Source organism: Magallana gigas, chromosome 10 (assembly GCF_963853765.1).
Source record: "Magallana gigas chromosome 10, xbMagGiga1.1, whole genome shotgun sequence".
NCBI lineage: Eukaryota > Metazoa > Mollusca > Bivalvia > Ostreida > Ostreidae > Magallana > Magallana gigas.
The window spans coordinates 19,011,683-19,155,861 of record NC_088862.1 but is presented as its reverse complement, the minus strand read 5'-3'; the positions used below and the strand labels follow the sequence as shown (position 1 = coordinate 19,155,861).

The following is a 144,179-nucleotide window of genomic DNA, read 5'->3' as shown; positions in this document are numbered from 1 at the left end:
GGAATGCTTTGTGTATCAACTAGGAGATCTTTGATTCAACGGAAAGGTACACGTACACGAAGAATACATTTAGTGTCAAATCATTTCTTCTTTTTGGTTTCCATGGCGACCGTTGCTGCAGCATCTATGTGTAACATCCGGTCCATCAACATGGCCAGGAAGCAGCCAATGAAGGGGCCTATCCAGTAGACGACCACGTGTTCCCAGGCCGTGGTCCCCTTACATCCGAACGTGTGCCCAGTGGCCATGGCTGGGTTAAAGTACATGCCAGTCAGATTGATGCCTGCAAAAATCAAAAACAGAATGGACATCGGACTACGTTTACGGTTATCTAACAATATACGATAAGTTCGGCCGGTGTCATAAAGTAGCCTTTGTTCTGATCAACGTTTCTTCGGAAAACTGAACACAATCCATCCTCTCAAATTTAATCGAACATCCAAAACCAGATCACGCATTTACATGTAATAAAAAAATAGCTTTTTGGAATGAATAAAAAAGGAGGTTAATTCAATACTGTCGTTGAGTCGTTCAATCTCTCCCATTACCAGAACTGAGTGAACGGAACACACTTTGCTTACACATTCATGTATTCTATCACCTTCATGAACCTAATTTTTGGCCTGATCATGTTATGAATCATTTATCATCGGTGATTTGGCATTGTTATGTTGTCTAATCTTAGTTCATTCCCTTAGTAAGTTCCATTTCCCATCTTCTGGGGTCATCGAAATGTATACTTGTGAGTACATTGTACATTGATGGAAATACTCTCTTACCCAATACTATCATAAGTGATCCATTGCTCAGTTTTATTATTTCGTCTGCTAGTTGATTTTTCATCAATACTTGCATCCCCAGCCACGTGTCTACCAATGTAGCGCCAAACTCCACCAGTATCCCGGCAGTGAGGGCCACGTTCAGGTCCGAGGCACACTCCGCCTCGTAAAACCTCTCTCGGTGGTCGGGAACCAGATCGAGGGACCAGACTAACTTGGCCAAACGATACGAGGCCAAACCCGCCAAAGTTTGTACCGCAATTTTTATTACTGCTTTGGACAAACCGATCTCTTTGTTGCAAAATTGGTAAAAAGCTTTCACTGGGTTTTCGGAGGCACCAAAATATGTTCTGTTTGCAATGAAGCATTCTACAAGAACAGCAAGAAATAACCAAAAAGAGCCATAATGCTTAAATATGAAGTTGTTTTCGAAAAAGTATGCGCACATTTCCATAGTGGCAAGAAAATCTGCTATGTATTCTTTGAAAGCTTCGGGCGAAAACATTTTGTTAAGGATTCGAAGAATGATCCCTAATCCCATCACAAACGCGAGATAGACGAGACTTGCCGAGAATGGGGCGAAAAAATCATCGTCACTAAAACTCGTCCCAAAAGCGAGCATCCAAAGCTGTCGCCACATCCTGATTCCTGCAATGAAAACAAGGTTTGAGTATTCAAGGGTGGAATAGATGTACTCATTGCATTGAGAGATAGTTGTATTGTATTTCGACTGCATATATAATCGATGAATTCATTATCGGCACTGTAGACATGTTTGAAAATGAGTGATGCTCTTCCATTCAATCTAATCAAAATCAGCTTTCCTGATACACTACCGCTCGTATATATTATTAGAACTGTATTAATTCCCAAATACTCGGAGCTTTAGGGAAGGGATTGGGGGGGGGGGTGCGTATGTCCTTCCTTTTTTGGCTGGGTATATAAAATTCAACCTTTTATTTTCAATTATATCGTTATTCAGGTTTTGCAACTGTTTTGTCTGTTTTATTTTGTTATTTTAGTCATTGTATGTCACAAAAAATTTACATGTATATCCCACATCCCGTTCCCCGCCTCTTGTTATGTGACCGCGACACTGAATCAACTGCAATTAAGTCGATCTTATTTTCATTAAATAAAAACTTTATTTCAATAAAGTTTTATAATAATCAAAATTTGAACACAGACTTTTAAATGGAATGATTAAATGATTCTCGACCTAAATTGTGTCTTTAAGTCAACTATAACAGGTGTATAAGGAAAGACCCGTCTTTGAAATGAAATTTTAAACCGGTCGACAAAGAAATTTAAAAATAAATGTTTAAATGCAGTGCAGAAGGTTGTATTTTTTTTCTATAACAGCCTTCCAATAAGGTAAAATATAAACTATCCCACCTCGAATAAGATCTGTGTTTGATTCTTAAAATTCGAAAGCCCCCAAAATACAAGGTTTGAATTTTAAACGTCGTGAAGGTACCGCACAAAGTCCAGAGGGCAACTAAAATGTAGATACAACATGGACAGCTACATGTACTAGTGCCTGAATAACAAGATAAGCTAATGTCCGGTCTCTCTATTGGATATATTAAGGAAGCTATATATGAACTCACTGTGTTATTGATCATAACTTAAAATTGTTCCGAGAGTCGTGAGTCCGTATAAAGTACATTGTGTTATTTTAAAAAGAACTGGGGAAAAGGCTGTCTACTATTTCTGCATAGTCGAGTGAATTCACAATTTTAAAATAGAATGAACTTTTCCTTACCGGTTGGTTTAACTGTCTGCACCCCTCTTGCTATAACACTTCTTTATCCTTGTATGTTTGCTGTCCTTGGATGTCAGTTTCTCTACAGAGCTCCCAGTGCTTGTCTGTGGAATTGTTTGCATCTGCAGTTTGTTAATGAGGCGGCAGGCCAGTGCTAAAAATAGATAGGAGAATGTATATAATTACAACTATAAGGTATATCAAGCACGTGGGGTACGGAAGGGGACTTTCGGTGCGGTACAAAAACATTGACAAACGGAACTGCTGGCGTGTACACGCTGTTGTAAAATTGTCAATGTTATGAAAACTTTTACCTTTGTAATGCAAAAATGTACGTCTATGTTTATATATTTAGATTTAAGATTCCATACTCCCACTTTTGAAAAAAAAACAACAAACCGTGATTTGTCACCATGCACCTGCAAACAAAAATTATAAAGTTACCAAAAGAAGACATTGGACCACGTCCGCCTCCTGCAAACAAAATCATCCCACGGACCCCTCAGGGAAATTTTCTTGATTCGCGCACAACAATATGTATTTGATAGGTCATACCGTGGTATATATTTTTTATTGACATATTGACAATCAATTTAAACAACTACATATATACAGTGTATATATCTGGGTATATTTTGCATATGATGTTCTTCATTAATAATTACACACTTGACAAAGAATCAGATTGCTTTTGAATCGATTAGTGCGAGGCCCCCCAAAGAAGATGAGTGAATAAGGCGTCTAAAATGCCCATACACGGTCGAACAAGCTACTGTAAATTTAAAATATCAATAAATCTGATATTGTTTTTAAAACATCATTTAAAACAATATATATTTAACATATTATTGATTTTTAACCTATAAATATCAGTGTTCAATACTAGGAATATGTTGACTCAAACAGCCGCCAGTATACGTATCAAAACCTGCAAATAGTGTCATTTTTTAGAACTTCGGCATTTTGTTTTATAAAGTGTGTCTGTGCTCCATATTTTTCTCATAGTCTTAATAAGGTCTTTTGGAAAACAAACCGATTTCAATCAACAAAAACGTGGAGAGATGACCCATTATACATTAAAAATATCATTTTGTATCGCAACAAATGAACGTTTTGAAAAATAATACCAATAAGTCCGTAAATTCGAGGTCAAAGTCACATATACTAATAATATTTAAACAGCCTACTTTGTTGTGTCTAAAATGGCTCAGTGGTTAGAGTACCTGACATAAGCTAACCTTATATATCAAGGGCTTTTATGCTATGGGTTCGATACTACAAAAATTTCAGGCAATACTTTTTTTCCTTATCTTTAGTTAAATATATTAAAAACTGAATATAGTTAGAAATTGTGCTTATGCAAACTTGTATTATAATATATTTGAATAGATTTGATTGAGAATAAATAAATTTAAAATTGTATTTCACTAAAAAACCGAATGGGCATTTGCGCCATCTTATTCCCCCCCCCCCCCCCCATCTTCTTTTTAGATTCGATTAATCGTGAGCTGACACGCTTTAAGTAAAGTTATCTTTTTAAAAGGAAGAATAATTTTTAACTTCTATATCGATGGAACGCGCATGCAGGTTGCAAAAATTTCATAAGTGTCAAAATGTACATATAGTATATACATTTATAGTAGTATTTATTATCACAATGCATTTAAAAAATACATTTTCTTTTATTACGAAAAATTTAATTTGCACAAACATTGTGCAACATATACATGATATCATTTCTAAACTGGGAATAATATTAGAAATATTTTACATATAAATAGGCATAATCAAAATACCTACTGTCGAGTTGTCGTCGGTCTGCAAATAATTCATTGTTTAATGGTTTTAAACAATATATTCATATTGGGAGTATAAATATGCCTACCACATATTAGATTTTGCAAATGAGTCATTAGATTAATTCTTACGTGTATAAATTTAAAGCTAATTTCAAGATAATAAAAAAGTAATGTTTTTTTAAGTTTTGTACGTGGATTTTCAAGGATGTATCAAATTATTATATAATTTATATAATAAATAGGATTATGAACATATCTTTCAATTCAACCCGTTCGAACAACTTCCAAAATGCAACGTTAGTTATATAAAGTAACGGGACACCGGTCAAGACACACAAGCACAAGTTACTTACTCCTTGTATGCTCTTTAGACATGGAGGAAGAAAGGGTATATTGATAAACTTTCAGAATTTCCTCGCCTTTGGATTATTCCCACGAGAATCTCAGGTAAGACGACTCGTGTTGTCGTTAAGATAAGAATGTAGAACTTTGAATGCCGGGGTATAAAGTCCATGATAAATTTTTCCAACAAACTGGCGTAAGAGCTTTATGTGTCAGTACTTAAAGAAAGTTGGCGCTTAGGATGTAGATTTGGCAGGAATATAGGCACACAGAGAGAGTGAAAATCTCATCGATTACTTTTGTACTTTTTTGCATATAACATTAGCGCACTACACCAGCTGTACAATTCCCCCTATTAATCAATCACTTTTCCTACAATTTGTTTTTTCACACTGCACTGTCTCCAATCTAATTAAAATTAGATCTTAGATCCGCTCACTACGAACGAACCACTAAGATCATTGCACTGTCTCGTACGTTCTCCCACCTTACACGTTACAATATCTTTCTCTTATGTCAGTTATGATATGTTTTGGTGCGTTTTCCACTTACAAATTTTATCCAATTTGTAGGGTTTTTGTAGAGCCTGTAATTTATTTTGAAATTAATTGAGACATTGCATTCATAGTTGATTTTTTATTATCGATAACATGTCTTTAGCTGAAATTAAATTTTTTATTCAAATGCTTTATGTCTTTTGTCATGTTTATTTGACAAGAAAAGTTAACTGAACTTTGTGCATAATATATGTCGCTTGGTTTGATGTACACATCATTGATGATCTAGACATCTTTTACAGAGTGGAGATGTTGAGGCCTTGCCCATATGTACGGTGTTTTCATCGGTGCCTAGCAACATCGATATCCTCATCTTCTCAGGTTCAGGCGCCATTGAACTTCCTGTCTGGGAAAAGATGTGACCCTTCGGAAAACATTGGGAACTTTGATCTCAAATATCCAGCTACAGGTATTTGAGGAATGAATTTGAATGATATGATATAAATATGAGTATTAACCAGCTTGTAGCATTTTTTGTTTTAAAAAATTGATATCCATTTTTACTTTAGATGAAACACTTCGCCAAGTTCCATCGTCTGGTGAGAGAGACGTCAACGAAGCAGTCGGTCAGGCCAGGGAAGGCTTTAGGTCCTGGTCCAAGCTCTCTGGGTTTGAAAGGGGCAATGTCCTGAAGAGGGCAGCAAATATCATGAGGGTGAGGAGTACAACAGCACAGCTCTTGTTGGATGTTTTACCGTGCTATTTGAATTATGTCATCTATGCTGCGTAAGATGCAAGATGACAATCAATGGCCATTTTTTATCAGTAATGCCAGTAGTCAAATTAGAATTGCTAATCAACTTGATTTCTATTATATTACAATGAAGCGCATCAAAGTGGTAAAAGTTTGCATTTGAATGGAATGTTCTAAACTTTGTATAGAACGTCAAATGTTACATAAGACACGCCCATTTCTTTTGAAACGAGGAATGTGCAATTCAATATTTTGAAGTGAACATCGTTTAATACTATAAAGATTATTTCATAAACAACATAAAAGACATATTTACATATAATTAAAAATTGGGATGCAGCTTTTGTCAACGTTTCTTGGGTCCAAGGTTAAAACAAGAAATTCGCCACCTTTTCTCTCCATTTGTATACGCACCGGGTTTTATGTCAATTTTTAATACCCATTTTTTTTTTTTAAGTGATAATGTTCTTATATTCATTTGCATTTCAGATATCAAATATAGCCCAGTTATATATGCCTAATGTTCTAAGATTCTTGTTAATTGAGTATATTCCCGCAAGGAAATTCAAAGTGCGTGCATGTTAAAACCGTCTAAAAAATATGGAAACGGTGTGTCCAAGGTGGTACATATACATTGTGACGAATGCTATTTTCCTCGTTTCAAAAGAAATTGGCCTGACTTATGTAACAATTGACATTCGATACAAAGTTTAGAACATTCCATTCAAACGAAAATTTTTACCACTTCAATGCGCTTCATTGTAAATTAAATGTGCTTGATTTGAATCGCTTAAACTTATGATTGTGTATAGCTTGCAGCTTCATGATTTTGTAAGCAGTTTATTAATGTATTAACTAGGAGCGGCTAGAGGAGCTTGCTCAGACAGAGGTGTTGGACACAGGGAAGCCGATCTGGGAGGCGCGCTGTGATGTCCAGGGCTGTGCCGACACCGTGGACTACTACGGAGGACTCGCTGCCAGGATCTCGGGTTTGTGATGGAACAAAACAAAAGCATAATTCAACTAGAAGTTGCTTGTTCTGATGGGATATACATGTATATCATATAGGAGATATACCATAACAAGCAACCCACTCCTCCAATTTATTTTAAAACAATTTCAACAACAAGATACACTGACACACAAACAATTCACTGATAGAGAACAGTTAAAAGTAGTGGCTGGCCATAATTTTGTTGTGTTTTACTACAGAGTACACCGTGTGAGCATATTACACCATACAGTTTTTTCCAAGGTCTTAAGTGCTAGCTGGAACTTACCCCAAAATTATTTTCAGCATTTTCCTACCACTAAAATTGTTCCTGATCATAACATACATGTAAAGACAACATCCAAGGAGACTTCAATGTTTAAAAGCTTTGCCAAAGTACATGTATGGGATCCAAAAAAGAGAAATATAAAGATATTTTACATCTACTGATGAAGAATAGGGGGATGAAATTAGTATGATAATAAAATAATGAATGTATCTTTGTTTGAAAATTGCAACAATATGCTCTGTTAATCAATGAAACCAGTAAGCACCTAGCTTTATCAACAAAAATGTGAATTTTTTTCACTTCCCTGTGGCAAGTATTAATAGAAACATGTACAGTCAATACGGTCAGTGACATACATGTACATGTACTCTTTTCTTGATTATCCATGTGTCATCCCCTTTGGAATCATACACTATACAGTGTACAATTTGTAAATGATTGTTTGTTTTTGTTTCTAGGTGAATTTCTGCCTCTGTCTAATGGTTGCTTCAGTTACACAGTGCGAGAACCCCTGGGTGTGGTGGGGGGTATAGGGGCATGGAACTACCCACTCCAAATGGCTTCTTGGAAGTCCAGTCCTGCTCTAGCGTGTGGTAACACCTTTGTGTTCAAACCTTCACCTTTGACCCCACTGACAGCAGTCATGCTAGGAGAAGTCTACAAGGAAGCAGGGCTTCCAGATGGCTGTTATAACATCATACAGGTAAAGCTATGATCCAGATGGCTGTTATAACATCATACAGGTAAAGCTATGATCCAGATGGCTGCTATAACATCATACAGGTAAAGCTTTGATCCAGATGGCTGTTATAACATCATACAGGTAAAGCTATGATCCAGATGGCTGCTATAACATCATACAGGTAAAGTTATGATCCAGATGGCTGCTAAAACATCATACAGGTAAAGTTATGATCCAGATGACTACTATTAATAACATCATACAGGTAAAGTTATGACCCAGATGGCTGCTAAAACATCATACAGGTAAAGTTATGATCCAGATGGCTGCTATAACATCATACAGGTAAAGCTATGACCCAGATGACTACTATAACATCATACAGGTAAAACTATGACCCAGATTGCTGCTAAAACATCATACAGTTAAAGTTATGATCCATATGGCTGCTAAAACATCATACAGGTAAAGTTATGATCCAGATGACTACTATAACATCATACAGGTAAAATTCTGACCCAGCTGGCTGCTTAAACATCATACAGGTAAAGTTATGATCCAGATGGCTGCTATAACATCATACAGGTAAAACTATGATCCAGATGACTACTATAACATCATACAGGTAAAGTTATGATCCAGATGACTACTATAACATCATACAGGTAAAGCTATGATCCAGATGGCTGCTAAAACATCATACAGGTAAAGTTATGATCCAGATGACTACTATAACATCATACAGGTAAAGTTATGACCCAGATGGCTGCTAAAACATCATACAGGTAAAGTTATGATCCAGATGGCTGCTATAACATTATACAGGTAAAGCTATGACCCAGATGGCTACTATAACATCATACAGGTAAAACTATGATCCAGATGGCTGCTAAAACATCATACAGGTAAAGTGATGATCCAGATGGCAGCTCTAACATCATACAGGTAAAGTTATGATCCAGATGGCTGCTATAACATCATACAGGTAAAGTTATGATCCAGATGGCTGCTATAACATCATACAGTGGACCGAGATATCGGCCTAAATAGCTCAGTGATTGAGCTCTTTACTAGAGTTGCAAGGGCCCAGTTAGAATCCTGGTCCAAATCATATATATTCCTAGTACATGTATATATGCTCATTCCTTCCTTTTCTACTACCTGGTACAGTATGTATATTGTATGATGATCATGGTTTAATAAATAAATGGAATTTAGATAAGCACAGCCAAGCAGATAATACAAGACAAAACGGTTATAGAATATAATACATGTATTATCTTTCCAGGGTGAGACAAAGACAGGACAATTGCTAACGACCCATCCTAACATTGCCAAGATGTCCTTCACTGGCAGTGTGCCAACTGGAAGTAAAATAATGGAGGCTTGTGCCAAGGTAGGAGTCTTATATAATTATACATGTGTTTGAAAGAATGCATACATGTACTCCTATCAGATGCTAATTAGAAATATTGCTAATGAGAGATAATAGTCCTATCTGAAAAGTTTTGGGAAACCCACCCTAATTATTAAAGAGCAATTATGTGGAGGTCCATCTGCATACCGACTAGTTTACCACCTAGTACATATATATTACAGAAACCAACATTTTATTTCTCAATATTCATAAACCATGTTATTTGCAACTATTGTAATGTTTATGATATCTCGACTGGTATTGCCGGTAAATGGGCCGTCACCCTTGTTTATATATTTTCTAAAAATTCAAGGAAATCATTTTTGTAATTGTTGAACTGATCTGCTTTCAGGATATAAAACATGTGACTCTGGAACTGGGAGGAAAATCCCCATGTATTATTTTTGAAGATTGTAACCTTGACAATGCAGTGACAGGAGCAATGTTGGCCAACTTCCTAACACAAGGACAGGTGGGCAGAGAGAGATACATGTATAATGCATGTCAGTCTTTTAAAATCATTATGACTGATTCTTATTGTGAGCACATGGGGTATTTGATATCTTGAGATAATGAAAGAAATGTGGCAATGGTAAGTTTTTGATTTTCCAGGTATGCTCTAATGGGACACGAGTATTTGTACACAAGAGCATCATGGGACCTTTCCTGGCTCAGCTAGTGGAGCGGACGAAGCGTATGAAAATTGGGGACCCCTACCTTGAGGATACCACAGTGGGAGCAACCATCAGCAAACAGCAGTTTGACATCGTCATGCGATACATTGAATTGGCTAAAAAAGAGGTATATAAAAGACATTTGCAGTTTGGTTCTCATATCCCAAGGCTTGGCAGGGAATTAGAAAACATGGAGCAATTAAGATTGATAGAATTATTTCAAATGTTACACAAGTCTTTGCTATCATGATCTTGTAAATTAATGTCTCACTGAATTTTCCGTCAAGACTGAACTGTTTTTTTGCTGTTCCCTACCAGGTACTGGTAATGAATTTTTCTATATTTCATTCTCCCTCTGTCCACCCTGTTGATTTCTGTCTATGTGTGTAGGGAGCCACAGTGGTGTGTGGTGGGGAGAGAGTCACCGTGGACCCCCATCTCAGGGGCTACTTTGTCAGTCCCTGTATCCTCGTCAACTGTGAAGATCACATGACCGTGGTGCGAGAGGAAGTGTTCGGCTCGGTCATGTCCATTCTGACCTTCGACTCAGAAGAAGAGGTCATCAGACGAGCTAATGATTCAGAGCTAGGACTGGCTGGAGGAATATTTACAAGGTACAGTTGTAGATAATTTAAAGGTAGCAGCTAAACTAATTTATAAAACTTCTTGTGAAATACTCGTAAATTACCCTCTGTGTTACATACCCTCTGTTTGATATGTCACATGTCTAGTAGCGGTAGGTGTAATTTAAATTTACAAATTCTATTAAAGCTTTTATAAGTATACAGTATATCTATGTCATATTGTCTTTTGAAAATAAATGATATTATTTCTTTTGACATAGTCTTAAAACCTTTCTGTTAAGGAGATTGATTAAACCAGTGTAAATACACAATCACCCATATAATGTATGGTAGATACTACTGTCAGATTAATACATGGGTTCCAAGGTATTGGTAGGACAACACCTAGTATTCTGTTCAATGTCCAGCTGGTGCTAATTTCAAAAGGAGGGGTTATTAAAATATAATTACTTAAATTTTGCATTTAAATGTACACAATAAATACCCAAATTGAACTGAACTCTTTACAAGTTGTTGAAATAAAAATCATTGAATTGTTGTTCTACTTCATAGTCTATTTATATGTTTCCATTTTTTACCCATGCCACTATTGCCTGTTTCAGTAACCTCCAGAGGGCATACAGAGTCGCTTCAGCTCTAGAGGCAGGCTCCCTCTACATCAACAATTACAATGTTTACCCTGTGGGGGTCCCCTTTGGGGGGTACAAGAAATCCGGACTGGGGAGAGAAAATGGACCTGATACATTGGATTACTACACACAAGTCAAGTCTGTCTATGTGGAAATGGGAGATGTAGAGGCTCCATTCTAGGGACATCTTTTGATATTTTAGTCAGAAAATCCTCGTTTCTGGAAATTTAAATTGATTGCGCAGATTTAACTGCCACAAGACTTGATGAATTCAACTGACTGAATGATTCCTTCAAACTCACTAGTGTTTAATAAGTCACATCACTATTTTGATAAAAGTGCAATTTAAAAAATAAGCTTATAAAACATACCTATACTATGGACCAAGTTTTATTGGGAACAACTTATTTTGTGATTTTCAAGTCAGACTGTCTTGCTTGCGAGTTCTATATTTAAGATGTATACATTAATTTACAGCAAAAAATTGCACATATGTATTGCTCCAATACATGCATGCAATTTCTTGTATGTTACATTTGAAAATAGACTTAGAAAAGCTTCTGTAATCTAATTGTTTCATTAAGGACCTAGAATGCTTAAGTGAATTGAACTGAAGCCAATTCTGAGAATGAAATGACTGATAAACATGCAATAAGAAATAAAACTAATTTATGTCAATCTGTTCATTTTATTTATTTATTAAATAAAATATTCATACTTGTTCATTTTTAAGCTTGCAATAAACAAGAATATCATTTATACTCAGAAAAGCACATGTAAAACATTCACATCAAAGTACAAGTCGACTGAACACATCAAATTTACCTGCATATTTCATGGATCTCTACCCCACCCCCAAAAAGTCAGTTACAAAACAAAAGTTGTCTGTTCATAGAATTAGTTATCTGGTAGAAACAGATTTTCAAGATCAAAATTAAATGAATACAAAAGATTTGAAAAAAACTAAATGGCAGTATACAAGTACATTTGGCACATGTTATTGTATTATACTTTTAAAAATTGTATTTATTTGGTTTTATTATAAACTTATGAAAGTGTGTTATATTATTTTGTATACTGTATGGTATCAAATTATTAAATTAATATATTACCTATATATGTTCCATAAGATTCTTTTCAATTTCTACAAGACAAATATTCATCATATACAATGTACAATTACAAATGTATTTATTTATTCTTTTACAGGCTTGCTAGATGATAAAAATACCATTTTGAATCAATTTAGAGCCCATGGTAATTTAAAGCACTAATACCATTCAGAAATAATAACTGTAAGTTACAAGGAAGACATCAGGTTTTCATGAAATTTTCTTGTTTTCTACTTTAAGTTTTCACATGTTACAACATGTACAGCACATGTACTTCAGAATGCAAATCTGAAATTATATTATTGCAGTGTATTAAAAACGTTTTGGTGTTTTCAAATATTTCTGTAAGTAAATTGAAGGGCATTTTCTGGAACAGAGTAAAAAAGCACTGGGGGAATAGATTTTCCTTATTCACACACACTTAGGTTATAGCTATATTTTACTCCTTACAAAACTTGTACTGTGATGATACTAACTGGCCCATTAAGATGCTTTTTTTCTCAATTAAATGTTTTCTGTTTAAAATTTACACAGCCTATAAAGTGCAAAGACACTGCAACATTTTCATTTTCCACCTCCTAAGCAATGAAATAGAATCATGGGGTAATTTTCCCTTTTACATGGATACAGTGTCAAAATGAGAAGTGTGGAAGACAATGAACTGAACTATGTTTTGGAAGAGAAAACAAAGATGAAACTAAACAAAGAATATAAAAATCCATACAAAAACAATCTACAACAACAATCACACACACACACGTCTTGGCAAATGGTGAAATAACTACTGCTGCTAAATGAATGGACAGAGAATGGAGCCAACTGGAATGAATTTACATGTATATTAAATACATAGAGGCTATGACTTCTTGCTCACATATTTCAGCTATATATACATGTACATGTAAACTATCTGACAAGAAAATGCACAGAACAACATTCAACAGACAGGAAAAAAACATGTCTATGTAATAATAACAATCTTCTCATTTTCTGATTGACTGAACACAAAAATAAGGACATATATATAACATGTGTTCCTTGATTTCTATAATGTTATCAAGTTTCCAAATATCAAGCTACATTAAATGATTTTCTTTCATCACACTTTTTACTCCAGATTGAACCTCTACCAAACCTCCAATGTTTGACCTTTGGCCCAATAACCTTGATCAAATATTCACTAAAATGAAATCTTGATTTTGCATAGCATATAGGTGCCACCAAATGTAGTTTGAAATATAATAATTGTCTTGAATAAATAGTCTTTGACTGTTTTTACACGATTCTTTTCCTTTTCTTTCTTTTTTTCATGTGGCATTGGAAAAATTACCACCTTAGAATGACAGTGTTTCCAAATAAAATAAAAATACATGTATCTGATATAATTTGTATATGTAATAAATATTGAACATTATTTGGGTATACAATTTTCTATATATCTCAATACTTCTGGCAAGTTCTTCTTATCAATAATTTGAACATCAATATATTATATGTACTGTTAATGCTGGGTACTACATGTACAATCAAATGGTATCAAAACTTGCATTATATCTTCCATTCAGCTCTGAAAACTTCTTTCAAAGTTGTCCATTAATTCTTACAATCAAATATCCTTTTCGAAGGTCTACAAATGTCTAAAATACACATAATAAATCGAGGAGACAAATATTGCACAAAGTAGATGATGTATGGCATACAATACAATGATGTATGGCATACAATACAATGATGTATGGCATACAATACAATCATGCGCTTCCCTGCTCTTGTTGTCTATGTGCATACATATCTGGGTTAGTTTGTTCCCTGTCCTTCATGTATGATAATGGTGTTCAGTACACACAGATAGTTGTTTAATAATGATCTTTGTTATGTATTAATGTTTACACTGTTGCAAGGGATCAACCCTTTCTTCCTATTATGACAAAGTTAACATCAAAGCTCCAAATCCCAAGGGGGGACGCTCATGTTTTTTTTCCAAGTTTTACACACCAGTTTTAGCACTGTGTTCCCTTGGAGACGTAACTATAAGTACTCTGTATTCTGAGCCAATTAAATTGGATAAACGTAGAGACAGAAATTCTAAGTTTCATCAGTAGTATTCGTCGCCTTCCTCTGAATTAGGTGCCTGCACCATGTTTTCATTCCGTCTCCGCTGACTCCTCCGCACTGCATCAGCTCTCCTGTATGGCTCATTCTTCAGATCTGCAATATATTTTGTAAGATAATCAATATTAACTACCTGGTAGTCTATGAATATTTCTGCTTTCCTTTCTGTAAAAACTACATATTAAATTATTTTTCTACCAATCACCCTTCAAGCTAAACAATGTAATTTTGAAAGTGATACTCATATTATTTCCAAGTCTAAAATTGTAGCACATTATAAACTACCTTGGCAAATATCTTGAAAATGTATAGCATATGTAACCTAAAGAATTGAGAGCTTTGACCAAATGTGGCCCATTATGTCCTGTTTATGACTACTGAAGTCCAGTAAGCTCATTGAAGCCTTTTTTGGCATTTTTAAGGCTCCTTATGGGCCATTGAGGCCTGTTTTGATATAATGTGGGCTATTGGGGTGGACTTTTGAGGCCCATTATGGGTGGTTGAGGCCTGTTTTGATATGATGCAGGCCCCTGTATTGTGGTGGGCCTTTGAGGCCCATTATGGGTGGTTGAGGGGACACTCACCCAGTAGGATGTCCTCCAGCGCCCCGTGGTACACCTCGTCCTTGCCCAGCAGTTTCTTCTCCTTGATCTGGCGGTTCCTGGTCTTCAGCTCGGACACCACTGCCTCCTACAAATAGGACAAAAGGTCAAATCCAACCAATCAAACAATGGTCTATTAGTGCACAATAACAGGGCAGTGGGAAGGGGAAAGTGTCCATTGTATTGTATGTTTATCCCATCAATGTAGTCAACCACTTAACCTCTTCATCCTACATATTTCCTACACATATCTGCATATGGTACTCAATCCAACATGTATATATATACAAGCTTAATGCATGAGGGCTTGTTATGGTCTATCTCATCATTACATGTTTCTGATAAAGTTCTGTACTAATGATAAATATCTACAGGAGCACATAGAAAAAATTAACTACAAATACTTTCACCACACTAATGGAAAAAGACATCACATGGTTGGTTCTATTACCACTGTGGTTTTCAGATGATTCCACATCTGATAAAAATTCTGTGGAGTCTTTGTTTCAGGTTAGCAAAACAAATACCCCTAACTAAAATTTTTCACTATCTGAAATGGTTTAATGGGGAAAAAATGAAACTGCACAGAATGATGACCAGTAATGACGTTGGGGTTAGATGATTTCCTTCTGTCAAAAAGACATGCCTACTTATTGGGACCAGTCTCCATCTAGACAGATCGATATGATTTTACTTACCAATGGCAGCTGTCACAACAGTAATGGTTGAAAAACAGTTAGATGATCAATAAATCTTACATGTATACTTTAAAGCAAATATTGTGGGTACAAACATTTCATATTTCATTTATACCAGCATCTGTCATTTTAGTTCCTAGTCTGTAACAGAGTACCCGACAGTGAACCTGACAGTGAAGTCTTAGGTGAAAGGTTGCGAGTTTGAATCTCAACTGTGACAGACCAAAATACATGCAATAAACAAGTTATCTGTACTTCCTACACAATTTAACAATATTTGTTCATATTATGCCCCAGACAACCCATAATGACATATCAAATTCTGCAAAATCTGCCATGCCACTTGAATATTGTGATAAGCGTAAAAATCATTTATGAAGGCAAATAAAACAAAACCAAAAACAATAAAGCCATTCTTCATGAATTGTAGATTCTGCAAATCATAAATCAAAAAATACAGATTTAGAGTTGGTGAAATATTGGTATTACCCCCAGTTTCTGCAGTTTGAAAAATGAAGAGTTTTTTTTCCCAATAAATCTATGATATTTCTTAAATCACTGCAATCTTTTTGTCACGACTCTAATGTGCGTGCAATTCAACACTGTGTACTATAGTCATATCTTATATCCTGTACAGAAGGACAGATGTTGTTGTCATGGATTACAATGCTCACATTGACCATGCCTTAAATCTCTTTTTCCCTTTTAGAACACTGATGTTTAAGTATGCATGTACTATATTTATAATACACTTTAGAATGAAATCAGTCTAATCCTTGTCTGGAATAGTGAGCAATCATCATCATCATCATCATCATCATCATCATCACCACTGCAAGTTTGGTTTAAATAGGTCACAAAAGACAGATGAAATGTGATGGTCATAAATACTTAGACACATCAGTATATGTTTTGCTTATTGTTGTATCTATATGAGATATTTTTTTCACTCATTTTGATAACCTGGAGCCAGAGTGATTAAATGATACACAACACAACAGTCTAGATTTCTACTAGATATTTAAAAAAATTCTGCTTTTCCAAAGAAATAATCAAAATTACAGGTGTGTATAGTAAATTCAAGAGGTATATGTAACACATAAAGACATTCCCAACTGAATGGCATTCTTTTCAATGAAAAAGTGAAAACCATAGAAAACTATTTCACAAATACAAATCACAAAATATAGGGGTACATTAATAACTGGATTGTGAGGGATGAATACAATGTGGATTTAAACTCCTGTGACAACTCAATAGATACACTCGTCACTGTAGAATCAAGTTGTGTGGGCTGATCAATATCAGTGGATTTCCTTGGGGCCCCTTAACCATATATATATTTTACATGAAATCGTGTCCCAATGAACTGTGTTAGATAAGCTTGAATGTCCTTACTTGAATTGAAATGATTCTACAGTTTTATGTGAGATTTAAAACTTTTGTGAGAACTCCAAAGATATATATACACAACACCCAAATCACTGCATACTGTACCTTCTCTTCATACACATATTTCTGAAATTTGTAATTTTCTAATGTGTAAGATAAATACAGATTAGTGATGACTGGACCTCTCATACATTTGTAAATCACCCAATTTCACTGTTTCTTTTACTGCGTTTCTCTATGTTAGCCATATTATTTTTCATCTTTGTACATATACATGTAAGCAGTAACTACATGTACATATTATATCATGCAGAACAACAGATGGTCTCGCAAATACTGTACCTTTTCTTCAAATATAATTCTCTGAAAATTTTCATTGTAATGAATGAAGGTAAACAATATATTCCAGAGTTATGTAAGCTTAGGTTGATTAAAATGACTGTTACACTCAACTATTGTCTCCTCTTGCTGATCTTAAGTACCCATCATATCTACCTGCTAGCTTTTCTTAAAAACACTTCAACAAACTCATTCTATTGTTCAGCAATTACGTGAAAGTCTTTAACTGACGGTATAAAACTTGCCTCAATGGTATGAATGTTTGATAAACAAAACATTAAACTTAGAAACACAGAGTCAAGAATAAAACAACACTTATTGCAAAAAAAGTTATCAAAAACTGCCTACCCAAAATATCTCAGAGAACAGATAATACATGTAAATAAGAAATTATGCAAATATCAGGCCTGGCAAAAAAATAAAAATAATTATGAAATTGTGATGAGAAGTTTATAATGATTGAATATTGTGAACACTGACCAAAATAAATTGAAAAAAAAAATTCTCTCAGATTCTGCTGGAATAAAGACCACTATGTTTTGATGAAACCCAAAAATAAATCAGTAAGTAAATGACTTCAAGAAATGATCAAGAAAGTTTTGAAAGGAAGCCTTTACAAATGAAGAAAGCTTTTAACAGCAGACTAAAAGTAGCACCTGGATAAGACAACTACTGAGGGCTAGGTCACACACCTGTACATTCTTCTTGAAGTCCTTCTTCTTGTTCTTGACCTGCTCCTGTTCCTCTTCTATCTGAGCATCTTCAATCTTCTTGCGTTTCTCCATCTCCAGAACAGCAGCCTAAAACAGTAGATCACAATGCAGCACCAACATATTACAGGTAGCAAATCCATCTCATTCTAATGCCATTAGACAAATGTTTGCAAGAATATTTCCATTTCTTTTGCTTGCTATATGCATAAAGTTTGTTTACCTTGAATGCAGCCACAAATCTGACAAACTGGGAGAAGAAGGATGTGGGGGAACAGGTGCGAGGGTTCTCTCCAAAGAACTCCACCACGCGTTTGTAGGCGTCCTAGAACGAGAGCATATCCAGACCTTCCTCAATGCATTGTTATTGATACATGAACATACAAGGTTACTGCATCTCTCAGATTATGATAACTTGAATATACATGTACCTGGAACAAGTAATTATAATCATGTTTACTCCTACTAGCAATGACGAAGACCTCTAGTAGATAAGAGTTCCATTACAGATGCCTATTATATTAGACTGATTATAAGGAACTATTATATAAATAGTTGGTTTTCGAGGGGTGTCAATTTCAACTGTTATCCTCCCAAACAGGCACTATTTATTTTGTTATACTGAATGTCTTAATTTTTAAGAAAATTTTACTGCTTTTATATAGGAATAACGTGATTTCTACAGCGAACCGTACGCGGATAATTTTCACGCATGTAACATATTGTAATGTTACCCGTTGCTAAGTGCGTTGCTAACGCTGAGGGTAATAGAACGGATTATGAACTGCGTCTTAACCAATCAGATTTCAGTATTTAACATGAAAGTATAACAAAATAACTTCAAAACTCAGACTTGACTTGAGGAGAGTTGGTGAATGTGGGGCCTGAGGGGTAGCAAATTTAACTGTTCTGAGTGGTTGTGGATTACCTCTGCGGTCTTGATGTCGGCCTGTAGTTTCTTCAGCTTGTCCTCCGAGTTGGTCAGGAACTCCTTCAGTATCGGCGGGGTGTCTCTGCTGTGCTTACGTGCCTCGTACTCCTTCTGGGTCATCTGCATTCCCTTCTCCAGGTCCTTGTAGTCTGTCATAATGTTCTCCATTGACACTGAAAACACAGTCATTACTGATGAAACACTGAAAACACAGTCAGTACTGATGAAACACTGAAAACACAGTCAGTACTGATGACAAACATTTATATATAAAAGAGAATGTCTATCAGTGTAAACACTGAATACAGATGACAACACTAAGATTCTACCAGAGCAATGTACTGTGGATATCAATGGTACAAATGTTTAATAAAGAATACAACAATATGAATTTAACATTACAATATATACTGGGCAATCAATACTTTTGACAGATTGTCCAGTAGCAAAGTTTTTAACTTCATGTTATGATAACATATAAGAGACCTTTTCAAAGTAAATTGTACTTATTGTTATATGCAGTTCCCATATTCTTAATAAACAGGAGCGTTTTGTGCTGAATACATTAATTCACTTAATCAACCTTACCAACTGCCGCCTTCTCTAAGAATCGGAGCTCTGAATCAAAGTTGACAATCTCGGGGAATTTGGCTTGGACCGTTTGTACAAGGAAGTGCATTAAGGTGACATTCTTGTCTTTGGATTTAGTGTCAGTGAGCTATACCAAAACAAAACCATCAACAATGATACGATCTATGAAGTCAACTGATTATGACAACTGATTTTAAAATACACTCATATGAACATGCAATGAAATTTAAAAAAAGACAAAACTTATAACAAACTACAGAATGAATGGGATGGAGAAAAGTGACAACCAATGTGATTGCTCACATGTATTTATCTTTCTCTGCTTTATCCACATTGTTTTAAAATTCTAATTGCACATGTAAATTCTATAAAAGGAATTGCATACAGACTGAGCAAATTCAAAACAAAGATGGGGTTACGCAAATAAACCAAAAATGAGGATCATTGAAATGTCCATATCATTGGATTACACCAAGACATTTTACACAGTGTATATGAAACATGTATTTACAGGTTCACATAATTAGCTATAGGTACCACTGTAGAAAACCTACTCTTGGCAAATTTTAATACACATTGACAAAACCATACCCCTTACACATTGACATGCAATTCATTAGAAACATTTGTTTGAAAATAGTGATCTATTCTTGCTCACCATATCCAAGCTCTGTAACTTGAATCCATACACAGCTCCCCTCTTGGCACTGTTCATGTAGTTACCAATGGCTAGAATGATCTGTACAGAAACAAACTTGGCTAGTCACTCATTTACACTCATTTTATGCTCTGCAGAATCTAATACTTCTATTAACTATGTAGAGTTTTAATTGTAAAATATAACAATGTTTTCCTCCTTAAAATGCTCATTTATTACCAAATGAAATTTTCAAAATATTGAGTTCTCAAACAAACAGCTCTCAAAACATCTAGAATCTAAGTCTGTTATCATCTTATACAATATTACGACTTTCTTACCTCTAAGATTTTTCTGACTTTGGTGGAACTTCGTAATGACATAGAAGCAGCTATAATGGCATTGACTTGCTGTGATAAAAATATCAAATTCATTAAAATTCTTTATATTTAAAATTTATCAGCATCACCATTCAAACTTTGCTGAAATTTCTTATATGAAGACATAAAGAATTACATTTTTATATTTTTTAAAAGCATGACTATCAATAATAAAAAAAAATTCAGTATCATTTGACAGGAATATGATGTAAGCAAGTTCACAAAATGACAAAACATGTTTGTTGCATCATCACAGGAAATAAACACCTGTTTATAACAATAAAGCAGAAAATGACGAGTGCTTTGTAACTTATCCTTGGGATGACTTACTGGAGCTAGATGATGAACATTTTCATTAAAATTTCCAATGAAACTCATTATGTGTAACTTTTGTGACAGTCTCTCAATCTTTGATAACTGAAATGGAAGAGACAATGTAAATATTAACAGGAAAATAATGTACTGCCCATCTCAGATATATAAACCAGGATCATACATGCTTAAATTCGAACTCCTATTAGTTGACATTACTGTATATCATTTTTTGTGCAAACCTGTAACATAAACCTGTCCTCGTCTGATAGTCTGTCTAATGGTCGCCTCTCTTTCTCATATTGTTTGTACGCCTTCATCTGCAATAGTGGTAAAAATAACTCTGTCTATTTCTATCTTTTAAAATCATTGTTTTAGAATGTATAACTTAATTTAGTTTTAAATAGCTTTCTAAATTTATGAAAAAAATCTTTGTATAAAACAGTTTCCACACATTCATTTATTCGTCTTATATTTCATTCAAAAAATTTTGAGACAATTACAATTAAAAAGAATAACATTAACAAAGTAAATTTGATTAAGACATTGAAGCATAGTATGACTACAAATCCCCTGTGATAGTATTGCCCCGTACCTCAGCTTCGTTTGGTAGAATGGTCAGCAGGATATCTGTCATGTCTAGAGAAAGGGTCTTCAGGTCAATGCTGTAACAGAAGGGCACATCTAAACATGGCGCTGGGATATAAGCTTGAGTATATGTTAACTCTACAAAGTATATTAATAACCTAGCAGCAATGCTATGAGCCCATTTTAATCTTTAAGTTCTTTTTTTGATAGACAAAGAAAAAAAAGGACTTTAAATATTCATATATTTTATCAAAACACTACAGTGTAGAATTTCGTGTCACTTTATAAAATAAGACAAGTTTTGGACGAGTCATATCTACTGCATGTCAATAGACACACTGTCAGTAGAAAAGATCATTACTGAAAAACTGTTTTGGTAAAATATATATGATAATACATGTAGTAGGTACACATGTACTGAGTTCTTAAGAGTCCAGTGTACTTACAAGTTGATGGCCCGGCATACTTCATCATTATTGAGAACCAGTTTTCTCCTTGTAATTGCTTTCAAAGTAAAATTTGTATTATTTCACTCGTCAAAAATATCATATACAGTAAAATCTTCCTTACACAATAAATGAATTTCACAGTTGATAATTTGTTATTTCTGGGGGTGATAAAAATGTTGGATTCTGACTCAATAATATCAACATCAGAGAAATAATTGGCTTGCAAATGGATGAAGATATATTGAAAGCAACAGATTTTTAAAACATTATGAATCTGGTACAAATTTATCTGCACATTCATTTTTCACAATCCTGAACAGAAAACCAGAGTTCTTGAAATCTTTTTTCCACTGTCAGTCATTTGGACTGACAACCATCAGAAGTTTGTCAGTCAAGACTGATTTCTGTCAGTCCAAACATTTTCAATAGAAAGATGAAAAAACTACATGTACATGTATATTTGCCTACTTATTTCTCTAATTTTTACCTTAATTGATTCTCCTAACTTTCTCATTCTGGCTCCTGATAACATTCTTATTTATCACTTCATTAATCACTTATTATTTCCCGAAAAAAATTATAAATGATTACATAGGGATTTTTGTGTGTGTTTTTCTGTGTATTGAAAAATTCACTGAAACCCTGTTTCTGTGTATGCAATGTACATTGAAAAAACGTAACGAGACAACACTCGCCATCTTGGATTTAAATAGGGCCCTCAGTTCACGCTATGTTTTAAACAAGTTATCCCAATTTTTCCCATGATTTCTGACAAAATCTAGGTTGGAAAATGATTGAAAGACTTATTCCTATTGTCTGACTACATCTGTAAGCTGCATTATAAACACACCGTATCAATATGTACGAAATACTCGCCAAACATATCGAAAGCAACGGAAGTAATAATTACTGAGGTGTTCCGAAAATGTATGATAAGTCTAGAGAGAGCGAAAAAACCTGCGAAAAACTCCTCTAGATTTATTGTATGCGTTTGGATCTCCTCAGTGATTACACAGAGGCTAGGGTTTTCATCATATTTCTGTTACTTTTGTACGAAAATTAGTTATATTTGCAAGTTACTCTGTCCATATCTACCGGTCATTTGGACTGACAGGCAACCTCAAGTAATCGGTCCTTGGTTATTTTTATCGTCTTGCCGACAGGACCGAAAGATTTCAAGAACTCTGGAAAACTCAAACATGTGCTCACAAAACTAAAACTGAAAATATTGAGACCACTTGACATACACTTGCATACACATAGAGACGCATAGATAACAGCAGTTCTCACTCACCAACATTCCTGAGGCGGTTGGGCTCCATGAGGCTGACACTCTCTGCTTTCTTCTTCTTCATTGTCTCTCCTTTAACATCGTCAGTTCCAATGAGCCCTGCACCAAGTTTGAACACTTCTTCAAATTCAAAGAAGTTTATCACATTCAAAAGTTTGTCATCATCCAAGTCTGAGAACACGGTTCCTTTGACCTGCTGGGGCTTCAGTGGAGTCCAGTTTAACATGGGGAGCCTGTACTTGGTCTGAATCTTGCGTTTTATTGTCATGGCACCACCTGGTCCCGGGGGTGGTGGGGGTGCCCCTGGGGCTCCAGGAGGAGGAGGTGGTGGAGGGGGGAGGGATCCGATGGGAGGAGGTGGGGGAGGCGGGGGTGGGGCAGCCACAGGAGGGGGCGGGGGAGGGGGTGGTAATGGCAGATCGTCAGCAGTGGATGAAACAACACCTGAAATGAAGTAAAATATCTGTTGAGCAACACAGATTTTTAAATTTCACATGTACTGCATAAAGATGTACAATTTCCTTTTAATATATAAATCTATTGTGTTCTGTATGATTTCTACATTTTGTTTCATTTGTTAGTTTCGCTCATTTAGTAAATTAAAGTCGTAAGTGACCCATTTATCCTTCTGAAAATTAATGTTTTCATAATTCAATACATGTATTCAAAAGTGTTTGAGTTAAAAATCTACTACTAACTTCACATGCAAGTACAGTTAAATGTGATGTCATGACCATTTATCACATGGTTATACACACTGGATATTCAGCCAAACACATGATACAAAGATAAACATCCTTTCACTTAAAATCCTTCAGAGTAAAATCCTTGATCACCGACCTGAAGTACTGAGATTGGCCCTCATGGTTTCCATTTCTCTGAGTTTAGCTTCAAACATGCTCTGTCTTTTCTTTGACTCTTCATCTTTTTCTGACACCATTTGTCGTAAGGTGCCCAACTCTTTATCCTGTTGCCCTAAATACTCCTGATAACAAAGGTTTACAAAGCATTAGTTTTATGAAATGTTTCATTTTTGGTCTCATCATAGAAATTAGAAATACCTCTAACTCCTCGATTCTATTTGTGGCATCTGCTAATTGCTTTTCCAGCTCCACTGCAAATCAAAGTGAACAAAAGCCTGTAAATTTCTAGCATATAGTAATCATTGATGCATGGTGATCATTTGAAAGGTCCCAAGTTTCAGTATAGGGCACAAGAATTAAATAGACTTGTATTTGGAGAGGAAACTTTAAGGTTTTAAAATAACTGGACACACTTTACAAAAGTGCACTTCTGATTGAAGTATAAACTGCTAGAGAAAACATGTAAAAGGAAAAGAAAATTAAGACAAGTGATGAAAGGGTAAATTGATCATTGGACGATAACATCCAAAGAGCAGCGCAGTAGGTATCTAAATATTTTTACTGTTAACCAAGTCAATTTATCATTAATTTTTTTCATAATTTATACATTTTAGTAAAACTATATACTGTGGAATCATTAAATTTCGTGGGGGCCAATTTTCGTGGATGGCTTAAATTTTATAGGTTCGTGGGGACGTAATTTCGTGTATTCTCATATAACTACAAAAGGAAATATGACTTTATTACCCTAATTAACAATTCATGGAGGATGTAATTTCGTGGATGAGAGGTAACCACGAATTCCACGAAAATTGAGCCACCACGAAATCTAATGATTCCACAGTAATTAGTTTATTAAAAGAAAGAACGTTACATGATTTGGCCATGGCTTCCTCCTCCATTTCTTGAGCATGTTCTCTCTCCTACCAAGCATAACCATACACTGTATACAAAGCTTACTCAAAATTTAAAAAAACATGATAGCAACACTGTAGTAATTTCCCAATTATTTTCTTTAAATATAGTGTAAATGAAGGACAATAAAATAAATAGGTATCTTTACTTCTTTTTTTTTAAACATTGAACAACAAATGATAAATATAATAAAATGTTGTGAAGTGATGAATAACTGTATAAAATATATCATGATGAAATACAGGATAATACAAGAGAACCCATAGTACGTCTTTAATAAACGAAACAGCTTATCTTATCGGTGAACTTGTGTCTCAATGGTTGCATACAATTTACAAACTTATCATAGAAATGTATGTTGGAATATTTAACATGATACAACACTGTCACTATTTTACAATGCAATATTATGATATAACATATTATATGGTGAATGAACAACTACAAAATATATTCCATGAATTGTTTCATAAAGATTAAAGATTTTTATGTGGAACTCGAGTATATTTTGAACTTAAAATACGGTACTTTGTCTCATAGTTACCTCCAGTGTATACTGCTTTATTGTAAATTTGCAAAAAACAAATTATTACGCAATCCATCGAACTGATTTATTCTATCATTTTATTATAACATCATAATAGTCAGAGACTTTTAATCCGAGTTTTGTAATAAGTTTAAACAAATATTACCGATGTATAACATCACAATAATAATTCCTCCAATCGTTTTACCTATCTTACACTGGGTTATAACAAACTGACCAATCAGATTGGTTGCTGTATGCTTACTTTAACTGACCAATTAGATTGGTTGCTGTACACTTACCTTAACTGACCAATCAGATTGGTTGCTGTATCTTACTTTAACTGACCAATCAGATTACTTCACTTACCCGTGACAGTTCCTCCTCCAGGTCCTCCGCTCGCTCGATGGCCTCCGTTTTGAGCTCTGAGTCCTCAAGCAGCTGAGCGACCTCAATCATGTTGTCAACGTAGGCGTGGACTTGCACCGACAATCGGTCACTCTCCGTGTGTCGCAGTTTCTGCATCAAATCAAGCACTCAAGTATTTATCTCGCTCGTACAGAAAACAATACTTATCTCACTTATACAAAATATTCAGTTCTTTTTCATAATAACTTTCATTTTTACTTATCATTTGTTAATTGTAAATCTTGACTACAAACTAACAGTTAATTAGATTTATCAATACTCACATTTAAGTAATCATCTAAACCAATATGTGTAAATTCATATTGCAAATGTACTCGAAAGTTCATGTTTTCCACAGAATGCACCACTATATTCACAAACTGCATGCATGCCACCTAGAAATTTACAAAAAAAGAAAATATTAAAAAGTTTTAGAAAACAATTTTTGGTTTTGTTCATTTCATCAATAATAACTTCATAAATAATAAATTCATCATCTAATTAAATTTTCATTTTTGGCCATATTTTTGTTAAGTCTTTTATTGTCATCAATTAACAAACATTTTCTTTCCACTGAAATTAAATTCAAAACATATCATAAAACTACATCTTACCATGAAGTCTATATGGAATTCTTCATAGTTTCGAAAATAATCCATTAAGGTTTCAAATCGATGCCTTTCTCCACAAACCTAAAACAAATAAATGAGATATTATATCAAACAAAGCCCTTAATAATAAACTCTATTCAATAGGAACAGGGAAAATCTTTATCAATATTATTAATATACCAATGATAGCTTTCTTAAAATGTCATCTTTTTTGCACATCAAACTGTTTTTGGCTTTCTCTTATGTTAACAGTCTGTACAAGGTTGTCAATGACTTACTTCCTTGAAGTTGTCGAAGGCAGAGAGAATGATTTCATGTCCCCCACTGACTAGACACACAGCTGCTAACAGCTCCAATACCAGCGCCTTCGTCCTGACAAAACCAAGCATAAAACATTAAATCTCAGGGTCAATGGCTGATATGAGTGCAGTATCAAAGATACTTTCATTTCAAAAATTCATTTCATTTCAAAAATTAATTTCTGGATTCTCAGAATCAAGACTTTTTAATCCAATAATTTGTGACTCTATACTTCAGTGCATTCCTCTATTAATATCAACTTTCTAGTCTTAACTTAGCATTTAACAGTCTCAGTATCAGTTCTGAGTCTTCAAATCTGTAACTTATCATAAAATGGTTCTGATTTTAATACATGTATTCACTATATTCATACTAAAAATCGCATTAGCTGCATTTGATGAGTAACCTCCCCTAGACAAGACTAACCTGAGGCTATGGTGGTTGAGACTCAGTGCTATACAGTTAATGGCGTGTCGATGAGCTATCACAAGGTTAAAACCATACTGAAAGACAAAGAAACCATCATCAGCTTATTTCTGATACATCTCACACAGTAATACACTCTTAATGCAACTACTTATAATCTGTCTTAATCTACTGGAAATTAAATATTATATGAATAAATTATTCATTAATAAATCAATAGACATCACTGAATCAAGACATCTTTCATAAACTTTGTCCTTTATACACAAGATAACTTTAAGGCATATGAAACATATCAATTTTCATACTTTGTAACAGACATGCAGCATAATATAAATTTAGAGTGAGCTTTTTTAACGTGTATGCACAAATTTAGATTTACTATTTGATTTTAGTTTTGGAAATACTACGAAAATAATATCCTCAAAAGGATATTTGTAAATTCAAACAGCAATTTGCAGTCCAGAGAAACACATTCGACTTGGTCAATTGCTGGCTTTAGACTCTTGGTTGTGTACCATACAACATGAACTAGATACCGGTAGCTTGATTGGTTGGACACTTACTTGGTTGTGTACCATACAACATGAGCTAAACAGCTTGATTGGTTGTACACTTACTTGGTGGTTCATTATTGCCCTCAGACACATGATACAGACATGGACGTCATCCCTGGCCTCCCCCATGTTGAGTTTGGACATCTTGGTGTGACGTGGAGATCCTATTGTGTTTGACCGCTTCAGTTTCCTGGCCGGACTTTTGACTAGACCATCTAAACTGGTACTCTTCTCTTTGTTCAGTAGCTGCTCCTTTCTATTATTCAACACACACAATTTGTACATTAAATTATCAAAACAAAGATATCACCATTCTATGTATGTATAAAATATCAAATACTGTAAACCAACTTTTATTTGTTTTATTTTTTCGCGAGGTTAGTTAGAGCGAAAATTTCTCGCTGCAAACCAATCCTTTGTCTATCGTTTTTATAAAAATACGTCTGGATAAGGTTTGGTCGCAAACATAAGGCTTCGCGAACCAGTTTATTGGCAGTTCATCGCGAAATAAAGTCAGCGCGAATAAAAATTGGTATACAGTACCATTTTGTTTTGTTTGCATGTTTTATGATTTATTAAATAATATTTTTCATAACAATTAACCCAGTTATAAATAAATGTTATGGATTTGGAAACCTTTAAGGTAATTTCCGTTTGCTGGATTTAGTCTTACCTCATGACGACCTGACTGAAGGACAGGTAATCTACAAGGACGTCCAGCCCCTGATTGTCTTCGCTCAGAAACTCCCGAACCCATCTACATCACAGAATACAATTAGTGGTCAGTATAAGAAATGTTTTCTATTACATATTTCACATCAGGAACAACATATTTAAACCGTTATAAGAAGCCATTTAATTTTGCAATTTACAAGTAATCAACTTGTTTGCATAACTAAATTTTGAAACAGAGTGCAAGTTAAATACACTGTAACAAAATACAGGTAACCTGAAAGGAATAGTTTTGCATTGAGATACATGTATATTCTTGACTCCGAGGTTCTGGTTTACCTTGCAAAATTTTAAGGAATGTGAATAAAGGTTGATTTTAAAATAATTACATTAGCAAATATATTTCTGCACATGAACCTACTGTGTAGAAAAAAACATTTATCTCTGGAAGCACTTTTAAAAGGATCATGGAGTCAGTTTAGTCATCACAACCAATCCACATTGTCAAGCTTATGGACTGACTTGCATTATTTATACAAGTCAATAACAAAAATACAATTTGTTTTTAATTCAAAACAATTTCACTTTTAAGAAATAAATAGTAATGTAACAAAGTTAATTGGGGTATGAACTCGGTTGGTACATGATCAAATCTTATGAACCCCTTCCAGCTTTACAGGATTCAGTCACGCGACCAACCAATTATATATCCCAATTAACTTAAATTTAACATTGCCATTCATTTCTTCAACATCTTAGCTGTGAAATGGATTTCATAAAAAGACACATTTGAATCAAAGGCAAATTTGGCATAATTTATGATTTGTATAAATTAATACTAATAATATTTTTAAATCAATCAACAATGCACAAATTTGTGGAATGCAATCATCTACTTACTCTATATGGTTGGTCCGCAGCGAGATTTCTAAGTCTCTCAAAACTTGTGTGGAGGATATATCATTCAAGTTTTTCTTCTTCTGTAAAAACATAACAATGCTCTGTCAAAAAAGCAGCAGAAAGGAGGCAAAGCAATGAAGCAGAAAAAACCTCCAAACTCTACATCTAATGAACTACAAAACACCTCTACCATAGGGAGGGTAAGCATGCCCATTACAGCTTGATGTCAATGAAAATTCAATGATATAAAAAAAACACATTAAACTTTTCTTAAATCAATGGAATCCAATTGATCATTTAATAAATATAGAAATAAATCTAATAGCATATTTATATACATATACAACATTTCATATTCATGAGTCTATATATTAAAGAAAGTATACTTATATACAATATTGATATTGTTGATATTTGACATTCATGATATGGTTTTAGTCTGAGGTGTACTGAATTCTAGAGGGCCTAACTTCTGTGGGCGCATGTAAGCCATAGCCAATGTGACTGGAGTGATCAAGGTCCAGTGTCCTACCATCTACTGAGGTAAAATACCACAACACATCCACGACAGATCTAAGTATAGATCCAAGGCGCCTATATTTAGCGGCACAAGTTCAGCTCATTAGTGAGACAACATTGCTCTAAATGTATAATGACATTCCATTTTCCAGCAATTACAGTGCAGAGGTATATTAGTCCAACATAACCAGACTGAGAGAAACTTACGTGAAAACACTGTGTAAAGCAAATATATATCATATGCTGAATTAAATATGTCATTTATTAAGTTCATCACATAATATATCTAATAAACTGCAATGAGTTAGAGAAAACAAAAGTTCTATGGAGATCTATGCAATATCAAGTACTTTTTTCCTGCATTTTTATTCTATCTCAACAATTTTTAAGTACATGTATGTGACTTGCACTATTCAAACAATCTGATTTCACAGAATTGTTTGCAGGAAGAATCACGTAACCATACTATTTCACTTAGATGCTAATAAAAGATTTGAAAATAGTCAATCTTTTTTTAAAATGACTTATGTAAGATGAATGCTGATTTTGAAAAAACATGTGTAAAATGATTATGTGGGATATCACGCGATTCATAATGGAATGAAAGTGAGGCTGTAGTCACTGGGTAAACATTATAGCACAGGCATGTTAACTGGTCAAATATTCTTATTGTTTACTGAATGGTAACCATGGTAACTGTGAGGTACATGGACATAACTACAACTTTCATAATGAAACATACATATAATTATGTCAGTTTACAAAAAATAGAATTTTAACAAACAAAATCTGGTGAGCACACATTGGTTAACTCATATCTTATACGGTGCTATTCCCCATCTGACAACTGCGACATGATAAAGTTTTGACCCAGTTTTGTTGTAAGGTTTGTTAAAATCCTATTTTTATCATAAATAAAATACATGCAAACTAAATTTGAGCAAATAAGGAAACAAAACTTTACAGTAATGGCTAGAGGGCAACAAAAACAAAAACTGATCCATAAAGACTGCAGCTATATAGGTACAGTGAAACACAACACCAAAACAAAACTGCTTGATGGCAAGATTTCTGTTACTGTAAAACTTGAACAAGTTGAAATAGAATGCATACATTGTAACTTACATCCGGGTAGACACAAGCTCCCATTAGCTAAATCAAAGGGAATTCTCTAATTAAACCCAAGAGAAGCAAACAAAGCATATATACTGGTATTCACTTTTACTTATACATGTATACCTGTATTATTTAATATATTTCAATATTTCTGGCTGACACTGCTTTTAACAACTGCATGAACAGCTAATTATGTAGCATTTTTTTCATATATTATGACATTTCAATATGCAACACAAGTATAATAAAACTAATTACACACTTGGTTTTTGACTGCTTTATATTACAATTAACTGTAATAGCTTGGTTACCTTTGGTTTAATTTAAGCCTTAAAGAAAAATGTTCTTTATGGAACACATATATATAGTCATATAAAACTATATGCACATTGGTGGATACTATACAGTATTCCTAAAAGGACTTGTCCAGTTCTTAAATACTGTTTAGATATTTTGGGAGCAATGGACAAATATTTAGACTTAAATAAGGGTTTGATTACAGTCTTCAGTAAGTGGCTTTGCACACAGCTAGACAGAGCTTTGACATCCGTATCTGCAGAAAACACTTCAGAGCAACATATAATCCATATTTAAGTTTCCTTTGTAAAGTGTTACAATGAGTCACTATAAGAATACCTTCCTGTTTATAACCTTTAATACTGCATTGTATTATTTCATGGAATTTTGCTTCAAAGAGAATATGTACTAAATATAGATAAAAATATAACATTACTTGATCTGGGGGGTTTTTTTTTTTGAAGGGGGGGGGGGGGGTTGATGGTGGTGGTTGTGTTTTTTTTTTTTAAATATACATTTATTCATGCAAAAAAATCATCAGCTGAAAAAGCTGAAATAAATAAATCTAACACGTTAAAGCACATGTAGATACACAAAAATACAATGATGGCAGAAACCAAAAATACACGGCAATGTGAAGCAGTGATGAGGAAAATTACGATGACGTACGGCATCTAATCCACACTGCAAAGGGAAGGCCACCAGGTGAAGGGCAACGCAAGTATCGTGCTGAAATAAATGTGGGCATAAATGGTAAACGGAGGTATAGCTCAACACAAACAAAGCCTACTGCCAGATCCAGTCCATTTCTTATTGTCAGGTTACTTGAAAAACAGTAACCTCTTCAAATAAGTGGGTGAAATTATGCACAATAAATTAAGTTCAAAATTTATTACAAAAACCTGAGTTGTATCTGGCATTAGAAAAATATTTAACCTACTGATGTCACACTACTGGTGGGTTTTATAAAACATCTCTACTTTCAAGCCTTGTAAAATTTGCCTCATACAATTAGTCTGTAATCTACCAACAAAGGGACACTACTTCAATAGGTAAAACTGGGCAAGCCTTTCCTATAGTACTATTAATTGCCAAAATATCAGGTAACAGGTGTTCATAAATAATGTTATCTAGTTCTAAAACAGCAAGCAATGACAAATCTAACCAACATTTCTGAAAAAGTCAAAACAAATTCAATCCTAAATTGGCAGGCAATTCAGAGACCTAGAGAAATTAGTTGTGTAGCTGCTCTAGTTTCTATAGTTTCTGCTGCTATAGGAATGTGTATGAATTGGGTGTTACACCTAGCAACAATCTCCTTACAATACAGCGCCGTGTTCACTTTCAATGGTGAATGTGAAAATTGCATAACCAGCAAGATTAGTGACCTCGTCTGATAGCTTTTTTATACAGCAAGAAAAATAATTCTCCTTCATACATGTTTTTTGTTAACAAAGCAATGAAATTGAATACACTAAAGATTCACATGCATATGGCTCATACCAAAAACCAAAAGTATCTATTTTTGAAAAATTTGATCTTCAAAAAGGAATTCATAAATTAAAAGTACACTATCTATTCCCCCAAAAAGTGGATTTAAAAACATGAGATTAAGATGGATTTGTCTAGGCCATAAATAGCATTGGCCTCTGTACTATCCAATGTATCATTAAGTGTAATTCTACACTACAAACTTCTCATTTATTGTAACTAAATATTTTTAAAATGCACAGCTTACATAATCAGTTCTTTTTGATAAACAACCCAGAAGAAAAAAAGCTGACAATGAAAGTAATCTATTTAACAATTTCTTTTTTAAAATTCTTCTTCCAATAGAAATGTTCCAATGAAAATGTTCTTTAAAATTCATTCTTGCTAACTACTAGCAATTAGCTATCAATTTATTTTTCAAATGTATGTTAGGTGGAATAAAATACCAACCATCAGTAAGAATTCTCCCTTTAAAAAAGTCAATGTTTACTCTTATATTATAAACAGTATATGTAATGGGTTATTTTCAACTTGCCCCATTTTTTCTCAAATAAATGGGTTTTATATCGTGTCCTGTTTATGTTTGCCTAACACTGCCAGTTGTGCTTCAGGTAATATAACTTTAAATTAGCTCAGTTCTAACACATTCACTTACAAATAAGGGATAGATGAGGTGAAATATAAAAGATTAGTTCTGTTGTTTCGCCAAAAGACAATGAGAGAAAACAGGCAAAAATAAAGTCTCCCATGGACAAAGTCTCCTTAAGTCAAAGAATATCTAGTCTCTTTTACCTACATGACATGTGTAGATATGTATATGTAAACACAGTACCGGTATATGGATCTCCATTGTACATATACATTGTACATTAATTGATTTAATTCATATATAAATCTATAAATTGTTAAATTGATATCAATATTACTTTCCATAATCAAAATATATCTATCAAAAACATCAGAGATGCAATCAAGAAAAATAACATAAATTGTATGTACAGCATAATATATCAATATTATTTCCAATACACATACATAATGTATAAATCAATATACAGATTACATATATATGATCTGTTTTCTGTGTCATACAGTACTCAAATTCCTGAATATAATTATTATACATATACCTCAGCCGTTTTTCTACAACATAAGGGACTGCCCTCTTCCTAAGAAATCCAGACATACTTTAGTAAAAACAGCATAAAATTGTTACTATGTCATGGGTTGGAAATTCTTACTACTACTAAAAGAAACTTACAACACGAGATCCGCGACTGTTCCGTGGGTCTAGGTATGTTCGGAGTCTGTCAAGATACACATGGGGTGGATCCTTGGCATGTACTCGCTCCTACAAAACACAAAACTCTTGGATCATTATCGAGTTAAGAACATATTGTGCTCAATTTTTTTTTTTCATGTTTTGATACATCCCCCCCCCAGGAAGTATTTTTGTAAATATTTATACTTCATGACCCCTCATTGTCTGCTAAATAAACTTTGTAGAATATATAAATAGCAGATCTTTGGAATAAACTTATATTTTAAAGTTTTTCAAGACATTTCCATTTGAATGAAATGATATGAAGGAGCTCCATAACAAAGAAGATCAGCTAGTCATCGGCGGGGATTAGGTCACCCTCTGTGAAGCCCACCTTGTGTGAATCATAACCTCAATCAAAGCACACATGTACACTAAAATAATCATGTTTTAATGTAAACTGAACATGAATATCACTACTGTGAAAGAAACTTATTGAAGGTGTGTTCAAAGGTGCGGGGCAAGGCCTTATTGATGTTAAACCACATGCTAACAAATTCATCAAATAAGCTCCCCCGGCCAACCATCCTTCAATTTGCTTTTATATACAGCACTAATGCACATATTCTAGTATCAGTATCAGTTTCCCCTAATGGCAGCTACTTAATACTAATCTGAGTGTAAAGTATTAGCAGTGCAGATTTAAGTTGTTCAATTTAAGAGTTCTCAATGAACATAACTGAACCAAGTACTTGAGGGTCATTCCTCAATGTGTACAGCTGTAATGTCTGCATGGCTGTAAATTGCCTCCACTGATCCTTATCTGGGTGGTATATTATCTCCCGATTCTTTTTGGGGTCACTACCTTACAAAACACCTGAAGGACCTCCGATATCACGGGATACACCGATACATTTGTTAACATAACATCTCCTTACTAGCTCGTGTGATAAATGGTCCAAATAACAGCCAAACTAATGGCTGGGTATTGTGTACATCGAATGGCCTGCTATTTCAACTATGTATGATATTTTTGCCTTATCTTTATCATGTTTATGTGACAATTTAATTTGATTGCAGTGTTCACAGCTTCAGTGAATTTGAAATGCTGTCTCATGAATACTGAATGAGTTATGAAATTTAGAACAATAAATAATCAAGAGGCTTGAATTTTGGACATAGTTGAAATAGCAAAAGAAACTGTTTTCACATTCCTATGACAGACCATTGAATCTATCTGAACATTAAATAAATTGTGCTGCTGAAGTTGTTCATTGAGTTACAACCTAAAATGTGGCGTCACCTAACATCCCAGTGTATGCAGAAGTATTAACCAACCAGGAATTGTAAATCCTTCAGAGGAACAAGGGTTATCATTAATATTAAATCAAGGAATTAAGAAATAAAATGATTTCTGTGATGTCAGACAGAATTTATATACATTTCACAAGTAGATGCATGTATACAAATTCATGATATTAATAACGTTAAGCTAATTATTATAATGAAAATGTTAAGTGTGTAGGTGGGGTAGAGGGGGGTGTTAAATTAAAGATTTATTGCCAAAATTTAAGTGAATAAAATAAAACACTATAAAAATTATATCTGAATTAAAGATTTTTTTTTTTTTAGATATTTTTCATAATTTATCTCAAACGATTATAATAGATAACAGAAATTTAAGGGAAAAACTCAATAAATGCCATGTTACAATTGGTTTAGCATTCCCCAGTTTCTACTAAGGTAGAAACAATAAAACAATACTCAAAATCAATGTGGATGTTTGCTGTAGCAAATGCAATCTAATTAACAGTGATAAATTGGTCACATTCACGTTGCTCCTGGCTTTATCTCCAGACTTCTAGAAATGCATACAGGACTTATCCTGCAGAAATCTTCGAAAAAATCACTACTTGATTATTGTTAATAAACAAAGTTCCATTATTCAGAGCCTATTTGAGATGCACTTCATGATTTTTCTGTCTAAATTCTTCACAATTCCATGGATTCCACTGCGGATTGTAGAGCTTTGCCTGAGAGCTATGATCTCACACACCCCAGTAATTGTTTATCGGGTCAATTTTTTGCTCTTGATTCCTTGCAGCAAAATATGCCCTGACACTAATTGATTTCTTTGAACGTTAGTCAAAATGACTCTCTTTTTGTCTGTCTCCCATTTTTTTCCCTTTTCTCTGTCCTAATCATACTTTGTATTTCTACTTTCTAGAGCAAGCTGAATCATTATGATCACATTGCTGTACACTGTACTAGACAGATTTACTATAACTACGCGATGTAGTAACTACAAAATACACATGTCTGCAGATCTCTCTCAATTCTCTGATGAACTCCATATGATTTTTGAATCACCGTGTTAAATTAGGCATTTAGCATTGTATGGTTTCTTCAGCCTACACTGCTGAATGATTTAATCTTCAATTAACCTGAGAACCAAGGCAATTATAAGTGATTCAGTAATAATTTCCTGCATCTGTTAGAATGAACACAAAACACAGAAAATGTTAGAGGCAGAAAAACTTGTTTCATAAGGCACTCTTTAGCTAGTCATTGTACTATAGAGCCTTTGGCCTTTTTTTTTATATAATAGACCAGAATCTGACTTTTTTCACATTTGCTTCAAATGAGACAAATTTCAAATGATTTCATAGTGTGTGTGATTGAATAGAATATTTCCTTCAACTGGTAACTGTCCAAACTGCTGGTTCTTAATTGATTGCTGTTTCTGAATTATTTACATAAAGATGGCTGTTTCTTACTTTCTTTTTTTTTTTTACACGATACTTTCATATTCACTTACTCTATATATTCACTATGTCTTATAATATAATATATAGACGTATGTATACATGAAGTAATCAAATGCTGGCTAAAATAACAGTACAATAAGTGTTTATTTATTTTTATTTTTCTTGTAGGAGGGTGCTTTTATTGTTGTATTAAGTTGTATTGATGGATTATGCATATTAATATTATCACATCATAAATTATATAAAGTACTTCATTAACAGTCTGTACCACTATCCAACAGCTATAATCTTTCTGATCCTCTCTTGTGTTATGTAAAACATTAACCTCAAAGGCCTAACAAACATTTTCATAGAGTCGGCCTTTCAAACTCCCCTGCAATGAACCATTGTGAAGTTTGGTATTCAAAAAATGCTTGTAACATTTTTTTTTCTGCATAAACCTGACATCTATGGATCTTGAAGTCAGCCTCCCCCCAAGCTTACAATATTTGTGTATTCATGTGAGGTCAAGGGCGTGCCATGCAGGATTACTTTTAAACTAGTTGTTCATTGCATGTTATGCTATTTTCAGAGCATTCACATTTTCTAATAATAAGCTAATTGGCATTAATGTTTTTTATTTTTAGTGAATTAATTTTTCCTTGTTTTAGAGAGAGAGAGAGAGAGAGAGAGAGAGAGAGAGAGAGAGAGAGAGAGAGAGAGAGAGAGAGAAAGAGAGAGAGAGAGAGTATTGGTGTTGCGCAGTAAAACTTGGCATAAAATCAGACACAAGTGAAATAATTCCTGTTTCATATTTCCTGCAAAAAATAAAATCTTATTGTGAAAAGGGAAAATGCATGTACACTAACAACACCAGATTTATAATCTTGTGAAAGGGTGAAAGGATCAGCATCTTCAAATAGAACAACAATAGAAAAAAGAAAACTGTACAATGGTAGTTTGTAATATGGCAATGCTCTTATGTGTGCAATGCTTTCCTGCTTCAGTTGATCAGTGAATTTATTGCAAAGCTTCCACAATCACATCTATTCTTATTTAACGCTTTAAAAAAAAATCTGCCATGTTAGCTCATATCGGTCTCCATTAAAGATAAGAGAGGAAGCATTTTTTTTCCTTCGTACATCTCACACACCAAGAAAATTAACTTGCAATTGAATGTAGTTCTCACCATTATGTAAGAGAGTTTTATGAGTATCCATGTTGAATTCAATTTATTTTTCTGAAACTTTTTTTTCCATGTTAGAGCAGCTTTATTTGTTTAAATCCTGTTAGAAAAAACTCTTGCCAAACCTGCCAAGAGAACTCATTTCCTCAAGCTCAGTTTAATAGGCTTGCAGTGCTCTTGAATTGCTTCAAAAAAAAAAAAAGGTTCATTAAAAAAGGGGGAACCGAAATTTAAGTAAAAATGAATGTTAAGTACACTTGCTATATTGATACCTCTCATTGCACTACATCAGTCACCCAAATAAAATTTGTTGTGTATGTGAGAATAGATTGGGTGAGGCAGTATACCATCTAGTGAGGCAAATCCTTCCGTCTTTTGACACATTCCAAATGTAAAAACTGCATTTAAATTAAAGAATCTCAAACATCTTATCATCCGAATTCTTCTACCTTTTTTTTTTTTTTATAGACGTATGTAAGTTTTGAAGTTAAAAAAAAATTAACAAACCTATAGGATTTCCATAATCTTTTTTAAAAAATTCCATGTTGTCTGTACCTGTTAGCTAATTTCATTTCCATGTACCATTCAATATTTGTTTGATTAGGAGTAGGTTGGTGTATATTTGGAGGGAACAACTTCTTTGTTAACCTATGGTTCATTTTGAAGTCACACGAACATATATCAAAGCAAGTTTTGATCTAAATCTACCCGCCGATGACTAAGAAAAACACATACAGAGAACCACTTTGATCAGAAATAAGCAGTACCCTTCAGCATACATTGATTAGAGCCGTACCTGGTCACAAATCAAGTCCCATTTCTTCTCGTCGTCGTAACCTTTGAGTACCTTGGCTTTGTCAGGAGGAAGATCCATAGAGGCCTGCAATGCACAAACAACGTAATTAAAACCAAAATGAAACAATTTTTTGATTTATTCATTTACTCAGAACATTAAGATGGTATATTAGGTACAAAATATATTTTACAATGTAACAAAGAATGTCTGAAATTTTGAAACATTTGGTCTTGTGCATTATTTACTATTAATCAAAACAAAAGGGAGGCAAAATCATAGGAAAGGTCATGATCATAATATTATGATAATGAAACTGATTGCCAGTCCAAACTTCAACAATAAAATGCTTTCTTTAAATATTTATTTGTGGGTATGAAGGTAGCTAGCATTGCTGAAAATACATAACCAATAATTTGTGATGTAAGTTTTTTTCTGCAATGATCACTTTCATTTTTTTTAATCTTGTCGTAATGGAAACATTTTCATTTCTAAAAGTCATAAAAGATACATATAGAAACCTATTATATTCCAGGTAATTTGTACTGAGCTATCTTCTTCGAAAAAGTGCAACTGCATATTGACATGATAATATACTGGGCGGAAGCAGCGTCTTAGAACAAGATTATCTGCAGGGAAACATTTCTCAGGTTCTAAATTTATCGGCTCCTATATGTAAACATTTAGCAGATAGATGTGTTAGGTCTGAGGGCGGGGCGGTTTCTGAGGAGATTCACCACATCTGATTGAGATGGAGTTCACAGTGGGGAGACGGGGACCCCATCAAATTTGTTGTATGATATTGAGATCAGGTCGAGATGGAAATATAACTTGTTATCAGTCATCTGTGAAAGTTATCAAGGACAAATGAAGGAAAGAATTCAGCACCGATGACTGATGATATATCGCATATGATCGATTCTGTGCAGATTAAAACACCAAGCAACCTGTCACTCAGACAAGCTAAAGGACTGTCTAAAAACCTACAATTCCAAAAATGAACATAATAACAACTAACAACAAACTATTGATGCAATTGTAGATGCTATCAAAATGATGCAATTTGATGACAATATATTGACTTCAAAAGGCCTAAACCCCATATCTGGCAAGTTCACTTCAGATCTATAATATCCTTCCTAAATATACTAAATGCCTACAGTATGGAGCCAAAGAGACTGTTATACAAATGGCCCTAAAGATACTTCCCTTATTGGCTAGCTGATTCGCATTTGAATAGTTAGACCATAACCAAAGTAAAGAAAGTTTGAAAAACAAAAATTATCATTTTTAGTTAATTGGAAATAAAAAACTATTGGGTTTATTTTGCTCAACTTTACTGATAAAAATGTTTGCTTATTGTTATGTTAGCTTATGCTTGCCTCACCCTATTGTATGCAAATGAAAATTGTCAGGTCTCCCCTAATGGGATAAATGTTCATTAAAGCTATTCTCTCCCCATCATCATCCCTACAGTCACTGGCGTAATACCCATATTTTAAGGGAGATTTAGAAACTGTAAATTATCAAAACACTAAAAAGAACTTATATCATCCGTTGAAGCCCAAATCAGAACAAAGACATTTGCAATTTCTTGATTTTAAATCATAAATCAAATGTTAGAGAGAGATGTGAGACTGACATTACAAAACCAACGAAATAATAAATATTTTGAGGAAACAAATTGATTAAGCCAAGCAACACATCTTTAACTCTGTGGGAATTACATGAGATACAAAAATCCCCGACTCACAGAGCTTCATTGTTATCACTGTGTGTAATATACAGAGTTATAGTGCAGTCTGCAGTCAGTGTAAGAGAAACCTTCAGATCACACACACAGCTGTTAAAGCAATTACATCCAAGCCTAGAAAATAGAAATGGTTCAACCTGCTCCTGAATGTAAGGCATAGGACCGCATACTACAATTACAGTTACAGGTGTATAATGATGAGGAAGATGTAACAGCATGATCAGAACCAATTCAACATTACAGTGTACAATGAAGATCATCACGAAAGATTTATAATGGTTGATGTCACAATTCACTCTCTTCAAAGTACTATAAAGAGATGCAAAGGTTTCATTTCATTAATATTCTTTGCATTAAAGAGTCAGAAAAAAAGAGTCAGAAAAAAAAGAGTCTAATATATGGGAAGAAGAAAAATGAAAGGGGGAACGTCAAAAAGATAACTACAGAATCACAATGCTTAGACTGTTTCCCTACTTTTTGTCAAAATGAATAGACAGAAAGCAAAGAAGAAGAAAACTGGAGGAGAACAGACAAATAGACACAGTGAACAGAACACAACATGGCCACAACTCTGCAGGATGTTGCACACACATAGGGCTTTTAGGGTCATAAGCCTTTATAATGTAATGCTTATGGGAAAAGTAATTTAGCAAAACTCCAGAAACATCTAATGCACAGACAAATTATCTGAATGCAGATTCTTCCAGAAATTAGAATGATGACAGAGTAGGTGTGTATTGTACTTTTGTATTTCCATGTAGAATCCATGGAATAAATTAAATGTTTATCAATCAATGAGCTGCATGTTATGCACACAACAATGAAGTTTACAACAGGTGCATTGGGTGTAACATGTACCTTATAATACTACTACTAATACAGCATAGTTTTTGTGACATGTACCCACAGTATCAATAAATCCATGACATATATCCAATAAATACATGACATATTGCATGAAGATAAATTTAATGGTGAAAATAATTTACGATTATGTAACTCAATAATAATATTCTATTCAGTGCAATTTTTCAGACGTATTTCAGGGGGAGGGAAGAGAACATGAATGCAAATTAATAAGAAAAACACAGATAGAGGTCTAACACTTGATTTAGCACACATGAAATGTTTCAAATGCATGCATGTATAAAACATATTTTCACATGATGTAGATGATAAAGGCAAAAAGTTCACTTGCTTTCATTTAAGCATGCTGCAATTTTTCATTTGTCGTTTGTATTTCTGGGGGAAGGGGGATGGGGATGGACATAATTTCCCCCTCAATACAAAACATTTTCCCCCACAGAGATTGACCAATACAAACATGAGGGTTCATATACTATGTACTATGTAGGTGTTTATATACTATGTAGGTGTTTTTCCACTACTGTTTTTGTGGTATTTTAAGAGCAAGCTTTTGCTATGACCTATCGTGGAATGTAGTCTTGATGAGTGACCGACATAACATGTATCCACTCAGCTGTCAATCATTGCATCATAAGACATCCTACAACCAGGAGCTTTGTGAGGTCAGCGGGGTTAACAAAGGTCAAACAGGGTGTGGCTTCTTAATGCTACGACTTTTATGAGATTCTATTATTAGGCCTATATGAGGTTCATTACTAACTTGTTAAGCATTTATTAAGACATTTGCCAGTGAAATAATTTGACAGTCATCAAGTATATTAATTTACTCAATCATATTTGAGTAGTTCTAAGAAACAGTAAGAAACCTTACATACATGTACCATATTTAAAATCATATTCTGATTTGCTTTACATACAATTTAATATTCTTTAAATCTCTTGTTCAAGTAACTGTATCTTAAGCAAGTTTGTACATTATATTCTTTTTTAAACAAATTGATGTGTTTTCCTCTCTTTCACATACACAGATTTAAATCAAATATTTATTGATGATTGTGAGAACAATTTCCCTCAAGTATTTTTAAGTAGATATATTTGATTCATAAAATTTCATCATGCAGGAAGTTTGTTTTTCAAAAAAAAAAAAAAGTATTTGAGATCTATGCAGATATAGAAAGATTAGAAAGATTTACTAGATCTCAAATACTTTCATTGGTATTCATTCAGCCAAATGCTGTTGACTTTAACCTAGTTCATTCTAAAATGGTAGCAAAGATTGATCTATTTACAAAAACCAACACCAAATTTCTTCATTAGCAATATACACAGGGCATTGGTATACATTCAGCATAGTTTTTTTAAAGTCGCCTGCTGAGTGAGACATCTGTGTCAGAGCTTCAGTTACATTACTGTTTTTCACTATAATTCTAATAAACACCACTATCATGTTAAATTGTTTTTAAACATGCTGTTTAAATATATTGAGCTGGTGTATATATATGATATTTTCTTAGAGTTTGTTCCACATAATTGATTGCTAGCATAGACAATGCCAGGTACTACACTACTTCTAAAATCCTAGGTTTTAAACAAGTTATTTTAAAAGAGAAAAATTATTTTTACTAAAGTGCATTTGTATATACATACACACTTATATTTCAATACACTCATTTCACATCAGTTTTCTGTCAGCATAAAACATGAAAATGATACAGTGACAATGAGACTGCACTAGGTTGGTTTGTACCAAGAACAACATGAAGGTGACCCGTTCCAAAAAAAACCCCAAGGATATGAATCTTACCTGGGGAGAAACAGAAAGGACAGAAAGGAACAGAGAAGAATAGATATCGATATCCCTAGTCCCTGCCCTATGTGCCTCCAGGTGCAACAAAGACTAGGTAGGTAGCCAATGTTGTTTTGTACACTGACTACAATTTCATTCATTGTGTTTTGTATTCTATCAAACAAACACCAAAACTATCTTATTGCTTAACTGCATGTTGATTTTAATGAATCAAATACCGGTATATCAAATAATTAATGCAGTGTCACATTTATTATATCTTTCTTTATGGCGAATATTTTGTTTCAAAGATTTAAATGTATTGGGAATCTATATCATGTATATACAAATCTTATTTTACAGTTTAAGAATATTATAACAGAACTGTTTACCACTTTTCTCATTTTCAGGCACACGCTTATTACTTAAACATTTTAATATAATTGGAAGGGGAGGGGGTCCTCTTGGATTCTCTAAATGGATCATATGTATATGTGACATTTGTTCATAAACATTAAACTGTCAAAACACAAATGAAATTTTAAAAAGATGAAATGTTAACATGCATCCATCTTACGTACCAGCACTTTGGTGAACCTCTTCTCCAACTCATGGGGGTCTGGCATCGGCAGACGCATAGGCATGGCTACAGATGTCCTCAGATCAAATCCTCTGTGATTATTATGCATACTTTCACCATTGCCCATTTCTATCAGAGGTGTGATGCGGTCTAGCTCTTCACCACTCTGACTTTCGTCAAAGTGGTCAGAGCTCTCGGTCGATCTAAAGTCAGTGTTGGTTCCATTTTCTGAATAGATGAAAACAATGTTGGCGATAAGACTTTTCAAGAATTCATAGTTATAATACGACGATTTCTGACCAAGCTTTTCAAAGGCATGTTATGAAGTGTTTACATTACTATATTATAGATGTCCGTCAATCAAAGTATTTCAAATTTAAATCCATGAAAAAATCACAGTTTCCTCTTTTCACAGGAAGAAGGCCAGGCTCATCTTGATATTATGAGTCATCGTACTTTCTCGCGAGAGATCTGAATCAGTGCAACGCTTCTCCGGACTGAGAAGCGCTTGATTCAGGGAACGTTTCAAAGTCGTTAGTTTCCACAATGCCATGCATCGCATTTAATCAATTCATTGTGATGTATTATGGTATGCATTGTTTTAGAAAACCCATATCAATAACGTTAGATTTTCAAATGAGAAATAGACAGAAAAAGGGATTAATCGTATTTAAAAAAAAGAGAAATCATACATGCACTTACTTGGAAAACATTTGATACGCGCTATCAAAAAATGAAAAGATTTACACAAATAATAATGTCTGAAATCACCTATATATAAAAATTTATAGGTAACTGTATATATATATATATATATATATATATATATATATATATATATATATATATATATTTCGAAGTGACAAAAAGGATTTATATAATTTTCTTTAAAAAAAAAAGGCGAACTTTATAAGTTACATCAAAATACATTAACACTGTAATAGTATCAATCTACAATATTACGTCAAGACAAACCTAATTATCCTATAGTTTGTTGTGTGGGTGGGTGGAGGGGGGGGGGCTGACTTACCGTCACTGCACTCTCCCTCGGGAATCTCGTTCAGGTAGAGGTTACTACTGTCGATACTGAAGGACATGTAACGTCCCTTCTTAAACTCCGCCAGGAATCCCAGAGGATCGTCGTCATAATTATCCTCCATCGCACTGAAATATCCTCAGATCACTAGACCTGCCATCTGCTAAGGAGACAACTATCTATTTTATCCAAGTTTCCTGTGGTTCATTTTTTTTTCTTTCCCTTCTAAATCATGTAAACATACATATACAAGATCAGGTTTGTATACAGTGAATGGATACGTATCCTTTTGTTCCTAAAATTAACATCCTGGCAAAATTCAACACGCGTGTAAAACGATAAAAAAAGAAAAGAAAAATCAAAGCACATGCGTGAGGCGCTGACACATTTTAAATAGCTTCTTTGCAGCCCACACCCAATATATTTTCTTTTTTCTGCATTTCAGCATGGCCTTCTATCTTCGTCTACACTGCTCGCTATTACAAACCCTCTACTTCCAAGTGTTCCCAAAACAGGAAGTGATTTAAGGAAATTTCTCATTTCACTTTAAGTTGTTTTGACCCCCGTTTTGTGTACTAATTTATGCGACATCTTTATGTGGATATACATAATTGACACAATAAAGACTTTAAAACTCGCGTGTGCGGTCGCAATCCTTCAGAGATTGATCTGATGAACTTTGAACACTTCTGAATTCCCCTGTTTATTTCATTGTCGTTTAAAACCCATGCACGCAATGTGCGCCTTGTCTCCCCAATTCATCAGCACCAGTCACTTAGACTAAAATAATCCAAACTCACGGAAAAAGAATCACACAATGAGAGTGTTTGAAACCATGTCCGCCGAGTTCCAAAGGCGTCCACGGTTTGAAGCACACTATATGCGTTTTATAAACACAGTTCCCGTTTCATTTATCCGCGCTGACGGTAAAACTTACAACTGCATGTAAAAAGCGGGGCCAGCACTGCATCCCCGAACGTGGTAAAGTTATTTAGATATGAGATAAAAACTTGAATGTTGTAGATTATAAAACGATATGTGTTTTCTGTGTATACTATCGAGGAAAGCATGAATCACTAGTCTGTGTTCTCTTCTGTGGTCTGCAAGATTTCAATCCCACTCCAGATGCAATACATACATTGTCAAAAACAGCTGGCATGATTCAAATGGATCGAGAAGTATATCGAAACTGTTTTAAGAAACGCAACTCTCTCATTTCTTTCCATTTCTTCTTCTCCATTTCTCTCTTTTTTCTCTCTGTAGTAAATCAAAATTAATTGAATGCCTAAGTTTGCACACATGTGACATCATCCTTAATAAAACAATTAGACATCTCGGGCTTCCGTCAGAGTCAACACATTAAGCTTCTGCCGTCGGGAGAAATTACGTAAACGGTCCACAAAATATATTGATTTTTGAAGAAAAACGGCCAATTATAAATTTCCAAGATAATGAAATTTTTAGAAGCATTGACAATGTGAATTATTAGTAAAGCGTCAATTTCGACATAGCCATAACAAAATAATCTAAGAATGTAAACTTAAAAAGTGTTCAATTCTGTGATAGACTTGTAAAAAAAGGAACAATGGAAAGATAAAATTCAAAACTCCTTGACAAATTTCGTTGACAAAATTAAGCACAAGTTTAACTCTGTATTCACTAAATGACTTGATTAAGTTTATCAAAAGTGCGCGGAAATATGTTGTTTTTATATAAACACAAAAACTGAAACAATCTCTTTAATAAAGACTATAAACAAGACAAGACTATAAACAAGACAAATTAAATACATTGTTATTTATGGAAGCGGATTAGTGCTACGTTTTAATTTTGTTAATTCCATTTTAAAAGTTGGAATTTTCAACTTTAATCTTAGAATTTCCACCTTCAATCCAAATTCAGACGAATGTGTTTTAATAAGTGATTTTATTCAACGCCATGTAGATAAAGGCACGATCAAAATATACAAATTCTAGGCTTTGTTGTGATCTTAATTGTCTTTCAGTGTGCTTTATCTTATCCTGTATTTAATTAACGATACCCTATTGTTTCACATATTAAGATTACGTTTCTTTGATTCAAAATTATTTCGATATTTGGTATCTGATACCGAATAAATTTAAACGTTTTAATCTTATATATTAATATGGAAACTCCCAGTTCAGACATACACAACTATAAGTTTATGCCCAGTTTGCCTGTGATATTTACAAGAAATTTGTTTAAACAAAAAAATTAGGTAATTCCAATATATTAAAGCAGAAAATTCCAACTTTAAAGTTAAAAAAAAATCAACAATAAAGTTTGAAATTTCAAGATTAAAGTTGAGAAAAGAAAAACAACTTTTAAGTTGGAATTTTAAAGAAAAAAATAAAACGAAGCACTAATACGCTCCCGTAATAATGAAGTTTCCGGTGTCTTTGTCTGTGATAACACAATTGATCTTGTAATGTATAGTCCAATGCATTTCATCATTTTTTAAATAAATATTTCATCATACAATTGCTAAAAATTATATAAATATTGGTTATAAGAAGTCATTCTTAGAAACATTATGAGGTGATCAAATATTTATTCATGCTTTAAAAAATTAAAGGAGAGAGAAATCAGCTTGAAAAAGAACGTTTACCGGTTTATTAAACCCATGTAAACAAAAACAGGGCACGAGCCTTGTTTACATAACAAGGAATTGAAAGCTCTGTATCTTGGTTATAACCCTCCGCCTGACTCTCAAATATATGTTATTCATTAGAAATGCATTTCTAGAGCATTGTAAACAAAAAAATAGAAAAATAAAATTTGACCAAAATCATGACCATGTTCCTTTAAAAAGCAAAAAGTTAATACCGGTTTCAAAATGCATGAGCATGAGCTAAGATGTACATCTTCATATACCTATAAGGCATACAGATGATGAAGAAAGTCCCAAAGAATGAACAATTATAAGATGTAAACATCTTAACACCCCCCCCCCCCTTTCCGTTATATACAGCAGCTATGGCGAATAGGTGCATCTCGTGAAACGTAAATGTATCTAAGTCCAAGGTTTTGATAAAATGGTTCTATCTTTAATCTAAGAAACAAACATAAACAAGCTTTAAAACTTATGATAAAACTAGAACATTCTTCTTCTTTTTTTCAAATGGATTTTTCAAATTAAAAACAAAAAAGACATATTTGTTCCTTTTTGTCGATGTTACATTGTACCGCTTACATGTAGCTGCCTACCAAATTCAATAAAGCCAGAAGGGCTTTATGATAGATTAGATCAGGCCCGACCGATATTATCACCTCATAATATTCAAAGAATAATTCCTAATTACTTATATTCATATCATTTTCAGCAGTTGTAGGATTAAAATTATAATGTTAGTTAAGTATGCAAACCCCACTTGCACCCCAACAATACGCATTATATAAATAGTGCCTGTTTGGGAGGGTAACTGTTGAAATTGACACCCTGAGAAAACCATTGTCAACCGACGCGAATCAAACGGATTCCGAAACAGGCACTATTTATTTTATTATACTGAATGTCTTAGTTTTAAAGAAAATGTTACTGCTTTTATACAGAAATAAAGTGAATTCTACGGCGAACCGTACGCGCACAATTTACGCGCATGAAACAATTCGTTGTGTTACCCGTTGCCAAGTGTGTTGCTAACGCTGAGGGTAATAGAACGGAATACCAACTGCGTCTAAACCAATCAGATTTCAGTATTTAACATGAAAGTATAATAATATATAAATAGTGCCTGTTTTGGAGGGTAACAGTTGAAATTGACACCCCGAGGAAACTATTGTCAACCGACGCAAAGCGGAGGTTGACAATGGTTTTCGAGGGGTGTCAATTTCAACTGTTATCCTCCCAAAAAGGCACTATTTATTTTATTACACTGAATGTCTTAATTTTAGAGATTTTTACTGCTTTCATATAGAAATGACGTGAATTCCACGGCGAACAGTACGCGCATAATTTACGCGCATGTAACAATTCGTTGTGTTACCCGTTGCTAAGTTTGTTGTTAACGCTGAGGGTAATAGAACGTATTATCAACTGCGTCTAAACCAATCAGATTTCAGTATTAAACATGAAAGTATAATAATTGAATTTACTGCATAGTACAAAACCGATTCGTAGTGTTATAAGGACTTACGACACGATTTGACTTGAAATTTTCAAATTTTATTTTTCAATTTTTAATGTTTATAATGATAAATATAGAAGTTTTTAATGCTATGTCAAAATTTGGAAGTCAAATATGAAGTTATAAGCAAGATATACAGAGTTCATAATTCTTTGTTTTGTAAACAAAGCTCGAATATTGTCATTTTTACATATGTGTTGTATTGATGTAAGTTTCAATCAAATGTAACTTTCGTTTGTTGACAATAGTATATAAGGAGATATTGAATTAGTTTAAATTGTTTTTTACATGTCATTTTGTCTAAGCAATGGTAATTCTCTAGATTACATTTTTTGCAAACAACTATAAGACTCGAGCTTTGTTTACATAACAATCAATTCTTACATCTGTATCTCGCTTGTGACTTGACTTTAACATTCAATGTTTTGGTCAATCATTTAAAATGCACAAGTAAACCATTTTGTACATAAAAAAATAAAAATAAATTTTTTGATCTCAAATCATGTCTACGTCCCTTTATCATAGGCGAAGACACCGGACAGTGTAAATATTACAGAATAGAAACATTCGGCTAGAGTTTGGTGAGTTCTTATCACCGCGATACACCTGTTATTACATTTGATAACAGGTACTGTAAGGCGTTTCTCCCGAGAATAACAAAGCAAAATGGTTTGTAGGTCCTTGCTTCTTGCGTTGATTTACGTTTTCACTCTTAATTCTTGCAAAGGTAAGTCGTACATGAAGTAAAACTGAGAGACTGTTAACGGAATAAACTCCCGTAAAGCGGGCTGCATGATCGCCTCCATTTCTAGACTTAATTAAATTCTTAGAAGAACTTTGTATAAAGGTACAGGAAAATATTCAAATTCTAAATATAAAATAATAGCTAAATATAGCTATAATGAAGAAATGCGTAAAATTTTAAGGTAGATCTGATGGTAATTTGTTGACGATCCAGCCTCTCTCAGTTTTACTTTCAGTTTAGTGTGAGCAAAGTTAATTTTTGAAAATGTTTTTCGTTTTATTGTGGTTTTTTTTGCTTTGTATTCACATGCAAATCAGAATGAAGTTAGTTGGTAGTTTCCGACAGATTTGAAACTTTGTTGGAGATTTTTAAATATGATACAAGTATTATACATCTTTTTCACATGTGAATTAGTTTTGTGTTTATAAGGCTGAAATACACCAGGAGTTAAATAACATGTGAGAGATGCTCATTGCTACCCTCCCAAAAATCTACACACTATAGTATGAAGGAACCAACAACTAAGTATCACAAGATGTATGCCATACTATGCATATTTCCCATCCGATGATTAAATGACTGTAAGGGTCACATCTGACAGACACATTTTAATACAATTATTGCTGTTTTTGAGGTCAATTATTTATCTACCCAAGAAGTACTATATTCACTCAGCCATAGGGATTCAGTGAATATGGTATTGATTAATAAATTGAAAAAAAAGCAATAACTGGTTTATTGTATAATTCCGTTACAAATTGATACGGGTTTTTCGTTATCTTAAGTTAGTTTACGTCAGGTTTAAGTCATAAGTGAACACAGCGAACGAAATGTCGTGTTTCCCGGGGAATAAATATCATATTCCACCTCTTCGAAAATGTCGGGATTTTTCATTCCAATGGTATGCAAAAGTCGATATGAGCATAATGTAGACAAATATGGTTAAATAAAAAATATTTCATCATTTTAATTCTCTTTATATCCCAAAAACCAATTTAAACTTGTATGATTCGAATTTATGATAGAAAAGAGACACAATAACATAGAAAATCAAACGACCACGACGTTATATTGCTTTCAAAAAATCGAAGAACTGAAACAGATCGACGTCTTCCATATAATCATTTTTTGTTTGGTGTAATCAAAAAAAATATATTGCATGAATGGTCGGGAAGTATGAAGATTTATTCTCCCAGAAAAAAACCCAGATTTCCCTTAGGTGGTGTACATGTTCTAAGGAAATATGATTTTTCATGGGGTAATAAATCTTCATATTTCTCTCACCATCATACAATAAATGTATTATATAATTTTCATGTATCCTACATTTATAGGAGCGGGCTGTCATCACGGATGGGTGGCATATACAGACAAATGTTACATGTTTTCACACATGGCGGAACCTTGGCCAACAGCCTCGGTATAATAAAATGATCTTAATTAATATAACGTTTATTTTCCTAATTGCAAATGTACAAAGTATAGAAAAAAATATATAATTGAATCTCAAGCGCAAAATTTTTATTTTATTTTTGCATCTTCAGAACGATTCAATAGGGTTTAATAATGATGTACTCCAAAATATCTGTAGTTGAAATTTTGCCTTTCGTGTAGTAAACCTTTTCCTCTACAAATGTAGAATAACAATTACATGTACTAAGTATTTCACACTAAAATTTGATATTTTAGTGTACATTACTATAAACAAGGTGCAATTGTAAGAAAAATGTAACGTGGCAATCCTATTTTTATCCTTCATGCATGTAGTTAATTTTTTCTGCAATAAACACAACAGTTATGCTCTATACATATATATATATATACATGTATTATGATTTTTAAAAGAAATTATTAAATATTTACACATATTCAAAATCAGTCATTTTACTATCATCGATCAATATACATGTAATGTATGACCCCTGATTCATCCAAATGCCAATTATCGTGCACTGCAGTGATTGGCATTACACCCGTTTCACCGGATCTTTCCAATACGGAACGCCTTAAGTTATTGTTAACGCCCTCACGAGCATATGTCAGTCTCATGCACCAAGTACCGGGAAAATCTAATTTTATGTGAAGGATTTCAACATCCCCCAACACTATATATACATGTTCTTATTATACTACGGGAAGATTTGACTTTTTCTACGTTGTCACTCTTTTCTAAAAATGACAATCATTTGATTATATATTTAGATGCATGTCTTTACGATAAAAAAGAATTCAGATTTTTATAACTTTTAAATGGTTGATATCATGACAATTTTTTAAAATAAAAAATAGGAAAAAACCTGTAAAATATGTGTGCAATTTATGTTTTAGAATATTATTACTTTAAGGTTTTCTCCCATTTTAGAGCTACTGTCATTCGTACCAAGGGAAGTTAGCTGAACCGATTACCCCTGGGGAGCAGTCATTCCTAGCTAGCCACGCTAGCAGTCAAAGTAAGGCATTTATAGTCAACAAATGATGAGGAAAGTTTTAAAGTTTTTGAAAAGGGGGTTTTTCTAATGTTTAAAACGTTGCTTAGACACTCCTCCACTAATGGTTGTCTATAGATTGCTTTTCAACACTAATGATGTCTAAATAAACTAAAAATTCAAAAATCAAAAATTCAAATTCTCTACTTTATAGAACACCTTTATTGGATTGGGATAAGTGACGTCATTGTGGAGAACCAGTGGATATACTCCTCCACACAACACAGTTTGGTGGTCAATAACTGGAGACACGGACAGCCGGACGGGCACTCCGGGGAGAATTGTGTCCTGATGGACGGACACTCTCACGGACAATGGAGGGACACCCACTGTCACGTGTCTGAGAGATTCGTCTGTGAAATGTCACTCGAGTGTGTAACGCTACGTCTCTATCTCTCTCTCTCTCTCTCTCTCTCTCTCTCTCTCTCTCTCTCTGACATTTTCATATTTATTTTGCCTTATTACGAAGGAAAGGTATTTTCAAAACAATTGTAATTTGTATTTCAGAGAAAGCAGTTTTGCAAGCCCGATCGCGATTATAGGGTGACGTACATAAATTGTATTTGTATAAATTACACATCATACCATGGAGTTTGATTGTGCATAAACTATATCAATCATATTAAATTTTTTTTTCGTCATTATCAGTTTTTATTCACAAATAAGTAAATTCTGAGTTTCTTTGAAAAACAGTTTTAAAAATGTTTAAAAAGAAGCCGTGTCAATCAGTCTTAACTTTAAGTGAACAAAAAGGTTAAACTATGATATACGTTTAAAAAAATCCTGCTGTTTCTATGTACAGTTTCAGGACTTCCCATCTATGCATTATTCTTTACAATGCGTGATTTAAATATATATTTACATTCAGTGTATATTTCCCCATATCGGTAATGTTCAATAACAAACGTCAAGACTGAGTTCATACGCCGTGATCAGGCTTGACGTGTGTTATTGAACGTGTTCACAACTAAACATTACCGCGCGTTTTGAATAGATCTATCATTATTATTATTAAATTAAAAGTAGCGATCAAACTTACCTAACCAATATGATATGTACTTTTGAAAAAAATGATTGTTTAATTATATCTATCCCATCTCAAAATAGAGTTTCCATCACAAAAGACGATGCAAAAATATTTCATGTATATCGTCAGTGCTACAAACAAATTATAATACCTAAATTCAACTACACAACCTGTTGTGTTGTAAGACCAATGATATTCAAAAATAAGCATTCAGTGCTTAAATAAAAAGGGATTCTTTGTTAAACTTTCTTGTATGTAAAAACGTTCGCATCATCAATTGAAAACATCTCTCCTCCGAGGTCAAGGGTTTTGTGACAAATAACAATGACTCTAATTAATAAATGTTCACAAAAATATTGAATTGATAAAGAAAGTTGTATGTAAGTAAAACCTATCCTTACTGGTGTTGTTCTTAAAATGTATGACTAATGATACACTAGGAGGCATGTCATATGAATTGATCAACATCTCAAAATGTGTTGGACTGATTAAGATGGATACTCATAAAAGCAATCTTTATGTTTTAATGTTTATTTTTTCAAAATAATCGTAACAATATGTTTTCAAGGAAATAATAACAATCATTATTCTAAAAAAGGGTGTGCCTGTATTATCAGATAAAATCAAATTTAATTTTTTTTACGGAAATAATAACAATATGGGGTCAAACTATCGTTAACGGATATCTACAAAGTCCTTGTGTGCTATCTGTATATATCAGAACTTCTTTTCCATTGATTCCATTGAAGGGCCTCTTTTGAAGTGGTAGATTTTCAGTTTTCTATGCATATGGCATACCATTACTGTCGATTCCTTATTTTACGCGAGTACTCAATTCAGCGATTGTTTCATTTTGCATCAAAACGCGACAATATAAAATCGCAAACACCGATTTTTCATCATACTTCCCAATTAAACGCTGATATTAAAATTCCTCGCGTATAATTGGGAATTTACAGTATACAGTTGACTTTAATAAATTTTCATTTTCTTTTATATCTTTTAACACTGGTGACATTTAGTGTTGGTGGGGGACGCCAAAGATTTGCTTTGATTAGATTTAAAAAAAAATATATAGCATTTCCGAATGAATGTCATTAATGCCAAGAGTAAACAAAATTGATGACCTAATCACGACTGTGAGGAAATGTTGAGTAATATCGAGATAATTTGATCCATTTCTCAGTTTTCAGTACTAATGCTTATCACTTGACCCTGCTATTGGTCATATTTCTGACAACCTTAACTAGATCTATCATTGACTGTCAGGTAAACTATGATAGCGACCAGAAAGTTATCCCCCCTGGTCTTGGTGTTTTTCTACCTAGCGGTAGCACACGGTAAGCGGCTTACAGACACGATAATCAGTTAATAAAACTTTGTTACTTCTTCATGCCAAACATTTTTTATGCGGTAGTTATACACCGATAGTGCAAATATACTAGTAAAATCTTCCTTAACAGGACTTAGCTTTTTTCCTGATGTTTGAGAATGTATAGTACATTAATGATTTTGAGAATGTATATTAGTATATTTATATTCTCTTTACAGACGTTTTTTAAAAAGTCCTTTTTGATGGAAAACAATTATGCTACTTTATTATATAGACAGACTGATTTGCATGATACATAAGTTATAAGTATGAGGAAGATAACTAATTGTACTTGTCAATAAAGATGACAGTACAATGACAGTATTCTGCACAGAACTTCCGCCGGAAGTGAGTCGTCTTGCTTCCTATTTTGATAGGTTCCGGCTGCCGCTCGGGATGGACTCAGTACAAAAACAAATGTTATATGTTCTCAAGAATGCCCGAACCTTGGGGAATGGCTTCAGTGGGTATATCTGTATAGATCTATGTAAACGTATATCGTACTGATTTAACTTACACACCGTGTCGAAATCTTACTTTGTGACCAACAGTGTTGACCAATACAGTAACTGTTAAACCTAATGAATAGTTGAAATTAGTGGAATGCCGTTGCAAATGTAAAGTTGTGTTGTAAAATGACAAATGTACATGTATAACTAACATAAATAAACACAATTGAAATAACTACACTTACAGCCATTGTACATTGGTCTTTGTAGAGCTACTGCCAGGCTTACCATTCCAAGCTGGCGGAGCCCGTCACTCCCGAGGAGTCCGCCTTCCTGACCAGTCACGCCCACAACTTACGTGTGTATATATACAGATCTACTACCATTGAACCTTCCTATATTAGGAAAAATACCACAGCAAAAATAACAATTGAATAATCATATCAATTTCAAGTCTTTTTCTTTGGTCACAAAGCAGATAAGCATGTATGGATTTTTCTGATAATAATATGAAATTTTAGTACTGTTACATGTAAATCAATCAATTCAAATGCTAACGTATCCATGTCAAAATCTTTAAATAATGTTCTAAGTAAATTATTAAAGACTTCATTTTAATTTGAGTACAGTTTCTTAATTAATTAACACTCCAAACTAAGCTTAAGTCGGTTTTTGTATATTTTGATTAACAAATAATTGGAGCATTGATCCACAGACCATTATAAAAATCAACATGGTATATACTGCGTTCTTTTCAAATACATGTATGTAATTCATATCTCAAGTATACAATTCATCATTGAAAAATTGAAAGTATTTAACATATTTAAAAATGAATTAAACAACTGTTAGAAACAAACACTGGGATAAGAATGGAGCTCTGTAAGACAGCTAAATTGTCGCAGCTATTTTAAACTACATTAATCTACCTGAAAAGCAGAGTTCAGTTTATAAATAAAGAAAAATATTTAAATATTAAAGTGAAAATATTTGAAATTTTTCTTTTCTAAATACCGGTAATATATAGTTTATAACTAAAGAAAATACCTCTTATGTAGACCTGGTGAAAAATTTATTGACCACTCAGCATTTTAAAGAATATTAGGTCAGTTTCCAAGATTTAAAAAAAGTTCTAATAAGGGGAACATGTAAGTATGCTGCTGATGTAATAAAATCTGTGAAATCTGAAATAATATTTTACAAACAATCCAGCAAATATTTTCTCTTACTCAGTTTTTTTTTCTACTGCAAGGTATTCATTGGATTACTTGCATTTAATCCTGACAAAATTTGTTATGTAAATTTTGATTCTCAATAATCTAAATTTTTGTAAAGGACACTGATTTAGATTTTCGGTTAGTCATACATGTATCTCTAAAGTAAAATTTTATGTCAATAAATCGACCTTTAAAAATCAAATATTGAAAAATAGATACTAGTATAATACTAAAACATTTATTTTCAAAAGGAAACATCTAGTGGCTTTAGAATACAAAAAAATAAAGTGCATATAGTGTTTCTTTGTTCAATTTCCATCACAAAATGTTTTATCAAAAGCTATATAACGTTATATATTAAAGATTACATGAATACAAGCATTCTCACGATTCTGAGAGAATTTGTAGGAACGTTATATACCATTACATAAACAAAAGTTTACATCAATGACTAGTTTGATTATCATTATGATAAGTAATTTTAATTTGTTATACTTTCATGTTAAATACTGAAATCTGATTGGTTAAGACGCAGTTCATAATCCGTTCTATTACCCTCAGCGTTAGCAACGCACTTAGCAACGGGTAACATTACAAATTGTTACATGCGCAAAAATTATGCGCGTACGGTTCGCTGTAGAATTCACGTTATTCCTATACAAAAGCAGTAAAATTTCTTAAAAATTAAGACATTCAGTATAACAAAATAAATAGTGCCTGTTTGGGAGGATAACTGTTGAAATTGACACCCCTCGTAAACCATTGTAAACCTCCGCTTCGCGTCGGTTGACAATGGTTTTCTCGGGGTGTCAATTTCAACTGTTACCCTCCCAAACAGGCACTATTTATATAATACTGCATGATGTTGAGTTCTACCTTAAGTTTGATAAATCAAAAACTGATAAACACAAAAAACCACTCATGAAGTACTCATCTGAAGAAAATGTGAAACATATATTTAATAGATGACACGTTTTGGATCGGAATAACCGACCTTATGGCAGAAAACGAGTGGGTGTATTCATCCAACCTACAACGTGTACAGACGACAAATTGGGCAAGCCACGAACCTAACGGCAAGGGTGGAGAGAACTGTGCTGTTCTGTTTTACCCCCGCCACAGTCAGTGGGCGGACCTTCATTGTGATGCTCATGAAAGATTCATCTGTGAAATGTCGGAGGAGTAAGTACAATGTAGTGATAGCAATGTATGTAAACTAGCTGATTTAACTGAACCTCTGTGTCACAACTATTCCCAAAAGCCTTTTTGATAAGTGGTATCAATGCTCAATATTTGCAAAAGATAATATCTTTATAATTTCATTTTCCCTATCATTCAGATCATAAAAAATTGACAACAACAGTCAATGATTTCAGTTTTTGTTCTTCATATTGAACCACTTATACATGAGTTTAAAAAACCCCAATAAAAATATCAGTTTGTTCTTTATCTATAGTGAAAACCATTAACTTATTTTTATAATTGGTTTCGACTTCTTAATTACATGGATAAATATATAACAATTAGAAAACCTCTTAAATCATGAAAATCATGATCACATCCCGTTAAATATACCAAAGTTAACATGTTGAGGAATAGGTATTTCTGTGTCAATCCCTGCTATTGGCTTCCATGGAAATCATAAAGAATCCTTCTCTGTAACAATTTTCATTTAAATGTTACATTCCTTTTGTTTGAATTTCTACACATACGTATGTACATACATGTATACATTTTTTAAAATCTTTTCAGCGAGAGTGGCCCGATGATCCTTGGATAGATAATTCAAAGAATTGATTAACCAAGCGATTAGATATGCGACCATTAAAGAGTACTTTTGATCCCTGTCTTATTTTTCTACCCACATGCATTAGTTAAGCTTTATGTAACTTTTTCCTTTGATAAGTCGATTAAAACATTGAATTTATTTCTCATGTTAGAAAACGATCTAATCAATCATTTGATCATGAATTAATAATTGAGCAATTCCTACAAGTTTATTGCATGAAAATTTCACAATACAATTAGCAATTGTAAAACAAGATTGACAATCTTTAATTACAATTATTAATAAGAAATATAATTTTTAGTAAATATAATTTATGTACATTGCATTATAGCAAATGAAAGAAAACAACTGTTAAAGTAGAAAACATGGTTGCTACATTGCATATATGAAAATTGCACATATTTCTCGGGATTGGGTACAAACATACCTATTATGAAATAAAACGTAAATACCTGATGTACTATGCTGCTGTGTCCCTCAGGAAACGATCGTATAGAACTTACCGGCTGCGTCCATTAATTTTTTTATATTGTAATTGAATAAAACTAGGAAGGAGAGCTAATGATCACCGGGACAAAGACGCTAAATTCGACACTTGGTGAAATTTTAAAGTATTAAATCACTGAATGCGTCTTCGAGGGCAACTGTTCCTAATTCTGAAAAAAAATGCAATCGCCATATCGCCAGATACAAGGCTAAATACTTAATAAATGAGGAATGGTTAGAAGACATCCACAGTTTGACAAACATATTTGGAACCTCTATTTCGTAAATGTTGATGGAAGTTTCCAATTGCAAATAGCAAATAAAGGTCTGTCTGTATTAATGGTATTAAACGAAGAAAACTCAAGTCATCCAAAAGTATGCGCAGACGTCTTGAGTCGATGTAAAAGCCGACGGCTGGCTGCAGAATCTGTTACAGACTCCTTATGTATTCAGGAGGTAGCATTCTTGTAAACGGTCCTGTCAAGTTCCCTACTGAAACATATGTTTTTGTAAGTTAAAAATCACATGATGCAACGTATAACCTTGGCTAAATCGATATCCTGCTCTTATGCGCTAGGGAGGTCATAATCATTCTTTATTCTGTTTTTATTCTGTTATGAAATCGTTTTTCTGTCATTTTTTTTGAATTATCAATGAAAAACGTTGAGTTAATTTCTTGAATAAAACAAATATTTAGAGGAATAAATTTCAAAATTCATTAACTTGTTGTACGCAGGCAAATGGTTTTTAAAACCTTTTTTAATTTTGATATTATATATTCGTTTAAACAATGTTTATGATGACTAGAAATTTTCCAATTAAGAGATTTGGAATATAGAATATCTGATATCCTTATATAAACTTCATTTTGGTACAATATTTGAATTTGATACGTTTTCCTTTAACAGATATAATGAAGAGATATTAACATGTTGACTTCAAAGTCTTTAGAAACTCACGCAATATATCTTATATCTAAAATTAACTGCTATAATTTTACAAATAACCTTGTTCTAAATTGATATGAAATGCTAGTACATATGTATATAACCACATGTATAATTACTGATTATTATTTTTTTGGCAATGGTTTAGTTCACGTCCGGTACTTAATAACATAAAAATGCATTTGAACCTATTCAGCTGGGTACAATAAATATGCAAATCAGTAAAATTTCTCATAGAAGCCTGTTTTAGTTGAGTAACTACGTGCATGGCTTTTCTGCAGCATTTGCACAAAGACTTCGCTTTCCGCGGTTAAAACGGAGAACTAAGGAATCATCCAAGTGTGAAGTAATTACGTACGTCAATAATCATTCTCCTCCGAGGAACAGTCAGTATAAGTTTACGTGTAAGTATAATTAATAATGGTTATGTAAATATAAAGAGCATGCATTGTGAATCGTCTGAAACCTGGGCATGTCATTCACCGCTCAATGACCTACTTTAAGTTCGGGCTCGCTTAATTGCAAACTAGGTCATTGTGGACTATCTCGACTCAACAACAGTTTACGGTACACAAGTAAGTTACAAACACTCTTGCAGTTTGTTATCCCATTAAATTTCAGTTTTACATTTCAAGAGCCGACTTCTTGATCTAAGCTTAGTCTCATTATCAAATTATTAATCATCTTTTAAAAATCAAGTTACTGTACATCGCCGACGATGGGAAGAAACGTACAGCACGATGACTCTTAACAGAGCGATACATTTGCAAACCCGTGAGTAATGTCTGTTCTTGTGTATAGGAGTATTCATCAGCTCAGTGAAAATGTCAATTTAAATATTTACTAAAATGAAAGAAAACTTTCATGGATAGTCATGCAATTGCACGTGAACTAATCTATTTCGCGGTTTTTTATTTTTTGCTGCAATAACAAATTCGAATCTCGATCCCAACCTTTAAACGAATTCGTTGGTGACTTATGGTGGATATGATAGTATCCGTTGCATAACGCATATATACTCCGCGTAACAAGGTTATGTAATTTTTTATGCAATGATCGCTACTTTCATAACCCACACGAGTCATCAAAGAAAGCACTTTATTCTTTATATGTACATCTTTTTCATAACAATTAATGAATTGATTGAAAAGATATTGGAATTCGAGTTTTACATCTTCATGATTGTTTCGTGCAGTTTTATTACGTTGCTGAAGGTTTCGACTGACCGATCGATAAACTAGTTAGAACGGGATCGTGTAGATTTCTGCTCTGTTAGTGTTTACATAGCTATGAATCACAATCGCTTTAAGAAATAGAGGAGAAAATGTTCGATAGATGTAAATATTCTTATGATAATATGCAAAATATAATGATTTTAATATCCGAGCGACAATCTTATCGTGATGCTCGAAGAAGGGGATTCCTCTTTAGTCATAAAGGTTTTGAATATATTATATTATGATTATTCAAGTTCGACAATTTGCATTTAATTTGTTGTGGTAGACATACACATAAGAATGTTCTTAAGATTCTTCAATTAAATTGTTTGGATGTTAATGAGTTGAATCATGAAATGTATATTTAGAATAGAGTGTATGTACTAACTGTGTTCTATTTTGAAGAGAAGTGTTCTTGGAATTTTCAAACATGTGTTGTATATAAATATTGATATATAATGTATAGTTTTGGGGAAACAATATGTAACTTCTTGTAGAATGGGTGGAAATTATGATTACAGTGTATTGCTTTAATGTGCAAGTTTACTAAGATGTTTTTTTATACAATACGGCTGACTCCAATTTTACCAAAACGTCATACATGTATACTTAAACTTAAGTATTTGATACTTAACTATAAAAGTAAATGGTATTGGGCGTCTATTTTATATAGATAACTTTATATTGATGCCAATGTAGATTATTTCAGTTTTGTTTGCAAATGACTATAGTATTAAAAAATCCTTCAAAATACGGAGATTTTCGAAAGAAACTTTACATGATCAGTATTAAATAAGAAAATTAATAGAGTTTATCCCGTTTATAAAGACTTGAAAATATATTTGTGTCTATCCACATGATATGCTTATTACTTCACACACAATTACTCATTGATAATACTAATCTCATACCGATTGCACTGCATGTTATCATGTCAAACCTCGTTTACATGCATTCATATAAAAACACATGCATAATAGTATGCAAATGTATTAACACTATATGTTTACCTCACATTAGGTGTAGAAATTGTAGTATGGACTTGAATGGACTCATACAAGGGAGAAAATTACATTATGAAACGCTGAATCTAAATTCAATAAAAATATAAAGCTGCTAAAGCTACATATAACATACCGAAATATATGGCATATCAAACGTTGCAATATTCGATTTTTCCATTTGTATTGTATAAATATTCATTTGCATTTGTATTCTATAATTTTCCATTTGCATTGTATAAATTCAATTGTATTGTATTATTTTCTATTTGTATTGTATAATTTTCAATTTGTATGGTATAATTTTCCATTTTCATTGTATGAATTTCATTTGTATTGTATAATTTTTTATTTGTATTTTATAATTTTCCATTTGTGTTGTATAATTTTTGTTTTTATTTTATAATTTTCAATTTGTATAAATTTCAATTTTTATTCTATAATTTTCATTTATTTTCTATAATTTTCAATTTGTATTGTATAATCTTTCATTTATGATGTATAATTATAGAATACAAATGGAAAATTATACAACACAATTGAAAAATTATACAATACAAATGGAAAATTATAGAATACAAATGGAAAGTTATAGAATACAAATGAAAAAATTATCAAATAAAAATTAAATTTATACAATGCAAATGAAAAATTATAGAATACAAACGAATATTATAGTATACAAATGGAAATTTATAGAATACAAATGGAAAATTATAGAATACGAATTGAAAATTATACAATAAAATAGAATACAATACAATACAAAAAACAATACAAAAGGAAACTTATAGAATACAAATGAAATTTATACAATACAAATGGAAAATTATACAATACAAATGGAAAATTATATACAATACAAATGGAAAATTATAAAATACAAATTGAAAATTATAAAATACAAAAATTAAAAATTATATAATACAAATTGAAAATTATATAATACAAATGGAAAATTATACAATACAAATGGAAAATTATAAAATACAAATACAAATTGAAAATTATACAATACAAATAGAGAATTATACAATACAAATGGAAAATTATAGAATTCAAATGAAAATAAAACAATACAAATGGAAAATAATACAATTAAAATGGAAATTATACAATACAAATGAAAATTATGCAATACAAATGGAAAATGATATAATACAAACTGAAAATTATAAAATACAAATGAAAAATTATACAATACAAATAGAAAACTATATAATACAAATGGAAAATTATAGAATACAAATGAAAACCATACAATACAAATGGAAAAGAACGAATATTGCAACATTTGACATGCCATAGATATATAATTTAGTGAAATGACTATCTTACAAAAATAAATCATAACTAGATACCATCTCGTTACGAGTAACGAGTAGGTCTTCCGATCGATTTTGTTTGAACAATACATTGCAATTCTGATAAAAATGCATATCTCCCAACTTATAGATAAGGTATAGGATCATTACTATCTTTCACAATGCTCAACAAAGTGTTTTTCAATATTTAGACACGGAAAATTCAGAAATGGGCGTGGCAATGCTTTTTCTAGATAGTTACTGTTACAATAAACAACTTTGTTTCTATAATGCATTGCAAAATCTTTATCGTTTTTTAAAGTAATTTGTAATATACTTTATGAGTCTTCTGGCTCCTTATTTTAGGGGCCAGACCCTTTTTCTTCATATTATCCAAAATATCCCTTGAAGAGACCTTTGGAAACTATGCTAGTTAAAAACGTGGATAAACCAAAGCTTCTGAAATGCAAAACAAATGCCGTAAAGCAGATTCAATCTAAAGATATAAGTAAGGGAACCTGTAAAAGAATTTTAAAAACCAGAATTCTATATAAAGAATCTTAATAGAATTCCTCGACCATAAGCGAAGAACAGTAAAAGAACTTGTTTAAAGGGAACGACTTTATGAAACATGTACATGCTTTAAAACAGAGCTTTCAACTTTTACGTTTATTAATTAATAAAAAAGGTGTAATACATATCAAAATTATTGTACTTTAATTTGTAAATTAAATGTTTTTAAAAAGCATACTGGCGTGCGACTAGTTCTCGCCGTGTACAATTTCTCGCATTGTTTCGTCATTTTTCGTATATAAATATAAAGAGCATTAGGGGGTTCATTCGCCTACATGCTTTTATACATCTTTTATCTCTTTATGCTATTGAAAGCGAATATTTTAATTTTATGCAACTACATGGATTTGTTTGGATATTGATAAAAAGAAAACCCCCAGATGGATACCATGCATGTAGTTAGATAGCTTGATTAGAATTTTTTTTTACACTGTTGCACACCTAGTAAGTGTTAAAACATCATATATTTGTTTTCATATAAAACTTGTTTTGATAGTATGACATAGATATCAACCAGAAATCTTGAATAAGAGTCTTCAGCATCTTCTTGTAGGAAAGTAAAAGAGAAATTGAAGAGAAAATGCTGAAAGAAGCAACGTTTGGGGTGGCAGATTACGTAGTCTCTGCTCTTGCTCTATGCATATCTCTGAGCATAGGGCTTTACTACGCATGCTCTGGAGGACGTCAGGCTACTACAGCAGAATATCACCTTGGAAACCGAAATTTAAATTTTTTACCAGTTATGTTTTCCTTGATGGTGACGTCACAGTCGTCTATTTTGATCCTGGGGGTACCGGCAGAGACCTACCTCTATGGTTTCCTGGCAACTATATCTGGATTTGGATTCTGGTTTGCCTACTGGTTATGTGCAAGGATAGTTATTCCTATTGTCCACCCAATTAAAATAACCAGCGTCAATGAAGTAAGATATCTAGACTTCTAATAAAGTATACTCAATTTGTATTATTATACCTTGAAGTAAGGTAATGGAAATTATTACTTGTTTAAAATAACAAAGTGTTGAATTATTGTAAAAGTAATTCATTTAATTTATGTTATGTTCTAGTATTTTAACCTGAGGTACAAAAACAACCGCGTACGCATTCTAACAACTGTCCTTTCCTTCATATTCTGGGTGAGTATTCTTTCTTTAGAGATTTTGTCGAGGTCTTTAGTCGCCTTTTCGTGTTATGTCTTAAAACTATTTATAAGCAGAATATATATACATTGCTGAATCTTAAGTTTCCAAAGTATATATCCCTCGGCCGACATCTTAAAATTCCGTAGGATTCTTGCTTGAGCCTTTGTAGAGTTTTTGACGATGTTAACAATTAAATTTTGTCTGCATCTTGTATTTTTTGATTTCCCCATGATTATCTTACCGGTAAATTAATTCAAAATCAAATGTTTCTGTTGGTAGCTTTTTAAAGAGGAGACGAAAACATAGCTTACTTTAGCGTTTAAACTTGTGAAGCTTATTCTTTACATTTCAGTTCATATATCTCGGCATAGTTACATACGGGGTATCTACAGCTATAGAATCAAGTATGTATATAATAATACCATTGCATCTAATAGTCACTGATTATTGCTATTCATATTGTATTTAAAGTTAAAGTAGTCATTTTTGTAAAACCAATCCCAGTAAATCTCTCTCATTGTCTTGCACCAGTCTAATAAGTTACATGTACCTGTCAAGTTGTCTTATAAGTTATAAGCCTCAATTTGTGCGTTGTGTCAGATAGCGCGCCTAATACCATCTAATGGACAGTTCTTGTCCTCAACCCATTAAGTTTGTTGTAGTAGTATATATTCTCATAAACATATTTTCTAAAAAAATTTAGACACATATTCTTTAAACATATATTCTAAAATCGAATGAAAAATGCAAGTTTAAATCAATGTAATAGACATCACGGTTTTGATCATTAGTACTTTTTAGTACTATTTTGACGTTTTACCCATTGATACAAAATTGTAGTTGAATATTTTTATAAATAGATGTTATTTCTATACTTTGAATGACTGTGTTGTATTCCCGACGTAACTTTTTGAATGTCTGTATAGATAAGAAAAACATGTTTTGGTTGAATTTTTCAAAAACTAAATTTCAGTTTTGGGAGTGCCGGTTTGGCTGTGTGTGGTGATTGTGTCAATCTGTAGTATGATCTACACCGCAGTTGTGAGTACATTTAATCACATTTTGTCCGTATCTGTATTACTTTTGTACTTTATTTTGAAATATGTACACTAGAGTAAGTACTATTTACTCTACATGTAAAATGTGTATGATTCAAGTTTAACCAGTAAAAACTCGCTTACATATATAAGTTGTACACTTCAATTTGTAAAATTTAAACTTAAACTAAAAGCGTAAATGTTTCAGTAAAATATGTAAAACACTTTCGGTTTTAAAAGATATTAATATGTACAGTTTACCCCATTATAAATAAAATTCACATTGAAATGGGAAACTATGTAATTTTTAAACTATTAGAAATTAAGACATTACACTCATCACCTGCATATGGTGTTTTTGTCGCACACGGCGGGTGTGACCGGTCAGCAGAGGATGCTCACTCCTCCTAGGCACATTGTCCTACCTCTATCTATTTAGAGGTCCGTGTTGCTCTGCTTTGAATTTGTATTTCGTTTTACGGATTTTTGAGATGTTCACGGTTTGTTATTGTCATTTTTTCACTGTATACTTTTTCTTTATAGTTCCAAATTTAATCTGTAAACTATATAAAATGATATTCATTGTTTTTATTTATTTCAAAACTGAGATTATGATATATCATTTATATATTTTGTCAGTGTATTTCATTATTTGAAACGTTTCTCTTGTGAAAAATAAGAGTTAGAATATAAGTAAAATATATAATTATTCTAAAGCCAAACATTATGAATGTATCGATGTTAACCCTTATAATTTGAATAAAAGTAGTTTGAATATTACTATTTCAAAAACTGGTTAGTAATATGATCTATGGACCCAAACAAGAGGCCTGTTGGACACATCGCTCACCTGCACAACAATTCGTGCATCTCATTTGAAAATTTAAAATATGAATCTCGTCTAAAATTTTCATTCTAAAAGCTTATATGTAGTTGGAATATCATAAGTTCTAAGATGCATCAACCGACAGGTCTTATCATCATAGGCCTCAAAGATAGCATGACTGTATATCAATATTAAAAAAATGTAGCAATGTATATCTGGAAATAAAGATGTTTTAATCATTCAATCTCCAATATATTTCATATTGAACTTTAAACCTGATCAATGGCCCATTTTTCATGAATTTCAGGTATCACAGTTTAAACAAATTAGAATGTACACAATCTGAGAATGCTTTCCTAATAATACCCCACTTTATTTTGCCGTAACTGAGGCAAACTGGCTGGTATAATTTTCTGTGACTAATTTTTGCATTTTTGCAATTTGAATTGCAATTGAACAAGCAGTGATAAGAACATGACTGGAAATGTTGTTAAGTTGTTGTTTTAATCTTTAAATCACAATCATATTAAATGTTTACTTTTATTTCTCTTTTACAGGGAGGAATAAAAGCCGTGATATGGACCGATGTTATACAGTACAGCATCATGCTAACATCAGTACTGGCGATACTTATAAAGGTACAGTAGGAACACTTTATAGTGTGTTTGGGTGTGAAAAATTATAAGTAAGTCTAAGCAAACAATAAATTGATAAGGTTTTGTCTGTTTTGTTGTATTGACAGGTTACAAAGAATGGTTGAGTTTGAAACGCAATCTCGGCCTGTAAACACAGATGAAAACGTTTAAAGTTAATGTTATCTCTTAACGTTAAAGCAGGTTTTGAGATAACATATAGGTTTATTGAGAAATACATCGCTGTTCTGTGTCTTTATATGTATAAAAATCATCATGAGGGCTTGATGGTCGTGGTCATTTTAGACTATTGATCTCCTTTTAAAGAAAAAGAGCTCTATATAAAAGTATAATATAAGTATAGGAAAAAACATGTACCCAAATTTTAAAGGTAAATATACGGTAATAGCTAAACAAATCATATCTTAAAATTTTAGGTAGATTTGATGGCTAATGTTTGACAATCCAGCCTCCTTAAATTGAAAACAAAAGTTATGAAATGTATTTGCCATGATTATATCATTTGTTTTTTGTTAAAGGTATGATGAATTACTCTTTTGTAACACATTTTGTGTTTTATCGAGCTATGAATCAACACCAAGTTTTTATATACAATATTTTATTCTGACAGGGATCGATGAAAGTAGGGGGCGGATCTGAGGTCATTCGTATAAACTCAGAAGGAAAGAGACTCGATTTTTTGAAGTAACAATTCTAAGAAACTAATTCATTTCTTTTGTGATTAATTCATATTTGTAATTAATGTTTTTATTGTAAAATATTTAAGTGAATCGTATCTGTCTGTTGCTATTGCATATAAATCATACTTTTATTTGAAGAAATAATTCATAAATATGTACATGTATATTGTTGACATATGTCCCCTTTTACACTCTTGTTTTACTTTATATCATAACAATTTTATTTCGTTTCATTACATTTTGTTTCGGAAACTCCTGCTTGTAATAGTCTTTTTTGGTTACAGTTTTAGTTTAGATCCCACCCTTCGATACACAATGTGGAACGTGGTGATTGGGAACACTGCCAAACTCTTCTACTTCCCCCTCTCTCAGTCCTCCGTTCAGAGGATAGGATGTATGTCTACAATAAAAGATGCATACAAGTAATGCTATATATCTTATTAAACAAAAAAACATTTATTTATAACATAAACGTATGGTAGATTTTAGGTAAAGATGGATACAGAGAAAAACATGATTAGTTGAGCCGAAAATGACATAAATATATTAAAAAAAGAAGTTATAAATCGCTTTGAATAACCATATTTTATTCTTATTTGATTTATTTGACAGAATGTTTTATATTGTTGCCCCATTAATGGGCCTCACCTTCTTTTTGGCTGGAAGTATGGGTCTTGTATCATACGCCTATTTTGTCAAAGTAAAATGCGATCCTTTGGCATCAAAGTTTATAAAGAATCCAAATCAGGTATGTTGCATATTTAGAGAGTGTGTTTATAATCATATAGCTTTTATAGAATTAGAAAATTATGAAATGGGAACTTTTTTTAGCTGAGATATATTTCAGATCAGAGAATTATATACTGAGCAGTTTCATAAGATTTTTAATTTTTTTTTTTCAAAGTACAATCTTCTTTTTCATATCAGATAATACCTATCTTGGTGACCGAGATATTTCACGAAACACCGGGGATGGCCGGACTTTTTATTGCGGGACTATTCTGCGCTTCCTTGAGGTCTCATAGAGCTTGCTTACTTATCTTAACGTTTATTTTAGTAAAAATAGTCTATGAATGGAGAATAACTGTTTAGAACTCCTTTTATTGGTTTATTATTTTGATTACATTTTATTTCGAAACTTAAAGACAATGAATTAAACTCATTTTAAAAAAATTGTTAACTTTGTTTAATGTATGCACCATCTTTTGCATCATATCATAGAAATTGTATAACCAGATAGGCATGACAAGAACTTGACAATAACTTAACATAAATATTTGTAGTAACCCTTGTTCTTTCAAAATTTGATCTTTATTTAAGAGGGCTGGATTATAGACTGGAAAATATTAAAATTTTAAAACATATGGATTTTTTCTTAAATTAAATCATAAAGCTTATGACTATAAATGATATGTATACATTTAAAAATAGATCTTATGGGTTATTTGTTAAGAATCTAGTCTTAAAAACCTATTTTAATGATCAATGGAGATAACATTGTCCTGAGCAATACATTATGTATACTTACAGTACAGTGTCAAGTGGATATGCAGTGATATCTTCAATGACTCTTCAAGATATCATCAAGATGAAATGGCCAAATCTGTCTGAGAAAAGATCAACTATTGCTTCGAAATTGACTGGTAAAAATTGTTTTTATTGTCGTGTTCTTACTGTTTTACTTAAAACAGGTATACAATTCTTGCTCTAGTTGATAGCAATGTAGAAACATGCAAGTTCCTTTAACTTCATTTTGGAAATTAATGAGAAGTCAAAGAGATTGCTTAATGTTTGGTGGCTACTTCGTATTATCATCAAACACTTCACATGTACAGGTTTTACAAGTTATTTGTACCTTTCCAATGATATGTTTTTGTCATTTAGGTACCGTATTATGAATACATTTATAAATTTTAAAAATATATAAAACACTATCGTTTAATGTCGATGTTTCGTTTCAGTTCTTGTTATTTCATTTTTAACAACGGGAATGGCATTATTGCTTGCCAATATCAAGGGTACTTTACTTAAGGTAGAGTATTTACCCGTATAACTATTTTTTTGTTCATCTCTATTCATCTTAACATTAGTGTCATCTTTAAGAGTGACGAAGTAGAATATTTGTACTGGACACAATTCGATAACTCCGAAGTAATACTTAAAAACACAGTATTTTTATTTGGTTAAATTCTGTCCTTATTAAAATGAGAAATAATTCTGGTTGTGTCGAAGATGAAAAAAGAATAAATAGACCCCCCCCCCCCCCCCCAAAAAAAAAAAGTAGTTGTTTCAGATATAAAAAGTCCTTCCGATTTTAAATTGAAATACTCTTGAAAATTCATTCAGACATTACCAAATTCGAATACTTGATAACATTATCATTCTATGTACATGTTCCTTGAATTCAGTTAGCCCAAATGGTAATGACAATACCAACCGGTCCATATACAGGAATCTTTTTGTACAGTATCTTCTGTACATCTGCCACATCAGCGGTAAGGTATATTTTCCATACAAAAAATATGGCTAAATGTGCGGAATCGTAGACTAGACGTTTATTATGATAAATGTATGATAAAAACAAGTGAAAATAAATGAACATAGTACAAAATAAAAAGAACAATGTATTTTATTATCTATATTTATGCCATGTGTTCATGTTACTTCTATCAAACATGTTTTGTGAAACCGTTTTACCTTTAACTCTTTTGATTGTATGAGAATCATTCAGCTTAAATGATTATGCACAAAAATTTCGTGTTGATATACATTTAGAAAAAAAAATTAAGATAGACTTCCCTTTTAATTGATTATGCACACAAATTTCGTGTTGATATACATTTAGAAAAAAAAATTAAGATAGACTTCCCCTTCGTTTTTTAGGGGGCTATTTTGGGAGGCATCGTGTCCTTGGTGTTCTATCTGTGGATGGCAATCGGTAATATTGTTCTCAGTCCCCCCAGTGTAGAGAAAAAACTGGCGCCAGCTCCACTAGACATGTGTTTTTTGAACAGTTCTATGGTATCTTACAATACAACAACCGCTGCACCTACACCGAGCCCCGCATCTTTGTAGGTTTGCATGTTATAATTATGAATTTTCTGTCGTTTGATTAAAATTTTTAATTTTCTTTAATCGTTTATATAAAAAGCGTATGCATAAGAACGAATGGTTTGTTCAAACTAGTTGTAACTATATGTCTTACTTTGGATATTCGTTTAAAGGAGTAATTGCAATTTATAATGTTTTCGAAAAAAATCGTATTGTTTTAAAAATAGGAATCCCCCTTTAATTTGCATGTGTCAGAACTCACGAAAAGAGAATTTAACAAATATTTAAACTAAAAAGCTATTCCTTGTAAAAAGAAGTTAAAGTTCATTTTATAGAAGTAGGAGTGAAACCAATCTATGGGTTCAGAATATTGGCGTCTTGGAATGAAATTTGTCTAGAAACTAATTAACACTTTTAAGGACTAAGAAATGTAGAGATAACGCTGTTATTGGACAGTTTCTTCATACGTTAATCTGTTTGCATCAGAAAGAGGCCATAATGAGGGATCCACATTTTATTTTTCAAATTACCGAAGTCCAGCTCCTACTTTCATTTTTGCTTTTAAACAATAAACAAGTGAAAAACTATTTTACGCATATTTGTTTGTGTTAAAAATATTATTCTTTATTCCATAGCAACAAGCAGAAAAGAGTGAATGGTTATAATGAACAATCAAACATTTATCTACCTAAAAGGAATGCACAATTTAAAGACAGTAGAATTTACTCATGAGTGCAAACTTTACCAGCTGACCACGTCTATGTTTTATATTAATAAACATTTAATTGTAAACATATGACAAGAAGAAAATTAACGCAAGAAGAAACAAAATGAATAATCACAAATTTTAGGTGTTGAAATGACATGATAACAAGCAACTTCCTAAATGAATCAAAAACTGCAAAAAAAACCCAAAAAAAACAAAACAAACAAAAACAAAAACAAAAAAAAAGCTCAGAGGGACTGGTTAAAATTCAATTTATACTAAAGCTTGTTTTGAACTAAAAGAAAAATTCCTTGAGAAAACTGAACTGCCAATGTTTTGATTTAAAACATATACATTATTGATACAGTATTGATAATGATTATCATCATCATTTATTTATTGATTTAAAACATGTACATTATTGACACAGTATTGATAATGATTATCATCATCATAGACAACTGTTTTCTTCTATTAGCAAGTTGATTTCCTCATCTAAAACAAAATTAAATCAAAGATAATTATAAGAAACTTGCATATTAAAAGTCTTTGTGATTTGTTAGGACACAGAAGTAATTGTACACTTTTGTTCAAATAAGCGATATAACAAACATCTTTTCATTGATGCTTTGAACTATTAGAAGTATGATTTGTTTATTGCCTCATTTATAATTGTTAATTGAACGGGGCTTTTGTAAATAAATAATGCATACTTTAAAACACGATCTTGAAAATTTTAACTTCAAACCCGCATGCCCTCTCTGACAACATTGTGTGAAGATATACCAAATGGGCGATATTCGAAAAATGTTACATGTATCCTTTACTCACCAGGAACTCTATTTACAAAATGCCATACGCATGTCAAAATTGACAACTCTGCAATCAAACGACTGTACAGATTTGTATACAATCAATTAAAAAGGTTAAAATTGGAAGGATAGGTACTTGTCACACTTTATATATTAGCAATTAAACTTTTGACAAGTTCTATGTATCATTTTCGGGGGTTTTAGAGCACAAATTATGCCACTTATCTTCAAATATTTATTTTTGTTAATACATAACTTCTGCCTGACTTGCAGGGAAGGCTTCAATCAGATCTATGGCATGTCTTTCCAGTGGTTCGATTTCATCGCCATTATTATTGTCTTTGTCGTTGGGTTGATTACTAGCAAAATTGTTGGTAAGTAGTCGCTATGCTCTTTACCATTCATATGGTAAATGTATGTAAACATTACCATGTCTTGGCAACCTTAATCAATGGGCGTAAATATAGTAAATATATTGGTTCCCCATTAGGTGCTCCGAAGGAAGAAGACGTGGATGCCAGGTATGTTCTGTGCTTTACGGAACAATTTTTTCCATACCTTCCAGTCAGAGTGAAACATTTACTTTCTTGTCGATCAACAATACCAAAGGTAACACGTATTAAATTACATTTGTTTAAATATTAGGTAACAAGTAAATCAAGTAAAATTCCAATAAATCTAATACGTTTCCTAATTGTACTAATTGTATGTAATTTGTGTGGCGTTTTATGTATATAGCTGTTTATTTTGAAATTAAAATAATTTCAATGGAAAGATGAATGTTTTCTTTTTATTTCGGTAATGTACTTTATATATTGAGTACTGATATATTAATCTACTTACAGAGAAGAAAGCAAATAAAAGCAGAAGAACGCCAAGATAATGAGGAGATGATTGTGGGAACATCTTTTCCGGAAAAAGAAAAAGGTGTTCAGAAAAATTTCAGAGAAGAAATACGATGATGAGAATAGGACGTTTAATTTGCTATCACTGCCAATACACTTCAAAATGGAACTTTATATGATACTCCTAATACAAAAATACCTATATTGATATACTGTATATAGGTAACGAGTTTAAAGTCCATTGAATGCTAATATATAAGGTGATTGTCTTTCTGTATAAAGAATTGTACTACATGCATGTTGCTATAACTACTGCTAATGACTTTGAGATGGTACAATACAATTTTGTTCGGTATTGATCGTGTATTTTTGTGCAGCGCTTTTATACGGATTATCATTTATTTTAAATTCCCATTAACACCTACTCATTACCTGGTACAAAGTAAACCTTAAAATCTAACATCTGCGCCCTACTCACATAAATCGAAAAAGTATACAAGTAAATGAATAAAATTCATTTTTACTTAGGACTAGATCATCTTGATCCGCACTTAAGTGAAACACGTGAAAGTGGCCTTAAATTTGTTTTTAAATCTGTAGTTATGATTTTAGCAAAAATTTAGAATTATATTTGACATAGCCTTGTTTCCGAATTAATGCTTTGTAACCTTGATCCGCACTTAAGTGAAACACATGAAAGTGGCCTTAAATTTGTTTTTAAATCTGTAGTTATGATTTTGGCAAAATTTAAAATTATATTTGACATAGCCTTGTTTCCGAATTAATGCTTTGTAACCTTGGAAGTTATGAATCGTTCATATATTCGAAGAATGTTAATGTATTAGTTATGGTGCTTTGAAAATAAATGAATGTGAAATATCTTGTTTCTAAACTTATCTTAGAACAATTTTAACAAGACATTGGACTTTGGGTAGTGTGTCTAACAGCAATATAACGTAGGCCTGTCTATTTCATTGTAAGCCACTCAGCCAAGGCTCTCTGAAGTCAGCAACATTTGTATGACTTTTGTGCTTAGAGTTCACAATCGGTGCATATTTAGCTTGAAACCGCGTAATTTGAAACTTGTTTTAACGCAAGGAATAGACAGCTACGTCCTACGAAATGTCCAAGGTCTTGTTCAAATGGTTCTATTCTACATGCACATAGCTTACACTGTAGGTTGCCGTGTGTCTCTATTTTACATTTAATGTTATGGAAGATTAAATAGGATCAAATTAGTTTGCAGTGTAGACTATATCATAAGATATACTAGTACATTATCTTTGTGAGTGTTTTCTGCTTTCATCGTGAATACTCTAGTATACAATCATATTATGCATGAACGAACAAACAGAACCTATCGTCCATTTGTCCGAGAAATTCCAGTAATAATAATGGTCCGATGATCTATCTACAATTAATTAAAATACATTGCAAATACTATAATGATAATAATAATTTTTTTTTACCCAAGATTACTTAATTAGCATATAGCTAGTTTTCATCGTGGTCCTGCATTAAAACATGTATAAAATGATACATATTATAATATTCTGCAGTAAGTTATTGAAGCAGCGTTGATTCTATGAGAAAATAATAAATAAAAGTTAATTTTACGAAAATGTAAAGCCAAAATATCATAGTTTGGAAGTTTATTTTGTGCAGGTGAGGAGGGTAGGGGTAAACAAAGTACAGTTTTTACAGCAGCAAATTTTTTTTATCGTATACCAAGTACAGTATAGTTAGCCAATTGTAATTGTAAATGATAGGTGTGATATAAAAATTCTTTGCTCGATTAAAAATAATAAACATTTTTTACCACCACTAACCAAAATCAAACAATTATTAATTATTTCATATCCCAAAGTTGTTTCCTTATAGTATTTTGCTTGAAATTGAAGAAAACAAATAAAATAAATATAATTATTTATTAAGATTTAAAAATTTCAATGAGGTTGCTATTTGTAAGCATGTTAATTGATTTATTGAACATGTGTTAAAAATGACGAATGATTTGAACAACTTTATTGATATGTTTTTGAGGAAATGAACTTTGTTTAATTTACCTTTGCCATCACCAGGAACAGACATACATGTATTGTAGTTATGTGTGCCAGTTTACTCACTGTCAGAATTGTTTTCTAAAATGTATAAGCAGATATAACGTTCTGAGGAAATTAAATATAGGGCCTAACCTTTCGGTTTCATTCCACATTTCGTTGGAAATTTAAAAGATGATCACTTAAAGATTTAATAGATCATTCTTCAGTGTAAGTTTCTTAACATTTTGTAAGGAGCTGAACATCCATCAACCAGAATAAAACCTGTTTTTCTTGACGAAAAAGCCAAGTGGCGTTCTTGAATTAATGAAAAACGTCCAGTGTGATTTAACAAAAATTCCATTAGATGCATTTTTACAATAACAGAATCAGTATAACATGGTATAATGATTTTAGATTGTAAATCTAGGAAATTATTGAATCTAAATTTTATAAATAATAAATTAATAATCCCAACAAATTGTTTTTGAATTGACAGAAAAGGGCGATGTTGTTGACTAGACGGAAGTCTGTGTGTGGTTTTGACTCCTTATGTAGTTCTAAATAAGTATACCGACCTTGGCTCATGAATCTTCAAATTTCAAATTTATAATTCAAAGAAATAAAAGATTACAAAAGTATACAATTTAAAATATATAACATCATAGCGTTATTTAGTTTAGGGCATGCCAGCATAAAAATCGATGAGTCTGTAATCATCTGTACGATAAAAACAATTATATGGCACTGATCAACGGTTAATTATTGATAATCATACTTAATACTCGTCTTCTGCCCACTATCTTTCCTACACGTCATTTTCATTATATATACGTATCTTTCATCTTCCGGGAAAGTTTTTAATTTACACTATGATTACTTGACCAAGCAAGTTATAACGTTGATGGCTTGTGTAGCAAGCAATACGCATAAGCCAGCGAGACGTTGTTGCTCAAGTAGGCGACGTAGCGTCTTGTTATCTAAAATAATCAAATATTTTGTCAAAAATGTTATTAACACCAGGATTGGGAAATTCCCAAATGTACATGTAATGGTAATGCGTTGCAATGTATTACATATTTTCAAACTAATGTTATCAATTTGTAATGCCACAAATTTAACATAAGTAATGGTATACGTAGTGTAATGCATTACTTTCAAAAATCTAGTGTAATGCTGACAAAACATGGCTTTGATTTGCATTCCAATTCTTATTTATGCATGTTTATTTTCAAAATTGTGATGATCTGGATAACTGAAATTGTATTTGATTAAAATTATGAAAAAAGGATTTTAATCCGTTTTAAAATAGTCAATATCATTATAGCTATAACAACACAGTTAAAGAACATGTTTTAAGAGTGTTGTATTTAAGAGTTTAAAATTATTTGATTTATTTACTCAAATTAGTTGTACTTTCAATAAATTTTTTACTGTGAAGAATCCCCTGCGTTTCTCGGTGATGGACTACTACGAATTGTTGGATTATCACTCTGTTTGTGACTTTCCACGGAAAAGGTTTCTCCAAAAAAAGCTACAGTCATTGTACTACTTGAACCTGTTTGAATGCAAACAAGAGAAGACCTAAACTGAAGACGACTCTGCAGCAAATATAACAAAGCTGTCCACACATAAAAATGCCCAGACAACAAAAAGAAACCCTTACCAAGGAACGCCACAACGACCTTGTCAGCATATACTATCTTCCTCTAGGTAGAATGCTTACGTTTTTCATATTTATTGTTAGGCCATTATAATTTACCGAATTGTCTACGGATTTTTTTGTGTTTGCTCTGCTCCTGATTTTTATGTATTTTCTTTGGTTATTTGATTTAGAACACTGTTTGTTATCGCCACATTTCATTCAAGAGTTAATACCTGGAATTCAAAGGCATGCTCTACTTTCAAACTCAAAGACTTTCGAAGAAGATTTCGTCATGTAACAACTCCCTTGTAGACAACTCGCGCACAAAAGTGGCAGCTATGTTACGCAAACATAAAAGAACAGCAGGGGAGCTTTAGAAATCCAGACCTCTCAGCCCAAGTATAAGTGATGGCTACCGAGGTAAGGTGCATTTCTTTACAGCGACAATATGAAGATGGCCTCGTAACAAAACTAGACAAACCTACTGGTACATCCTTCAAATGTACTTTCTAGTATTTTGAAAATCTATCAGAGTTAATAATTGCTAAAACAGATTATCAATATAATAGTTTATTTCCTTAAAAGCCTTTAGTCATATAATTTTTTACATTTTTAAATTTTCGTGACTTGCGATGTTGGAAGCGTACGTCTACACTGGATTGGAGTAATCTATAAAGCCACTAATTTTTTAAAGCGACATTGCACATGTATGTTGTTTTACAAAGCTACAATTTTTCTCAGAATAAGGTTGACAAAAATCATTACCCTACAATCTTAGCGACAGATGTAGAGATATATTTATTCAGATCTACGTATACAATAAACACCGAGCAAGTACACTAGGTCAACATTAGTAACATCTTCTACCAAAATCTACAATCGATGACTTAGTTTCATATAAAATTGTTACGTCGATTTTGAATTTTGTTTCATGAAATTAATTTGTATACTACATGTAGTATTGGATTTCGTATTTCGAATCTCAAATAAGTTTGCGTATTGCTACGGCGCATAATCACGTCAGACTGACATCAATAGTCCTATCAACCATATAACCATATAACCAGTTGTGATACTGCTTTTTATTATATACTTAGTAATAAAACAGGGTTATTGGCATTATCTTGTAGGGCCGAAAAGGAGAAATGCTGCAGGAAACAACGTTTGGCGTGGCAGATTACGTTGTATGTGTTCTTGCGTTGTGTGTATCTTTGAGCATAGGACTCTACTATGCATGCACTGGGGGACGCCAAGTAACGACGGCAGAATATCACCTTGGAAACCGAAATTTAAATTTTCTACCAGTTATGTTTTCTTTGATGGTAACGTCACAGTCGTCCATTTTGATTCTGGGGGTGCCTGCAGAGACCTACCTATATGGTTTCCTAGCAACATTTACCGGCGTTGGATTTTGGTTTGCATACTGGTTATGTGCCAGGATAATAATTCCTATTGTTCATCCATTAAGAATAACCAGTGTTAATGAAGTAAGAAATCGAGGTTTTATTATTAATCCTTGTCTGCTTAAAAATTGCAGAAGTTTAAAATGAAAATAGGCATTATTTTATCTAGCATTATGGAAATGAAGTTGTTACATATAAAATATTTGAAAATAACGGAGTGTGAATTAATTTTCATAAAAATAATCATCTATGTTTTGTTTTATTTTAGTACTTTAAACTGAGATACAAAAACAACACTGTACGCATTCTTACAACCATTCTTTCGTTTATATTTTGGGTGAGTAATCTTCCTTTATAGATTTAATCGAGATCTTTTAACACATTGTACATTTTTAATATTTCGTAAGTTGTACGATTACAAGTGTAGTAGTAGTGTAGAAATTTAACAGTATAGGATTTGTGTGTGTGTGTGTGTGTGTGTGTGTGTGTATGAGAGAGAGAGAGAGAGAGAGAGAGAGAGAGAGAGAGAGAGGCAGACAATAAGGCAATGAAGTGAAGTTTTGAGATACCTAGATAGAACCAAATATCTTAACTACTCTTGTATGCTATGTATGTATTCAAAAGTTTCATAAAACTTTTTAGTATGCAACATTGCCCCTGAAAAACAGAATAAGGAACTCTGTAGAATAATAATCGGGGCCATTTTCGACGTAGACCCCAGTCATTATTCTACGTAGAAAGCATACCCATTTTTCTGAAGAATAATTGTCATTTTCATAAAAATGAGCTCGATTCACGTGAAGAAGTATAATGACCCCCTTAAAAAATAATGTTTTTCAGTATCTTTTGTTTTGGTTTTAAATATGTAAAAAAGTCTCTACAATATTGTACTTTTTATTGCACATGCAGTACACAGAAAGTAACGGAACTTATAACTCATATACAAATAAACTTAAAATTAAAGAATTTGCATTTATGTATTCAAGAAAAAAAAAGAAATTCTTTTATCACAACAAGATACTTTGGTGGCTGTTAAAGGATCCTATAAGCGGCCACCATAAGAATTGACAAAATGACTCATCACAACGAGTAACATGCATCTCATTATTACGAATGAAAACACATTGAAATTATTTCAAGATACAAGTCACTATATAATGAAATTCTGTTTATTTGCGATGACAGAATGTACTCTATATTGGTGATGAATTGTATTTATTTAAATTATTTCCCACACAACTAAGTACTAGGAAACAAGTGCAGTACCATGAAGTAATTATTAAACCAAAATTATGAAAAGCGCAATCCACTGTTAGGAATGATTACTCTAATGGCATATTATTATATCTTAAGCTCAAAAATACAGTTCCTTCGTTTAACTTTCAAAAAATACATGAAAAATTCATATAAAATAACTGAAAACCGACATTGGTCTCTGATTTGTGAAATCACATTAAAAAAAGATATCTTATAGGGCATGACGGTCGTGGCCATTTTTAGACTGTATAAATCTCCTTGAAGAAAAGCTTTGCATAAAGATATAGGAAACTGACCAATTGTAAAGCTAAATTTATGGACCTTGTTCTTTATTCACGTTAGTATGTGGACATAAATATCTTATGTTAACGTTTAAGGCCGATCTGATGTTTAATTTTTTGACCCCAAGAAAAATTAAAATGACGTTGTGATGAATTTGGGGTTGCTCAGGGTCACTGGCTTAAGCAAGTTTGTCAGCTTACCAGGAATGATCTAATGATGTCTATGACTTGATTTACTTTTTGATGAAATTTCAATGGTTTATCTTTTTCCCCATAGAAGTAAGAGTAAATGTCTCAATAATTTCCTAACAACCCCCGTTCTATTTTTAAAATTTATTGATAGCATTATCGATATAAAAAACGTGACCGACGAACAACATTCACTATCCATGTTACGAGGTTTTACTGCGCTGCAACATCTGTTTGCTAAAGTCTTCGTCTTGCTACTTTAAAGATCATTTAATCGAAAACAGATTTATCGTATTGGATCATTAATGCTCTGGGTGTCTGCAAAGTATCCTTTCTTCTAATATCGGCGTTCTTTGTCTAAATCTTCTACCGTTTTAAATTACTTATTCCTAGTATTTTAGGTATAACAGTATCCTTACGTTTACCTACGTGATTGTACATTCCTTCAACTTAATCCGAACAGAGAGCTGGATATGTTGTTTAGTTTGATAAACTAGGACTAGCAGTCAAAGCATGTAATGTTAATTTTGAGAAAATAATACATTTTCTAAATTAAGAAACTTAAATATGGATAATGGTTTTAACAATATATAAAAAATTAAATAACATATATCGTTCTTATATTGTTTAACACAAATATTAAGTAAAATACATTATATTAGCAAACGTCTTTGAATACAACCCTGGTATCTATAAACGACATTTAAAATCTGATTAATACTGCCATATTCCGAAATAACTTAAACTTTGATTGGATTTTCATATACTAGTAAGTGTACCAGGCATTCATACTAGTTATACCAGTTTTTAAAAAGAAGAAAAACAGCTGGGTTTTTTTATTACCACTCTCGAAAAACACTGGCATTTATAAACATTTAAATCTAGTAATCAATACGGCCATATTCCTACATGACTTTAGCTTTCTTTGGTTTTTCAATGTAAGTGTCCCAGGCATTCACACTCGTTTATAGCAGTTTCTAAAAGAAGAAACAACAGCTGTTTTTTTTATTACAAATCTCGGAAAAGTAGTTTGATGATAAGGAAAAAAAAGTCATCATCAATCTGTTACATTCTGCATACAGAAAGTCGGGAAGGATGGTCCTTTACGCATACCGTATTGCACTTGACAGTTCGTTACAGATAATATTCATTATAAAGTCTATTTGAGACAAATTACATCCGTCAGGTAAACAGCGTTCGACGACACAGTCAGTGTATGACCGAGCTTTGTTATACCAGTATTCAATGTTATGAACCTCTGGCGGATTTAGGGGGGGGGGGGGGGGCGGGGGCCCGGGCGACCTTTTTGTGATCAAAATTTTAACAAAATATTTAAGACCTGTAGATAAAGAATGTCAAAACAGTTTTTGTTGTTATTTATCGTTCTTACAATATGTCAGGTCTAACTAGAATAGCTCATAAAAGTGTCTTTTAACACCTTAAAACCCGGGAGCCCCGGCCGCCCTGGGCCCCCTTTTCAACAAATCCTGGATCAGCCACTGTGAACGACTGTCAAGAGCAATTTTGCTTCAAATTTTCAAACCAATTCTTCATTTACAAAACAGTGTTGTTTATTTTTATATAATATTTAGCCAGCTTAATTTACAAGAGCTTGGCATTTTGTTTATGGTAAAAACATCGGAGTCGACTTCCATACCTCTCCTCCCATGGGAACATTTTTAAGTTTACACGTCGAAAATTGAATCTATAACGAGCTCCCAAGTCTTTGTGAGCAGGTAAAAATTATAAAGAAATTTCCCTACCCCCCTCATTTTTTGACGTCTGGCCATTAAAGGGTTTTTTTCTTCTTAGAATAAACAATACGTAGTCATTACTTAGGTTTATCAACGAAATCATCTACTAGTAGTGCCTATTCAGCAAAGCGAGCGTAATATAACAAAAGGAGCGTAAGCGAGCGCATCATCTTTACTGTGTGTACCTTTATGTACATAAAAAGACTTAGCGAAGTGTTCCACTAGGCAAGCTGACGAGTACTTCAAAACAAACACAGACATTGCTTTGATCAAACTGATGTTATATTTGTAACAGAGTATCCACAGTTCTGCCCAATCTTTCATTTGCTTTTGTTGCCCCCTCCCCCTTCCCTCGCCAAACATGAATTCCACACGTATCGTTCCTAATTTCTTAAATTTCTATGTAGCTATGGGCGAGGTCAAAATTCTATATTCAGTTTTCAATGTGTTGGGGTCGTAGATCTACAGATCTTGAATTGTTTTCTACTGTAGAAAAAGGACCCTACTTGCCATAACTTACTGACTCTGGGTCAGTTTTCTCCGAAGATATTTTACTCCTGGGTCAACATTCTACGGGGATCACTTTTCGTCGTTACTTTGGCCCTATTCTTAGCGCTCTTTTACAACATCTCATTGTATACAAATAATATTTCGTCCTTCATCAAAAGAAAAAAAATATTTTGTACGTTGCTTATTTATCACCCAAAATGAAAATTTCCGTTGTATTTGATGTTTGATAACCAGTTTTAACTCCTAATTATATGCTGTTATACATTTTTCAAAACACAATAAACTTTTGCGCCGAGCAAAGCGAGATCTCATATTTAATAACGGGGACATTTTTCTTGGTTATGTCCATTACCAACAATTTTAGCGTCCAGTAATAATATGTATTAATTTCTAAAAGTTTAAGCTAATTCCAAAGTATTTTTGATTTCAGGATGTTTCGAATGTTAAGTGGTCAAAACAACTTTCCGTTTTTGTTTAGGAAAAGAAGCTGTGTAACATTTGAAATATTTTATAACATTTCAGTTTATATATCTTGGCATCGTTACTTACGGTGTTTCTACAGCAGTAGAATCAGGTATGTATAACGTAGTAACCTTATATCAAGCCTTTCATTTTGAGGATAATTTATATTTATTTCTTTTTAATGCAAAAACATATAACTTACTAATACCTACTCTCATCTATTCTGTGTAAAATTATCTCCCATATTATAAAATGATTAAAAATTGCAAACTTAAAATAAGCATTGGAATGATTTCCTGATTACCTTTCTTCCTTTATTTGCCTTTACAAATTAGACCTTAACTGTAGGTTAAAGTTTACAGAGCGTATGGCTTTTCGTATATTTTATATGTTTTGACCAGTGCTTTATTTCCGTGTCAATTTTTAGAATACCTTCGAAGATGAATGAAAAAAATGTTTTAGTTGAATTCTTCACTTTTTGTTTCTAGTTTTGGGAGTGCCAGTTTGGCTGTGTGTAGTGATTGTGTCAGTCTGCAGTATGATCTACACCGCAGTTGTGAGTACATCTCATCATAATTAGTATGTATCTTTTTTTAATCATACAGTCCATACGGGTTGATCAAAATTGTAACCAGGATCTCCAATCACACCTAGTGTTGAAACGTTTTTGTTTAATTAGGATGTCATCAGTTGGACATGATTTTTGTTTATTAAAAAACTAGAACCATATCAAAGCAAGATGGCTGTTGGAGCACAAGTGAAAAGTATTGCTTTGAAAAATCAATATGGCTTGAGCTAAGATATTGAATGATGTCAAAATGGAATCACACACCTCTGTTGTAGCTTTCATCTACCATAAGTATAGAAGCTATTAATTATGAAAATTACCTGTACAGATATATCATTAATTTTGAGGTCAACAAGTCGAGGGTTAAGGTCATCATTTCCTACATTTTTAGGGATGCAAATAGCAAGTGTTTCTATAAATAACATAAATGCAAAAGTTAACAAAACTCCGAACAGCATCAAAGTAGAAGCTTCCGCTGTACCAAATAGTGAGGTGTTTTGTCAAATCTATTGTTATTTTTGTTTGCAAATAACTTTAGCGATTTTTAAAGATATTAATTACGTGCTTTGGAAACAAAACAAAACGTAACAGTCTTTACTAAATATTACGCATAACTACACATTAGAAGAGATCGGCTTTCAGTCCTTTGATTTCCGTCTGTAACAATATTGTTTCCTGTCTAGGCAATATCTTTAAATGCATTAGAGTTTTAGGAATGAAAATTAATATTACAACTTCTAATGGCATAAAAACTCTATTGATTTCTAGGTCACAAGGTTAAAATTCTATATAAAATCTTGAATAAAAGTATGAAACTTTCACTCGATCCCCATTGGTGTTTTCCCTTAAACTCCATTATAAATAGATTTATCCTTACATAATTGTGTCATAAATTATTTCACCAATTATTTGATTTTAACAGAAGTTGACTAAATAATGCACATGCCATCGGTCATTTGTAAACAAATCGATATCCAAACTGAAAAAATGAGTTAAAAAAACTAATAAGAATTTTCACTGTCTTGTTTTCTTTTAAGGCATCATAAGCTGTATTTTTAGAATTTAAATTTGATGCAAAAAAACCTGTTATGATGGTGATAGTTATGCCTATAACTTAAATCTTCATAATTAATAAGGTTTGAAAAAAAATCATTATTTGTCCGAAGAAAGATTTCTCTACTACTAACAATAAAATATCCTAATTTTTGAAGAGGAGACGGCATAAAGCTTTAGATGGTTCGACACACCAGTACATTAAACCCCTGTCACATCGGGACTGCGTCGTAAAGGCGATCCTGCTGCTTTCTAAAGAAATGTGAAACGCCAAGGTGCACACAGTGGGGTCTCATACAGCGATGCAACAACGAGGCATCTTCATTTGTCGCGTTGGGATCGCCTAGATCGCAATGCGACTGCGCGCACTTTGCTTCATGTGACTAATTGTTATTTTTAAAATTTTATCCAGATTTTAAAGAAATTAAAAAATATCGATGTTAATTTTTATGGATTTTTTTTAATGAGAAAGTTATAACTTTTACCATACCAGCTTTGGCATGCATATATTAAGCATCAATTTAGACCAAATTTTTAACCTCTAAAATACCCCGTTTGCATTCAAAACCATTTTCACTGAAAAAAACAATACAAAAAAACCATAAAACAATAAAAAGTTTTTATCGGTCCATGTTTTATAAAATCTAATTAAAAAAAATATTTTTATTAATCCATCAAATAAAATATGGTGTGTCGAGGAACTGTATTAACTTCCCATTAAAAAAACCCAACATTTTTTATCCATTTTTATTATTAATTTGAAATTTATGTAGAAAATAACTATTTAACAAGAAATATCCATGCATTTGAAATTGCATCTCATATTGCACCAAGAGGGGTAAAAAAAAGTTCTCTATCTTAACTTGTAATATTTATACAAGTAATTTTTTTTTACAGGGAGGCATTAAGGCCGTTATCTGGACCGATGTTTTACAGTTCAGCATCATGGTAACTTCAGTACTGGCGATACTAATAAAGGTATTAACACTGTGCGAGCGTGCTTGTGTGCATTTGTATGGAATACAGTAATGGTTTTGCGTTCTTTGATATATCGATAGATATGTTATTACACTGACTGAGGTTTGACGAGCATATTTTTGAGGAAACACTACCAATGTTTAAAGAATACAATAACACAAAATTTAATGCTTTCTTTTATGTTAAGATTTCCTTTTATTGGAAATTTTATTATAATTATTTTGATAGGGATCACTGATAGTCGGAGGCGGATCTGAAGTAATTCGTATAAATTTAGAAGGAAAGAGGCTGGATATTTGGAAGTATGTTTACAATTTGGTTGCATATATGAAATAAATATTTATTATAAGTTTCTTAATCGGTAGTAAACACACCTTAAACTAAATAGGTTTATTAGGAATCATATGAGTTTACTTATTCTTGACAATAAAAGCGTTTGAGGTACTTTTTGAATTTTTTAATAACAAAGGCATTTATAAAACTATATAGTTTTATTAGGTATGTTTCCTATCAAACATTTTCACAGTTTTTGAAAATTTCAATTTAGGAGCGAAGAAAAATCAGAGAAACTGGAAAACTTGTTTTGGTTGTAGAAAAAATATTAGAGCTCTAACTGTTAGCAAATGCATCATAAAATTTGTTTACTAATTCTTTACAATATAAGAGTTCGAGTAACTTTTTCAATAACAAAGACATTTATAAAAATATAGATAACTTTATTTCCATATTATTTCAATCCATTAAAAAAAATCATTATACATATTCAAATCGTAACCAAATGATCAAATTTTCAAAAAATACACCCCCAACCCCCAACCCCCCCCCAAAAAAAAATCAAAACATGAAAATAAACAAAAACATCAACAACAAGAAGGTTAAATGTTTATCATTTATATATTTATTCGTACTTGAAAGGTCGCTTTGAGATAACCTACTTAGGAATGTTGTTACATGTAGATTAAATTGCTTTTCTTAAATACTGAAAGGTCACATTCGAATTCATGTACATTCCAAACAAATTTATTCATAGTTATTGCATAAAAATTATATTCTGATTCAAAATATAACAAGCCTGTTTGAATTTGAAATATATCCCTTACACCATGTTCTTACTTAATGTTATAAGCGATTTGTTTAGAGAGCCTTTCTCCTATGATAATGTTTTCCACATTTCAGTTTTAAATTTGACCTAACTCTTCGATACACAATGTGGAACATTGTGATTGGAAACACTGCCAAACTCCTCTTCTTCCCCCTGTCTCAGTCCTCCGTACAGAGGATTGGGTGTATGCCTACATTGAAAGATGCATACAAGTAAGTTATATTCCTTAATTATTAACAAATAAATATTTATAATAAAAGCGTACGGTAGATAATGGGAAAAGATGAAATCAAAGAAAAGAATTAATAAGTTGAGCCGAAAATTACAATGACATAACCGTACTATTCAAAAATAAGTTATATATCGATTTTAATAACCAATTATATATTATTACATATAGTACTTAGTAAAAATATACAGGGAATTTGCAAATGCGATTCAGCTAACTCATTTGAAGACTACTCCAAATATTAAATTATACGAAATGTCGAAATAAGTAGGCGAAGCATCGCCCATTGACGGCAGTGTTGCCGAATATTCATTCTCACCGAATTTGAACGGACATAGAGATATATCAGGCAGTCACGTGCTATGTTTAAGCCAATGCAAGTGTGAAACTATGATCCGTATCAGACCCTTTGCGGAACTTATCTAGTTTTACCTGTGACGTTTAATATGTGGACACTTTTTACGCCACCGTTAAAATTTAGTACAATGATTCATACGTCACAAAACAAAGTGACGTAATTCGCGCATTATTTTGTCCTGATTGTACTGAGACATAGAAAATGCATTCAGTTTTTATTAATACTAAGTATGTAATAAATACATGTTTGATAATACACACCCTTTTCCATATTACATCCTATTACGCCCTTGGACCTTAGTCCTCTGGCTGATATTGGTGTCCCAGACTGATACAGGATGTAATATGAGAAAGGATATGTATTATTCTCAATAGAAAGTTTTCATTTATTTTACAGAATGTTTTATATTGTTGCCCCCTTAATGGGCCTTACTGTCTTTTTGGCGGGAGGAATGGGTCTTGTATCATACGCCTATTTTGTTAAAGTCAGATGTGATCCCTTGGCATCAAAATTAATAAAAAATCCTAACCAGGTATGTACATACATGTCTACTGCGAGTGAGTGTTCACGTTTAGATCATATATAATATAGATTATTACATGGCATTTTTTAAAATGCATTTTATATTAGCCCGAGGACGCTGTAAATCTGCCAAGCTCCGTTAAGCTAAAGGGCTGAGATACTGCGATCACATCCTATATTAACCCTCGGTCGCTGTTGCGGGCTGTATGTCGCTGTATGTCGGCCCTATCCTGTATGTCGGCCCAATCCTGTATATGTCTGAGGTCGCTGTATATCAGCCCTCGAGCCCGGAGGCTCTCGGGCTGATATACAGCGACCAAGAGCTAATATAGGATGCAATATAAAAATTACTATGTTACTATTCTATATCATATACTTATAGAAAATATTAATAAAAGAAATAAACATCAAGTATTGAATAATTATTCTTAACAAACAAGGAGATACAGTTTAAAATGTTTGCCCTAAATATCAAAAAATGTTCCAATCTCATGAAAATATGCATAAAATATCTTAAATACATGTGTATATAAAGTACCAAGTTTTTCATCGTTATATTTTTCAAAATGAAATAATGACCTGAACATTTTGTCATACTCTATGATGTAGTCAAAATGATGAAAAACAGCACATTTTCTCATAGTTTTTTGAAGAGGAAAATGAGTCCACAGCGGTCGCTCAAGACGAAATTAATATGTTTTATGTGAAATGACATGATAAAGATATAATGTTTCATAGTGTGCGACGGCTGTGGACATTGTTTTCTATTCGGTTAACCATTGAATTCTACAGGTAATCTCTGCATCATATATATATATATATATATATATATATATATTGCACCCCTAGAGTTTATATCACACAGGTAGGCGAAATGCTTAGGGTAAAGTGTGGATGGTAATCGTGTTCAAAAATTCTGACCTTGTAATCTATAAAACTCGGATATAAGCACTCGAAAGTTGTCTCCGCAGACCTTTAATGTAATTCTACCTACAGATGTACATTTGCAACTTTGAAATGCTGTTTGTTATTTACATGTAACCTGTCACTATAATACGCATTTTCCACCGGTAATCTCTGCATTTTATCCCCGTTTTCTAAAATGGCACAGTTGACATATTACAAATCAACAAATGTATAGTCTACACGTTTGTCGAATTTTGACATAACCATATGTGGAAACAGTGACGTCACGGATAGCTGAAGGAAAAGGCCTGTCGTACTCGCCGGAATGGGCAGAGAATACACAAGAAATATTACATTTTATCTTATTATATCTGGTTAACAACGTTTTTTAGGAAATACGATTTTTCGAAAAATAGATTATGAGCTCGGTATCAATTATATCAAGAGAATCCAGAAAATATGTGAGTGAATAATGCAATCGATATCAGATATCTTAGAAGTGGAAAATTTTACATATCATGATCTCTTTGAATGTATAACCGCATAAACCCCCCACTCCCCCCCCCCCCCCCCCCCGAAGAAGAAAAAAATCACGGGTCAATGGCCTGCTGGTTAATTTAAAAATGGGTTATCAATAAGGATTAATACTAATATCTGAAAACAGTAGTTTTGAAAAAATGTTTTGATTTCGGGTAATAATTACTGGTTATAAGCACGGCGTCCTGAATGTCGATTCAATCCAGACACCCTCAGTAAAGCTGGTTAATAAAAAAAATCCAGAAAGCTTTCCAGCTTTGCAGCCACTTATAAACATGTATCCATTACCGTAAAGCAACTGCTTAGTTTTGTAAGATTACTGCCGTTACAGTATATATGTATATTTTAATTACTGAGTAAAACTCTATTAGTTCATATAGGATTAAATCTATTTAACCCACCTGTTCCATAATTTCAGAAATTCGATTTTCGAAGAAAAAATTTATAATAAAAACATAAACATACTAGTATCCCTTTTTTATATCTTCAAAACCTTTCAATTTTTGACAACATTTTTACTTTAATTAATGATTTTTTTAACAAGTTTTATAAAAACTACAGCTTGTTTAATATTTATGATGCACTAGCATAACAAAGTCATTTTGATATTTGAAAAAATATATAGATACATACATTTTTTTCGAAAAATTACCAATTTTTTTTGCAAGTCGTTTAATTAAAATTAAATGAGGAATATAAAATTTACTCTCAAAATTCTTAGCATTATGGTAAGCAACGAAGCTACATAGGCCTTACGGCAATCTTCAAACGCTATGCCGCACAAAGTATATTCTCCCATTAGAAATTTTTTGAGCCGTCTCATTTCCAAGAAAAATTTCGTGTTCAACATATATTTTCCTATTTGATATACATGTACATGTCAAATTATTTCAGCGATATTAGAATGGATATTGGGCATTTCTTTTTTTAGTGAAAGTTTACCCTTATCGTATGATCCATGACCCGATGTCCACGGGAATTATATATAACAGAAACTAGCGCATTCGTCACACCGACACCCATTTAAACATACATTCGTCTCTTCTTGTTTGGTGGAGTTTCAATCATACCTCAGTAACTTTTTTTTCAAAATAATATTCTCGACCCAAAGAAAATATTATCGTTCATAAGAACAGTGTAACTGAATATTATAAATGGTTATTTTAGTCCATTCCGGCGATTACGGTATGCCTTTTCCAGCAGCAAGGCATTTGCCATATAAGGTCATGTCAAAATTCGACAAACTTGTAGACTTTACAATTGTCAATTTATAACATGTCAACTGTGCTATATCCGGGGATGAAGCCATACATGCAGAAACTTTGGATTTAAAATGAGCAAAGTTGAAAGTTAAATTAACTGAGTCAAATTTTAAAGATCAGTTTTGTGCCCGAGTGTTTGTAGGTTAAACAATCACAATTACACATATTCATACTCTGGCTCACAACACCAACACGATTGTATATTTGAATTTACAATTTTACAGGTCTGGATTTTTCAACACGACTACCCTTCATAGTAAAGAAGGTTAGAAGGGTATTTATTGTATAAGTTTACGATATAAGACAAGTATTCCTTTTAAAGGAATGATCAGAATGTGATATCATCGATAAGCTTCGTGTTAATGCGGAAGCATTACATTACATGTAATGAACAGGTAAGTAGGACATATCGCACCGTATTGTTGATTTCTGAAATAACAGGAAATAGATAAACTTTACTCTTAGAAGGCGAAGTAAAGTGTACCTCCGATTAATATTCTAACGTTTGTAAAGAAAAACATGATTTAGAACATTGTGTGACTGTATAAATATTTTAATATCAAGTCAAACGCACTAGATTATTGTTTTGGTAATCTTCATGTAACTAAAGATTTACATGATGTTGTCTCTGCATAGTAAATAAAGAAGTGAGAAGCGCAATGTGTACCCTAATAGTGAAATTTGCTGGATGCCTCATTTGGACATGACTGTGTCATAAATGCCATGTCATGATATTTATATCATATACATGTACTTATAAAAATATAAAAGAAACAATAAAAAACCATCAGATGATGAGTGATTACTGTAAGCTTTTAATACTTAAAAAACTTTTAATAGCTTTTAATATTCGATTAATATGCAGATATATGTTCTTAATTTAAGAGATATTTAATTACTCTTACATTGTAAAATATCTCTTTTATGAAATGGTTGTGGTTTTCAAAGTTGAAGAGGGACTCTCTTTCACATTTACAGATAACAGGCTAACAGATAACTAGAATTAAATACATTTTTGAGTTTAAGAACGAGCTCAAAGTAAACAAAAATGATAATTTACTTTTAAGGTAAAAATAAATATTTCCTGAAGTTCAAAAGGGACATTTTTAATTCTAGCAGAAATAAACGCTTTTAAATTTGTCTCTATTCTCTATATTTAATAAACTTCAATTTTATGAATCTTATTTTTACAATGCAATATCATATTATATATTCACATCAGATATTACCCACCTTGGTGACCGAGATTTTTCAGAATACACCGGGGATGACCGGACTTTTTATTGCTGGACTATTCTGCGCTTCATTGAGGTCTTATAGAGCTTGCTTACTTTTCACAATGTTTACTCCATTTTTGACAGTTTAAAATTTCAAAAAATACTTTTATGATTTGATTTTAAAAGGATCTCTGTAATAGAAAGTATATCGGGAAATTTTTATTCTGAAGGACAAATCGACATTAAAGTCTTTGTTTATAAGCTGAACTGTGTATCTTTATTCACTTTATTCATTTGAGTTTGATAACTATCAATTTTTTCAAAACAGTAAATAAAATGGCTAGATGTATTTGCCATTGTCATGTAAACACTAAACCGAAGACATCCCTTCTTTTTTAAACTCTGAGCTATCTTTTTAAAATTGATGGCGTTGTCCCAGCTAAATTAATTTACATCCTAACAGTACAGTGTCGAGTGGGTATGCAGCTATATCTTCAATGACTCTTCAAGATATCATCAAGATGAAATGGCCAAATCTGTCCGAGAAAAGATTCACTATTTCTTCGAAATTAACAGGTAAAAACATTATTTAATTAAACAAATTATAAACGAATAATTTTTTTTTGCTGTTATGTGATCATAATTGATATTCATTGGCAGTAACAAAATTATCAAATGAGCATTTTATAATTGTATATAAGAATATGAAGAAAAGTATGATAAATCCTGGAAAATTGATATATTATAATGCAAGATTATAATATATATCTATTTTTTTTATTAGTTCTGGTTATTTCATTTTTATCTACGGGAATGGCATTACTGCTTGCTAACATCAAAGGAAGTTTACTAAAGGTAAAACATGACACGCTCTCGGTACAAACTGATATTTTTAATTCAATCATTTATCTTAACATTGTCGTCAGCGTTCTGAATCTCATTCCAACTTTTCCTGTATAATGTGCAAATACATTTTAGAGTAATTTAAGTTCAATATTTTTTTGGGTTTAACACTAACTTTATTTTGATTTATTTATTTTTGAGGAACGTGGTAGGATTTCTGAAATAAAAAAAAGCAGGTATGTTAAGGTTAAGGTTATATGCAGCATAATCTCATACTTTACTTTAGCTTGCCCATATGGTAATGACAATACCTACCGCTCCATACACAGGGATCATTCTCTACAGTATCTTTTGTACATCTGCCACTTCAGCGGTAAGATATAGCTAACAAAATACAAAAAAAATGGTTATTATGCAGCTTCGTACATATAAGATATGAATGCTCGTTGAGGAAGTTATGATAGAAACAAAAAAATAAACCACCTTTTCCAAAAAAATGAATAAATTTTCTCACCTTTTGTTCATGTATTTATATACTTTGTACATTAAAATTTTTTTGAACATTTAGGAACTGTTGAAAATCATTAACTGCATAACATGTATCTAACATGTATTGTGAAAGGGTTTTACTTGTAGCTCTTAATTGGACTTAAAGCTTTGATTAATTCAGCATAAAATGATTAACAGATGTATCTAATTTTATGATGATTTTTATTTATAGTTAAATGCACACTAATAAAAACTTCTCTTCGTTTCTTTAGGGGGCGTTAGCGGGAGGCATCGTGTCTTTAGGGTTCTATCTGTGGATGGCAATCGGTAATATTGTTCTCAGCCCCCCTAGTGTAGAGAAAAAACTGGCGACAGCTCCACTAGACATGTGTTTTTTGAACAGTACTCTGGTATCTTACAATACAACTATCGCTGCATCTACATCAAGCCCCATACCTTTGTAGGTTTACATGATATTGTTATTAATTCTATACTGTTTGACTTGAATTGTTGATTTTTTTTAAATCATAAAGATGATCATTAGTATAAACTTGGATAAAAAATTTCTATGTATCTTAAAGCCTAAAGAAACATATTGTCATTAACAAAATATTTTTTGTTGGAAATTCTCTGAAACTGTTGGACATAGAAAGTTGCAATCCGATGTTTGAATAAATGTGGGTTTCTCTAAAAGGAATACTTGGCATTAAAATATGTTTTTTTTTAAGAATTCGGTTTCTTTTTTCACTAAATGAATTATTTTAATGTGTCAGAAAGAGAATCAACCAATGACAAGTTTCTTACTACCATAAACTGGTTGCGTTAGTTTCTAAACTTTCTTTTTCTAAATAACTAAAATCCAATTTTAATTTTTATCATATCTATCAATTACTAATCTAGATCATACGATTTTTTTTTTCGCGCATATGATTTCATTCCTGAAAAAATCAGAAGAATTGACGAGTAATATTTTTGTACGTGATCTATAAAAACTTAAAAGCCAACCAATTACAGTTGCTCTAGGTTAAAAGTAGATCATATAGCGTAAAATTTAAGTGAATAAGAAGATGGATGATGTGAAATGATATTACCAATTAAGGACACCACATAAAAGAATATTTAACGATTAATGATAGGGAAAAAGTTATATATATATATATATATATATATATATATATATATATATATATATATATATATATATATATATATATATATATACAAAAACACAAAAAGCTCAAATATGTGAAAACAACAATTTGTGATATAAAGAATAATCCTTTATTAGCAGCAAAAGATTATTACTAAAAGTGTATAAAAAGAAAAATAGTAGAGACAAAATTGCAATTGTACCCTGTTGTTTAGAAGTGCTAAGATGTATTAATTTTCTCATTTAACTACTGTGAAATTAACTTAAAATTATGTTGTAAGAAAATACCGCAATCCAATTACAACATAATCTGAAATTTGGTAAAATTAACTAGCTTAGGGTAGACAACCCTGTGCAGAAGACCGAGTTCACTAAAAGATTGATAATCATTGTACTCACCCGAAACCCGATTCACAAAATTGCATTACGTCCATTCTGCATATCTCTGCAAGCAACCGATTGTTATAGTTTAGTAACATACAATAAATTATAAAGATTAAAATTGCAAAGGAAACGTAACTGCCAAACGTTTCGTGATACTACATTTTATTAACCATTGATAAGTTCTATATATTGTTTTTTAAGGCACAAACTATGGTATTTATTTCAAATACTAATGTTTGTTAATACTTTACTTCTAATTGTAATTGCAGGGAAGGCTTCAATCAGATCTATGGCATGTCTTTCCAGTGGTTTGATTTCATTGCTATAATCCTCGTCTTTGTTGTTGGGTTGATTACCAGCAAAATTGTTGGTAAGTAGTTGCAATAGATATGCATTTTTCTCACCTTTCCTATGTTATTTGCATATTTCTCTGTCATCACAGCCTTATTCAATGGGAGTTAATATATTGCTCCTCGTTAGGTGTTCCAAGGGAAGAAGACGTCGATGCCAGGTATGTTCTGTGCTTTACGGAACAATTTTTCCCATACCTTCCAGAAAAAGTGAAATATGTGCTATCTTGTCGATCAACAATACCAAAGGTACCTATAATTTTACACCTATTCTTATTCCTTAATAGTTTTATTTGTTGTGCCTCTGCCTGTGATAGACCTTCTATATTTCGAAAATTTCATTGTTGGCACAATTAAAACCTGAAATTGGAGTGTTCAACAGCCCCACAAAGTTGCTTTGCGGCGGGCAGTAATAAGTTTGTATCAATCGAAATGTGTTAAATGACATACTAGTACGTTGTTGGGGCACGGACGGGATTTGCATCATGAAAATAATTAACTGCACGTACAATAATTGAAACATAATGTAAATATAAGTACATGCAGGAAGGAATCATTACTTGACTTTTTGGAGATCATTATTTTTTATATGTGATCAAATCTAATATCATTAAAGCATCTGAGCTTTATTAGATTTATTCGCGCCAAGATCGTAATGATTTCACAAAAGTGGCAAGTGACTCCTTATTAAAAAAATTATTCTCTGCTTAATAATGAAATTAAATAAAATCAAAAAAGCTATGGATTCTTATTGAAAGCAAATTATGGCTTGTTTACTGTACATGCTTACAGTTGAAATAATTTTAGTTGAAAGATTATAATTCTTTGTAAATTACGTTTAATATTTAGTCATGACATGTAAACCCACTTACAGAGAAGAAAGCAGATAAAAGCCGAAGAACGGCGATATAATGTAGAGATGGATGAACATGTACTGTGTGGCCCTAATTGAGAAAGAAAAAGGAAGATTTCAAAGAAGACTTTTAATTTGTCATTCTTGTTTAAACGCTTGAAAAATGGAAACTAAAGAGGAAACGCCTGTAATACAGTGATTCATATATGGATAGTTGTACGTGTATATGCAAAGTGAATAGCTTCAAGTTAATTGTATGCTGGTATATGGTGACTGCCTCTCTGTATAACAAATGTACAACATATATGCTTCTTAAATATACTGCTATAAACTTTTCAACTTTCATTATATAATAACATTTTTCTGGGGATTTTTGTGCATTTTTTTGTAACGCTTTCATGCGAATTATTTTTACTCCTTGAATTTTTTCTTAATAGGTAGTAATATGTTTTGGCTGTTGTAATTATATACTAGAGTTAAAATTGTATTTTCTATTAGCATTGTTTCCTAATCTTAACTGAAACATTAAAATCTAGAAAGTTTATTTTGGTTCACATTGTTTTGAGGATGTTTGGAGCCTATAAAATCATACTGTGAAAGTGCTATGGTATGCAGTTTAAAATAAACATAAATTATTTTTATTTAATTTGCACATATCAATTCACTTTAAATGCATGGTGTACCATGACTGTGTCCAGGAGGGAAACTGTTTCCAGAGGGATTTGAAGTTTTCAGAACATATCGATAAAAATTTCACATTTTAAAAAATGTAATATACCACTTAATTTCATGTACTGTGCATTTTTTTTTAATCTTTTGTGCTAATTCTTCATCAGCAACATTTATTGTTCCACATTCAATTACTTTTTGTACTTGAAATAAGCTAAACATTTATCTTCGTAAGCTTAAATCTTAGTTCTGAGTATACATGTATATTAGAAATACATAAAAGATCACTTTTGGGGTGTTTTTTTTTTTACATCTAAGTCGTTGTTTTAACTAGGCCATGTCTGCATATACAAGTAGCACATTACCATCCTTCCGATAAAGTGTAATAATTAGACACTCACTTCACGCGATTGAAAATTACACAGTCAAAAGATATCATTTGCTCAAAACATGACATTTGATTTACGTAGAACAATTTTCTTTACATCAAATATATGAGGGTATTTTCATGTTTAATGTGACAGCTGTCGATGAAGCTATTATTTGAGGATTATTAAAAATACGTTTCTACTAAGCATTCTAATCATTTCTATAGAATACAAATGTGGTGGAATTTGATAATAAAAGAACAAATTGCTTATATAATGCTTTACTATCGTTGAAAATTATGCATTCATTACGGTCAGTTTAATTGACGAATAAGTACAAGTAACTCAGGCAATAATTCTGCAGACTAAAGGCAAGCACGAAGTGTATATATAAGAATTTAGTGTAAATTAAATTTATGATACTTAATATGAGTATGTATATCAAAAATGAGAAATTATCATGAGTCTACTGCAGGTTTGAAATAAAAGTATTTCCTCTCTAGACTTCATTGACCAATTATTCCATGGCCTACTCTTCGTTTGGGTTCACCGACAAGCGAATCAAAATTTGTACGTCTCTAATGTAGGTTAATTTTACATGTTCAAGGACTCGCTGAAGTACAGTTGACAGTAAAACGGTACGTTACAATTTTATGATTTCTTAACATAATTGTTCAAATGAAATGTGCAATTATCTACAATTTAAATTCACTATGAAACAAATGTAATAGGTGCTGCATATTTGCAAAAGAAAACAGTTCACACTTAAGTGATTTCTTACATATGTGTCAAAACGGGAGTGTTCTGACAACCAAAATGCATCTCGGTCATTCTTCATTAGAAATAAAGTGCTATAATATTGTTATACATGTAATATGTGAATTTTGTCAAAATATTTTTTAGATTAATTTATATAGCGCACAATAATAGTATATACAATGTATGTCCTACAACAGCGGTAGTATGTTAAAACATTTCGAGAGTCTTTAGTCTTTCGTTATAAGGGCTTTGCAATGCTTTATGAATTTGGATCTTTGTAGCGTTTATACACATATAATTACCTCTAAAGACCTGCTTTATCAAACGATAAGCTAGATAGTAAGCAAGATCGCCACGGACTTTCATGGGCTAACCACAAACATCCAAGAAGTTGTGGTATATTTCTTTGTGGTAATAAAAATAAGAACCATCCTATATTACAAAACACAATCTTTGCACGAAATTTCTAAGTAAAAAAGACGAGTGTCGCGTTTACTATACGCAGTAGATATATCATACCGATAATCGTGCCAATGAAATATTAATCAACGACGAAAGAGACAATTTCTTTAAACAATACATATAGTTTAGGTAATTAAAATTTAATCAAAATTAAGCAAAATATCTGTTGAACTTCTCTCCTATAGTCTTACATGTAATAAATGCATAGTGAAAAATCTTTATGCTTTAATAATGTTGTATTCATCAAATCACATATGGCAATAACTATGGATTCATATTATTTTATTATCAAATAATTTATGATAATTTATGATAAATTATGGTCTAACAATTAGTATGAAAAACGTCAGTCACCATGCGACCTGGTGGAAGATTGTATTTGCTGACAAGGTCGTTGTATGGACCATAGAACTTACGAAAAGATGACTTCAAGAATAAAAGATTTATAAAAGGGTCTGACTACGCAGTCACGGATTTTCCTTATATTTCATACATAGACACACCTAGGCGTAAAACGCAAAAAACCCACTTAAAGTTGGTTGCTACTGGTAACCGTTGCCATGGTAATCAAAGCTAAAGATGGAAAAATAGCAAAACTTACCTATAGCTACTTTAAAGCCATATTAGAAGGTTTGCCCACTAATGTAAACTATCAAAGGCATAAAACAGCCTTTGACCTATTTTCAATTCTTTGATTATATAAAAAAAATTAATGGAGAAACAAATACTTTTAAAATGTTACCATGAAAACCGTTACAAATTTTTGAAATCAGTTTTTTGCGGTTTTTGAATAAGCCAAAATTGGAAAGTGTAAAATTTTTACATCCATTTCAATGTCCATGCAATATATACAGTTTATTTTGTTATAAAAATTGACATTCGTTGCTATGGCAAAAATAGGAAAAACTGAGAAATTGAAGATGATTTTAATATGCTTTAATTCCTGATTTTAGAAATTTTTTGCAATTGTTGTAGTTGGAACTTGTAAAAATATATCTAAGTTTTCAAAATATACCACAAAAAGCTTTGTAATGCAACAGAGAAGTGTTGTTGCTATGGAAAATTAAGTTGCGTATAAAGTCACACAGAAATTCTTACTTTTTGAAAAGTCCATAACAACGGCAGATTTAGATTTTTTTTTTAAAGTTTCATTAAAATTATGGACATACATGTCCTTTATTTTTTCTTACCAATTGATTTGATATATTTATTCATTATAAATGAATATTATCCATTCAAAGATGCCAAAAAATATTATAATTTTCCTTATATTTAAGCTTGTTACCATAGCAATGGTTCTCTATTTTCATATTTAAATTCTTAATTGGAAAATCATAATAGTGTTTACCAAAAAATCGAAGATTTGCAATTTTTTCAAATTAAATGAAGAAAGATTATAAAATGTCTGTTTAGTAACCATGGAAACGCTCTAAAAACATGCGTTTCTTCATGAATATTTTTCTTTCTTTTGAAAAATGACAATTATTTTAATAATATATTCTACACTGGAAACCCCAAGTTGTGCATATTACGAACAATATGTTCTCAAATAAGCATTAAAATGCCATTTTTACATCTTTACCCTCGGTTTCCATTGCAACGAGACCACATAGATTGTAGTAGTCTTTTTTACTCACCAAAGTCTATCAAATTGTCAAGTATGAAAAAAATCTGTGACTATGCGAGGCCACCGAATTTTGATTCTTACATGTAATTGATCTTAATAGAGAGATTAAGGATTTGAACGTGTACGTCTTGTGGGTACGTCTGAAAATACAAGTATGTTTACACGTATATGTACGTTCGTGTTAAGTTTAATAAACTGTACGTGTAAGCGAACGTGAAAAATAACTTAATTTAGTGCTTTCGACATGTCCAGTTTATGCTAACAGTTTATGAAATAATTTTATTAATTTGATGAAACCAAAAGCACAGTCGTCTCAACTTATCGTTTGCTTAACATAAAACGTTTTTAAACACAAAGTCTGTATATCTAGTTTTCTATCAAAAAATGCTTTAAATTAGGGGATTCCCCATGTACACGTACTCGCAGAGGTTCAAATGCTTTACCTCTCAAATATCGTATTGAAACAATTTCTTGGTCGAAGTTGATTTTGCCTTTAAAGTGTTAAACGCGTTTGAACTTGAGCGAAGTACAAATGTACATGTATGTGAGACTGAGTTAAGCTAGACTTATTACAATGAAATGCCTTTATGGCAATACACTAAACAATGTCAAGGCTGGCCTACTTGTCGTGTTCCCAATACGTCAGTACATCCTCCCTGGCGCCAAATTATCAAATGATTAGATCAAGTACTCATTTATCTAAATATATCTAGTTTACATCGACCATTCAGATTGCTAAATACGATCATTTGTTTTATTGTATCAAAATACATGGAAATCGGTATTGGCAAGTGAAATTTCGAACATCGCTGCAACGTTTTCTATATTGACATGTCGATTAAGACCTCACATATTTTCTCGATATAACGGACTTTTGATAAAACTTCAGTGACATGACTGAATGGTCTTTTCGCATGACATATGTAGCAAATGTGACCGATGAATCGTATATTGTATCTCTCGGAAAAATTCTGCTTTTTTTCATATTTTCATGTTTATATGTGTTGAAAATATTAACCATTACGGGTTATTTCAAATGTAATACCAAACACAATATAAAGTAGCTGCATATGAGGCGGTAAACTATTTGATAGTTATATTGATTTAAAATACCAGTAGTGTTGTAACATGTTTAACCGCACAATAATTTCTATTTGAGTTTACATGCATTTGAAGTATACATCGAAAACATTGTCAAGTAATTTTTTTTGAAAACCACCAAATTAAAAAAATATTGATAAAGCTATAAAGAGAAAATGCGTTTTCCAGTTTAATTTTTTTTATCAGAGTGTATATGATTTTTAGGAATCGTTACAGTTAGTGTATATTGATAATTATTTGCTGATTCGTTTCTAGTTAGCATACAAATCGCATCACGCGTGAATGGCAGACACTTAATGCACCGGTTTCACTGCACAGCACATCTAGATACAGGGAATTGGACACCTTTAGATAGAAATAAATGTCACGATAGAATATATTCATTTCAGTTCTCATAACACTTAGAATATTTCATATGAAGTTTCAAGTAGAAGGATGTCAAATGAAGCTTTAATTACAGAAGTCTATCACATTTCAATTTGCAAAATATCACTCATTTGATTATGACTGTAACCTCTAATTGCATCTTTTTAAACCCCCAACACGTTAGGAAAGCCACCCATCAAATTCATCTTATCATGCAAACTAATTTGAAGTTGAACCCAGTTTGATTTTTTTTTGGTTTGAATTGCTTAGATGACTGCACGATTTTGTCCGTCGTCGTTAGTGGTTTGTCGGTCGCTATCAATTTTAAACTTTTATTTGACAAAATGTTGTCAGTCATATTTGTGAAAGACATGTCATAATCCTTAAGTGGCAATCAATTCCGGTACAAACCGTTAAAGAAATGATGTAATGTTAAGAATGCCTTCTTTTTTCTACTGGCCATGGCTATTGGGCAGTCAAACACATTACATGTTTTTGATAAGCAAAGGTGTTTTATGATAATTGTAATATTCATGACCCTAGTTTTAGGGATTCTTGAGATATGGCATAACGCTTTTGGAATTACCCAATTTGTTGGCATGAAAACCTGTTAATTGCAGCCATATTAATCTTCTGAATTCAAGTGATACTGATTTTATGTTAATATTTAGAAATAATTCAATAATGATAAAAACTTACCCTAATATTTTTATACTATTACATTTAAATTTACTTATTTTTTAGTTGATTATGTGTTTTTCAAATAGGCCCATCATTAATTGGTCTTTAAAGTGGTATTCTTTTCCAATCGTTGTTCTCATATTTTGATTAATTTTCAGCAATTATTTCTTGGAAAGGAAAACAGAGAGAATGCTAGCTGAAGTAAAGTTCTTGGTGGCAGATTACATTGTCTGTGCACTTGCATTATGTGTATCCATCAGCATAGGACTCTACTACGCTTGTTCTGGAGGTCGTCAAGTTACGACGGCAGAATATCACCTTGGAAACCGAAACTTAAATTTCCTACCAGTTATGTTTTCCTTGATGGTCACGTCACAATCGTCTATTTTGATTCTGGGGGCACCGGCTGAGACCTACCTTTATGGTTTCCTAGCAACGTTCATTGGTTTTGGTTTCTGGTTTGCTTACTGGTTAGGTGCCAGGATAATCATTCCTGTCGTCCATCCACTAAAAATAACCAGTGTAAACGAAGTAAGATATTGACGTTGAATAATATTAATGAATTAAACTTTATTTTCAATTTAAGGCGGCGTATTTAAAGTGAAATCTTTGACTCGTTCCAAAAATAGTTTTAAGGTTCATAATTCGACTTATATAAAACTTGTGAATAAAAACGATATTTCAAAACACCTTTGACTTATGATTAAATTGTGCACATTAGCACATCTGCTAAAGAACACAAATATTAACAATGACCAGATAACCCCAGCTCTCGAATAAAGCATTGTATTTAATAAAGAACTGACTGTATACAAGGATAATTCTAATAGCTACAAACCACATAAAAGTATAAACTGGGTTGGACTGTTTACGCTTCATTAACCGAAGTGGTAGCTATTAAATTTATTTTTCATAGTTCAATTCTCTTGTCTCCAGAACAGACATCGAAAGAAAGCTTTATAAATAACAATGAATCGTACAAAATTTGAACGTAACGTCATGCGAACGATTGCGGCGCTATTTTAAAAATGTAAACAAGTGTAAACTTTTTGATTTTGTTGTAAAAGAGCATTACAAACAGATACTGAATTTTTTTGCATTGAAAGAATTTCGTTATTTATTTCTAGTACTTTGAACTGCGATACAAAAGCAACCGTGTGCGCATTTTTACAACTATCCTTTCTTTCATGTTTTGGGTGAGTACCATCGAGAAAATAATTTGCCTTTATCTTTACTCGAATAGTTGAATAACATTTAATTTACTTGATAAGGATATTTTTAAAAATCAATTTCGAAATAAATGTTAAGGCATAACGTTTATTTTGAGGTGACTTTAAAGGGGGTCGGTCACAATTTTGGTCAAAAATTGTTTTTCGATTTTAATGTTTGCAATGCTTCAGTAAGGCTTTTTTAATAGGCAACCAAAATTTTTAAGTGTCATTTGTCGAGTTACATATATAAGCGAGTTACAGAGCTTACAATTCTTTGCTATGTTAACAAAACGTTTGTGTTACATTTTGAATGTTAAAATGAAAATCCTATTTTAAACATAAAATAAATGAGTAAAACGTTAGAAACTGTTTATTAATGCTTAAAATGGATAAGATAATACACTATACAAATCTGCTTGAAAAAGATTTTTACTGGTATATCGAACCCATGTAAACAAAAACAGGACACGAGCACTGCATGTTTACTTGTCAAAGAGTTGTGAGCCCTGTATCTTGCTCATACCTCGACAACTGACTCTCAAAATTCACTTGATAATTAGAAATACATACCTAAACCATTGTAAATAATAATTGAATTCGACCAAAATCGTGATCATGCCCCTTTAAGATTATCAAAAAGCTTACTTGGATATTGAAGGAATAATGAATCATTTTGAATTAGATGGATATGTATTGCTAGATATCAATAAAAGTGAAATAAAGCAAACTCACTTTACTGATAACATATCAGAAGCCGGCCATATTGCACCTTAACATTTTTAAAAAGTTATCTTCCTTTGATTAAAAGAAGACAGTTTTCACTTTGTCAAAATATCGCCCGTTAATGATTCATTCCATATTTTACATAGAGATTGTTTATGCATATATTCATATTAAAGAGTTTTATGAATTTCAAATTCAAATTATTTTGAACTATATCTTAACAAAACACGCACTGCCCATTGGCTTCCATGTTAAATTCAAGGTGCAATTAATGATCAGAAATAAAAATTCTGAAAATTTTATTGTAGAGATTTTATTTTATGTAATAAACCCTTAAGAATGATACCGGGATTAAAAATATCGAACCATTTAAATACTAGCTAATGTGTGTTGTCATTATACATTGAATACCGTAATGTTCTTCAATCTGTTTAGATTATTTTACATATGTTTTATTTTACATTTCAGTTAATATATCTAGGTATTGTTACATACGGTGTTTCTACAGCCATAGAGTCAGGCATGTATAATATGTTTTCAACCAGAAATACAATTATTTTTAAAAGGTCTCAGGGTTTGGTTCAAGAAAAATGACAACAGACTTGTTAAAAAATTAAAATTTCAAGACAATGGTATGAGAAAACTTGTTTATCTTATCTTCAAACTGTGAGTCATGACGTATATACAATACAGATAAAGCACTTCTTAAGATATGCGGAAATCACTCTAGTTTCTTTTTTTTAGTTTTGGGTGTACCGATTTGGCTCTGTGTGGTGATTGTGTCTATTTGTAGTATGATTTATACCGCTATTGTGAGTATATTCTGTATCATTCTTGTTTATACAAGGCCATACTTTCTATATGGTTTGTTAACATAACTACCAGCTACATTTGCTGGTGTGGCCTACATATTACAATAAATGTTTCAAATTATATGTAGATACAAGACTCTTTTCTGGTAATCGTTCTTTAAACTATCAATTTGCTTATTAGTGATTTAATGATCATATTTGCTAGTCGTTTGACATTTGTTTATAAATGAGCAATTTGAATATACTTGAAAGTAAAATGATAATCACACTTGGTAGAAGCGTTGATAAAGATGTGTTTTTAACGATTTCTTATTACCAAAAAAACCCCGATCTTTAGAATTTCTCGATGCACTTGTGTGAATTTATTTTAATGGTTTTGTATTTTATTAATTCAAGACAATATCCGAGGAAAACATTTAACCATTTAATCAGTTATGTAAGAAAACAACCATATTTTCATTATTTTTCAAGAATTAAACGTATATTAGCGAAAATCTGTATCAACTTTTTCTTGTATTTCAATTGACTTGTGTATGATATATTTCTCTGCATAAATAGCGTACCTGTAAAGTGCTAAACAGAATAGAAACAAAACGAAACGTGCCGAAACAAAATAAAATTATATGAAGCAAAATGAAATCAAAATAAATTTTATTATGAAACCATTTTAATTCAAAATAAATATTACACATGCGTTTATTTTGGAAATAACGAATTCATTATTATGATTCTCTTTTATACGCCATGAAAGAAAAAAAAAGATTTAGCATTTTTTTACGTGCGCATTTGTAGTTGTGGAATACACTTTTAAAAGTTATAGCTCATTTCTTTGCAAAACAAATACCAATATTTACACAATTTGTATAGTTCCCCTTCTGTTTGCATTGGGAATTTGCGACGTTCAATAAAGTCTAAACACACTTAACTTTATTACCGTGCATGAGTACAAACATCATCACGCAATTTGAATATTTTTTTTTATTGTACGATTAAAATAGTTCAAACTTACATAATCATTTTGATATGCAGTTATGAAAAGTAATCGTTAAATCATACAATTATGTATCTATTCGTTGATAAAAAAGATTTTTTCGTCATAAAAGCAAGCTAAATTACATGTTATATGTAATTTCCATCTTTGTTTTATAAGCCTGTCTAAGAGTGTATATAATGGGTTTAAAGCGTCTATACACAAATACTTGTTACAAATAAAAATAATTTATTTGATTTCATTTTGGTGGGTTTCGTGTTGATTTTTTTTGTTTTGTATCTGCATAATTACAAATTGAGAGACACTATACATGTTTACATGGATGCAATGACCGTTGTCACGTATGAAACGGTTTTTAAAAAAGTGAAATGATCTTAATTCCTTGGAACAAATTTCAATTAATTTAAATACATGTATTTGATTGGCTATGATTTCTAAGATTCACTTTTACGAATACTAGAACCCTAAAACCAACTGAATTTCATATTTCTATGGAGATAATTTTTTGTCGTTACATAGTACCTAAAAAATTCAAGACCATTTAACTTGTTCATCTGCAAAAATGCCGATAATATACAGAGAAAATATTATATAGTTATATACTATATTTATATTTTTTTCAAAGGGAGGCATAAAGGCCGTAATCTGGACCGATGTCATACAGTACTGGATCATGTTGGCCTCAGTATTAGCGATCCTAATACAGGTACTTGGAAATTTGTTTATTTTTACAGACATCTTTCTGATCTTAGATTATCTGTTGTCTGTTCATAGATTGCACTCGACGTTGCTATTCATTCAGATTTTCATTCTCTTTTCAATACTCACTGGGGCGATATCTGCCACAAAATATATTTTTAGTGTGCATGTTCCCAAGTCGTCTTCAAATCGGTGATAATCTACAAATTATCTTCTTGTGACAAAGGTATTACTAATAATTCTTTTTATGTTTGGTAGACTGAATGGTTTTTTAAGCCATGGGTTTCACATATAAGAATTACAATGGTACCAATTTTTTTTAAAATGGTTTGTAGTATGAAACAGTTAAAAGTTCAGTTCATGAACACCATGATGCCTTTGAGGCAGAGACCATCACAATTTTAATATAAAGCTTCAGGTGATGATGGTTTATGCTAGAGTTTTTCTTAATTTGATTTTACAACAAGCTAATTTTTTTGTTAAGTTTTAAACTATTACGAGTAGAATTCAACATAAACATGGAAATTATATGAAATGGAAATCATCCAATAAAGAAAATGGGGGAGAGGAAATGGGGGTTTTGCAAATTTTTGAAAGGTATGAAAACAAGCAAATAAAATCCTTTTGTTTAAATAGTGACTTCCAGAACGTGAAAATAGTAAAATGAGGTTAAAAAGTTACACAATAATGAATGGAGAAATCTTTTTTTTTTGTTAATATAATTACATAGAGATTGAAAAATCTTATGTTTTTATCTTGGATACACGAGATTACATATATACATTTACAAGTAATCATATAAGCAGTGCTATTATAAACAAACTATTAAAACAGATTACCTAGGGCTTTTTAAAGGCAAGTTACGGTAAAAATATCTTTATGTTATCAATAAAGACTAATATGTGGAGATCTTTATTACCGGGTACATGATCAATTTCAATAGAGTCCGAAGGTCGCTGTTGATAGATTTGATGACGTACCGACTGTGATGACCACCTCATTCCTTTTTACTCATATTCACAGTTTTCTCAATTATTGTGCTTACACTTACAATTATTGACAAATTTATATACATGTAATTTTGATCATGCACATTCTGATCGTGTGATAACAGTGAACATGTAGCCTACGTCATTTGACATGTGTCGGTTTTCAAGTGATGCAATCAATAATAATAACCTTTTACATTAACATAATTACGTGATGTTATGTAACGCCCATTTCAGACCATGTGCCGATTATGAAATTCTAGAATAAACAATGTTTGATCTGTAGTTAAATTTATCAAGGATTAAAAGAAATGAAAATGAAAAAAAACCCAATCAAAATGAATAGGGAGATACAAGAAGGTAATAAAAACATTTTTTTTTTTGCTACAGAATGTAAATAATACTCGTTTAAAAGTAAACGTGACCAGGATTAGGAAATATAAAAACAATTTACTAAATACATTTAAAGCAGCGCTTTAATATGATTGATAGAAATTAAAGACACTTTGGCCAGAGTGAAATACTTTAACAATACTTGCTGAGCCAAGCGATGTAGCCCCTGGTTCTTTAGTTTCAATGATTTATTAATGTACGTTTCCTATATTTTCATACTGTATGTGTTTTTCCTGTATAACAGGGATCACTGAAGGTCGGGGGCGGGTCTGAGGTGATCCGTATAAACTCAAAAGGAAATAGGCTGGATATTTGGAAGTATGTATATAAAATCATGATACAGTATTCAGAACCTTTTCATTTGAAAATATAACTTATAATTATGATAAAAAAAACTTTAAAATTAATACAAATGGTTTTTTTTTAAAGATTATAACAAGAAAATAAAAATATTAAGATGAATTTATGTTTCCAAGTAATTTGATATGTAGATTATTCCATTCAAATCGATATATTTTTGCGTGGACCCTGAGGTCCACGCAGAAAATATATAAGCGAGGTTAAACCGGATGCTATGGGGAAAATTCAGCCTGCGCATGAGCTAGCCTGGTTCCTGTGCGTAATGATTAGCTCAGGGAACCAGGCTAGCACAAGTTTATCTGAATCGGGATCGGGATTCCGTGCCATATGACACATATAAGTTCAAAGGCGCTGTTATTGTAAAGTTGTCGGTAAACGGTACAGACAAGGTATTCCTTTTAAAGATATGATTGGCATGTGATATGAACTATCAGTATTATGAAATAAGTTAATGTTATGCCGAAACTACAACATGCATCAAAAAGCATAATTTGCAATGTTTTGTTGTTTTCCGAATCTCAAGAAAAATGCATCAAATTATGAAATTTTTTAATTTACACAAAGCTGTCACTGCATAGTTAATAGCGAGCGCAGCTCGCCGGCGCGCAGCGCCGGCGAGCGAAGCGAGCTCTAAGAACCAGTGTGCGCGGGAAAAAGAACGAGCTAAACCTACAGTTCATCAAACAAAATTTTTTGTCTACGTCCCATAATGCTCTCTAATGTTTTCACCCGTGGTGCTATGCCAAAAATGGCCGACTTTTAACTCGTAATTTACGGTGTCTTAAAGTTTGAAGACACGTTTTGAGTACCGCATATGCTTTGGCGAGACTCAAAAGATTTGTTACATGCTTCCATACCTTCGTATTGAGTCGAGAAACGTAAACAAAGACGAACAAAGTCATGGATGACGTCACAGTGCAGTGCTCTCGCACTATATTTCCCGCGATAAATTTAGATGTGGATCAAACATCTGTAATGAGTGTACTATGAAATTTCAGTATAGGCTGCGATACCTGCCTCATTGACATATGATTTGTTTTTAATTTTTTATATAGAAATTATATAAATATATACTAGCAAGAGCCATGCTTTATTGTCATATCGATCCATTTTTAAGCTAATTGTGCATGCATGTAAAGTAGGCAGATAAGTATATGAGTAGGAAGGAAATAAACAATAGGACATTTTGAACTAAATAAAAAGGAAAAAATGAAAAAATAAACAGTTAAAAAGTTTATGTAGATATTGCTTATAGTCAAACAATTAAATTTGAAAGTGGGAAATTACACAACCTACAAACAGGGACCTCTCTCTCTCTCTCTCTCTCTCTCTCTCTCTCTCTCTCTCTCTCTCTCTCTCTCTGGGTAGGGGGTTGCGTTGTATGTATCATAACCATTAAAATTAGTACCTTTGACAATTATACTCCCTCAAACATTCTTTGACATTCGTTGATAACTAAATAACATTAGGTTTACAATGATGCAAGGTATGTGTAATTCTTGCTGCGCTCGCCAGAACGGTAGCACCGTAAAACATATTAAAGTAAAGCGAATCGTAATGTGTGTACAAATAGCAGAATTCACCGAATGCCTAATACCATACATGCAAACTTCATTCATAGATAAATCATAATTATTTTAGAAGTATGAATCCTTTAAATTCTGAGATAAAAAGTCAGGGCTATACATGCATGTATACGCAATACAACGTACAAATTAAGTGGTTAAAAGCAGAGGACTAGATTCTGTGGAATCTCTGATAATTTTAAGGCTTTCACGTTTTCGTTGGAAACACGTGGAAATGGTCCACGTATTGTAGTCCTTTTTTAAAGGACAGCAACTTGTCAAGTTAAATTTTAGTATGACTTTGTCCTTTACAGTTTCAGTCTCGATCCAACGCTTCGGTACACCATTTGGAGCTCTGTGATAGGAAACACCGCAAAGATTGGCTTTTTCCCCTTCGCCCAGTCCTCTGTACAAAGAATTGGATGTATGCCTACAATTAAAGATGCATACAGGTAACTTATAGTATGACAAATTCCTGTTTTGTAATAGTTTTATATTGCTACCTGTTGTTGTTAATACAAATATAATTATTTGAACACAATATTATCTTAAGTCAAAAAACATTTCCGTTATCACAGAGAGAGAGAGAGAGAGAGAGAGAGAGAGAGAGAGAGAGAGAGAGCGTATTAATGTAAGAATGCAAAGTTTTTAACGCGATAAAGATGTTGGGCTATTGTAGTTATATTTAAGAATCTATTACATTTATTTGGGCAGAATGTTTTATATTGTTGCACCCCTGATGTGTTTATCTTTCCTATTGGCGGGAAGTATGGGCCTTGTATCGTACGCCTATTTTGTTAAAGTAAGATGCGATCCATTGGCATCAAAGTTTATCAAAAACCCAAATCAGGTATGTGACAATTACTTATAATAATTATACCTCTATATGTATGTTCATGATACACAAATTAAAAAGAGATCATAATCAAAACAACATTTTGCAATATATTTTGCAGTTTTAGGAGGAAAAAATCGTTGCAATTATATATTTTTCTAACAATTTTAAATGATTCCACTCTATTTCTCAAGCTCGTAGATATACGCTTAGAAATGCACTACCTCTCTGTAAAACAACACACCCGCTCATATTTTATAACATAACAAGTATTCTGTTCGAACAAATAAAGAATGGGCTATTTTAATTGGCAAAAATAATTTTTCGGTCTTTCAGAGATTGGTGTAAATTGTTTTATCTTTATGTACTTTTTGTACATGTAAGCTTAAATGTTATGCATTCATATCTTTTTACATATACACAGATACTACCCACATTGGTGACGGAGATATTCCAGGATACACCCGGAATGACAGGGCTGTTCATTGCTGGACTTCTCTGTGCTTCTTTGAGGTGAATACATTTTATTCTGATACTGTTTATGTAATTTGCATTTTTATTTATTCATGCCCCCTAATTTATCCTTTAAATACGATATGTATTTCACATTTATGAATATAATTATCGAAAACTTGATATTTGATGAATCAAAACGCACATTTTTTTTAAAATTAAATTTAAAAGTAATTACAGATGAGAAATTTAAACAAATACATGGATAGTACTGTAAATATAGTTTTTTTAAAATAACGTTTTTGGCGGAATGCAGCTTCTAGATCTGCTAAATCAAGTACAACGCCAATGCCATGTGTATATGTGTAAAAATATACTGTTACATTCGGGAATACGCTAGATAAATTTAAATCCACGCCAACTGTAAAATTTGTTTTTCCGCCAAATATTGGACATGCCAAATATTATACGTTTGCAGTATTGGTTTTGTGTTACATCCGTTGTAAATTTTATTTGATTTTGATGTACCCCAACTCATTGTTATCTGTTTGATGCTACCATTCTGCTTGTAAATGAATTTTATTATAAAATGTTTTCAGCACAGTGTCGAGTGGTTATGCAGTAATATCATCAATGACTTTACAAGACATCCTCAAGATGAAATGGCCAAATCTGTCCGAGAAAAGGTCAACTATAGCTTCGAAATTGACAGGTAAGTATACTAATATTTTACAGGTAGCTAGTGTTGAAGATACATGTATTAGAAAGAAGTTTGGAAAACACACAAGAAACTCACAAACTATAATAGTAGTTTACAAATTTTGTATTACTCATTCCTCAAGATACTCATGTCTCAAAAAAGGGTTACATGTAACAGTCAACTAAATATTCAAATTTATGCATTTAAGTCCTTTCACACCAACCATTATGAATTTATTTAGATAATTCGAATTTATAAAACAAAATTATCAGACTTCATCAACTTTATACAATTGAAAATTGAGTATCTACTACCTCGTTGGAAAAGATATTGGTAAACAACATATTTGATTCATGTAAAGTTGTAATTAAAACAACTGATATTTTAAAGCAATTAAGAACGACATATTTTGTATATATGATAAAATAAAACCAGATTGCAGTCACTGTACATTAAACGCATCGCAGAGTGGATTACACATACTTCAGGAAAATGTTCATTGCACACAAATAAAAAAAAGGAAGGCATGCTTGTTACGTGCATTAATTCCTTTGTTTGATACCCATTTTTGTTTTTAGTGCTTGTTATTGCAATTTCAACCACTGTGATGGCATTAGTGCTTGCAAACATCAAAGGAACTCTCGTTAAGGTACTTTATTTTTTATTGAAAAAGAATAGTTCATAATGTATTTGTACTTTGAAAGTGTTCATTGTATCGCATTTAAAATTCCTCCTCTCGTAATTCAATGATCAATTAATACTTTTAAAATAGTTGCACTCGTCATTATGTCATTATGTATGATGCTTCCATTGCCCATATGTTAAAGGCGCCTATGGATAAATGAGTAAAACCTATACGCAATGCAGTTATTCCATATGGGATAATACAGTTATCCTATATGGAATAACTGCACGTCGTAAAAATAAAAATATAACAACTGCATTTCATTTCAACACATTTTCATGCAAAAACCCTTTTTTTTTCAAAGCAGGGTACCACTATAGTACATAATATAAATAGGAATATTTTAGTGATCATTCAATAATTATACTAGCAAGCCACTAGCCCTTTGCTCTATGGCAATTAATTATAACCGACTCGGAAACCGTGGGTTTTTTTAAAAGAAAATTTTACCACACGGATATATTTTTTCGCATAGAATGATAAGGAATTGTACATTTGATTGCATTATTTTCTGTTTCCATGTCTTTTTAAATAAGAGATGCAGGCTCCTCCGCCGCGTTAAACATCACAACATCGAATCGGGGATAACTTTACCAGTGCCGCATCTGGGGGCCCGTCAACAGCATATGACTATATAGCCTAGAATTCTACGTGTTCGGTGGAATTAAGCAAATCAATTTCATTCACCGTCGTCACGTGACAAACGTTTGCACATTTCTGCATATGTTGGTGACGTCGACACTGGGGCCCTCGATAGGATATTTTGTGCGTTAAAACAAATGTTTACCTATGTCAAGTTAAAATAGGCATCTAAAGAATAGCTAAATCATAATAAGACAGATATTTCATATATTTTTAACTGTGTTATGGTGTTGTTAAATAATACCATGGTTTGGGATTTACTGCCCATAAAACATTTTAAAATTTATGGCATATGTATTACTTAACCAACGTGCTCCAGTTAAGGACGTTGTTTACTCAGGGTTTGAGTTCTCAAATCCGGATTGTCAAAAAGTTCAATTTCATGAGTAAAATTTGTTTTAAATACAAAAAGTATTTATGAAATGAATTAATATTGGCATAACAATCGATATTTGTTCTAAATTATGGAATTAGGGTCTGACAAAGTTTGACTTTTAGCAAAACAGAGGAAATTCGGACTACAATTTTCAAATTTTATTTTCCACTGAAATATTTTTGGTAGTACTATAATATTTAAAGTTAAGATTTTATTTGTTAGTCAACATAATTTTGCATATTTTCTGTTGGTTTTATCTTGCTTTTTCGTTTAGATAATCGTATGGCACACACTTCAAAAATATTGAAAATTGCTTAAAAATGATCAGAGACACAATATCTCAAAATTTTGATCATTGACCTCATATAAATTTTATGCCAGCAGAGAAAGGTCAATATACTTAGTTTAATACTATAAATGTTTTAGCATTATCATCATTCAGTTTTTTTGTTATATTGAATCAAAAATGGGTAGTAATTTGAAAACGGATAGAGGAAATTTGGATTAGAATATCTATTAAAATTGTGAATGAAAACTTACTGCTTTGTATCTATTTAATGTCACTACCATTCATAAACTGTATTTCATTTGTAAAAGAGTTAAACAATTTGTATTATTTTCACAATTAAGGAAATCTCAATCAAAGTGTGAAATTTTTATGGATTTTTCTTAAATTTTCAAAAAATATTCAATGGCCATTAACTCAAAAAGTAGGTCATTGACCTACCTTTTTGAAAGTAAAGAATAACACTACCATGTAAGGTCTATAACACACAATAGTTGGTTTTTCATTATCATCAGTGGATTTTTTTTTCATTCTGAGTAAGCGTCATCCTTAAACCATCCAATCAAATCGAATTCAGAGCTAGAAAGCAAATGTTCATTCGTCAGTTCTTTGATGATAAACTTGAACATTGTTGGGATCTTTTTTATGAGATATAAACATGTGTTCTTGGTAATAAAGCCAAATTAATACAAGTTCACTTAAATTATTAATGAAGCTTCAATATACGCAAAGTTTCAATATATATCTAATCGTTTTGCAAGAGTTTTCCTTAAAAAGACATATGTACTGTTTTTCAAATAACTGGTGTTGTTCTAATTCTGCTTTTATTTAACTTTAGCTAGCCCAAATGATAATGACAATACCTACCGCTCCATATACAGGGATCATTCTCTACAGTATCTTTTGTACATCTGCCACTTCAACGGTAGGTTAAACTTATAAACCTTTTGTCAATGTGTTTTATCTCTTCCATAAAACATAATACAATAAACAAACTTAGATTTGTCGTCCAGTGCTTGTGTTTCCAAGTATGCTTGTTTCCATGTAGAATATAGCATAAGAATTTGTTTAAACCTTTATTTGCATTATTCTTTTGTAGAGACTTGTGTTTTGTGCATTTACTTTATGTTCATTTTTAGTCGCCTACATGTACCAGCGAAACCTATTAATTTTAAACGATTCATTTTTCTTTAAAAAAGATAATTTAACTGAGTTACCTTTTAGCACATTACCAATTGCTTTGGGTGTCGGTAGGGAACATGTAATGATTATATGCAACACTCCGAATGCTTGCCATTCATATATTCAAATAGCACTAATGACTTCTCTTTGTATCTTTAGGGGGCTATTGCTGGGGGCATCATTTCTATGATGTTCTATCTGTGGATGGCAATTGGTAATATCGTTGTCAGTCCCCCTAGTGTAGAGACAAAACTGGCACCAGCACCACTAGACATGTGCCTTTCAAACAGTTCTCTTGTATCTTACTCTGAACCTTACAACGTATCTAGCTATAGCGCTGATGTATCAAAACCGGATCAATCTTCAATGTAGGTTCATTCGTTGTGTGCACATATTGCTTGGTTTTTAAGGTGATGCAACCCGGTTTGATATTTACTTTTCTATACATTATGATTATATTTCCTACATCTGTCAACGGAATCAACATTTCTTGCGATTATTGCAGGGAAGGCTTCAATCAGATCTATGGCATGTCTTTCCAGTGGTTCGATTTCATTGCTATAATCCTCGTCTTTGTTGTTGGGTTGATTACCAGCAAAATTGTCGGTACGTAGTGTTTTGCATTTATTTCGGGGGTTTTTTTCATTTGAAAACACTTTTCTCTGTTTACAGTCTTAATCATTGTGCTTTTTTACTAAGGTTCGCCAAAAGAAGAGGATGTCGATGCTAGGTATGTTCTGTGCTTTACGGAACAATTTTTCCCATATCTTCCAGAAAAAGTGAAACATTTACTATCTTGTCGATCAACAATTCCAAAGGTAACATTTAATATTTCATAATAGTATACTATATGTATGCACTTTTTGTTTGCATTTATGAATGCATATACTTGTAATTCTACGAAATCATTGAAACATTAGTTAGGGAAAATTTTTTGGATGTCTTATTTTCTTCTTAAAATAAACAATTCCAACATTGGATATCGACGGAGAGTTTAACCAGCATTTATCTCTTGAATAAGATGGATTAAGTTAATGATCCCTTTATTTGCTCATAGTACTTAGTACATTTGTGTTTGTAAACTTAATATTTTGTAGTTGACTTTGGACTAATTTTTATCTTTTACAGAGAAGAAAGCAAATAAAAGCTGAAGAACGCCAAGACAAAAAAGAGATTATTGTACTGCACGAACAAAATGCCAGTAATGAAACTAGACAGTAAATTGGTTGATGCATGCTCAAGTGCTTCGATCTTAAACTCTCCGAGAAGAAACTCTCAAATGTGATAAATTAAACATCTAATATTCATGCTTACACATAAAATATAAACTGTATCCGTATATCTTGAGCATCTATTACGTCGCTACAGTTAACATATATCTCAATCTATTGTATCATCTATACTACTGTATTAAAATAATATATTAGACTCGAATTTTTGGCTTTTAATACCAATAAATCGGAAGAGTGGTGTCTTTTTAAACATCATTGGTACTTTAAGTAAATACGGGAGATAACTCTAACACAGTGTTCATTTACTATGGTAAAAAATCCCGAGAGTTCCAAATGTTAACATGGTGTGTATGGTACATGTAAATTCGAAGCGAGTATAAAACGTTGATGAACAAGTGTTTGAATCGATCTTCAGTGATGTGAATTTGAATGTAAAATTTTAGATGTAAGGTATTTACAGCTTCAAAATGGTTTGCGATGAACAATTTGACTGTTATTTTCAATGCAACCTCATTAATGATATCCAAAATCCATCCTCATTATGTCAGGGGTCCTGAGTCCATTCGTGGCCGTCCCATGGCCACGAGTGGACTCAGGACCCCTGGCATTGTGAGGATGTCCAAAATTGTTTAGAACGATTCTGCTATTTTCTGCTACACTACGGCAAAGACATTAATACTAGTAAATGTAATTTATTTTAAAAATATTTTAATGTTGTTACATTTTAAATAAATGTTAATTATGTCTCTGATTACGAGTATATGGGAGGCATTTTAACCGTGGTGAAGGCCTGTCCCGAGACCCAGGAAGATTATTCTTACTAAGCAAAGTGTAGTGAAATTAATATCATTATTGTATAACCTTGGTTATGTAAATGTCAAAAATACTGTGTGTCGATTTATCTATTTCGTAAATATATGCAATGTCAACCCGTGCACGCACGGGTCAAAGTCTAGTTTGTATATACTGACAAAAATAATGTAATATATCGATGTCTTTATACCGTGGTTCTTATTTTTATTTCCTTGATTTTGGTCTAATATACATGTAAGTATCTGTGCATTTCAAAGAAGAATTATATGTTTCCGTAATTTTTCGAATTCTGAAATTCATTTGAATGCTGTTGTTGCGTAGACGGACGTGAAAGGTATGTGTAAGGCACATACAGCTTGCTGTGTGAATAAGTAAGCCCGCTCTCAGGCGCCCTAGAATATTCAGTTTGTCCGTCTGTCTGTTTAATATCTACATACATGTACATTACCCACGCGGTTTCTCTCGGGTAACGGATGTGCAGAAACTTTCATTTTTTTTCTCACCCCTTGCTCAGACTTTAACAAGAACTGCCAATGTAAGGAGTGTGTAATGACCTTGAACAAAGTTTCTAAACGTATGCAAAAGATCAAGGCAGATCTCAGTGATAGATTGTACTAGCAACATTATTCCTCTTATTTGCCTAGTTTTGTTCAGATTATACTAAATCAAGTGTCAATGTCGTAATATACCACAGTGTAAAATTTATACGTGCTACATGTATATATTCTTTTGCCAAATATATCGATATGCACCGACAAAATTGTATTTAATAAATGACCAGAATTATAAGTTCAAATTAAGGGACAAAATTCCCAGAAAAACACTGGAATCAGGGTTTCCTTCAAATAAACACAATATATCCTCATTATCTACAAAATTTCAAGAAAATCCGTGTAGCGGTTTTTTGGGTTCCCCGACCCTCAACCTCGTCGTATAATTTTTAATCATAAAAATGTTATTTGTCCTTTAAACTTTATAAATAAAATAAAAAGACATTTATTAATGGTATCCATGCATTTTTCAATGTAATTGCAAATGTGCCCACGGTGGATATAAAGAGATCAAAATGACTCTGAGCGGTATCAAATGTTTAACCTCCATAGGTAGCTTCATACTTTGTTTGCAAAATTGCAGGAAATTGCCAATATTTGTGACGTCATAGATGAACAGCTATTGGACAATGTAACTGATATACGAATAATGTGATGGACATCCCCTGTATAATGTTTTATGAAGATTTGATTTTGATACGAAAGTGCAGAGAGAGAGAGAGAGAGAGAGAGAGAGAGAGAGAGAGAGGGAAAGAAAGAAGGGAGGGAGGGAGATTGTCTCTGCATAAGTATTTTAATTTACCTGTTATAGTCTAGTCCGATTTAGTCCAAAAAACTTTTAACGGCAAATAATTATTATTTGGTCCAGCATGGTTTTAAACATAATTAAAGTGTGATGATTCCAAAAAATGAATATATAATATAAATATAAATAGAACACAATAATAATTCAGTGCAGCAAAGTTATTTTTGCATATTAATCAAGGTGTGCTTAGTCTGAAAAATATACTTGCTATGACAAAAATGGCGCTAATTGGGTCAAAATGGTTGACAGGCAATTAAATTCTATAATTCTCTTAAGTCTTAAAAATTGAGGTAACAAACGATTATAAATTGGTTCAGCATAGCATTTTATCATAATTAAAGTGTGCTGTGTCAAACAAAATATGTTGATCGCGATAAATAGTTAAAAATGGTGTACAGCCAGATTTCATCATTTTTCGTCTCACAGTCTCTTTAATGGAAAAAAAATAACAAAACAAAATCACAAATTGGTCTAGCAAATTTATTTATCATAATTAGGTTGCGCCAAATTTGATTAAATGTATTGCTCTTTATGGAAATGACGTTAATTTTGTCAAAATGGCAATTCAAATTGGTGTATACTAGAAGCCAAATTTCATTAATCTCTATATAGACTACTAAAGGCCTCTTAAATGTGGAAAATGTTTGAATATCATAATTTCACTACTAATGATGTAAATGACAATCAAATTTGAACACTTGTATTAATAGAAAAAACTCCACCAGCTTTCTATTTGGAATTTTTTTTCCCTTAAGCTACAGTATATAATTATGTTATTTAATCAATTTTTTTTTTGATTGAGAAGATTGTGAATTTGAAATTTGTAAATGTCTTTACCCGGGAAGTAGGCACGTTTACATTCACACATAAAGGTTCTGCAACCTGTCGGGCAGTTTCAAGCTATCAAATCTAAGAAAGCTTTAGGTATAAGATCTTAAGGTCATTAGTTCCAGCAACAAACAACCATCACTTTTTTTTTTATCCCATCTCGACTGGGCATGGTAATATGGGCATGCTTATATATGCCTGTCTCCCTACCATTTCCTTGATGTGTGTTTGTTTCATAAGCAACGTAAGGCAAATCCTAAGTTGGGACATATTCCCGGGCTTTGATTTTAGGAAAAAAGCAAATTAAACCGTGTCAGTGGGCAATGTGTCTTGGTTATCCATATAACTAAAGAACTTCTCGAACTCTTTGATTTTCTGGTCAGTTAATTCCCCTGTTCATACTTATTTTGTCGATTTTCTCGATATGCTGTAGAAATAAGAAGTTGTGTCACACAATATCAGTGAATGAAAGGAACCAATGCTAATTCAAAATTCTATAAAAGAGGAACATTTTCTCTTCAACAACATTGACAGGGGTGTTTATCGGCTTTAAAGAGGTTCATAAATCCATCAGCAAACTGAGTTGTGAGGATATGTTTCAAATTAACACTGGCATGGTCTAGCATAAAAAAACCTTTTCCTCTGAATATGGACACGCATTGTTATACTTTCCTCAGCACATTTGGCCAAACACATGTTAACAATTTTGCAAGAGGTTCTTTTATCTTTAACGAAGACATAGACAGCTTGCGATTCCTTATATAATCTATAAATTGTCCCTAGTAATGTTCAAAAGAGTAAAATTCTTTGGGTTGCCCAAAACATATTGCGCATACTTATTACTATATATAAAGCTGGACGATATGTTGATCTCGGCTCATTTTGAATCACGAACTTTTCCAGTGTATATGATGATATATCAGTTAGATTTATTTGCTGGAAAGGTATTAAAGGAAGAGACAGACATATACTAGAATAGTTCTTCATGTTGTACACTGTTCCTATGTACCTGATTGTATCTCTGTTTTCATATAAGCTTATGACATCGATGTCTTTAATAAAGCCTAAAAACACCAGTTTTATAGTGCAGATATATTTCTCCTCTCTCAAACTTTGCTTTGTAAGCATTTGTTGTATTTCACGAACTTGCAGGTCGAAGAAATCGGTACATATAAAGTATAATTTAAAAAAACCAAACAGGTTTTGGAACAAAACGGATATTGAAAAGCATGAACACAAAATGTTTAAATAAGATACCGGTATACGCGTTAATAAGACAAAACGGAAAAAAATTAACAATTTTTAGTAAAATATGGAACTGTTCTTTTTCTTCGTTAAAGTGTTCCAATCTTATTTTTCATGTGCATATTTGTATGATGTAATGCTTACACGTCTCATCCCAGTAAACGGCTTTAAAAGAGAATTATGAATTCTGGCTGTCAGCCATTTTGAAACGCCATTTTGACCCAAATAACGCCATTTTTGTAAAAGTAAGCATATATCATCAAACTCAGTATACCCTAATTATGAATAAAAACCTTTTGTTGGACCGGACTACAATTGTATTAATGCTTTGTTTCTTGTTAAAAAACTTAAATATAAAGTGATGAAATCTGGCTGTAGGCCATTTTTACCTATTTTACGGAATCTCCGTCATAGCTAGCGTATTTCTTAAGACTCAGCATGTCTTAGTTATAATGATAAACTTTGCTGAGCCAAATTAAACTTGTTGGTCTCATGTTTTTTTCCGTTTTAAGAAACTCGAAAGAAAAAAATATGAAATCTGGCTGTCCGACATTTTGACATAAAAAGCATCGCTTTAGTGGAAACCAGCATAATTCCTAAGACTTAGCACGTCATATTTTTGATTTGAAAATTTATTTAAAAAACTATTATTGTTTGTTTCTCGCTTTTTCGCCATTTCAGAAACTAAAGGGAAAAAATATAAAATCTGGATGTCCACCGTTATGAATCACCCTTTTTAAAGATAATTTACGACATTTTCTCGACAATGTCATATTATTCCTGACTATCCACACCTAAGTTATAATTAAAAACTGAGCTGGACTGAATATTCATTGTTTTTCTCACGCTTTATGTCCATTTCAGAAATATAAGACGAATTAACAAAATTGTGTTATCCGCCATTTTAAATCGCCACTTTGACCTAATTAACAGCATTTGTGGAAAGCCAGCATAATTTGTAAGACTCGGCACACGTTTGATATGATGAAATACTATTTTGGATCAATTCATTAGTGTTTGTCATTATTTTTTCCCATTGAAGAGACTTTAAGAGAAAAATTTGAAGATTAACTGTCCGCCATTTTGAATCGCCATTTTGACCTACTTAACGCCATTTTCATGAAGGCCAGCATTTTTTTTTTAGACTCAGCATACTTTGTTATGATAAAAAAAACCCCATGCTGGATCAAATAATAATTATTTGCCGTTAAAACGTATTTCTAGAGCTCTTTTTAGAAATTAGGACTAGACTACTAGCTACTTTCGTACCTCAGAATTTTTTTTTTAGATATGATGCACATATTACCCCCATAAAAGCATATGCTGTAGTTTTACAACAGAATTTTTGATATACGTGAGAGGTTTTTATGACGAAGGGAAATAAATTAAACGGCCGATATACGTAGAAAATAGCATTAATGAGAGACAGCGGTTGGTGATTAATGATCCAAACATTGAAGAAAAAGCTTTTATGAAGACTCATAAAGATGTTAATACCAAGTTCCCAGAAATACTTTTTTAAAGCAAAATGAGATGCAATTTTCATGTTGAAATTTTTTTTAAGAAAATGTTATTTTCTGCAAAAATGGCAAACATGCTATGGCTTTTAAATTTCTGTTAGCCATATTTTTGTAGGAAAAGCCGTCAAGAAGCCTTAATTGGTACAAAATTGAATAATTGTTGTCCTGTACAAAATTGATTTGCTATATATTCTTTAAGAGAGAAATCTTTCTTTTGACAAAACTTAATGATTTCTTCAAATTCTATTTATCATAAAAGTTTAAGTTATATGCAGACTTCTCATACTAACAGGTTTTTGCACCAAAATAAAATTCTAAAAAATACAGCTCATATTGCTTTAAAAAATGAATATTTCTTGGTAATTGCGTTTTTAAAGTTTATGACATTTGCATTGATCGCTAGCGTTTTTATTTTACTTGTATTTTGTTTATGTGAAAAGACAACTACTGAACTTATATATTGTACACACGGAGCATCATTTGTCGAGATAACTCCTCCTACAGTTTTCAAGGTTTGAAGTTATTGTCAGTAAAACGTTAAGTTGTACAGATATGCACCATGGAGATGCGTGCATTTAATGATATTGCCGATGCTTTTGGAGAGTTGTTCCATATGTAATTTGTATTGTACGATATCTTAAACATTACATCCTTTCAAAGTATTCTGCGGGATTTGAAATATATAATCTGAATCCCTGAATTCATTTCTGATATGAATCAAAGTTCGCTGATTTAGGCAGACCTCTAAGCCACTGGCTAATGCTTGTCGGGACTTGTAACAACGACCAGATAAGAACTTTTTAAGGTTTGCAACAGGAAAAAAATCGTGTGGGGCAAGAATTGGAGAGGATGATTGGTGTAACAAGACAGTAACCTTCTCCGACTTATAAATTGCTTTATAAGCTCAAATTATGTGATGGAGTATTAAGCCTTAATCCTAACACAGGTTGTTGTTTATGATAATACTAGCATTTTTTGAGCTTTTGTAGAATGACATCTCAGTAATAAATCCCGTAACATTTTTCCCTTTAGGTGTCGAATTTTTAGGACAAAACCGTCACATGGGAAGAATTCTTTTGAGCTTATGGTTCTTTAGGCATTTATAGGTTACTGCCGCTTAGTTATTTTGTTTCAGATTGGCTTACTGGTTCTAAATTTATGGTGAACTCATATTTTTGTGTAAAAATAATTGCCACCGGGTATGACGACGAAAAGAGACCTCCGTAGAAATTTGACCAGGGGTCACTTTTCTACGTAGAAAAATGACACTCTCGGTTGTAGAAATATACAATACTTCAAATTGGATTAAATCGTAAAAATTATTGCCTTTTAGAGTCATTTTTCTCCGTGCATGTTGTAGAAATATGATCACGTAGAATATTGACTAAATTTCATTACGTATTCTATGATTACTTTTTTTATTTTTTGCATACTTTCTTTAGGGTAAAAACGGGAGTGATTGTTTGGGGAATTACATTAGCTGCTTGATACTTAGATTATAGGAAAGATAATTTTCCTCCGTATCAGCTTTGTCGAGGAAGCTTTTCTGATCACCTATTATTGCTTATCATCATTATCTCAGTCTGTCTGATTTTTCAAATTAAGAAAGAAAAGACACAGTCAGATTTCGTGAATTAGATTAAAGTTATACTGTATGCATTTACACGGTGTTTTCAAATTCAGTGGTATTTTGGTTTTAAATTGTCAAATGGTGTATGGAAATGTATAAAATGACGCTTTATTGATATCATGTTGACCCAAAAAAATATGTGGGCTAAAGATTTGGTGACTCTGCCTCTGGGGGTGGGGTAGAAAAAACGTCAGTATTTCATACAGTTTATAAAATGGTAAGAGCTTAATTTGTCCAAAATAGCATGGTCTGGTTCTAGTCAAACGTATGTTTTCTGCTTTCATATCAATATTCCTAAATTTGAACATAATTTGGGTACTAGTATTTGTCTCTGTAATAAATTAAGGGGCCTGGAACTTTTCTGGACAGTTTAGACGGTCCGATCTATTATAATTGGGTCATTGTTTTGAGACAGTAGAACATTCAGGGAAATATGAGCTAATTTTGTATGCATTATGAACAACAAAATAAGTGTGAACCTTCGGGGAATCACTGAAGTAACACCTGATAGATTTTACCAACAATCCAATCAAAACTTTTAATGCTGTTATGTAGGTTACTTTTACATGTACGTGTATCACACAGACGAAAGAACAGTTGACAGTAAAACGTAAGTTACAAATTTTTGTCAACCTGATGATTGCCAAACATAATAAGTCAAGGAATATATAGCCGAATATGGAATTTTATCTACAATTTTTAAGCGCTCAATATCAAGCAAACGCAAAAAGCGCTGCATGTTTAGGGGGATAACCTAATTTACGCATGAGCAAGCAAATGTTTTGGAGCAATTAATTTTAAAAACCTGAGGAAATTCCGGTTCTGTAGCTTCATGTTTGTTAAAACAATAAGTTCTCATATTTTTATTTAATAGATGCACAGAGTACTTTCAAAGAATATTAAAAAATAATTTGTTCAAGTTCATTTTTTAAAATTTTATTACTAAGTATGTAATAAATATAATAATAGTTACCCTTTCTCCATATCACAGCCGGTATCAGCCCTCGACCAATACCGGTATCATCCCTGGGGCTGATATTGGAGTCTCGGGCTGATACTGGCTGTAATATGGAAAAGGGTATGTATTATTTTCTATGGTGTGAACCGACAGCGTGAAAATACGAAGAGAAATATCGATTCAATATATGTGCATGATGGCTTGGCGAATATTGTATTTCTAGGGAAGCTAAATCATCGTATTGACCTCAAAAAAAGTAATGATTGTATAATTTATTTTTTTAAATTCAAGATTCGTTTTTACACACTGTAGAATATCAACTTAAATCCGATAAAATCCGCCACCCCCCCCCCCCACATATGAATGCATTCTGACGCATAATGAAATAAGGTCCATTTTTATATTGGATTACGTATTACGGATCTCAAATGAGTTTGCGTATTGCCACGGTGCCTGATCACGTCAGACTAACATCCACTATTTATTGTATACAGGGAACTATTCGCCTTTCTTTAAATTTCGTCTCTTTCGCCCTCGATCGTTGTCGTCGGGCGAATTTAAGACTGTGCGAATTTCAAAGTCTCAAATTATCACTCTTAAAACACAGCTGTGTCTGGGCGAATTCAAGACGGGTCGAAACTGTTTGCAACTGTAGAAGGACGAAAATTACACAGGACGAAAGAAAACTGTTTACAGTAACCGGTTGTGATACTGCTTTTCACTGCAAAGTTAGTAATATTTACATTTTCAACTGTCTTCGTCTGTGATAACATTACGAATCAGTTTTGAAGATTATAACCCAATAATTTCATAAAAAGCTGAGCGACACAAAATGGACGTGTCTTATAGCATAACCGAAACACGGCATTGGCTGTGCTGCGTAGTTATCATAGCATGTGCTACATCTACAAAAAAGGGGGTTTTAAAATGTTGTTTTAAACTTTAGAAATTGGAAAAAATATAGATATAAGTAATAAGAAATCATTCTTTGAATATTATGAGGTGATAAATTTGGTCGGACGTGGTCAAATCTATCATAAAGCCCTTTGGGCTGTATTGCATTTGACTACACCCCGACCGAAATTATCACCTCATAATACTAAAAGAATGATTTCTTATTCCTTAAATCAAAACAGGGTTACTGGCATTATCTTGTAGGGACGAAAAGGAGAAATGCTGAAGGAAACAACGTTTGGCGTGGCAGATTACGTTGTATGTGTTCTTGCTTTGTGTTTATCTTTGGGCATAGGACTCTACTACGCGTGCACTGGGGGACGCCAAGTAACGACGGCAGAACATCACCTTGGAAACCGAAATTTAAATTTTCTACCAGTTATGTTTTCTTTGATGGTGACGTCACAGTCGTCCATTTTGATTCTTGGGGTACCGGCTGAGACCTACCTCTATGGTTTCCTAGCAACATTTACCGGCGTTGGATTTTGGTTTGCATACTGGTTATGTGCCAGGATAATAATTCCTGTTGTTCATCCATTAAGAATAACCAGTGTTAATGAAGTAAGACATCGAGGTTTTATTATTATTCCCTGTCTGCTAAGTAATTGTAGAAAGTTAACAAAAAATAGGTATTATATTATCTGGCGTTAATGAAATGGAGTTGTTGAGATATTCGAAGATAACGAACTGCGAATAACTTTCATAAAAATAATCATCGATGTTTTGTTTCCTTTTAGTACTTTAAACTGAGATACAAAAACAACAGTGTACGCATTCTAACAACCATTCTTTCGTCCTTATTTTGGGTGAGTACTCTTTCTGTAAAGTTTATATATATATATATATATATATATATATATATATATATATATATATATATATATATATATATATATATATAATTATATATATGTATGTATGTATTTATATTCACACACAAAAACGAAAGATCAAATTGATTGACGGGAACAACATTTTTCATGGTTTTGTGTCCTTTACCAACAGTTTTGACGCCCAGTAATACCCAATAATTTTTTTAAAAATTTAAAAAGATTGGATTGTAAAGTATTTTTGATTTAAGGATATTTTGAATGTCAAGTAGTCAAAACAACCTTCCTTTTAGGAGAAGTGGCTGTGTAATATTTGATTACGTTTCAGTTTATGTGTCTTGGCCTCGTTACTTACGGTGTTTCTACAGCAACAGAATCCGGTATGTTCAATGTCATCATCTTACATAGTATATCCAGTGCTTTATTTCTTTATCAACTTTTGGAATGCTTGATAAATATTGTTGTAGTTGAATTCTTCACATTTTGTTTCTAGTTTTGGGAGTGCCAGTTTGGCTGTGTATAGTGATTGTGTCAGTCTGTAGTATGATCTACACCGCAGTTGTGAGTACATTTAATCATATTGAATATGTATCGTTTTGATTTTATTCAGTCGATATCGTTGAATAAAATTGTAACCAAGCACTCATATCGCACCCAATGGCCCAGAAGAAATGGGGGGGGGGGGGGGGGTAGGCATCCAAAAATCTTGACAACCAAAACAAAAAAAGGGAAAAATGGCTTTGGTTATGTATAACTTTGCATAAAAAAGTGGTTCTATTTCCCGTGAATTTTGCTATTCAAACTCGTGAAGTAACATTACAGTTATAATGAATACTGAAGACCGTCAAGAAAAAAACTTTCAAACCTGTATAATCCATTTTTTGTTCTTTTTCTTTTAATGATGAGCCTATTATGTCATTGTATAAATGTTGTCAGTTCTTGTCCCTCAAGCGAATCAAGAAATAGAGGTGTAATATGATTTACTTGTTAAAGGGAATGTACGACCATCTTGTGAATCTGCGGATAAGAATGTAAACATTTCTTGAACTGGCTTGTTTCTGACCAAAACTAGCACAAAATATTGCCAAAAGATATAAAAGTAATAAATATGAAGTCCTACATGTCATTTTGTTTGAAAAATATGCATACAAGAACAGGATAATGCCTAACAGATGTATAATTGCGCAGCTACAGACCTATTTTGAAGATTTAAAAATCCTTTGCAGTTAAAACATTTTCCCTGTTCCACTGAAAAAAAAATACCCCAAAAAACATATTAAAGATTTAAACGGTCATATTAGTCTGGTCTCTATTTTGTGAAATCAAGAAAAAAGAATCCTTTATTATTCCATCAAATAAAATATTGGTGTGTCGAGGAACCCTAATAACTTCTTGCTTAAAATGACTAACATTTATTTACCGTGATTTTGTTTGAAATTTATGTAGTAAATAACTATTTTTTAAGGAAAATTTCCAAACACCAAATTCAAAATCAAGCAGGAAACATAAGTTCTCTAAATTAGCTTGTCATATATACAAGTATATATATATAGAGCCATGTAATTTTTTTTACAGGGAGGCATTAAGGCCGTAATTTGGACCGATGTTATACAGTACAGCCTCATGCTTACTTCAGTATTGGCGATACTTATAAAGGTACTGCACGAGCGTGCATGCATGCGTTTATATAGAATACAGTCATCATTTTGCACTCTTTGAAATAACGATCGATATACATGTATGTTATTATAATGACTGGAGTTTGACAAGTATTTATGGAAATACTATCAAATTTTAAGCGTATATAGCTGTTTTACACATTTTCTTACAAAATATATTTCATCCATAAATCAAATCATTATTGAAAAGATTTTTAGAGTACTAAGTCTAAGGTACAGTAAATTATTTCCTGAACGGCAACTTAACGCGGCCAAGTGAATTTTAAGTGCGCATAGCTATGAGCAGCCCTAGAATACGAAGTTATTATTAACTTTCTTTTGCATTGTGTTTTTATTCAATACGACCATTATTCGTAACGTTTATGAGTTAAAAAAAATTGCGATTTTATTACCTTTAATCGGGTTAAATGCTAAAACAAATTGTTGATACAGAAGTAATATTTAATCCCAGAAATTTCACGGCAAATCTAGATTAAAAATAATTATTTATTTCACAAGTATCATATCATGTTATATTATGCAAATGAATACATAAAAATATTGGACATCAGGCAATGCCTATGTAAGTCCTCTCCCCAATGATCAAAGTTATTACTAATTCTCAATCATATTTAAAGAGGTTTGTTCCCCTCTTTTTGGGTAACTACCTTATGTCACCTCTAGTCTAAATATTCTGCATCATATATTAATTCTATTTGTGTATTTATATTTTACGATGCCAAATAAACCATATTGAAGAAAACTGTTAAAAGAAAATTACATATTTACAGAGTTTATTTTGTGGCGGAAGGTTTTCAGGAAGAAAATGAACAATTTTTACAACTCAATAGTTTTAGAGTACTTTTACTTTAGCTTCCTAATTTTCAGTGCTGCCAAACTTCCAGATAGTTTGTGTATTGCGAAATCGTCATGTTGTTCTGAAAAAAACATATTTGAACAATATTTTGATATCTTTATCAATATATTTTGGCATATTTAACTTACATTTCTGAGAAGTCTTGAAAATTATAACTCCAGTTTTTGCCTAAAATTAGCTTATGTCATGCCATATCTCAAATTTGTGAGATGTGACCCCTAATTTTTTAACTTTTATACGAGACACTAAATGTATGTCTATTTGTATGCAAAGGATTGAAAAGGTGGCACTACTAATATTGTTTAATTGCGTTATTATTATAATTTGATTAATCCAGAATTTTGTAATGATCTTATTATCTGCTGTTGTGTTCATTATATACTGGTGTTTGAAGCCACCAGTAAAGCAAGATTTTTAAACTTTGACTTAATTTTATAGTTACTACACATCTTCAAATTCATACTGTATTGAAATTATATTCAAATAATAGTTTGAACTTTAAATATTTGTTTGATTTCTTCTAATAATCAATTTCCATGCCAAGTTTTAGCAATAATTTCAATAAAATTATCATTTCTGTTTGGGACCCCCCCCCCCCCCACACACAAAAAAAATGGCATGTTACATGGGTCACAAATACATGTAAGATAAATTAACATTTATAGTCCCCATATGTATATCCAAATGCAAGTGGTTTTCGGATGATTGACATTTACCAGTATTTCAGGTGCCTGCAAGTCAAATAATAATAGTGTAAAAAGTACACAATATAATAACAAGTACATTATATATTATGAAACATGTTGTTGCAACATTTAAGGAAGAAATAATTAGACTCGGCCTCGTTAAAGATGCATTAAATTTTTATAACTGCGATAATGAAGCTTGTATTACATTTTCTTGAATATGCCTTTTGGCATAATTAGATGATGAAAATTTCAGCCAGTTGATAAAATCTAAGGATAGCAGATTGCTTTTCCTGATTGAAAACAACATTTTTTGATAAATAGAAAAATAGAGAATATTATTTATTCCCTTACCCTGCACGCTTTCGCGTTTCGCGTTTCAACGTTACTTCTCGGCTTTCAACGCCAATATAAATTTGTGTCCAAAAAATTTGATTATCCTCATTCCATTTTAAAATTTGATATATGTTTTATTTAATTTTCTTTTCTAAGGATTATTTCAGATTAAAAATAAAAAAATTCAATTCGACTCATTATGACAAAAATGACCGAAATAATTCTATTCAAAAAATAATGACTTTTCTGTCTTATATGATTGTTCTTTTATTCTTATCAAAACAAAATCTAATGCTTTTTTTCTAAAAAGACTCCTTTTTTTACAAAGTACATATATGGTTTGTAAATTAAATCATTAGTATTATTATTATTTAATTATTTTGATAGGGATCACTGAAAGTCGGAGGCGGATCTGAAGTAATTCGTATAAATTTAGAAGGAAAGCGACTGGATATTTGGAAGTATGTTTACGAATTTGATGGTTTATATGAAGTTAAATTATAAGTTTCTTAATGGTTAATTATAAACATATTTAAAACTAAATGGTTTTATTAAGTTTATCTTCCATGGCCATATTACACAATTATTAAAAATTTCGATTTAAGCGCTAAGGAAAAATCGAAGAAACTGGAAGAGTTATTTTGGTTGATAAAAATATTAGAGCTTTTGCTGTTAGCAAAATGCATAATATGAGTTACTATACTTTCATGTTACAATATGTAAATACTGAAGTCTGATTGGTTTAGACGCAGTTTATAATCCGTTATATTACCCTCAGCGTTAGCAACACACTTGACAACGGGTAACACAACGAATTGTTACATGAACGTAAATTATGCGCGTACGGTTCGCCCTAGAATTCACGTCATTTCTAAAGTAGTCAGCTTTACGTTGAATAATGCAAGTAAAAAAACCCAGAAAAGCTTACTTTAAAATTAAAACATTTAGAATATATTTAGAATACATTTAGAATATAAATCTGTTTTGGAGATTAAAATTTGAAATTGACACCCATCGAAAGCATCCGCTTTTTGTCAGTTGACAATGGTGTTCTCGGAGTGCCAATTTCAACTGTTATCCTCTCAAACAGGCATCATTTATTTGATATATATTGTTTAATTATTCATAACTAAAAGAGTTTGGTGACTTTTTGAAATTTTCATTGACAAAAATATTTAATTTAGAATAATTCTTTTTCAAATTATTGTACGTATTTCAAAGCAAATTTTCAAAAGATTAAACAAACAAATTAACAAAAAAAAAATGAAAAACTTACAAAAAACAACAGCGAAAAAAAGGTAAAATATTTAATCGTTGAAAGGTCGCTTTGAGATAACCCTATACGGAATATTGTTAGACTGTATAACTTTTGTAAAAAAAAAAAAAATAGCTAAAAGGACACAAATATTCTCAAATGCAGTGAAAATACATTCTATCATAGTTTTTGCATGTAAATTATATTTTGATTCAAAATATAACATGTATTCTTAACTTTGACTTCGATTCTGTCCCTCACAACATGCTCGTACTTTATGGTGCTATTTCAGTTATGATTTGGACCCAACTCTTCGATTCACAATTTGGAACATGGTGATTGGAAACACTGCCAAAGGTGCCTTCTTCCCGCTCTCCCAATCCTCGGTACAGAGAATTGGTTGTATGCCTACAATGCAAGCTGCATACAAGTAATACTATATTCCTTATAAAACAAATAAACATTAATAACGAAATCATACGATAGATTATTGGTAAAAAAAAATACAGATAAAAAAACCTGATAAATTGAGCCGGGTATGTCTTAACTGTATTTAAAAAAAAGTTATCAATCGCGTTGATTTTCTATGTTTTATTCAGTAAGAGTGATTTTATATTTGACAGAATGTTTTATATTGTTGCTCCTTTAATGGGCCTTACTGTCTTTTTGGCGGGAAGCATGGGTCTTGTATCATACGCCTATTTTGTTAAAGTTAGATGCGATCCCTTGGCATCAAAATTCATTAAAAATCCAAACCAGGTATGTGACATACTGCGTTTATATCTAGATTTTTATTGCGTCAAAGAGAATTATTTTATGGGTTTTTTTAAAGTTCATACAATTCGATTAATATGCAGGTAAATGTTTTAAAATTTAGAGATTGCTCGTACTTTTTTAATGTATCTTTTACATTAAATGGCAGTATCTTTCAAAGATTAAGAGGATCCCATTTTTATATTGACATATAACTAGTTCTGAAATAAATATATCTTAGAATTAAAAAATGATATCAAAGTAACAAGAGTTATAATTTATTATTATGGTAAAATGAGATTTTTTCTAAAGTTCAAAAGAGATGTTTCTTAGAGTTCAAAGGAAATATTTTTAAATCTTGGCAGAAGCAAAAAGTTTTAAATTTTCTTCATTCTTTTTTTTCATAAACATACGTTTTAAGAAATATAATGTTCACAATGCATTGTTCTTACTTATGTTAGATAATACCTATCTTGGTGACAGAGATATTCCAAGAGATGCCAGGGATGACCGGACTTTTCATTGCGGGACTACTCTGTGCTTCATTGAGGTCTCATAGAGCTTGCTTACTTCTCTCAATGATATTTCAGTGAAAATAGTTTATGGTTAAGAAGAAATTTAAAAAAAAATCATTCAGTGATTTGTTTTTTAAAAAGACATTTGGAATTAAAAGTATATATGTAAATCTTTATTCTAAAGAGCAAATCGAAAATAAACTCTTTGTTTATAAACTTGATTTTATATGGTTTTTTTTTTAGTTTTGCAAAACAGTACATTTACATGACTAGATGAATTCGGCGCTAAACACTAAACCGAAGAAGTCCCTTCTTTTCAAACTCTGAGATATTTTTATCTTATAAAATGATAATTTATTCTTAATTTGACGGTGTTGTCGTAAGCTAATAAAATGATACATTTCTACAGTACATTGTCGAGTGGTTATGCAGCTATATCTTCAATGACTCTTCAAGACATCATCAAGATCAAATGGCCAAATCTGTCAGAAAAAAAGTCGACAATTGCTTCGAAATTGACAGGTAAAAACATTCTTTAATGTCAAGATTCTAATTTAACTTATTGTAAACGAGTAAAAAAAAATGTCTGTGATTTGATCAGAATTAATATTATAAATTGGCAGAAACAATTTTTCCCTTTATTTTAATGAAATATGTAATGAATTTTAAGATATAGTATTTTGAATTAAGTATAACTTTACGAAATGGGATGAAGTTTTCCCCATTAAAATAACATATCCTTATCAAATACTTAAGATGTAATTATTAAATGTTCAAATATTTTTAAAAAAAATCATTTTATCCTTGGAGTATTTTATAATTGTTTATTGAAATATGACGAAAAGTTTGATAAATCCTGGGAAATTAACAAAGTTATTAGATCACTATATATAATGAATATGTGTGTATTTTGTTTTAGTTCTGGTTATTTCATTCTTATCTGCGAGCATTGCATTATTGTTTGCCAACATTAAAGGAAGTTTACTTAAGGTAAAGCATGACACATTATCAGTACAATCTGATAATTTCAATTCAATCATTTTTCTTAACATTGTCGTCAACGTTCTGATTTTTAAACATTTTTTTTCTGTATAGTATACATAATATTTATTATTCAATACACAGGCACCAGACGTTAACAGACGTTAAAATTGTTGTCATAATAAAATTAAATGCCCTATACCTGATATTACACAAGGTATCCATCGGCGCCATCTTGGGTTATTTCAAACTGTCAAAAAGGTTAAAATTTTGCTTTAAACTCATCGGTTAAATTATTATGCGATCCTCTTTGTCTTCCGTTCATTGGTTCAACACCTTAGCTTGCAACCGATTCAGCCAACACGATGCATTACACCTGTCCTTAATTGAATGAAAAAAAAAACACATCCCTCAATCTGCATCTACTATAAATGTCTAAAGGGTGAACAGGAGTTATCACCTATCCGTTAATGAGATTTCCCTGCACCGTGCATATGTTGGTTTCAATATTTCAAAATATATGCATTTATTAACATGTTTATAAATATTTATAAACAAGTAATAAAACGAAGTCAAAATGGACGCCCTTTTAATGTTTGTATCAGTGCTATATTTGAAAGAGATTACCCAAAGTATGACGCAATTATGCCAAATTTCGTCCACCAAAGACAAAGACAATCCAAAATGATTTAAGCAAAAAATTCACCTGATGTGACAGTTTGAAATAAATCCAAGATAGATGGCGGCTATGGAGGTCTTGTGTATTATAGGTAAAGGGTATTTATTTTTATTTTGAATAAAATTTAATAGGTGCATGTGATTCAATACGCTCCTCCATTTGATTGATTTATTTGAGAAAAATGGTTAAAATTTCTTAAATAGACCAATAATGTAGGTATATAAAAGTTAACTTTCCGCAATCGATTGAGTAAAATTCCTCTGGTATAGATGATTAAGCAGCGTGATCTTATATTCTAATTTAGCTAGCTTCAATGATAATGACAATACATGCCGGTCCATATACAGGAATTATCCTCTACAGTATCTTCTGTACATCTGCCACTTCAGCGGTAAGATCTAGCTCACAAAACAATTGGTTTAATTTGTAGCTTCGTACACATAAGATATGAATGCTCGTTATTATAAATACAATAAAAAAAACCCACTCTTTCATAAAAATGACATTTTTACCCTCACTTTTTAGCTCACCTGATCACAATTTGTCTGTCTCTGTCTGTCTGTAAATTTTTCACATTTTCATCATCTCTTCCAGCACCACTGGGCCAATTTTAACCAAACTTGCGACACAAGCACCTTTAGGCAAATGGAATTCAAAGTTGTTAAAATTAAGGACCACGCTTTTTTAGAAAGGGGGATAGTAAGAAATTGTTGAAAAAATTCGTTAATTTTTCAAAATCTTCTCCTCAGAAACCAATCAGCTAGGAAAGCCGAAACTTATGTGGAAGAATTCTCAGTAGTGTAGATTTAAAGTTGTGAAAATCATGACCCCAGGGGGTAGGGTGGGGCCACAATTGGTGGTCGATTTTTATATAGGAATATATAAAGTAAATCGTAAAATATCTTCTTCTCAGAAATCAATCAGGCAGGAAAGCTGAAACTTGTGTTGAAGCATCCTCAGGTCATCCTCTCCCAAACAGGCACTATTTATATAGTGTTATACCTGTTACCAAGTGTGTCGCTAACGCTGAGAGTAATAGAACGGATTATAAACTGTGTCTAAATCAATCAGATTTCAGTATTTAACAAGAAAGTTTAATAATATTGAATACTTCCCTTCGTTTTTTAGGGCGCTATTGTAGGAGGCATCGTGTCCTTGGTGTTCTATCTGTGGATGGCAATTGGTAATATTGTTCTCAGTCCCCCCAGTGTGGAGAAAAAACTGGCGCCAGCTCCAATTGATATGTGCTTCGAGAACAGTACTCTGGTATCTTACAATACAACTACCGCTGCATCCACATCGAGTCCCGCACCTTTGTAGGTTTACATGACCTCATTGTGAATACTGTACTGTTTGACTTAAAATTGTTGATTTTCCTAAACTATGAAGCTGGTCATTTTTTAAAAACCTAGACAAAAAATTCCATTTGCATATTTAAGCCTTAATGGCATATTGCTAGTACTAGCTAAAATAATTTGTTGTTGGAAATTCTCTTAAACTTTGAGACATACATGTAGAAAGTTGCACCTCTATCAGTTGGTTTCGTTTAAAGGAATACTACTTATAATACTATTAAAAGTATTATCAGAAACTTTTTTGCGTTAGAGAGTGACCAGAATGAGGAATCAACTCTTCCTTTTTCGAAATTACTGAAAACCGACTTTTTGATTAATTCTTAATCATCAACAAAGAACTGGCGGGAAGTATTCTTGTAGAGAATCTTTAAAAACTTTCTAATCAACTTCTTATGTTGATTTATGCAATAGAAAGATCATTTCTAGTAAAAAAAAAAATTTTAATTAAGAAGGAGGTGGGAGAAGTAAAGCGATCTAGGCGATTAAGAGCACCACATAAAATATTTAGCCATTGATGATTGAAAAAAGATGGGCCATGTTGTAATGTATATATATGACAAAAAAGCTGAAAAATGTGGATACAACAATTTGTAAAAAATGAACCTTTTTGCGGTAGGGTGAATTAACCATGCATCGGACACATACCTTGGATCGGACAACTTTGTTTATAAATATACAAATAAATGTGCATGCGCTCATGTGTTGTTTCGTATATTCCTGAATTAGAACAAATGAACTCTATTATTATTAAGAATTTGACAGTCACATTGTCAAAGAAATAGCAATATAGGCATCGTAAAATGACATCAAATACGCCATTATTGAAAATTTAGTTACGAAGATTTTACACTAAAGCATTATTTGAATGTTGTGCGTTTGATTGTGAATTAGTGAAAATGCACTCACTGCGTTAAATAATTAAAAAGAAGTAAGTTTTGAAACAAAATTTGATTTAAAAAAGTCCAAGAAATTTGAACAATTAATGTCAAGGTCATTATTGCACCATATGTTCATTTCACCATGGATCGGACACAAATTAACCATGCATCGGACAGTTTTCACTGCATGATTTCTTCTAATAATATGGAGATTATGTGCCCATTCCTTGTGATATACTTGAAATGTGAAGTAAAATAAAAAATAATAGATACAAACATTTTCCTCAGACCACTTAGAAATCGAGTTTTACGGATACAGCCCTTTTAGTCCAAAGTTCCTGTAGGAGCTGGCACGATAAAGAATCCCTTATGATAAATATTCCTTTAAACAGAAGCACTATAGTCTAAATTCCTCTACGTAGATTTGAAGATTTACATTAAAATAAATCTGAATAGCAATTGAATAAATTAATTTTCCAGAACCTATGTATTTTTGCATTAAAACCAGAAAATGTTGTTATTTTTAATCTCTACTGTACTGCTATAACTGTCCGATGCTTGGTAAATATAGTCTGATCCATGGTGAAATAGCTCAACACTTCATTAATTTGCTTTATTTTCTACATTTTTAACAATTTCACAATTTTTTCTCCAATAATTAAGCAAGGGGAAAACCTGTAACTTTTAAAACAAGTTTTCTTTATATTTGGACGATATTTAATGCGTGAACCACAGGGGCATCGTATCCGCTCTACACTCTATGACATATATATAATAATACACAAGGTGTATTATTATATATATGTCATAGAGTGTAGAGCGGATACGATGCTGTGCGTGAACAAAGGGAAAAATCCAAAGGTGTCCGATGCATGGTGAAATCACCCTAAATGATCATTTATGAATGCATATAAAAAGAAAACTTTGAAAATAGAAAAGACAAAGTTGCAATTGTACCCTGTTGTTTAGATGAGCTAAGATGTATTAGTTTTCTCAGTTGACTACTGTGAGAGTAACAAGTGTGTTGTAATAAATACCGCAACCATTACAACACTATCTGAAATTTGAACTTTGAACTGGCTTACCCAGTCAAGCCACATTGTGCACAAGACCGAATTCACCAAATGATCGATATTCGAAAATGTGAATAATTTACAAAATCATTGAACTCACTAGAAACCAGATTCAATAAATGGCAAACGTTCGTCGTTATCCTGCATATTTCTGCAAGCAAATAATAGATTATAGACGTTATAATTGCAAAGAAAACGTAAGTGCCACACGCTTCGTGATACTACATTTAGGTAACCATTAATAAGTTCTATGTATTGTATTGTATATGTTGTTTTTAAAGTACTATTTAATATGTCATTTATTTTCATACACTTTTTTGCGTTGATACATCACTTTTGACTGTAATTGCAGGGAAGGCTTCAATCAGATCTATGGCATGTCTTTCCAGTGGTTCGATTTCATCGCCATTATCATTGTCTTTGTCGTTGGGTTGATAGCAAGCAAAATTGTTGGTAAGTAGTCGCAATAGATGTGCATTTTTCTCACCTTTCCTGTGCTATGTGCACATTTCTCTGTCATCACAGCCTTATTCAATGGGAGTTAATATATTGGTTCCTCGTTAGGTGCTCCAAGGGAAGAAGACGTGGATGCCAGGTATGTTCTGTGCTTTACGGAACAATTTTTCCCATACCTTCCCAAAAAGGTGAAATATGTACTATCTTGTCGATCAACAATTCCAAAGGTACCTATAATTTTACATTTTATTCTTATTCCTCAATATTATTATATATTGTGCATACGCCAGTGATAGATATTTCGATAATTTCATTGAAAAAAAAAGGATTCAATAACTCAACTTTTTTGCGCCGCGAGTTAACATAGTTTGCATTAATCGAACTACGTCAAATATCATACATGTACTTTAACACTGCTGGGGCACAGACGGAACTTGCATCAAATAAATAATTTATCTGCAAGAACAATTAAAATAAATGTAAATATATCAATGAATCATTATTTAACTTTAATGGGATAATATAATACCATTAAACCCTTTGGAATTTATTTGATCTAATCGATTCTGACCGTAATGGCGTCATAAAAGTAGCAAGTAACGTATGGAGTCTCCTAACTGCATGCATGTATGCAAATAATTTGGCTTGTTTACGGTACATGCTTACTTTAAAGTTAAAATAATTTAAATTAAAAGATTAATAATACTTATTTTTTGTAATATATGTGCCATGTTATATATTTAGTCTTGACATATAAACCCACTTACAGCGAAGAAAACAGATAAAAGCCGAAGACCGCCGATATAATGTGGAGCTGGTCGGAGGGACAACCGTACTTGAGGAAGTAAAAGGCTATAATGATAATTTCAGAGAAGACAATTAATTGTTTATTCTTGCTTATACGCTTCAAATACAGAACCTACAGAGAGAAGACCGTAATACGGGGATTCCTCTAGGAATAGTTGTATCAACTAAGTGAATAGCTTCCAAGTTCATTGAATGCTGGTATATTGTTACTGTACTACTGTATAAGGAATTGTACAACATATAACTTTCAAACTTTCGTGTTACAATAACATTTTAATGGGGATTTTCGTGCATTTTTGTGTAACGCTTTTATACAAATTGTTTTTACTTCTTTTCTTTTTTTTAATTTGTAGTGTTTGGCTTTTGAAATCATATACTATACTAGAGTTAATTAAATTGTATTTGACATTAGAAGTGTTTTGTATTCTAAATTTAAGCATTAAAATCTTGGGTTGTTTTTGGTTCACAATGTTTTTGATTTCTTTAGAGTCTGTAATACCACACATAATAGCATACCGTGATATTGGTCTGGCAAGCAATTTAATAAAGATATGAATAATACTTATTTTGCACGATCAATTCAGTTTTATGGAACGTAGGTGTCCTATGAAAGTTTCCAGGAGGATCATTCTACAGTTTCCAATGTGTTTCGCAGTTTCCAATGTGTTTCGCAGTTTTCAGAATATCTAGATAAAAATATTATATTTGTGATATAGCAGAAATTTTTTTTTTGAAAAATATGCTTTATATTTCTTCATTTAAAGTGCTGACATTTTTTAATCAAAGTACTGAAGAACTGACGGGAGTTGATTTTGTCGATGTTTATTTATTTTAAAATCAATGATATGTTATTTTGCATGACAAGTACATGTATTTTCTAATTTGAATTACGCACATTTTTATAATATGAATTTTTGGACTTTTTCGACAAGAATTTCGAGAAACCCCCATATGAATAATGTTAAATAATATCTAAAGATAAAATTAATTCAATCAAACTATGTATCAGTGATAGAAATATTCTCGAAAATTGTATGGATCCAAGCAATACGTTCAACCAAACGCTCGGCTGACACCGTAAATCTCCGACAAGGATTTACGGAAACAGCCGAGCGTCGAGTTGAACGAGACTATATATTGAACTCTGGCGTAGGAATACATACGACTACAAAAAGTGTACCATTTAAAATCTGATTATTTTCAAGGTATTTATAAATAAGTTTTCTTGAAAAACAATGCTTTAGCATACATTACATCGAATTCATCAATTATTTTCAAGAACTAAGTCTTGTCAGCAGCAGTGATTTGTGCTGAGGTCCAAACACTGTTTCACTTTCGGTTTGTCTGAGTAACTGCATAGGAGAGTTGATTAAAATCAACTCCCAAAAATCGTTTGTACTTTCTTTATCAGCAACATTTATTTTTCCACTTCGGGTACTATTTGTAATACGCTAAACATTTATCTTTGTGAACTTAAATCGAAATTTTGAATATATATTCGAAATACATATAAAAGATCAATTTTGATTTCTTAAATTACGTCATAGCCATTGTTTATATGAGGGCATGTCTGCATATATAGCTTAAAAACACAAATCCATCCGTCCGATGGAGTGCAAAATCAGACACTCACTTCATGCGATTAAATTACACAGTAAAATGGTTTTGTTTTTCAGATTTTTATACCTTGAATTTAAGTCTGCAGCTGTGCAGTTCAAGTGGTCAAAAAGACATAATTCTGCTCTTGTTTGCGTAATTTACATCCAAAACAAAATGAGAACGTCCTTTAATTGTCCCTAGACAACAGTTTAAGGCAGTTTTGGGAAGAAACAAGACAGTTTAAGAAAAGTTTACATCATTTTTATTCCCAATATAAGATTGCCTAGTACAAATGTTTAAGAACTAATGTTTTGAAGAAATTTCTTTGCAAGGGATATATACTGTATAATCGTCTTTTCTTTTTGGTTGCGAAATGCTACACAATTTAAAAGAATATATATATATATATATATATATACATTAAATTAAGACGCTAGATGTTCATAAATTTATTGTTCTTACAAGATGATCGCAACCCCCCCCCCCCCCTCTTTTAAGTGATTTCTTACATGTGTGTCAAAACTAAAGTATTGTGACAAAGAAATTTGGTCATTCTTCATATAAAAATAAAGAGTTTCCTCATGCTGTAGAGTGAATGAATTTTTCATAAATTGTTGTAACGTTTGTGTATACATATAAATTTGATTTTTATGTCATATCCGAGTTTTGTGAAATTAAATTTCAGATAAATTTTAATAGCAAACAAGTAGTAGAATAATTATACAATGTATGTCTTACCGACAGCGGTAGCATGCTTAAACGTATAATAAGAATAACCAGGGGCCCGTTTCACTAAAAGGCGTAAGATACGACGAAACTTAAGTTAGGCCTTAGGGGGTACGCCAAAATTTAGTCCGGCGTAAACTGCGTTTCACTAAGAGGCGTACGCCTGGCCGTAAACACTAGTATCGGACTAAGTTAAGGCCAGACTTACGTCCTTGACAACAAGCTTATGCACATGCGCAGGCAGATGATAAACAGTAGAAAGGAAGATAGATAGATAAATATATAGATATATAGATAGATAGATATTCTTTAGATATATAAAAAGATAGAAACTTGTCAATTGTGTTTGCGCGCGCGCGCGCGCGCGAGAGAGAGAGATAGAGAGAGAGAGAGAGAGAGAGAGAGAGTCGTAAAGTATTCGTGCATATTAATCCTGTTAAGTGACAAAATCACACAGCAAAACTTGCTAAAATGTTTTATTTGAAAGATATATTTGATGAAGCATGTAGGATATGTTCATTTAAAATTTTTAACTCAACAGAACTATTTTGTTATCGATATCTCCGGGAATTTAACATGTTTCGAACACCCTTGGAATTTCTATTTTGATCATGCGTCAATTATGACCCGAGTATAAATATTTTTTTATTAAATTTTCTGGTTTCCTCTTGAAATTGAAAGAAAATCAGTGAATTTGTTTAAAAATAGAAAATATAGCGAATTAATGCAGTAATGAGCTTTTTAACCATGGATTGGACAATTTTAAGCAAGCATCGAACAACCATTCAACAGATACTAAAAATAGCGAAATTTTAATATTTCATGCAAAAAAAAAAACACGAGGAGGCTCGGATAAATATATTTATTACTTTCATATTAAGATTTGTATCAATGTAAAATGTGGAGCAAAAATGACCTAGGAAATAATTGATGAATTCCAAGTCTAATTTTTTTTTTTTACATAATTTGTTTCCGAAGTTAGTTTTTTTTTCGAATTATTTAAGTGAAGGGGTACATACAAACCATAAGAGCATGCACGTTTATTTGTAAATGTGTGTGATAGACGTATGGTGGACTCAACATAAACTACCTAAGTACACTTACATGTGTAATTTAGTATATTGAACGAGGCTTCATATTAATTTGAAGCTAATAAAGAGGATGTGTATGTAACCAACAAAATAAAATATATTTAATCTGGAGTCAATGTTTTGCATCGGTTGTATCATAAATAAATTATCTAATATTTAAAAAAATTAGGGTTTTTTGACGACTTTAGAACATAGTTGGAGCTTTCATCATATTTTTTACAATACTGAAAATACTATTGTGATTAACCTTAGTTAGACTACCTAAGCTAACACCTTTTACTCACCAAATATGAAATAAAAAAAAGGAAAATATAAAAGTCAATAATTTACTTAGTGAGTTTTAAATTTCAAAATATCCCGCTCAAACATATTTTGCGTGGAATTGGGGGGGGGGGGGGGGGGTGAAGTGTTTGAACTGCCAGACATATCTTATACAAATATACCTTTGTACTACATATGCATCATGTATGTATATTTTCTGCATTATTCATTGCCCAATTTACTAAAAAATATGAAACGTAAATCAAATTATTGAATAAAAATAATCGAATGAAAACTATATATCGATTGTCTAAATATGTCATTTTAACATGTAAACGGCAAGTGCAATTTATATAAAGAATGTGCATAAAACATGGTAAGAAAGTTTCTAATCGAGAATTGGTACCACCTATCAAAACTCTCTATTTTCTTAATTTCATATGAAATCAATAACATTTACATGACAAATTGTACAGTTTAACATTACGGTCAGCACCGATATTCTCAGCATCAGAATTAGCAATCATTTCATGTTTACGCCATAAGTTACGACTACCCTTGGCTAGGCGTAGATTTTTGTCTTAACTTAAGGCGGGCGCAAAGTTACGCCTTTTAGTGAAACGGACCTTAGTCCAAATATTGGACTTAGTCCGGACTTACGACATGCGTAAGGTTACGCCGGGCGTACGCCTTTTAGTGAAACGGGCCCCAGGTTCTTGGTATGCTGGGATGACTTCAAGGGGTCCACCTACAGCATCCAGATAATACGAAAGAAACACATCTTAATATTAAAGCAAAGATTATTTTTGAATGGCCAAAGGTTTTCCCCTTACCAAAAGCGTTGTTTCCAAAATATTAATGTTTTGTTGTAAATCACCATACTATGTTGGAGAGACAGGACAGCTGAAATCACATGCGTGTTACTTTAAAGGATCTATTGCGAATAACAATTAAACTTACCTATAGGGGAGATGGATTTCCCGGAAAAAAATCACTTTTGAAAATCAGTTTTTTGGTAATTTTCTATCGTACATATTTCTATTTTTCGAGTTTGTATTTTGTATTTTGAATCAATATCAATTTTTCTCTTGCAATTTTATTATCAATCTTCAAAGTTGGCTTAAAAGTTTTTTCTTTGAAAAATGGTATTATTTCTGATTTGTTTTTGGCCTAGATATCCTTTATGCCGGTGTAATGAAGAATAATGACCCCCGTAGAATAATGACCGGGGGATCACTTTTCTACGTAGAATTATGACCCCCCCCCCTAGCTGAAGAATAATTGGATTTTTCTGAAGAAAAAAGACCCGGGGGTTATTTTTCTTCATGTTAAACATGAAGAAAAATGACCCCCATAGAAAAATGACCCCCCCCCCCCCGTAAACATGAATAGAAATTGGTTACCCCGTATCCAAGATATGACTTTGAAATTACTTAATTTTTCACTCTGTCCAACTGATTTTGAAGTTATACACCGAACTTGTAAATAAATCGCTGTATATAGTTTTTCATATCCGTAGCAAGCACACGCAAAACACTCTTACATTGCCACAAATTGATTGTTAACAGTTACGTTACTTCTCTCGTCGACATACGGCGGGAAATGAAGCAAATAAAGAAAAATTCATATACAATGAAGATATTGTGAGATAATTAACGAACAATAATTTTGAATCGAAGAATGATACATGTGTATATCTTTATGGAAAAAGACTAAGGGGGCAGGTAACGTAGGAATATGGATACTTCTTATTTACATTTCTTGGGGAAAGTGATTTTTAAAAAAAATCATTCTGCGTTAGTTTTGTTTTCTTCTACGTAATACATGAACATCAATATTCTAAACATTTGTTGTAATGTTGTATTGTGATCATGAATAGACTTTATTCTTTTAGAGCAAATTTGTGAAGAATACCTGACAATAGTAAATCTTAATAGATAATAAACACTGATCGATTATAATAAGAAAGATTGTTTTTAAAAGCGTTGATAAGAGGTTAGGGGTTTATATCCCGCTTGATTTTGATCACACGATCTTTATTATATCCAAAGTTACCAATGCTCATACAAACCATTGAAGCATT

The 144,179-nt window shown here is 32.2% G+C and overlaps 8 protein-coding genes across 20 annotated transcripts in view; 6 read left to right on the top strand and 2 right to left on the bottom strand.

The window, feature by feature from the left end:
* Positions 1–3,005, bottom strand: part of LOC105330798 (aquaporin-11) — a 3,082-nt gene extending 77 nt beyond the window's left edge. The window contains exons 1-4 of the mRNA XM_020068334.3: positions 2,989–3,005; positions 2,545–2,698; positions 780–1,427; positions 1–283 (exon numbers count right to left, since the gene is read on the bottom strand). The exon at positions 1–283 is cut by the window's left edge and continues 77 nt beyond it. Of these exons, the coding sequence (XP_019923893.3) occupies positions 81–283; positions 780–1,419 (843 nt within the window). The 5' untranslated portion in view covers positions 1,420–1,427; positions 2,545–2,698; positions 2,989–3,005 and the 3' untranslated portion in view covers positions 1–80. The remainder of the gene's footprint in view (positions 284–779; positions 1,428–2,544; positions 2,699–2,988) is intronic.
* A 1,635-nt stretch (positions 3,006–4,640) lies between these two features.
* Positions 4,641–11,880, top strand: LOC105326193 (4-trimethylaminobutyraldehyde dehydrogenase). The gene is made up of 10 exons (XM_034452898.2): positions 4,641–4,790; positions 5,485–5,651; positions 5,752–5,897; positions 6,796–6,925; positions 7,675–7,919; positions 9,187–9,294; positions 9,668–9,787; positions 9,928–10,116; positions 10,380–10,603; positions 11,176–11,880. Exons 2-10 carry the CDS (start codon positions 5,492–5,494, stop codon positions 11,381–11,383), a joined length of 1,530 nt encoding a protein of 509 aa, XP_034308789.2. The 5' UTR covers positions 4,641–4,790; positions 5,485–5,491; the 3' UTR covers positions 11,384–11,880.
* Positions 11,871–45,905, bottom strand: LOC105326194 (formin-like protein). 13 transcript variants are annotated; one of them, XM_034452878.2, is made up of 33 exons: positions 44,951–45,905; positions 44,623–44,643; positions 43,922–44,148; positions 38,938–39,021; positions 34,209–34,298; positions 34,078–34,116; positions 31,157–31,195; positions 29,525–29,604; positions 28,626–28,709; positions 28,016–28,208; positions 27,396–27,472; positions 26,948–27,041; positions 26,673–26,750; positions 26,343–26,453; positions 26,020–26,169; positions 25,084–25,132; positions 24,408–24,460; positions 24,187–24,331; positions 23,350–23,790; positions 22,053–22,110; positions 21,614–21,683; positions 21,261–21,338; positions 21,037–21,123; positions 20,668–20,736; positions 20,348–20,428; positions 19,687–19,816; positions 19,096–19,271; positions 18,391–18,492; positions 18,150–18,257; positions 17,461–17,481; positions 17,224–17,244; positions 15,011–15,116; positions 11,871–14,522 (listed from the first exon to the last, which is right to left on the bottom strand). In XM_034452878.2, exons 1-33 carry the CDS (start codon positions 45,078–45,080, stop codon positions 14,410–14,412), a joined length of 3,405 nt encoding a protein of 1,134 aa, XP_034308769.2. In that variant the 5' UTR covers positions 45,081–45,905; the 3' UTR covers positions 11,871–14,409. The 13 variants fall into 13 exon arrangements, with proteins under 13 accessions (XP_034308769.2, XP_065929882.1, XP_065929886.1 ...); XM_066073810.1 differs by having other exon boundaries at positions 31,169–31,195; XM_066073814.1 differs by lacking the exon at positions 17,224–17,244 and having other exon boundaries at positions 44,951–45,904.
* A 3,766-nt stretch (positions 45,906–49,671) lies between these two features.
* On the top strand, positions 49,672–52,962 carry LOC105326192 (C-type lectin domain family 10 member A). The gene is made up of 5 exons (XM_011426063.4): positions 49,672–49,831; positions 51,184–51,269; positions 52,212–52,299; positions 52,490–52,706; positions 52,843–52,962. The coding sequence occupies exons 1-5, from the start codon at positions 49,771–49,773 to the stop codon at positions 52,880–52,882; spliced, it is 492 nt and encodes a 163-aa protein (XP_011424365.3). The 5' UTR covers positions 49,672–49,770; the 3' UTR covers positions 52,883–52,962.
* Positions 52,963–54,544: 1,582 nt separating this feature from the next.
* LOC105326191 (lectin BRA-3) lies at positions 54,545–58,241 on the top strand. The gene is made up of 5 exons (XM_011426062.4): positions 54,545–54,702; positions 55,112–55,197; positions 55,454–55,541; positions 57,366–57,582; positions 58,153–58,241. Exons 1-5 carry the CDS (start codon positions 54,639–54,641, stop codon positions 58,178–58,180), a joined length of 483 nt encoding a protein of 160 aa, XP_011424364.3. The 5' UTR covers positions 54,545–54,638; the 3' UTR covers positions 58,181–58,241.
* A 1,799-nt stretch (positions 58,242–60,040) lies between these two features.
* On the top strand, positions 60,041–74,291 carry LOC105326190 (sodium-dependent multivitamin transporter). The gene is made up of 17 exons (XM_034452903.2): positions 60,041–60,197; positions 64,271–64,639; positions 64,784–64,852; positions 65,211–65,262; positions 65,832–65,899; positions 67,279–67,359; positions 67,985–68,058; positions 68,339–68,476; positions 68,667–68,802; positions 68,982–69,070; positions 69,585–69,697; positions 70,016–70,086; positions 70,463–70,549; positions 70,938–71,125; positions 72,897–72,997; positions 73,114–73,232; positions 73,469–74,291. The coding sequence occupies exons 2-17, from the start codon at positions 64,298–64,300 to the stop codon at positions 73,583–73,585; spliced, it is 1,845 nt and encodes a 614-aa protein (XP_034308794.2). The 5' UTR covers positions 60,041–60,197; positions 64,271–64,297; the 3' UTR covers positions 73,586–74,291.
* A 1,074-nt stretch (positions 74,292–75,365) lies between these two features.
* LOC105326198 (sodium-coupled monocarboxylate transporter 1-like) lies at positions 75,366–96,326 on the top strand. Its single transcript, XM_066073135.1, has 18 exons — positions 75,366–77,220; positions 77,344–77,572; positions 78,283–78,639; positions 78,824–78,892; positions 83,069–83,120; positions 83,497–83,564; positions 85,527–85,607; positions 85,836–85,909; positions 86,784–86,921; positions 87,693–87,828; positions 91,746–91,834; positions 92,204–92,316; positions 92,525–92,595; positions 92,870–92,956; positions 93,345–93,532; positions 94,876–94,976; positions 95,087–95,205; positions 95,831–96,326. The coding sequence occupies exons 2-18, from the start codon at positions 77,561–77,563 to the stop codon at positions 95,906–95,908; spliced, it is 1,833 nt and encodes a 610-aa protein (XP_065929207.1). The 5' UTR covers positions 75,366–77,220; positions 77,344–77,560; the 3' UTR covers positions 95,909–96,326.
* A 1,049-nt stretch (positions 96,327–97,375) lies between these two features.
* Positions 97,376–138,779, top strand: LOC105345743 (sodium-coupled monocarboxylate transporter 1). The gene is made up of 17 exons (XM_066073134.1): positions 97,376–97,484; positions 102,001–102,373; positions 102,970–103,038; positions 104,245–104,296; positions 104,521–104,588; positions 106,205–106,285; positions 107,905–107,978; positions 109,900–110,037; positions 110,300–110,435; positions 110,845–110,933; positions 111,473–111,585; positions 112,152–112,222; positions 114,401–114,487; positions 114,904–115,112; positions 137,509–137,609; positions 137,721–137,839; positions 138,382–138,779. Exons 2-17 carry the CDS (start codon positions 102,032–102,034, stop codon positions 138,493–138,495), a joined length of 1,863 nt encoding a protein of 620 aa, XP_065929206.1. The 5' UTR covers positions 97,376–97,484; positions 102,001–102,031; the 3' UTR covers positions 138,496–138,779.
* Positions 138,780–144,179: the final 5,400 nt, after the last annotated feature.

Coding starts and splice junctions, on each gene's coding strand:
- LOC105326191 (XM_011426062.4), top strand. CDS start 54,639: ATGATAGCGACCAGAAAGTTATCCCCCCTGGTCTTGGTGTTTTTCTAC. Junction 54,703..55,111: donor CTACCTAGCGGTAGCACACG/GTAAGCGGCTTA, acceptor CTATTTTGATAG/GTTCCGGCTGCCGCTCGGGA. Junction 55,542..57,365: donor CAGTCACGCCCACAACTTAC/GTGTGTATATAT, acceptor TATATTTAATAG/ATGACACGTTTTGGATCGGA.
- LOC105326193 (XM_034452898.2), top strand. CDS start 5,492: ATGTTGAGGCCTTGCCCATATGTACGGTGTTTTCATCGGTGCCTAGCA. Junction 7,920..9,186: donor GCTGTTATAACATCATACAG/GTAAAGCTATGA, acceptor TTATCTTTCCAG/GGTGAGACAAAGACAGGACA. Junction 9,788..9,927: donor ACTTCCTAACACAAGGACAG/GTGGGCAGAGAG, acceptor TTGATTTTCCAG/GTATGCTCTAATGGGACACG.
- LOC105345743 (XM_066073134.1), top strand. CDS start 102,032: ATGCTAGCTGAAGTAAAGTTCTTGGTGGCAGATTACATTGTCTGTGCA. Junction 104,297..104,520: donor TTCTACAGCCATAGAGTCAG/GCATGTATAATA, acceptor TCTTTTTTTTAG/TTTTGGGTGTACCGATTTGG. Junction 104,589..106,204: donor GTATGATTTATACCGCTATT/GTGAGTATATTC, acceptor TTTTTTTCAAAG/GGAGGCATAAAGGCCGTAAT.
- LOC105326192 (XM_011426063.4), top strand. CDS start 49,771: ATGGTTTGTAGGTCCTTGCTTCTTGCGTTGATTTACGTTTTCACTCTT. Junction 49,832..51,183: donor CACTCTTAATTCTTGCAAAG/GTAAGTCGTACA, acceptor CTACATTTATAG/GAGCGGGCTGTCATCACGGA. Junction 52,300..52,489: donor TAGCCACGCTAGCAGTCAAA/GTAAGGCATTTA, acceptor TCTACTTTATAG/AACACCTTTATTGGATTGGG.
- LOC105326194 (XM_034452878.2), bottom strand. CDS start 45,080: ATGGAGGATAATTATGACGACGATCCTCTGGGATTCCTGGCGGAGTTT. Junction 28,209..28,625: donor TTCAGTCAGGTCGTCATGAG/GTAAGACTAAAT, acceptor GTTGAATAATAG/AAAGGAGCAGCTACTGAACA. Junction 17,482..18,149: donor ACTTCAAGAAGAATGTACAG/GTGTGTGACCTA, acceptor GAAAATTTTCAG/AGAATTATATTTGAAGAAAA.
- LOC105326190 (XM_034452903.2), top strand. CDS start 64,298: ATGCTGAAAGAAGCAACGTTTGGGGTGGCAGATTACGTAGTCTCTGCT. Junction 64,853..65,210: donor TCCTTTCCTTCATATTCTGG/GTGAGTATTCTT, acceptor TTTACATTTCAG/TTCATATATCTCGGCATAGT. Junction 65,900..67,278: donor GTATGATCTACACCGCAGTT/GTGAGTACATTT, acceptor TCTCTTTTACAG/GGAGGAATAAAAGCCGTGAT.
- LOC105326198 (XM_066073135.1), top strand. Junction 83,121..83,496: donor TTCTACAGCAGTAGAATCAG/GTATGTATAACG, acceptor TTTTGTTTCTAG/TTTTGGGAGTGCCAGTTTGG. Junction 95,206..95,830: donor GTCGATCAACAATACCAAAG/GTACCTATAATT, acceptor ACCCACTTACAG/AGAAGAAAGCAGATAAAAGC.